General features: G+C 34.4%; 10 protein-coding genes and 1 pseudogene across 14 annotated transcripts; 8 read left to right on the top strand and 3 right to left on the bottom strand.

Moving 5' to 3' along the window:
* Positions 1 to 17,873: 17,873 nt before the first annotated feature.
* Positions 17,874 to 30,414, top strand: LOC132038579 (uncharacterized; the record flags this gene model as incomplete). Its single annotated transcript, XM_059429233.1, has 14 exons — positions 17,874 to 17,983; positions 18,303 to 18,417; positions 18,965 to 19,689; positions 19,814 to 19,945; positions 21,124 to 21,213; positions 21,359 to 21,482; positions 23,985 to 24,308; positions 24,538 to 24,602; positions 26,619 to 26,778; positions 27,920 to 28,024; positions 28,146 to 28,247; positions 28,338 to 28,508; positions 29,940 to 30,071; positions 30,154 to 30,414. Coding segments are annotated over 14 exons (2,526 nt in total), but the record flags the coding sequence as incomplete, so codon positions are not given.
* A 3,426-nt stretch (positions 30,415 to 33,840) lies between these two features.
* On the top strand, positions 33,841 to 35,506 carry LOC132038573 (uncharacterized). Its single transcript, XM_059429226.1, has 2 exons — positions 33,841 to 34,106; positions 34,794 to 35,506. Exon 2 carries the CDS (start codon positions 34,797 to 34,799, stop codon positions 35,346 to 35,348), a length of 552 nt encoding a protein of 183 aa, XP_059285209.1. The 5' UTR covers positions 33,841 to 34,106; positions 34,794 to 34,796; the 3' UTR covers positions 35,349 to 35,506.
* Positions 35,507 to 40,297: 4,791 nt separating this feature from the next.
* Positions 40,298 to 45,192, top strand: LOC132038558 (probable splicing factor 3A subunit 1). Of its 4 annotated transcripts, none has more exons than XR_009410165.1 (6): positions 40,298 to 40,430; positions 41,480 to 43,638; positions 43,755 to 44,054; positions 44,508 to 44,572; positions 44,706 to 44,784; positions 44,879 to 45,192. XR_009410165.1 is itself a non-coding variant. In XM_059429213.1 (3 exons), exons 2-3 carry the CDS (start codon positions 41,488 to 41,490, stop codon positions 44,022 to 44,024), a joined length of 2,421 nt encoding a protein of 806 aa, XP_059285196.1. In that variant the 5' UTR covers positions 40,298 to 40,430; positions 41,480 to 41,487; the 3' UTR covers positions 44,025 to 44,198. The 4 variants fall into 4 exon arrangements, 1 of the variants encoding a protein (XP_059285196.1); XR_009410164.1 differs by having other exon boundaries at positions 44,221 to 44,572; XR_009410166.1 differs by lacking the exon at positions 44,508 to 44,572.
* Positions 45,193 to 48,762: 3,570 nt separating this feature from the next.
* Positions 48,763 to 54,252, bottom strand: LOC132038551 (vacuolar-sorting receptor 6-like). The gene is made up of 12 exons (XM_059429206.1): positions 53,702 to 54,252; positions 51,887 to 52,579; positions 51,707 to 51,795; positions 51,378 to 51,447; positions 51,136 to 51,219; positions 50,958 to 51,034; positions 50,743 to 50,824; positions 50,082 to 50,164; positions 49,932 to 49,995; positions 49,692 to 49,820; positions 49,337 to 49,440; positions 48,763 to 49,146 (listed from the first exon to the last, which is right to left on the bottom strand). Exons 1-12 carry the CDS (start codon positions 53,994 to 53,996, stop codon positions 49,024 to 49,026), a joined length of 1,893 nt encoding a protein of 630 aa, XP_059285189.1. The 5' UTR covers positions 53,997 to 54,252; the 3' UTR covers positions 48,763 to 49,023.
* An 11,819-nt stretch (positions 54,253 to 66,071) lies between these two features.
* Positions 66,072 to 72,321, bottom strand: LOC132048085 (apyrase-like; annotated as a pseudogene).
* Positions 72,322 to 80,209: 7,888 nt separating this feature from the next.
* On the top strand, positions 80,210 to 82,860 carry LOC132048084 (probable pectinesterase/pectinesterase inhibitor 46). The gene is made up of 2 exons (XM_059439021.1): positions 80,210 to 81,290; positions 81,918 to 82,860. The coding sequence occupies exons 1-2, from the start codon at positions 80,246 to 80,248 to the stop codon at positions 82,595 to 82,597; spliced, it is 1,725 nt and encodes a 574-aa protein (XP_059295004.1). The 5' UTR covers positions 80,210 to 80,245; the 3' UTR covers positions 82,598 to 82,860.
* Positions 82,861 to 83,372: 512 nt separating this feature from the next.
* Positions 83,373 to 86,646, bottom strand: LOC132038546 (small ribosomal subunit protein uS19). Its single transcript, XM_059429201.1, has 3 exons — positions 86,485 to 86,646; positions 85,124 to 85,181; positions 83,373 to 83,822 (listed from the first exon to the last, which is right to left on the bottom strand). Exons 1-3 carry the CDS (start codon positions 86,532 to 86,534, stop codon positions 83,574 to 83,576), a joined length of 357 nt encoding a protein of 118 aa, XP_059285184.1. The 5' UTR covers positions 86,535 to 86,646; the 3' UTR covers positions 83,373 to 83,573.
* Positions 86,647 to 103,000: 16,354 nt separating this feature from the next.
* Positions 103,001 to 108,896, top strand: LOC132038540 (transcription termination factor MTERF2, chloroplastic-like). The gene is made up of 2 exons (XM_059429197.1): positions 103,001 to 103,219; positions 107,342 to 108,896. Exon 2 carries the CDS (start codon positions 107,452 to 107,454, stop codon positions 108,670 to 108,672), a length of 1,221 nt encoding a protein of 406 aa, XP_059285180.1. The 5' UTR covers positions 103,001 to 103,219; positions 107,342 to 107,451; the 3' UTR covers positions 108,673 to 108,896.
* A 1,688-nt stretch (positions 108,897 to 110,584) lies between these two features.
* LOC132038533 (uncharacterized) lies at positions 110,585 to 115,773 on the top strand. Its single transcript, XM_059429189.1, has 2 exons — positions 110,585 to 110,599; positions 114,298 to 115,773. The coding sequence occupies exon 2, from the start codon at positions 114,315 to 114,317 to the stop codon at positions 115,524 to 115,526; it is 1,212 nt and encodes a 403-aa protein (XP_059285172.1). The 5' UTR covers positions 110,585 to 110,599; positions 114,298 to 114,314; the 3' UTR covers positions 115,527 to 115,773.
* Positions 115,774 to 123,013: 7,240 nt separating this feature from the next.
* On the top strand, positions 123,014 to 123,992 carry LOC132047617 (transcription termination factor MTERF8, chloroplastic-like). The gene is made up of 2 exons (XM_059438636.1): positions 123,014 to 123,061; positions 123,104 to 123,992. Exons 1-2 carry the CDS (start codon positions 123,014 to 123,016, stop codon positions 123,986 to 123,988), a joined length of 933 nt encoding a protein of 310 aa, XP_059294619.1. The 3' UTR covers positions 123,989 to 123,992.
* An 859-nt stretch (positions 123,993 to 124,851) lies between these two features.
* Positions 124,852 to 130,677, top strand: LOC132038525 (transcription termination factor MTERF6, chloroplastic/mitochondrial-like). 2 transcript variants are annotated; one of them, XR_009410163.1, is made up of 2 exons: positions 124,852 to 125,334; positions 127,435 to 129,149. XR_009410163.1 is itself a non-coding variant. In XM_059429180.1 (2 exons), the coding sequence occupies exon 2, from the start codon at positions 129,268 to 129,270 to the stop codon at positions 130,480 to 130,482; it is 1,215 nt and encodes a 404-aa protein (XP_059285163.1). In that variant the 5' UTR covers positions 125,033 to 125,334; positions 129,157 to 129,267; the 3' UTR covers positions 130,483 to 130,677. The 2 variants fall into 2 exon arrangements, 1 of the variants encoding a protein (XP_059285163.1); XM_059429180.1 differs by lacking the exon at positions 127,435 to 129,149 and adding an exon at positions 129,157 to 130,677 and having other exon boundaries at positions 125,033 to 125,334.
* Positions 130,678 to 131,491: the final 814 nt, after the last annotated feature.

Raw genomic sequence — 131,491 nt, 5'->3', positions numbered from 1 at the left:
AAACTTTGCCTTAAGCTATATATGTTTTTTTTAAAGCTATAAACCAAAGTTCATGGGATATATTGTGTTTCAAGGCGTGTAGCCATTTCTTGAGGACCGGATACACTTCCTTGTTGAAAAACGAAGAGATCATAGAAATAGATTAGACTCGTCTCCGTGTTTTCAATTTAAGCAAGGTTTATGTTGGAGCACATGTAACACCTTTGATTTCTAAATTAAAGGGATTTCATTCATCAATTTCAAACTTACATTAAACACAAAACAAAAGAAAACTAGAAAGGATTCCTAACATACATTAACCACAAGACAAAATAAAATGGAAAAGTAGTTAACACCTAACATTAACCACAACACAAGACATTTTTTTCCAAGCACTTACCTACCTAACGTCAAGCACAAAACTAAACCATTCAACTTCAAAAATACAAGAAACACTAAGGCAATTGGTCATGACAAGTTGAAGAATTTCCTACGCATTAACCAACTGATCCAAATACCAAAACAAAACAAGATACAAAATGTGAAAATCAAATTAGAGCTAAAGTTGTTGATCCCTTCTTTTTCGATTTTATCTCTTTTGCATTTTCAATTTCGCCCGGATTAATCTTGATTGTTCTTCCATCTCCTTCATTTTCATATCACTTGGAGACAGATTGTTCTTCCATTTCAATCTCTTTCAACATCTCTGCAATTTCGGAACTTCCACATCCTTCTTCCATCTCCTTAATTTTCTTCTCTTTTGAAGCTAATTCTCCTACATCTCTTCATTTTGTTCACCAACTTTGGAATAATGTATTTCGATCTTTCATCAACTTTGGAAAGATCCCTCCATCGAAAAAATTTACACTTCTTCGAACCATAGTAGGCAAGACCAATATCTTCTTCGGGATTGTTGTCGGACCGAGAAGTCTTGATAGAGCAACACACCATGATCGCGCACCTTTCCTCATTCAACATTGGATCTTCGTTGTCCATACAAAAGCTTATTCAAATCCAATCTTGTTTCTTCCATAGCTAACCCGAATTTTAATCGAGAAATTTGGTGAAAGAAATTGTAAGAATCCAATCTTGGGTAAGAATTGAAACATGAAGAGAAAGAAATTTACCAAAAAATTTGGAAAGAACTCGTGGAAGAAGAGAAGAAGATCTAGCCGTTTGTGGGGATTTAAGATTGGATTTGGGGAATTAAAAACGTTATTTGGACGGCCGTATGTGGCAAATATACACGGTCCATATAGTTTTTATCATCTCTTACTGTGAAGGAGAGTAGCTACACTTGCTAGTCCAGGTCACTAGGTTGAAAGCGAAAATAATACACAAAAAATAAGTCGGGGGTGTGGGACCCCCTGGCAGGGAAGTTGAGGTGTGTTATGGCAAATTTGGCCATAGTTTGAGTGTGTTTTGAATACTTTTCCCTATATTATTAATAAGCAAATGATATTAACTTTCAGAAGAAAAATATTAGAATTATTAAAACCACCCAAGTTATATATGGTGTATTTATAAATAAATAACAAATTATTCAATATTCTCTATTATAATATTAGTTAATACTCCCTCTGTCCCAATTTATGTGACATTTTTTGTTGCTTTTCAAGAGTCAAATAAGAAAATTCTTGATCGCGATTTATTTGTATACCTTTTAAATATTTTAAATTGTTAATTATTGTAACTTATAGGAGTAGTACTTGTTATGTTGTCTCTAAATATGTAGATTAATTTACAAAAAAATAAAAAAAAAAAAATATATATATATATATATATATATATAAAGATTGTATGTCTGAATTTACGGTCAAAATAAAGAAGCTTGAATTTTACAAAAAACGTAAAGATCCGAATTCACGGTCAAAACAAAGAATCTCGTCTCTTGAAATCCGAATAGTATCACTTGGATTGGGATGGAGGGAGTAATAACCTCTGGGAATTGGGGCTGAATTATCCCAATATAATTCGAAATTTAGCAATTTTATTTCACCTTGAACTTTTGATCTAACATTATTTCTAGTGTTAGAATAAAATGTCATTTCTTGCTTAATCCTTACCTGAGCTTATTACCTTAACAAAAATTAAGGGGTAAATATAAACCTTTTTTGTATCCAAAAGTGTGGCCTCAACTAACGAGTATCCAAGAGTATGGTCTAACGTACCAACAAAATGTATTGAGAATCATGGGATCTCAGGTGTAAATCCTAGTGGAGGCACAAATATTAGGTGATTTCTTTTCATTTGTCCAAACTTAAGTGAATGAAGTTACTCGACATTCGTCGCTAGAGGGAGATAGTAGGCAACCTGGGAATTAGTTGAAGTGTGCTGTTGCTTGCCCGTATGTTATGATTATAAAAAAGAAATGGACATGTTTCTTGAAAAATTTGGACACGTAACACCTATTTCAAAGTGGAGCTTTAAATGACAAGAACAAATATGAGACGATTTGCTAACAATGAAGGTATGAATTGACCAAAAGTGTAACAGATAATAAAATTGAGCAATTACGAATAATACATGACACATTTTTTTGTTACTTCTATATTATTTATTTTAAAAGATTATTATGTCATATATTGCTTCTTGTCATTTTTTTAATATTAACCGATAGCTTTCATTCTACGCCGGAAAATTGATTATGTTGATCCATTATGCGTTCCTCTTATTGTGTGCCTATATTTTACCACTATTATATTACATTATTCTCTTCCTTTTTTTTTTTTAATTCGTGTCGAGGGCAAAAGTACCATGCTTTTCACATTGAATTGCTTTATTGGGAAGCTTTATGATGATTTATTAGATGGCAATGGTATCTGACTTTTTTCATGGTTATAGTAAAGCTAAGCATAAGAGAAAGTAACTTCATTTAGTCCAAGCTATAGTCTAGTGGTAAAAATGTAAAGCATAATATATATGTTATGGGTTCGAATCATGTTATGGATAAAAAAATTCTGATATTTAAGTGAAAAATAATTACAACAACAAAAACAACATATTAAGTGTAATTCTATAAGTGGAGCCTGAAAGTGAAAAATGATTGAAAAACGAATTTATCATCTATCGAGTTTTAACTCACTTTCGAGAATTTCTTGTCATAAAAAAAGTGACTTTAATTCAAATGTGTTTGACATAACTTATATTTTCATAAAGGGAATCCCTTTTATAAATTGAGTGAGTGCATTTCACGCTCAAAAGATTCTTATATCACTTTAAGATTGTGCTTTCCCAAATCACATCTTTACACTAGATTCTTTTGGCTAATACACACCACAAAACCATTTGTCCCAAAGCTAAATAGTTACTTTCTGACTGGATTATGAAGCAAAAATTCTGCATTTAGGGCCTGTTGGAAAGCCACCCAGTTAATTGGAATTGGATGTAATTACGCGGTTGTGCATTTGTTTGACCAAGTAATTACGGTTAGGTGGGAGTCGGTGTAATTGAGAGGGTGTAATTACACTCTCCAAGGGGGGGGGGGGGGAGTCTTGAGAATTGGGTGTAATTACAACCTGTAATTACTGGTTGCTTTTAGTTTGTTTCTTTTTTGTTAATTTAATTTCTTTTTATTTTAATTTATTTTTTATTTCTATTATTTTAATTTCATTTTATTTTAATTTATGTTATATTTTTACTTGTTAATTATTATTTTTAAATGTATTTTTCTTTTTATATTATTTATTTTCATTTCATTTCTTCTCATTCCAACCTTTCTTGTGGTTATTTAATTGCTCGTATTTTTTTTATTTGTTTATTTGATTCATTTAGCATAACCGTGTTGTTATTTTAATTTTGAAACTATACCTCTTAATATTGGAAAGAATGAGTCATTAACAAACTTGCGATATAACGAGTGGCGTTATTAAAGTAGAATTTCGATGCGAATGAGGTTATAGACTTATATTTTCCCTTTCTTTTGAATTATTTACTTAGTTTGCGTTAGAACTTACTTATGTAATGTTGGAATTTGACATAAGAGTATTATGTTAAACTTTTTCTTTTGGATTTTGAATTTAGTTTATGTTTTCAATTTTAAGTTATTTGTTTTAGTACTTTTGACTTGTTATTTCACATTGCATGTTGTTTATTTTTCACTTACAGTTGATGAATTTTTTGTGTCAAACATTTGAATAATGTTATAGCATTATATTTACAATTTTTTTTTTTTGTCAAACATCCAATCCATGACATTCTCACAAAAAAAAGTCTTCTTTTAAGTTTAAAATTAAATATTATTAATTTGAAAAATATATATCAATTACTTTTTACAATATTAGTTACAAATAGATGTTTTTTAATTAAAATACTTTCAAGAAACAATGTGTTATTAAATAACTAATTTAATATCATTTCTGAAGGCAACTATTTTTTAATTATTAATTTTTTATTTTTTATAATTAGATTTTATTTTTAAATTAAACTAACTATGTAATTACACTTGTGCAACCAAACAACACACTTGTAATTATACTGTAATTATATTATGACAAACAAACAGGTCATTGTAATTACACTATTGTGTAATTACTAGGTTGTGTAATTACTACCCTAGTTTTATTTATAAGGTAAAAGTTGAGTATATTGGAAGATGGTGAATTTGCTTAATTGATCACAAATTTTGTCTCATATACAAAAATTAAAATTTATGCGTCATGACAATAAAGGATATTTAAAAACGAGAACCTACTCAATTAATTCTACAAGTTTTGCCTTACAGGCAAAAGCTAGAACTTATGTCCGATGGGCTACCTAAGCAAATTTTTTGTCATCTATCAGGCATAAGTTCTATCTTTTGCCTACAAAGAAGAAGTTCAGGATATTTTAAACGGAAAAGGCTCAAATATGTCATCGAACTATCGGAAATGGTTCATCTATGCCACTCGTCAATAGTTTGGCTCATTGATATCATCGCCATAACTAAAATGGCTCATTCATATCATTTTTCATTAATTTGGGTCGGTTTTTTTATTAACTTGGGATTTAAAATTGGATTGATTTATTTAAACAACGTAGACCTCTAGTTGGAGGCCACGTGTTATATCTGTTATTATAAAATCGGTGTTAATGAAAAATGGCATGAATTAGCCATTTGGTTAATGGTCATGGCATAGATGAGTCATTTTAGAACGATGATGGCATAAATGAGTCAAACTATTAATGAGTGGCATAAATGAGCCGCTTCCGATAGTACAATGACATATTTGAGCTTTTTCCGTATTTCAAATAGTGAACCTGCTCAATTAACTATAAAGTTTGCCTTATAGAAAAACTAGAATGATGGGCAACAGAACTTCTTCCAAGGGGATTTTTCAAGTTAAGTCATTTTTTAAAAATATTTATCAAACGGGAGCCAAAATTCAAGATCCGACACTTTGAAGACACCACACGTCATTTACTGTTATACTAGAGTGATGTCAGTTCTGAACCAAACATGAAGAAATGGGGAAAGTGCACAAATCAAACAGCCGATTTTATGATCCCATTAAAGCATAGCCTTAGTTAACTTCCAACATCACGGTGCCTTAGCAGGTCAAACTTTCTATATTTTCATATGAAGTTATAAAAGTACTCGCGAAGAAAAATTAAATGATTAAACCTCAAGCATAAATATGATTAAATGATATATTTTGTTACATCCCGCATTTTCATACGTCAAGTAGGTTGTAAATCAATTGATGTAACCTTGAAAATGAGATCATCTTTGAAATTATATAAAGTAAGTTAACCATGATACCTTGGAGGTTACAAAGATTTAAGATCACGATCAGCAAGTACCAAGAGGGTTGGAAGGTTTAGAAGTTAAACTAATCGAAAAAAATAAGTTTCGTCGAAAATCGACAAGATTGAGAATGTTATAACCCGTACTTTTGGGGTAAGACTAGGAGTGCTAAACATATTAAGAAGGTCATGTTATGAGGTATTTGAATTGTGTAATAGTTGTATGTTAAGTTTTGAAGTCAAGGGATTTGAAAAACGGAAGTCGACAAATGTCATCACAAGTTACGTTCATAAGTTTGCTGAAAATTGGGTCAGATGTCACTGAGCTTTTCTCCCAATCTACTTCGATTTACAAGGTGATCCACCCACTAAATTGAAGGTCTACGAGTCTAGTTTCCAACGCATTAAACGGTTCGTCAATACGACGTCAAGTAGATAGATATTCGCATTTTCGCTAGATTGCTGAAGCAGCTCCCTTTGAGACCCACATAGGCGGTAGCCGATTTAACTATTTATAAAACGAATTGAGGGCTCATTTCTCATCATTTTCTACCCAAACATCGTCCCCACACCCATCACAAATCCCTTTTAGCAGTTCTTGAAGATCTAAAGGTGAAATCAAGTGTTCATACCCAAGTTCAACACCAAAAGTTAGCAGAAGGTAAAGGGTGACTCTTATATGAAGTTGTTGTGGTGTTGAGGGTGATTTCAGGTGAAAGAATACTTGGATATCAAGTTGTTCTTGCTTTATAAGGTAAGTAAATCATGTTTTTGGTTGTGCTTAAGTTTATCTAAGTATATTTAAGTGAGTTGAAAAAGAAGAAGAAGTCATAAAACTATATGAAGGTTGCTTCTGTTGTTGTTACAAAATTGTTGGACTATTTTCTAGTTATCTATGATGGATATAAGGCTGAAAAATTTTATGACTATGTTGGTTACCATGTTAATTATGTTGTCATGTTGAAATCAAGATAAAAGAGGGGTACAAGGGCTTAAATGGGTTCCAATCCAAGCTTGTCGCTGGTCGTGTTGAATAATGGTATTGTTAACGATGTTATTGATGTTGTTTTGGTTGTTGTTGTTGTGGTTTGGGATTGAAGAAAGCGACAGTTATAGGGGAAATGTTGTTGAATCCCTATAGAGCTTAGAAAAGCTGTTAGCTTAGAAATGAAACTAAGTCCTTTCATGATATTAACCAAAGGTTCTATTATCCTTATTGTAGATCAAAAGGCTTCGGAGGATATAAGATGAGTCGTTAAGTGAACGACGAACATATGTTAAGGCTAAACTCTTCCTTTTTTTAGCGTGTTCCAAATAAACGAAGCGTATACGAAAGTCTTATCAATATGACTCCATTCATGTTAAGTTGGAGATGTTCTTGGCTCTTGTTTGTTCCGGGTTGGGATTACTTTCATGTCATAAAGATTTATCCTTCATGTCTATTGTGATCTTTCTTGGACTGATAATGTAACACATGATGGCTTGATAGTACATAATGATAATCGGAGGTGTAACAACCTTACGTTACTAGGTTTCATAAATGTATTCTTACGAGTCTCATGCATTAGATATGTATCAATAGGTGATTAAATGACAATGTATACGCATATACTGTATCTGTAGAGACATCGTTATGGTACTCTTATCTTACCACCGAGCTACGGCCAATTGACAATAATGTAGCCCTATTTACCACCGAGATATGGCAGGTCGGGCAGTCATGTATTTATCATCGAGCTACGGCCGGTCGGGCAGTTATCTACTTATCACCGAGCTACTGTCTGTTTGGAAATTATGCATTTACACCTAGCTACGGCCGATCGCGCTACCACCGACCGGAATTGAGTAGCCGCAGTTAGGAGTTTTGACGCTGGATATAGTCTCGTAGAGTGACATTATAGATAAGTATGATAGTTGTACATATCATGGCCCTCGGTGACACCGCAGGTTCGGTTGACTCGTATCTCTCTCCCTACGATGTTTCTTGTTCGTGTTTCATTCCTTTACATACCCAGACATTATCCTATCGATGTTTTTTGCCGGACGCCGCGTGTTTCATGCCACACGTTCGACAGACTCGTGAGGACCTCACGGCTGGTCGCCTCCGATATCGACGTTTGTGGTGAGCTCTATTTCCTACCAGAGCATTATCGAGTCAGGGTTATGTATATGTTATTTTGCCTTATGGGTATGTCGGGGTCCCTGTCCCGACTTATGTATGACAACCATGTTTTCTCAGAGGCTTTGTAGACTGTGTCCTGTGTGTAGTTATGGTTATGTCGATCTTGTGGGCCCGATTAAGTAGTTGGTCTATCAAGACGGCCTTATCGGCCCGAATATACGTATATATCCTTTTGGATTGTCTTTCATGAGTTAAGCTTTTATATTACCTTTATGGATGTTCATTAATGTGGCCTTGTCGGCTTATGACAAGTCTTAATGATAATGGATAGTAAAATATGTTGACACTCGGTCGAGTAAGGCACCGGGTGCCGATCGTGACCCTACGCTTTGGATCGTGACACGTTTAAACTTATTACTTGTTGATACCCAATTTTGTCCCACCTCCCCTCCGAATATATATTTACACTCATAATATTTTCGCAATTTAAGAAAATTAGTTATACTACGATTATCAACTTTTATTAATATCCGCGTTTCACTACCCTATTGCATTCACTAGCAATTATTATGATCATTACTATTGCTATCATTATTATTATTATTATTATTATTATTATTATTATTATTATTATTACCAGTATTATTATAATTCGCATTTTTTGTCATTTCAGCATTTTTTATCAGCTTATGCACACGCATCGCATTTATTTTGCACAATTTAATAATAGCGTTTATTTACTATTGAACTATTAAAATGTTATCGCTCGGCTATTTACGACATCATATAATTTTATCTGAGTATTAATAAATACATACTTTTATGTTAGGTAATATTTTAACACACGACAAAATACAGTTAATTAAAAGGGATCTTTTATTTAAATTAGAGGCCCAAAGCAGTATAAGAAATATACTTTGGGGGACCATCCGTCCCAAGTAATGAACAAGTGTTTCGGACCAGTCCATTAATGACCAGCCCATATTTTCAAACCAGCCCACGTCCTATTCTAGTCCGCAACCCGACCCGACCCACCTGTTAACACAAGAAAACGTCTAGGTTTTCATTTTCAGTTTCATCCGTCTCCAGAACCTCTTTCACCTCTATCAAACCATGCGTCACCATTTCGGGGAAAGGAATTAATGACTCGTCCTTTCCCCATCAGATTTCAACCATGGTAAAGTCGTCGTGTTCTTTCTTTTTCTGTTTTGATCTGAAACGATTTTAATGGATTTTGGCCCTTTGTGAGTTCAAATCCATCTCCTTTATCAGTTTTTTTTTTCATTTATTTTGCTTTCGGGTACGAAAGTTTTAATGGATTTTGTATTTCGTGAACCCAAATCGTTTTCTTCATTAGTCCCTTTTCATTTTTCGGGTACAGGCTTTAATAATTTTTGTTCTCTTCTTCGTGGACTCTGATTTGTTGTCATAGTAAAATCCGAACGTTTTTTTTATTTTGGAATGAGGCATCTTTGACCAAGATCCCAATCTCAATTCCCGCCCAGCAAACCCTAGAAATGGGGCTATAAATAATCGTCTTCTGGAAATTGAAAGGGGGCCTTTTTTTGAGCGGCGGAAATTCCCAAAAAAAAAAAAAAAAAGAATTACAAGTTCCCTTTTAGCTATCTAGGATCCGTGAAATATTAGTGTCCACTAATTCGGGATTTGAAGTGTTTCGAGGTATATCGGAAGCTCGAGCCCCACTTCGCTGCACCCAAAGAAGGTAAATGCTCCTCCTTTTATTTAATTTTTGCAGTTATTGCGTTTAGCATGTGCGTTAATTAGTTTTATATGTTCATTTCAGTTATCTGTTTAATATATGTCTGTTGATAGCCATGTCTCTTTCAGTCTTATGTTAGCTTTTGCTTAGTTTCTTAATATAAGTTAGTCTAGTTAATCTGTGTGTATGTAGATGTAGTTGGTTATTGCATAATAAATACAAGTCTTATCCAAGTTTAGAGAGTATTTGACTGATTTAAGCACGTTTTGGATTCCTATATAATATGATTGTTCTATCTGTACGATTTGAAGGGATAGTTATACTTGTTTAGACTACATTTGTGCATATAAACATATGTGATAGACCTGTCAATCCATTCCTATGTCTCGTATGTGTCCATTGTTGGATTTGGGGTTAATATTGTCTTGTTTAGACTAGAATGTGTAGCTGGATATGGATTTCATGTTGTTGTAAGTCTGCTTAGATTAACCGTGCATATTATTTCTTGCCTTTGAATGGTTCCAGCCTGATCTATCCTCAATACAGTCCTTTATGCCTATTTGATTTCTGTTTTAGAAATATGATGATTTATGTTCAATTTGCTAATCTTTGCATTCTGTGGTTAAGGAAGTTTTTTTTGGATTAATATAGAATATCTGCACCTGAATACTTGTATGAATGAGCACGTATGTTGTGTTAAAGGACCCTGATTACATGGTTCAGTTACAAATAGGATTTAGCTAAATACGTATGTCTCAATTCTTGGTTAAGGGTGCTAAACTCATATCTATGGTTTGTTTATTAGCCTGTCGGAGGGGCTGTTGGTATAGTTTGGTGTTTGTGCCAACCAAGCATATGCTAAGCTAGTTCTCTTGCATTATTTGTGTAATCACTGATCTTGCCTAGTCCCTAGAGTGTCTGACATTGCATATATTGGATATTTGTTGGTCCACTACTGTGTTTAAGGGTTTATATACCTAATCGTGCTCAAGTCATGTAGTTGCAGGTGTATTTAACTTATCTGAGTCCATTGTGTGCCTATATTAACTGATTCTTGTCAATATAAACTGAAATTGTTTGCTTTGGTGTTTGTTTGGCCCAGTCCACACCCATTATATACCCCCTTCAAATGACTCAGCACTGAATTTAACTTTGGCATGCCATTAGAATGCCTTCTAGCTTTTGTATTCAACTAGTTGACCGATTACATGTCTATTTGGCTTCCCCTTGTTCTTGAATGTGCATACATGCTGTTAGGAGATAGTAAGGATGTTATATATGTTTGATAGTTAGGCTTGTCCTCAAGATCTTTTATTATCTGTCTGTATACCCTGTTGAGATGTCTACCTTGACTATGCATGTCCTGTACTCACTCTTGACTGAGGTGCACTTTGCTTTGCGTTGTCTTACATGATTTGATCTCATGAGGGCACAATCTCTTTTGAATAAATATATGGGCTGAAGTGCAGTCTCTATTTGAATGAAATGATGACATTTTAACCTAATAGCAAAACCTAAGGTAAGAAGGATTCATTTAAATCTCTTAAGTGTAAAACAGTTACTGCTGTGTTTTCGTTTTTGAGCTGATGTGTTCTTGGAATATTGCTGTTATCCTGCTATGTACTATGGCTGCTTATTGTTACTATTTGTTGCTTATTTGAGGCCTTTTAGTTAAAGTGAACACATGCTACACTTGATGTAATAGTTTCTATTATAAGTTGGCTGCCCTCGTTTGTTTTCCGTTGTCATACTGATCTTTATTTCCCTGTATTTCGATGTCTAATCCTTTTCCTTTCATTTGTTGCATGACCACCGCATACGAGTCCGAGGGACTCATTCTTCTTCCACATTCGGTGTTGGGCTAAAAGCCCAACGAAACCTTCTCTCGGTCCACCCCTGTCCGCAGCGAAATGGAGAATATACATGCTGGGCCAAAGCCCAATAGGCATGAACAGTGCGCATCAATTTTTATAAAATGGGCTGAGCCCATTCTCCCTAACAGCAGCTATGGGATCCCAGTGGCCTAAAACTGGCAGGCTCATTCGATATTATTTAGCCCCTTCTATTTTATTTTTGTGCTTTTAATTTGTATGATGCAACTAACCCTTTTACTTTGTTTTGTTTGTTAACTTAGATGAAATTTAATGAATTAACAGGTTTAGCCTTAGCATAATGGGTAGCTAATTCAAGGGGAAATTAATAATTAATTCCGTAGGTTTCACTCTTTTCATTTATGTCAAGACTAGTTATGGCGTTTAATATGTGTTTTATTCATTTAGGGTAATTAATTTGCAAATAGTGTAATGATATACTTATGAGTTAATGGAATCATTTTTATACTTTAAGATTTCAAATGCTACTGAATATACAAGTATATATTCAAGAACTTCTTAAACAATTTCTTCAAGATTTATCAAGTTATACATGTTTTCTTTAAGTCGAGTATAGTTAATTAAAGGAGAAAGAAAAACTCACTTTCCTTTTGCATCCCATTAGTAAAAAATGAGTCTAAATCTTCTACCTAGCCATGTTCATATAACATAATTTTGCTCAAATTCAGTCTGCTAAGTCTTCCCTTAAAGCTATTATTTATATGCAAATTATTGCAAGCCTTAGTTTTCATAGAATTATTTTTCATTTAACGCAACATTTATAAATTCTATTTTTTCTTTCATGCAAATCATTCTACCTTCTACAAATCTATTTTAAATAGCATCATTGCATTTCCACTTAAGCCTTAACAACATTTATAAACATTATTTTAAATAGCATTCTTATATTTTCCTTTAAAACCATAGCAACATTTACAAATTATTTTCTTAAAATTTAAATATCACATTTGCATTTGTAGCCTCAATTAATTAACCTAAGTTTGACCGGTAAACCGTAGTTAAACGGATTTTAAAGGATGCCTAACTCCTTCCCTTTAGGATAATCTAGAACCCTTACCTAGAATCACACTGATTAAGAAGACTATTAACGGAGGTTTAGTTAGGCTTTACCTTAGTTAATAAATTAGGTGCCCTAATTCACCTTAAAAATTAATTAGGTAGCGACTCCTTAAAATAAGCAAAAATAGGAATCTCTAATATGTTATACTCTAAATTAACCCGTTTAAATGGGGTATAACATTACTAACACTAATATTGCAAATGTTTTATATACATTGAGACCATTTTGGTGTAACAAATGTCCTATAATAGTCTAATATAGTGAAAACAAATAAATAAATTGTTTAGTGTTTTGAGCAGTTATTATTGTAGCATAATAAATGAATTACCAAATCAAAATTGTAACACTTTATATCATCTTGAAATATAGAGTTATGTTTTAAAAAGCGTGGATGTAAGGCGAGATGTTTTACATATGCCTCGGCGAAGCATAAGCCCCATGGGTATTTAATTTATAATTTTTTAGAAATTGATAAAATAAACATTTAAATAAAAAAATACATTAAAACTATATTAAAAAAATTAGTACGAAAATGTATAAATCTATAATTAACATGCTAACATGTGCAAGAACCATTAAAAAAATTTGAAAAATGAATGACATAAAGTTGCATTACATCAATAGCATGACTATGATGAAACATAACTAGAGTTGTAAAAATGATACTCTATCCTAATAATTCAAAGATAAAAATGACAATAATATAAAGTTATTGTTTTAAAACCTAATACTAGATGGTAAAATTAATACTCATTATAATACAAATAGCGTAATAGAGTCTTCAATACATTATCTAAACTAGAACAATACTAAAAGAAATTCTAAACTTAAAAAACTATCTTGAAAAAAGATAAAATGAAGAATGCTAAAAAATTCTTGAAGAAAATAAACCATAAAGAAGGAAAATGGAAGCATGTTATGAATTTAAGACATAACTTTTTAATTTGTAGTTTGCACTTTGCATACAAAGGTCTAAAGTGTAAAAGTTACTTCGTAAACAAGAAATAGAAAAAATTATGAATTTAAGATAAATAATTATATATATATTTTTTTTTTACTTTCTAAGATTTTTACTTTGAGGACTTACTATGAGTTACCTTTTGGATATTTAAATTTTTTTAAAAAGATTTATTAAGCAATTTTGGCTCAAATTTGAAAAAGTTCTCGAGGCTTACGTCCCAAGTGAACGCCCAGAATGTTGGAGCTCATGCCTAGGCAAACGCCCGGAAGGTTGGGGTTTACGCTCCACGATACTTACGCCTCTCCTGTACGCCTAGATGCATTTTTGATACGCCTCTCCCCAAGACTCACCCCAAAAATGCCTTTTAAAACATTGCTGTAGAGCGATGCAAGAGGACCTAATAAGAAACTATATACATCCTGTGCTAGCATTTGAAAAAAAAAAAAAAAAAAAAAGAAGAAGAAGAAGAAGAAGCTAAGTCACGTTATAGATTCTTAACTGGTTACAAATGCAAAAAGGTTTGAAAAGCATTAATGTGTTAAATAATATTGTGCAATAGACTACCCTGCAATATTGATACTAAAAAGTATTTGTATGTTATAAAATACATTTTTGTGGGTAATGAGTGATGAAAAAAATTTCAGAAAAAATGTATTAAATTTAGTAGGTTTATTACAAAAAAAAGGAAAAGCTACAAATATCTTTCCACAACTTTGCGATTTAAAGAGATTTACCAATCGTTAAAAAAATAGTGTGCATATACTCTGCCATTATACAAATGATGCAAATATATCCTTTTTCGTAACATAATTCTTTTAATAAAAAAAAAAAGTCATTTTAGGGGTATATCTATATCTTTTCGCAAAGTACAGGGTATATTTGTACATTCTCACGCATGAACTATTTTTGCCTTCTTTAGTTCAACAATTATTTGAATTTATTGATTTAATAATCAAAATTTCTTTTGACACTCATCTTCTTATTAAATATATTAAATGCATCGAATTATTTTTATAAAAATAAAAAATAAATTACAATTTGGCCACTTATAATTATTTTGAAAAAATATAAGCTAACCGAGCCCTACTTGGATGGCGACCCGACCTGACCTGACCCGTACAGGCTTTTTACCTGGGCATACTACAATGCACTAATATTTATCATTTATAGCGATACAACCTATTCTACCAAATATAGCATTTATTTGTTAGTAAGCATATACAAACCCTATTTACACTCCACAATTAGCGTATCAATAGATGATCCTCCCCATAATTAGAGCTATGGTGATGCGATGTTGCGCCGCCTCTGTTGTTTAATGGGGAAGTTACATAAATATAAGTAAATAAGTAAAGTATTTCGTAATCTATCACTATTAACTAAATTACATAATCTATAATATATACTCTATATTTAGGGTATATGTATGATTTTATACCATAAATATAAAAATGTTGCTATGAATAAAATGCTAATAAAAAGGAGTTTCCTATATTAGTGATAACCAAATTAAATACATATTAGAACAAATTAATTAATTTTCTAAACATCCCAAAATACTCTTGCTAGCATTTTAATCCATAAAATAGTATACTACTGTTTATATGTTATATATTATACAATTCCTTGAACAAGTATATATATTCTTGTACTTATATATTACGTATATTTCACTATTATATACTATATATAATATTATTTTTAATGTATATTAACTAGTATATACTATATATAAAATAATTTCTTATATATATATATATATGATTGTTTATATGCGTATATTTTATATGTTATTGTAGAGTACAATTGGTTGGCACATAGAGTAATATATTCATATATTAGGTATGTCGCTATATTATATACTATACACACAAATAATATTATTATATTATATACTATATATAATATACAAACTTAAATATACTAATTTCTATTATTATATTCACAAATATTTTGTTATCATCTTTTCAGTTGAATATACCCATTTGTATATACCATATACTTTTTAAGGTATATTTTCATGTACATTTCTTATACCATATTTCCATATACCATATCTTTTCATGTACTTTTCTTAATATTAATATATTCAAATAATTTCTTTTAGTCACAAAAAAATAATTGAATCATCATCAAGTGAAATTCAAAATAAAAAAAATAAAAAAAGAAGAATAAAAAGAAGGAAACGAAAGAAAAAAAGTCTTTTTAAAATGGTAGATGGAATATGGGATTTGAAGTTGATTTTGTTATGTTTATTTGGAAAATTACATTCTAATGATTTTGAAAGAAAGAGAAAGTAAAAAGTGGATATGCATTAATGGTAGTAACTCCTAAAATTTAAGTATTATTAATATTTTAGGAATGTAAAAAGTTATATTTTTGTAATTAAGAGGTTAAAATTTTGAATAAGTTGTATTTATGTAATTTTTTTAAAAGTAGTTGTAATCTTTTTAATTACTATTTGAAAAAGTTGTGTGTGACTTTCCCTTTTTTAATCCCTCTGATGTTTTGTATAATTCAAAATATTAGTACAAATATGTGACCAAGTGCCTTAGAAATGTATTAAAACGTGTACAAATCGAGGTAATAGTCTATCAAAACTGTATTATAAAAGTATTTGACATGTATTTCTTTCATTTGTAATGCCAAAAAATTGTACAGTATTAAATTTGTATTTGAAATGTTTCCACTGCATTGTTATCATTTTATTTATTGGTGTGTTAAAACAGTATTGAAAATGTATAATATATTTTTTATATCAGATGTTTCATGGTTACACAAACAATGGTAAAAACTATCAGCACATGTATTGAAGTTGTATGTAAAATATATACTTATAATATGTATAATACAAAGGTTGAGGTAAATAACCTATCAAAATTGTATTATAACTGTATTTTTCTATGTATTCTCTAAGTAACGATGCTAAAACTGTATTATATTGTATTAGAAATATTTTCCACTTCTACAATCACTGTATTAGGGTGGAAGATTAAAATATAAATCAGATCATAATAATACATAAAACATACAAATCATAGACAACTCTATTATGTATAGTTTTTCTTGTATACTGAAATTGAACAACACTATCATACAACTTTTATTGTTGCAGCTATTTACTTTGACCTTTAAGAATGAGGTAGACAATCTGACCTATGCAATTTATCAGTCAACATGCCATAAATGAAGATGCAGAACATGGTAATTTCATACTCATTAAAATGCTTGCTAGCTCGAGAACACTATAGACGGAAAATAGCTGATGCTGTAGCATTTTCAGTTACACCCAGAGGCGGATGCAGTAAGATGCTGTAAATTTTTCATATTTATATACATATATTGACTTTTGAACACCTGAACAAATGCAAAATTTGGTTCAATTATTTTTCTAAACACCCTGATTCAAAATCTGGATCCGCCACTGGTTACACCATGGAACGTTGAACCCCAAAATTATATAGTAATTGAATGGTTATTCGAACATTTTAACAGCTCATGTTTTCTGGAGAATAATTCATCAATATGGATCCAGTTAGTAATCAAACAGCACCAATAATAGTGGAGTACATTTTTTCACTGAAGGAAGCCGTTGGGAAACAAACTAAGGTTCAGGCGGTTATAGCGATGGAGAAGAAGTTTCAGACAAGATTCCATATTAATAATACGTGGAATTTACGAAGAGAGCGAACAAGAAAGCCAAGAATGAGAATCTGATTTGAAAATTGTAAGCCTTACGGAGCAAGTTTTAAAATTTGGTGTGATTAATTTGTCCTGATTAAGGATCAGTTAAAGAGGATATTTTAATGCCTAAAAACATGGGATACGTGTTTTCACTAGTTTTTGCTATTTAAGGTAAAGCCTCGCTATATATGGTAATAAAATAAAAATACAATAATAAGTAGCATGGCCATGTAAAAATTCTCCATGCTATCGGTTAAACCCCTAATGCCAACACACCCTTTCCTCTCTAATTTGAAACAAAATCATAAACCCCAATTTGTTTAGCTGTTTACGTTGAATTTTGGCATCTACAGCACAACAATGTAAGAGTATTGCCTCTTTGATATTAAATTTGATTTTAAAGAATACCCAGAATTGAGTTTTTGAGTCTCTCTTTGTTTTGTAAATGCAAATACTTCAATTGTCTTGTTCAGGTTGTAAGAATTATTCCTTTTCTTTTTGGCTTATTCTATTTGATTAATAATACCAAAAATGTAGTTTTGTGTATCTGGCTGTTTGTAATGGGTTATAAGACTTACTATTGATTATTGTGGTTTAAGTTTGAATTCAAGAATACCCATCACTGAGTTTTGTGAGTTTCTGTTTGATTTAGATTGCAAAGATATGATTTTTTGTTGTTGGGTTGGTGCTCTTGGAAAATATTAAATGTTTAATGTGTATTTTTGTATTGAAGGTCGCGATTATGTGTGAAGAATTTGCCCAAGTATGTAGCCGAGGATCGCCTCAGAGAATTCTTTTCTCAGAAAGGGGAAGTCACTGACGCCAAGCTCATGCGTACTTCGTTAAGTTTCTCTCCTTTTTGTTCTTCCGATGTGTTTTTAATAGTAATGTGAGCTGTAGACAACCTGTAGTGCTGTGAATCCCAAATTTGTTGGACTGAAACAGCTATAGAGCATTCATACAGCTAACCACAATTAGCAAAGAACTTCTTGTTGTTGTATAGTAACATTAATGTTTTTCAGTTATTATCAATGGTTTCAGCCAAGATTTGATTCTTTTTACTGGTATATACGAGTTGCTATTTGGTAGTATTGATATTTTGGGGGTATGTGTTTGACTTTGAAATGTATCTGACGTCGAATGATTGTCACTTTAAGCAGAGATGGGAGGAGCAGGCAGTTTGGATTTGTAGGGTTTAGAACAGAGCAAGAGGCTAAGCAAGCTATCAAGTATTTTGACAATTCTTTCATGGATAATAGTCGTATTATTTGTGAGGTATGTCTTTTCTGCTTCAGTTACTATGATATTCTGCTTGGGTGGCTTATATACTTAGCGGAAGAATAAAATGCAAAGCTCTATTCCATATTCCATTATTCTGAAATGAGTAGATATACATAATTAGTTCAGTTACTCCATCTGTCCTATTTTATGTGGCAATACTTTCTCTTTTAGTTTGTCCCAAAAAAGAATAACTTCTTTGTATATATGGAATTACTGTCGTTGTTTGTGTTAGACCACGAGTTTCAAAAGTCTTCCTTTCTTAAATTCCTTGCCAAGTCAAAAACTGCCACATGAACTGGGAAAGTAGGAGTATAAAAGATGACACCTTTATAATTTTTTCTAAGTAACTACTGGAAATCTCATTATATAAGTTCTAAGCTCATGAAGATCTTGTTAACTTTATTGCGTTATTCTATTTTACATCGTGAATTATTTGAATATTTATTTTCATAGGTCGTGGATAATAATTTTGCTATAAGAAAGCAGACATTTATTGGCGATGTGCTTAAATGACACATGACATTCGTTTTCATTTAGCCAGATTGCTAGGAAACATGGGGATCCAAATATCCCTCGTCCATGGAGCAGGCACACTTTAAAGAAACAAGAGAAATTGACAAATGAGGATGAGAATGCAAAATTAAACAAAAGCTCTGAGTCTGCAGGTTTAAAAGGGGACAAAAAGAATAGTAAACAGGAGAGTAAGGATGAGGATCCTCAGCTTCAAGAGTTCCTTGAAGTTATGCAGCCAAGGAGTAAGTCAAAGTTCTGGGCAAATGATGCACTAACGGCTCCATCTCTTTCTCGAAGTAAAAAGGATGGCGATAAGCAATCCCAGGGAAAAGAGACAAACCAGGGAAAAATGGATACTGATGACTCTGAGTTGGACGAGGTTATTAAGAAAGAGGAATCTCTGTCAGATAGTGAAAAATCTGAGAAACCTGATGGCTCCCGTAACGATGAAGTTATGACCGATACAGATTATTTCAAGAGCAGAGTGAGGAAAGATTGGTCTGACTCAGAAAGTTGTGAAGACGATGGTAGTGATAATGAAAGTGACGCTGGAGGTGACAAGAACAGTGAAGATGCAAATGCTGATAATATCCTTGAACCTGATGATACAGAGGAATTGTTGAATGACCTGTTCTCCAGATCTAACAATGAGTCGCTTGAGCCTGCTGACCCTTTATCAAGTGTTAAGGATGAAAAAGAAGAAGATCTGGAGAGTGGACGATTATTTGTTCGTAATCTCCCATACACCACTACGTAATACATCTTCGTTCTTCATTTCCCTTTTTTGGGTGATTTAGTTAACTCGATATGTTGTTCAGTGTAATGACTTCAATGAACCTTATATATGCTCTTGTTAAATAAAGGGTTTATGACTCAGGGAAGAGGAGCTGGAAGAACACTTCAGAGCATTTGGGAATGTCTCACAGGTTCATATTGTTGTTGACAAAGACACAAAGCGGTCCAAAGGAATTGCATATGTTCTCTATGCATTACCAGAATCTGCTGCTAGGTACCTGTCAATCAACATCCAAATTCTAAGCTACTGCACTATTTACCTGCAAGAAGCACACTGTTATGCATGCTATAAATTCTGGGTCCTGTATGTATGTGTCTATTTTGCATGTTCCAGTGCTTCCTTGCATTATTCATTGGTCTTGAAGGGTGGTCAGATGAACACCCTTCGCCGGAAAATTCCACCGAATTTAACTAGTTGTACGTGTCAAATAGGGTAATACAACAAGTTTGCACACCTTGACAGATGTGAGAGCTGCAGCTCAGGCGTGAAGAGTGTGCAAAGTGTCTCGGAGGTCGCGTGTTCGAATCTGTGGTTCAACAGTTCTGATAATTTTTTTTGAAAAAAACTCAGTTGGAGTTGCTTTCTATTCTCACATGAAAAGCACCAACCTTGCTTTAGAGTACACTGGAGTCTCCGGACTGAGACCATTATCTAAGTCCATCTAAAGTTACCATTTAGTTAGGACTATTATACATATTTTTTGAAACTTAGATTCTTCTTTTTTCATTTTGTGGAGTTAGAAAATCTTTTTTAAAGAAGCATGTTCTTCTTTTGAAGTTGTAATATATATCTTTAAAAAATGCAACAATTAAAAGCTTAAGGGGGGTCAACGTAAAATGATCTTCTTAACCATTCATTGGAGTAAACAATTGCCATCTCTACTCACGTCAGATTTGAAAGTTCTTCCATCTTAGGTTGAATAAGATTGACTCTTTTTTTTTTTTCAATTAAAGACTAGTCAATAAAATAATAGCTATGCTTTTCCTTTTTGCTCTGTTGTTATATTGTTGCTCTTTTTCTTTTTGTTCTTTTGCTTGGTTTGGGTGATTTGTGTTGTGGAATTATTCCTCATTTAGATAGGTTACAAGTCTTTTGAGGTTTCTGGAAGGGAAAAATATTTTATGATTTAACTAAATATACTTTAGTTTCCTTTTTTGGTGCCCATGAGGTCCCTATTTGTGTAGAACCTTGAGTTTCTTCTATTGAGAACCATATTTGGATGTAGGTTCTCTTTTTTTTGGGTATACTTGTATACGGCTTCCCCCTATTCTGGATAAACCATTTACCTTATAAAAAAAAACCTGGTTATTTTTTTTTTTTTTTACTTGAGTATGTGTCTATTTTGCATGTTCCAGTGCTTCCTTGCATTATTCATTTATTGTTTCTTCCAGGGCCTTAGCAGAGCTGGACAATTCCCATTTTCAAGGACGATTACTTCATGTTATGCCAGCAAAACAGAAAATTTCTCCAGAGAAGACAGAGTAAGTGGTGTTTTCCTGGTCTTTTCAGTTTTCATATCCATTGAGATTGTTATTTAGTCATATATGCCAAGAGAAGCTCTCTCTTTTTTCTTTTTAATTTAGGATGTACTATGCTATAATAAGATGGTCGTTTATTACTCTGTAGGACAGTTGCTAATACCAAGCAATCTTCAAACACATTTAAGCAGCAGAGACAAGAGGAAAAGAAGGCATCTGAAGCTAGTGGAAACACACGATCTTGGAATACTCTGTTTATGCGGCAAGACACTGTATGTACACTATCAAATATTATAAATTGAAATCCATCTTTTCCGTGATGCTGGTGCTCCTGTTTGCTAGAAACTATAAGATCAACTGGTGATTTTATTATGCTTCTACATGTCTCATGTGAGTTGGGATGCTCCTTGGTTTATCTGGATTCTTGTAACTTGTAACAAAAACACATCTCTAGAGATGTTACTGTGTATCATGATAAGTATGTTTTGCTTACAAAAGCAAGTTATCTCTTAGTTAAAAACAATAAGATACAGTGGAATTGTAAAAAAAAAAAAACGAAAAAAGTGAAATATCAATTTTCTAGTTTGTCATCTCTATCAGTCTTAGCCCAGTGGTTCCACCATCCATCTTTCTTATCTCCGTCAGTCGAATCTTTGTAGTATTCTTCTGAGGTATTCCTTGTGCCATTCCGGTAACCAACACACTTTTGCAAGTCACGCTAAACGTGCACCAATAGAAATCTAAACTAGGTAAGCACAATTTGACCTAACGTTGCTATTGTCTCGTATAATTATCACTATTATTATACATATTTAACTTATTTTTCACTTTTATTTTTATTTGGTATGATATGACATGAGTTGAGTTTAAAAGGAGAAACAGGGTCAATAAGGATTCATTTCCGACCTCAACTTGTTTGGACTGAAGCACAGTTGTTGTAGAGATGCTTCATAGTTCATGCCGGTCAACTTACAAATAATAATGGCTCATGGTTATTCATGGTATCTAAAAAATTAAACCTTGTGATTAATTGTTTTAGGGTTGTTAACTTGAGTCTAAATGAAATAATCAGAGTTTTGGGAGTTGTCCTTCTATTCCCTGCAACATGAGAACAGCCATCATTATCAAGTGCAGTGCCCTTCTAGAATTTGTCTTTTGAATTTGTATTTCTGGTGTAAAAGTAGTGTCATGGAAAATATGGAGTAATATATTAACTTTCTTTAGAGATAGTTCTTCACATCTTCTGCTTCCTCTTTTGTATCTTTTTCGTACTTTTTGTTACTTTTCTAATAAAATATTACCTTGTCAAAAAACAAAGGACACCATTTGTTAGGTTTCTGTAAGGAGTAAGGATTTCATCATATATGGATTATTAGTGTGGGGATTGTAGTGTAGGGATTGTAGTGTAGGTATTAGCAATCCGAAGAAAATTGTCCCAAAGTAGTTGACACTTTAGGAATTCAAAACTAAATGACAAGGATTATTATTTGTTGAATGATAGATATACTACTTTCTAAGTATTACACAATGTTTGGATTTGTTATATATTGTTTTTCTTACTATTATTGAAGTGTATTGTATGGTATTGTATTTTTTGATTTTAATGTTTGGATGTTGCTATCATTTCCCATCATTACATTATCTCACATCACGATTTGAAGGAAAACCTACAAAAAATAATACATAAAAAGGTAGGGTAAATGATAAAATAGAATTATTAGATAATAAAAATGAGAAAAAAAGATAACTGACATCCAAACATTGTACAACTCATAAAATGGGACTTTTCATCGTTATGTCATGATGGATTTAACGATACGATACATTAAAATTTAACAATCAAAACAAACATTTTATTTGAACTAACAACACAGTACGATACGATAGGTAATACCTTGTATTAATTGTTTTCTTAATGGTCGTGAAAAGAGCTAAAGCCATAGTTAAAATGAGAGGCAAGGAGTATCAATTTGTATTAGTTCTTCACATCTTCTGCTTCCTCTTTTTCTTTTTCGTTTGTTATCTATCCTTAGAGACTGTTTGTAGCTATGTAGGGATTCTTAATACATGGATTAGTAGTGTGGGGATTGTAGTGTAGGTATTAGTAATACGTTGAGTAATGCAAGGATTATTTCTTGTTGAATGATTGATATACTACTAAGTAGTACACAATGTATAATTTAGATTATTTGTTTTTTAAATAAAAAAAAAAATCTTACTATTATGAGAGTTAGTTCTGTCATTTTAGAATTTTAATATGTTGCTAATACACGCATCCTTATCCCACATTCTACGCTGCATAAAATAATACATAGATTTCTGCATTACTAGACATGTATTATGTATGAGGAAAACAATAACTGACATCCAAACATTGTACAACTCAATGCGGATTTTTTCTGGAAATTAAATTTCCTCAAGCCCAACCAAACATGGTACAAATGGACGTTGGATGTTTTTTTTGGGGAGGGGCGCTGTGTACAGCAACTTTTACAGATCTTTGATGTTTTGCCTTAATAGACTGGGTTTATCTTTTTTACATTTGATCAGATTTGAGTTACTTTAGTTCCTATATTATGCTTCTTGTAAGATGATTTGGTTGATCAAATCTTTTTAGCTATCTTATATTCTTATTACTTGTCTGATCAATTTCTGAAATGCTTCATGATCTTTAATTACTTATCTTTGGGTTGGGTATGCATCATACCGTGTCAGCGTTTGGACTTGTTCTTGAATGTAAAAATGATCTCCTTCTGGTCTTTGAAATATATTAGGTTGTTGAGTATACTGCAAGAAAATTTGGTGTGAGTAAAAGTGATCTTCTTGATAGAGAAGCTGATGATCTTGCTGTACGTATAGCATTGGGTGAGACTCAAGTAATAGCGGAGACAAAAAAGGCTCTTGCGAAATCTGGAGTTAATATTGCTTCATTGGAAGAATACGCTGCTGGAAAAACTGATGGAGCGAAACGAAGCAATCACGTTATTCTAGTTAAGAACTTGCCTTATGGTTCGTCAGAAGGTGAACTTGCGAGTATGTTTGGGAAGTTTGGGAGCCTGGATAAGATTATTCTTCCTCCTACCAAAACCTTAGCTTTGGTATGTGCTTTTATCTTTGTAGCCTTTGGTCTTAAATGACTATTCTTGAACTGTAATGGTTCTCTTTCCGCTTTGCCCTGCAATAGGGTGATAGTCACACTCTTTTCTTTCAAAAGATTTACCTGCAAAAATTTCTGGTTGGATATTGATAGATCAAGGTTCTGTTATGTTGAGTATTATGTGAATTAGTTGGACATAACAAGCTGTTTCTGTGATTAATAACAATCAGGTTGTCTTCTTAGAGCCGGCGGAAGCACGTGCAGCTTTCCGGGGTCTAGCATACAAACGTTTCAAGTAAGTGTATACAATCATTTCTTGCTTTTAATACTAGTGATTTTCTTAGTTGAACAAGTAGCAGTATATGCAAAAATGAAATTTCATGATATGATTCATAACAAACCAAGATTAGGATAGCTTTAGTATTGGGATAATACACAATTACACTCATCAACTTATTGCGGATATTCAACTATACACTTCAACTTTGCTAGGGGCCTATTACCCCCTTATGCTTTCCGGAAGTGTAATAAATGCACCCTCCCATGAAACTACCAGATTTGTGTCGGATGGTGAAATAACGTTCTTGACACGTGTTTTCACCACTTAATTTTTTATCCCTTTTTTTTGCCTTCTTTTTTGTTTCTTTCTTCCTCCACCTCTGCTCAATGGGGTTAAGGCGACTCTCCCCCAATCTAAACCTTGTGCCTTCCTCTCACTCCAACTCCGGTAATTCCTTTGTCACTGATAGTGATAAGTAATATACCCTCGTGTTATCGAAACAAGGTGTATTTATGTTATCTCAGTTTCTGCTAGTCAGAGAAGACTCAGAATAGAATTATGAAGCCGTGGAAAGAGAAGAAGGGAATTCATTATATTTTTAATTTTGTTCTAGAGAATTGCGAACCCTTGAACATGTACTAGACTTCCGTTTCCTGAGTTTAAGTTCTGTGCTGGTCTGCTGGATATGGATTTGCTGGAGTTGTACTGCCATTTGTAACTAGTTACGAAAATAATTGGTGCTTTTATCATTATTACAGAAGTAGACAATACTGATGTACATAACCAGACATATACAAATAAATTTAGAAGAAACAAAAAATCTAGCTCCACCAGAATTTTGGCTTCTAATAACTGTCCCAAGATCAGCTTATAAAAAAAAAAAAAAAAAAAAAAAAAGATAGCTATTCCAAGATCTCGCTATCAAAAAAAAATAAAAATGGATAGCTATTCCAAGATCCCCCTGATGATTTTCACTGTTCCTTTCCTTCTCTTTTTGTGTGATTTTGTCATTGAAAATAGACAACTTCAACTTGGCAAACCAAAGGTTTTCGACCATCTGGATTTCTTTTTGGTCAAATCTTAGAATTTGGTGAAGCCAATAAAAAATCTGTGGGTCTTTGTGTCCTTTGGTTATGAGGAAGAGAAGAGCGTGATGACTGAAAATATCTTAGGGTTCGATTAGGAAGTAGCAGAGTTAACATGGCCGCTGGGGTCAATCTCAGGGCTATGCCGTTGGAATTTCTCCAATCAACCACACCAGCAACACATCCAGCAGAGAGAAGGCAACAAGGAGGAGAAAATAATAGAAAAAAAGAAAAAGAAAAAGAGGTTTAATTTTTTGTGCTTTTAGTTTTTTCACGTGCTTGGGGTGGAGTGTGTACACTTTTTTTTTGCCACGTCAGCAAAAATGGTTTTAAAAAAAAAAAAAAAAAGAAGAATAGTTGGTTTTGTTGGTTGGGGGGGGGGGGGGACCTTGCAGAATGTTAAGTGTGAACTATATCAGAGAGGTATTTACGTATTATCCTTCTAGTATCTTGAGCAGTGCCATGCAGTGGCAATGTCGTGATTGTTCGGACTCTTGCTTTCGTATAGCTTTTCAGTTTCTTTTGACCAATGGTTGAGCTATTTCTTTTTGAGAAATTTAGTTAAAAGAATAGGGTACGCCCTCAGCAGCCGTCTTATGAATAGTTGCAGTTGTGGACTTACGATTCATGTTGTATAAGCTATCAGATTGAGTGATACGAGCAATTGTGGGAGCCTCGGGGAGATATCCACCAAAGGAACCCCTCTGAGTTCCTAAATTTTCTTGCTTCTGAAAGTTGCGAAGTAGTCAACTCATAGTGGGCATTGATTTACATTTCCTGTTTTAGAAATTGCCTTGCAATTTTAGATGTTGCGAGATTGAGATTTCTCCTAGCTTGCTTTTTGTTCTTTCTAGAATATATCATTTTTGCTGCGTTTCATACTCAATATATTTTGATTGAGTCTTGAAAGTATGGAATTATGAAGTAAATTTTGTCCCTTATGCAGGGACACTCCCCTTTATTTGGAGTGGGCTCCTGGAAATATTCTTGATCAAACAAGTGATTCGGAAAATGCTCTTATTGTTGAAGATGATGCAAAGAGAGTGCTCCTAGAGCAACAAGTGGAAGGTGTAACAGATCCAGATGTTGATCCTGATAGAGTTGAGGTATATGAACTGCAAAACCCATGTTTCCCATCTTTATATAGAGTATACATTGGTGCTAAGTCCCAACTCTTGTATGAGTCTACTTGCTAGCTGTTTATATCTACTTGAGTTGTATAGACTAATGTCTAGCTAAGTCTGTTGTCATTAATCTTTGCTTGTGGGTTATTTCTGTCTGTTGTTCATTACCATATGCCGAAACCGCAAATAAAAGCATTCTTGATGCTGTCACTTCTGTCAATCAATGGTCTGTCATTATGCACTTGCTGTGCCCTGACATGTTTTGGCCAAGTCTTGACATGGAAGGAAGGTGATGAAGAATCCAAGGCGGAAAAGAACCCAGATTAATCCTATCAAATGATCATACACAGAAAAGAAGAGAGTATCTGAAGACATGTCTTGTGGGGAAGTTTGCCAGTTGGGTGGGTTCTATGGATTTGGTTACTTCTTGGGCTGCGGAGGCTTGGAGAATAAAGAAGGAGCTGAAGGTGTCAAAACTAAGAGATTCCATTTTCCTATTCCGCTTCACATCGGAAATGGAAACAACCAGGGTGATTGAGGAGGGGCAAAGGTGGATGAATGGAAAGTTTATGAGACTGGAGAGATGGTATGACAGCTCTGGCTGTGTCAAAGAGAATACAAGGGAAGGTTGTGTTGTGATCAACATTGTTGGAGTCCCAATACACTTATGGTGTGTGGACTAAACAAGTCTTACATATATATTCAAGTTTTTAGTTTGCTTGTAATCAACTATGGCCTGCATATGAATCAAAGTGGTTTTTGATGGATTATGGTAGATAATCTGCATGTCAAGGATTGGGAGAAAGATAGGTTCACAGAAAATCAGAAATAAATAATTTTTAAATATGAACTGTACTCTTGGTATCAGCAGACTGTTGAATACTCATGGTCTCATGGCATGCTGGTTCAGCTGCTCCACTATTACCAAAGAATCATGCTAATTCCCTTTACCAAAAAGGCAAAAACCAAAAGAGTTCAGTTATTGGAAATAAGTATAGGGAAGAGCATTGTAGTTTTAGAAATTCCTTGTTGCCTCTTTGTTTGTTCTTCTAACTGCCTTGATTTCCCAAGTTTGTTTCTTGTTTCATTAACCAAATGATGTTCCTGTTTGACACCTTTCCAGTCACGATCACTGTATGTCAAGAACCTAAATTTCAAGACGTCGGATGAGAGTTTAAAGGAGCATTTCACTAACCACATAAAGGATGGGCGAATATTAAGTGTGAGGGTAAGTTCTTTTGGCTCTTTTTAACTCTGAGATTTTTCCTATCTTAGCAGAGTATTTCCTTCCTGCTGCATGAGAAAATAACTCGTCTTCCTTCAATACCTGTTAATATTATTCTGTGAAGGTGAAGAAGCATCTAAAGAATGGAAAAAATGTCTCTATGGGTTTTGGATTCGTTGAGTTTGATTCTGTTGATACAGCAATCAATGTTTGCAAGGATCTGCAGGTAATATTTCTGATTTTTATTTTAACTTTCTGCTCATACATCTTGTGCTCTTATAACTAACTTTTCAACTTCCCTCTTCTTGTCATTCAGGGAACTGTTTTGGATGGGCATGCACTTATATTGCAACTTTGCCACACTAAGAAGGATCAAGTACCAAAGAAAGCTGAGAGTGATAAGAGTTCAACTAAGTTGCTTGTTAGGAATGTTGCTTTTGAGGCAACTGAAAAGGATCTCAGGCAACTATTCAGTCCATTTGGGCAGGTACTTCCTCTAACTGTTGGTAACATATGTAGTAAAAAGGTGATACTAGATTTTCCTGTGTTGGAAGTGTCAAATCTAGAGGTTTATTGAGGATAAATACTGCGAGGCACAAGGATGCATTATATCCTGTGCAATTTCATTTTGATTCCACGTGAGCCACTTCTTTCTGTGGAACTCATAGAATTGCTCTAATGCTGGTCTTTTGGTCTGAATAATCAAAACTGACTTTTACCTAATAATAAATTATTATTATTATTATTATTATTTCATAATGGTGGTATCTGGGGTAGTTTGCCTACAACTCGACTATTCCACCAGGTACCTGCACTGGTACAGAAGAGGGGTGGGGAAAGATGAGGTATGATGATCTGTTACCTTGTCAAAAAAGAAGAAGATGAGGTATGATGCTAGCTTGGATATGATGTAGAAGAAACAGAAGAGGGGTGAGGAAAAGATGAGGGATGGATGAAGAGGGGAAAAACCGGGGAAGGATTGATGTGGCTTAGTAGCCACAAGTGACAAACTTTGCGGATAAGTAAATTAGCTTAAAGGTTGTGCTCCCTTGCCCTTTGGCTAAATCTTGAGATCCAACTGTATAAAATTTGTAGTCATATGATCCTTGGCTCTTGATCGTTCTAAAATCCTTTGAATACTACATATTCTTTTGGGAGAAGGGTCAAAAATACCCCTCTACTTTGGAAAAAGGGCTAAAAATATCCTCCGAACTTATTTTGGGTCAAAAATACCCTTCCCGTCCTTAAAGTTTTCAAATATACCCCCGCCTTGACGGAAATTATCCGCCAAAATAACCCGAAATCATTTTTTAAACCTTGCTCCATCATTTAAACCCGACCCAACTAAATAATAACCCATAAGATCCCCTTATTTGAAAACTTTAAGGACGGGAAGGGTATTTTTGACCCAAAATAAGTTCGGAGGATATTTTTAGCCCTTTTTCCTAAGTAGAGGGGTATTTTTGACCCTTTTCCCTATTCTTTTTGCTGTGATTTATAATTTTTGATTGAAAAAAGAAACAGATTAAACTATAGGGTCTTTTTTCAGCCCTACTTCAACTTTGCCTGATAGACTATTTTATCCAAATTTAAGTGGGCATTCAGGATTCTCTCCGTTTTTTAAATGTTTTTATTCAAGAGTCCAGTGATAGTGGAATGTGTTGTCCAGTGATAGTGGAATGTGTTATGGAGATCATTAGTCTGAAAAATGTTGATTTCGACAGAGTGATGCACGTTAATTAGCAGGTGATCTAGACACTAGGAGCTAGGGCTAGAAAAAAAACCATTATGATGCTTTGGTTCCTTTCAAGGTCTGACCTACACTTTTTTGTTTGTTTTGCGTTCGTCATCATGTTTTCTCATAGCTATTTATCTCAATGTCTTTTCCGTTGACCTCAAATTAAAATTCATCCTACAGATTAAGAGTTTAAGGCTGCCGATGAGGTTTGGGAACCATAGAGGATTTGCATTTGTAGAGTTTGTCACAAAACAAGAGGCAAAGAACGCCATTGAAGCTCTATCCAATACTCACTTGTATGGGCGCCATTTGGTATGTCATCTTGCAACTCAGACATTGTATATATCTACCTAAATATCACTGAATGATATGTTATGTGTATGTTACATCTCAGGTTCTGGAGAGAGCCAAGGAAGGTGAGAGCTTAGAGGAATTACGTGCTCGCACAGCTGCTCAGTTTAGTACTGAGCAAAATGGGTTTCAAACTAGTAAACTATCAAAGAAGAGAAAGCAAATGGCTATATTGGACGAAGGGAGCTTTAAATTCGAGCGAATTGCTGATTAATACTTCACAACTTCTTCATATGTAACATGAGGCTGAGCTTTTTTCTTTCCCTTATATCCCCAGTCAGTGGTCCTGTATAGGTTAAAACTACTAAATTTGCAATGTTACCTGTTTCAAAAAAAACTACTAAATTTGCTGTCCTAGTAGCAAATGGTACTAAGGTCAGAGCTTGTTCAATTGTTCTCACTGAGTAGAAGTGTCAATGTTAGAATGTGGGTGGCACTTGAGAGTTCTCTTGGTTTACTAAATTAGCCATTTTTTGTTTGTGATATGATCCAACTCAGCACTTGTTTGCAATTTTGTCATTAGTGTCATGTTTGGATATCCTCCTCAGTTTGTATTGTAGTTCGTGAAAACTTTCCACAGGCACTGCTGCAAAGGTCATTTTTTTGCACGGATTGCCCTTCTTTTGGGGTGGTCTTCAAATTTTGCCCCTTATATTTATGGTTTTTAAATTATGCACTTTAATTTTTGCTCGCATTACAAAGCGTTCGCGCAGAAATCATGGTTACGGTTGAACTCCCACTCAAGCATAAATTAAAAAAAAAAAATTGCAAGGCAAGGTTTGAGTCGTGTGTATGCCGGATCCGGTATAAACTTGTGAAGGAATTACCAAAGTTATTGGGCAGCATACTGTACCTTAGTACTTGGTAAACATAAGTGATGGCATCTTTTATGGGCAAACTTTTAATGGACAAACTTTAGTTAAGTTGCTAAAAGTCTTTTAATTATGTCTTGTGAAATGGAGACTTTTAGTTAAAACGCAGTAAAAGTATGATTATTTTTTTAAAAATAAAAAGTGAAGATGTAGGAAAAGTTATCACCTTTTAGTTAAATAATCTTACTTGTAAGACACTAGAAAAGGTTGAGCAACCAAAGTTTGTGAATAAGTATATCGGATTAAACTTGTTTCAAAGTTATCCACATCTTATGCCAATCACCCATAAGACAAAGTATCTGCATTCCGGAAGCTAAAAAGTAATTCTTAATAAGTGTCTTGGGCATGAAATTTAAACTGCTGTTTTGCGATTTTTTTTTAAAATTTTGGTGAGTGAGAGTTGGAATCCATTGGTTTAATAGAAGGAACGAAAATTTAAAGATTTCAAATATGAAAAAGAAATTTAAAATACCCCAAAAGAAGGGCAATTCATTATTGTTTATGCTGGTCTGTGATAAAAAGATCAAAGTAGGTAAACAAAGTTGGATCCCTTGGATGTTTCTTCTGGATTATTTTAATAGTGAAGATGTAGGGTCACCTAAATAATCTTACTTGTCACTAGGGTTAGTAAAAGATTATTGTTTCTTATCCACCAAAACCAAAAGAAGTGTGCTGACATGGGGATGGATTTATTATCACCCCAGTGTCAAAGTTGAGAACAGTGAATTTCTTGGTTTATTAAAAAAAAAGACTTGAACTTGATTACATCTTTTAAAAGTGATTAAAGTCTGAAACCAAAGACAATTGTTTGTTTGAGTCCAAAATTCTTGGTTCATTAAAGTCTAACAAAGACTCCAGAGAAATGAAAGAAAATAAAGAAAGACAAGAAGTAGGTGCTGACATTCTGAATAGCACAGTTTTTTTCATGTGCGCATTGAAAGCAAAAAGAACCAAGTCATGAGTTGGTAATTTTGGCATTGCAACAATTTTTTAAACAAAGAGTTAAATGTCAAAAACATACCTTAACTATCATTTTTTTTTAATTTCATACCTAAACTATCATAAGGTTGAGAAAACTATCTAAACTATCACTATCTAGTTTATAAAACATACTTGAATTAAATGTGTGAACTCACTCTCCAAAAGGCAAGTGAAGCTAAAATTTTCTCATAAAAATTGTCCACATGGCATAAGTAATGCTATGGTGGCACCTACATAGAAATTAAAAACAATATTTTTTTATAAAAAAATTTGAATATTTTTTTAAAAAAACTGCATTATTTTGTTTTAAAAGAATCAGCATTTAAAAAAAATCTGGATTTTAAAAAAAAATGAAAAAAAAATTTGTAAAAAAATATCAAAAAATTTAGAAGACAATTATTGTTAACCAAGGAAAATAATTCGTAATAAAGAAAAGATTCACTTGGACCAAAAAAACCCGTGCTCAAAATATTTTGATTTTCGAGCACAGAGTTTTATAAAAAAAAAAAATTAAATGAATTCAAGTAGAGTTTTTTCGAACGTATCAATAAGCTAGACCCATACTGCGAGTTGTTTCAGGCCATAAATAAACTCGGACCCTCGCTTTTTGATAGGAGTAGGTGCTTGCTAGGGCAGGGCACTTTTCATTCTTCATTTGAAACTAATAAGTGTCAGGTCGGGGATTTCTGCCTTGTTATCAAAAAGAAATCAGAAAAAAAAATTATTTAAAAAATGGAAAAGTTGATTTTTTTTTTTTTAAAATGTGAAAACTAAATAATCGATTTTGTTATTTAAAAAAAAAAAAAAAACTTTTCCATTTTTAAACTATTTTTTTTATTTTCTATAATTTTTTTTTTCACAAAAATTATTATTTTTCTGTTTGTTTTTTAAAACAGATAGTTTTTTTTTTTTTTAATTTCCATGCAGGTGCCATTGTGACATTATTTATCCATAGGTGCCATTGTGACATTATTTATCCACATGGACAACACTTGGCAACATTTTTATATAAAATGGAGAATGTAGATCACATGCCATTCAAGAATAATTTGAGGCGTGTTTTGCGAACTAGATAGTGATAGTTTAGGTAGTTTTCTCAACCTTCTGATAGTTTAGGTATGAAACTAAAAAAAAAGTGATAGTTGAGGTGTGTTTCTGACCCTTATCTCTTAAACAAATTCTATATGTTCATTGACTAAAGAGCATCAGATATTTCTCTTATTTTAATTAAGTAATTATTTTCAGCTACAATTTCTCTCGAGAAAATAACACTGATACTACTTTACCGGTTAGATTTACATTATTTTTCTTTTCTTTTTATGTTAATTTTTTGGTGTTGGTAAAATATGTCTTAAAACCAAAAAAATCACTTTTTTTTTTTATAATGGTAAAAAACACACCTCAAGTCTACTAAACTATCAGGTGTTTGCGTTTTCTATTTAGACTATCATAAATTATTTATCAAATTACACCTCGACTAGTATATGATGGTGCCTGATGTACTTTTTTTATTTTTTTTATTGTTTTAAAATGGTGCCAAATGACACTCCACACGGATAATTAAATGAATTAATTAAAAAAATTAATGAAATAAAATAAGAGATAATGATCAAAAACACATATGAAGTATCACTTGTTTGCGAGTTTTCAACACTATTAGATATTGGTCAAGGTGTATTTTGATAAATAGTTATTAATAGTTTAGGTAGAAAACACAAATATTTGATAATTTAAGTGTATTATTGATAAATAATTAAGGATACTTCAGATAGAAAACTTATACTTGGCGTGGTTTTTATCATTATTTTATTTTATTTTTTTGTCGAAGGTTCCCTTCAAGGGGATCATTTTATGCTTAATTATAGTTCGAAATTTCAACTTTTCCATTGACAAAAAAGTGGAGAGTAGACCATTTTTCAGTGGGTTACAGCCCAAAGAATTTCTTGGTGAAATCTTTCAAAAAAAATTGTTTATTTTTTCTCCTGAAAAACCTTTCTTTATCCCCTCTTGTTTTCTTTAACCCCTTTTGTCCACACTTAACATTTCTTTTACTGTTTTGGGGGCAATTCATTTGTTCACCATTTCATTAAATTGGGTTTGCATTTCTGGTCCTTGTGCCTTGTTTGCTTCTTTCTTCAACTGGGTATGCCTTAAATTTTAGTTAATTTTTGTGGTTTCTTTAGGGTTTCAATTCTTTTTCTTGAAATTATTAAGTTACATGATTCTTTTATTTGTGGATTTACTTATAAGTGTATTTTTCTGTGTTGTTGCTTGTTCTGTTATGAGATCCCAATTCATTTTTGTGGGTTTTTAGTATTTGATATGTTACTTTATTGTAAGTGATATTATAGTTTGCTGCTTTGTGAGAATTACTAGCATCATTTTTCTTTGTTGGTATTCTTTAATTTTTGTGTTCTTTTATTCTGCTTGTAGTGTACTATTGAGATCTTGCTCTTTACTGGTTTTTGGTGGGACTTAGTGTTTTGGATTTGGATTTCCTGTTAGTGGACTACATTGATTATAAGGGTGTGTTTGGTAATAAAGCATGATGCAAATGAGTGCTTTTATGATTCTTCCTCCTTTGGTCTTTTTATATGAAAGTTTTGCATTGTAACTTTTATTCACCTAGGAAATATTTCTGTAATAGAAAATAGTAAAATTTATCGTCCACTCGCAAATATTAGAGTCCATTTGGGTTAGCTGATGGGATTTACTGTTAGTGGACTACTTTGACTAAAAGTTGGTGTAAATTTCCAGGTTCATTTGTGATTATATTTGTTTTTAGTGATTTCTTGATTTAATTTTCTGTTTGTTCTGAATCTTGATAGAGGCAATGTCGCAAGGTTATGCGATTGAGCTCTACTTTGATCCTGCACTGGAAAACCAGGTCCTGAAGGCGTGGAATGTATTGGCTCGGCGCCAGATCAGCACTCAACTTATTGAGATTGAGTCGAGACCTCACATTACCCTCTTCTCGAGTCCCTATTTTGATCCACCAAAGCTTGAGAACATTGTAAAGAATTTTTCATCCAAGCAAGAATCTTTGCCTCTGTCCTTTGGTTCAATTGGAAGTCTCCCAAGTGATGACAATGTTCTGTTTCTTGCCCCAACTCCAACTTTGTCTCTCCTTCAGTTCCATTCTCAGTTGTTTGATGCTATGAAAAAGGAGGGAATTGAGATTGCGGAGGAGCATCGTCCTGATACATGGATTCCTTATTGCCCCGTCGCTGAAGAAGTGCCTAAAACTCGTATGGGCGAGGCATTCACTGTTTTGAGGGATCTGAAATTACCTGTTGCTGGATATGCTATGGAAATTGCACTTGTTGAGTATCCTCCAGTTCGTGAAGTATTTTCTTTTGTGCTTGGTAATACAGTTGAACCATGAGGCTTCAGACATGTAATTCTGTTGATTTTAGTTTAGGCTTTTACCTTCCTTTCCTATATTGCTGCTATTGTAGAAACTGATGTAGATGGTTAAGAGTGCTATTATCGTTGCTAAATGATCATCTGCTTTGATGAAATATTAAAGTCAGTTCTGGCTCTTTTCTTATTGTTCGCACTTGCAATTGAGATTTTCATCTCTTATGTCCAGTGTTGGTGATAATAACTTGCTTGCTTTTTTCTTATCAATGGAAATTCTCTGGTGGACCTCTATTACTATTGAGACATTATTTGCCTATGTGTTCTATTTTGTAAATCTTGAACATGGTTTTCGCTTTTGTTTTCTACTTTGTAAGTCTTGAATGTGGTTTCTTTCATTCGAATGTAGTATATTTTAGTTCTTGATAAGTTTAACAGCTTGAATCATGAGAGGTAAATTTTCTTGTGTTTCATAATGTTGACTTTGACACTATTGTCTACATCTTCTAATTTGCAAGTCTCAAAGATCATGTGCTTTCTTTAGATTGTAAGATATTCTAGTGCTTGTTGATTTTCATATGATTGAATCATGTGAGGGAATTACAGAAGCAACTAGCTTGGTATGGTTGGTAAAACAAATAAAATTTGGAGACTTGAGACAGTTGATTGATGTACAAGTTGACTAAACTGGAGAAGATGACAAGAACAGTCCCTTATGTTTGGAGGTTGGTTTTAAATACTCCTTTTTCTTATGAAGGTTTAAGATAGTCCTTTAAGTATTTCCCGAGCAATTTTAGTCCCTTATGTTTACCAAAACTGAACAGTTATTTTGGAACAGATAAGGATCTTATAAATGAAAACAACCACGCACTAAGACAGTGCTTGTGATTACATGATCTGGGATCTCTAGAGTTCCTTTCTCCCCAAAAGATCCTACAGATATAGGCAGGAAGCGTGATCCATTTTTTTTTCAGTGATCTTCTAATTCCCCACTGCCCCAGGTGGACTTACAATTTCTTCATTGTTTTAGGCATTATAAATAGCATATTGAATAAGTTGAAGATTAAGTCCCAGAATTTTCTAGCTATTGTGCAGCTGCATAGACTAAACAAATGATTGCACAATCAGCATCCCCCTTCGCAGTTCCCTTGCCTTCCAAATATTAGCTGATCTTCCTCTTCTGCATTTAGATTCACCTTCTCATCTTTTAACAAGAGGGCAATCCTTGGTACTTCCCGACCAAAATTCAGCAACTTTCTCATTGTATTTAAAACACACAAACGTAGCTATATTTTACAAAATTGGCCTGTGAGAAGCACTGTTTAAACTTGAGAAACTGTCGAGACGGACTTCTCTTCTCCCAGTTATCTCGTTTTTACTTTTGTTGTCGGTCTCTGCCGCTGATCTTTCTGGTGCTCATCTGGTCTGCGTCTGCTGGTTTTTCAGGGTTCTTCATGAGGTAAGAAATGTTCTCCCGATGATTTCTTCAGTTTAAACACTTCATGTGCTTCTCAGGAGCCTGTTCGACAAAACATAATGGACTGAAACAGCCCAAGTGTATATTTAAAGGATTATTTTAAACAAACCTCCAAACATAAAGGACTATTTTTTTCATTTCTCAGTGAACTGCTATAAGAATATTGTAGGACAATGTGACCTTGGAACTATGCTTTGGAAATACTGGATTGACCATGTACCCTCTTTATGTAGCTCTAGCTTTTTACTTATGTATAATAATATGAGCGGTGTTCTATATTTAGAGATAATACTCTGAGGTCATAGTTGTCAAAAGGTGTTGATTGAAGCTTAGTGTGTTATACTGGTGTTCTTCGACGTGGAAGATCCTAAAAAACTGTTATAGGATTCATTCCCGTTTTACCGGATGTCAGTGAAGGGACTAATATACTCCCTCCGTCCTAAAATACTTGTCACATTTTACATTTACATGCCCTTTTAGAAAGCATTTATAAAGGTAGCATTTTGACCATTTTACCCTCTTAACATATTTCATCATATAATCTCTCCTCAATAAATATTTACTCCATCAATGAAGAGAACCTCTTAAATGTGGCTAATTAATACAAGGGTAAAATGGGGAAAAGCTACTTAATTTTATCTTGGTTAAATAAAACGACAAGTATTTTTAGTAAGGACGACAAGTATTTTGGGACGGAGGGAGTATAAAATTTTGTTGACTGGCAGATTTCCTCCATCTTGGTCAATCTTTAGGACAATGAAGGTCGGTTTCGTATGCCTGAGGTAGTTCCTGATGTCTGATGATTGGTATATGTTGCACTAGCAGTTATATATTGAAAGCGAATTGTTTTGGTTTGTACATTAGAGTCAAAACTTTTTTCCAGAAAGTTACAATATAGGAGGTGGGATGGTAGGTATGAGAAGGCAGTAGATGAGATAGTACAACTTTTGTAGCAAAGTTGTGGATATCCTTTTAAGATTTCTGGCTGTGATGCTTTGAGTTTCAGACGCATATTTGCTGTTTGGAAATACTAATTAACTACATGGTTTTCTTTGCATACTTATTGTTCATGAACTATATTTCTGCATCTGGAAATGTTGTTATTAGGCCTTTTGGCTATCTTGCACAACACACTAATCTCTTGAGGTTGCGCTTCCTTGTTTGCAGCATAAAAGCATGACTTGCATCAAATTTCCTATGAAATGTGTAAAACTTAAGTTGTGGTCTGATACAGACATGCAATTAGATTAACCATTTGGTGGATGTTTTTCTGGAACAACCTGAGTAATGCCTGACCGTCCTCATTCTAGTTCTGTTCTTGGATGTCTAGTAGCACTGTAGCATCTCACATGCTTGAAAAGCCGATGAAACTAGGTGTATCTTGGCAGACTTATTTTACAGGTTTTAGCAGCTTTCAGTGAATGAACATTCCATCAGGGATTAGCTTACTCCTTCGATCCATCAATGATGTTGTCGTTGATGTTCTCCATAAACGCGTTCATGCAGACTTTTGCCACTATCACAGTTTTCCTGGCAAATTAGATGTATATTCTGCTGACAGATCCCTTCTTCAGTCTTTGAATTATACTAATCCCTGCTTTAATTGGAAGGAGATCTAAACTAATCCAACTTGAGTTAGTATGTTTTTGGTATGCTACTGTTGTATCATGTTACACATTGACATTCAGAGTGCAAAATTCTTAGGAATGCAGGATTAATCATATCAAATTTAAATGTTGTGATTAAGCATCTTTGAATCTAGTCAGCAAGTCTTACAACTTGTGAACTTTAGTACTTCCTCCGTTTAATTTATATGACATTTTCATTAACAATATTATTCTGTATCATTTGCACCACTTTTTTTAGAATAATATAGTTAACTATACAAATTTAAATTTCCATGTGATATTTCTATACTACACTAGTTTTCTCACTATCACTTCAATATTTTATAAACGAGAAGGGACCCAAGTTAGTGCTACGAAGCGAATTTGGAGGGAGGTCCCCAAAATTATTCTTACTTTTTTTCTTTTTTCTTTTTCACATGTGATTTTACAAATACTTCGATAATACAAGCCTAAGAGTCCATGCATAACAAATAATGAAACAAAAAGACCGGCATTAATCAATCACTTGGCAACAGGGGCATTCACTTTTTCAGAAATTGGGAATACAAAGAATATCACTTGCCAAAGTTAATAACCGGTTCAGGAACAATTACACGTTGGAGAAATGTGATTAAGCCCCTGCTAGGTCATGATGCTTTGTATAATCACTCACATATTTTTCTAAATGATATGTATCCGTTGTATTAATTTAAAAAAATAGTATAGATATGCAAGAACAAACAATTTTATCGGAAATATTTTGTTCATAAATTAGTATTTAAATATTTGCAAATATTGAAGCTAATTTGCAAATTCTATCTTAGCCACCGATGTTTGGGGATACCAAATTTTATTGTTTAGAATGTTGGTGAACATTTTTTTTTTCTTCTAATTTTGACGAGTGTTTTAGTAAAAGAGTGATTTTATTTCTTCAATTCTTACGGTAACTTTTTTTCTAAGTGAAATTCATTTTTAAACATAACCTTAACTTCTGAATATTCTTTTAATTTTAACGTCAAATACTTTTTTTTTTTTTACATTAGCCATTCACCAAATGCCTACTCAGTATTTTTGTTATCAATTAAAATGAATGTCTTAATTTTAAATTTTGTGTCAGCCAAACAACCCCCCCTGTAATTTGAAACGTGGGAGTAAACATCTGGGTCGTTCGCACAAATTCCCCTATTTTGAGGTAGTCTTTAATTTTTATCCTCAAATTTGTGGCTTTAATTTTTGCTCTTCAGTATAATTTAAGATTTTGTTGCCGTAAGTTTATAATTTCATATCATAATAATCCGTGTTATACGTCGACACGCAAAATTTTTCAAAACTCAGCATAAAATGGGCAAAAATACATCAAACTCCACAAAAATAGGCATGAAAAAGGATAAAGCATGTATGTCGCAAAAAAAGCATGAGTCCAGTTTCTAAACACTATAACAAATTATGAGAAAATACTACCAAATTTGTAAACACTACAACAAATTAAATGAGAAAATACTACACAAATTATGCCGCAAAAATTAAAACTTAATTGTCCTTCGGCTGTTTAGGTGGTCTTTAATTTTTGCATCTCAATTGGTGGTCTTTAATTTTTTGCCTTCGCTAAAAATCCCTTGGCCAAGTTCGAAACAAAAATTTTTAAAAAATTCGCAAAGATAAATGTTAAAAAAAAACCTATCAGCAAAAAAAGTCGCTGTCTTTTTTTTTTTTTTTTTGCGCGGATTGTCCTTCAAGTTTTTTTAATTTTGCCCCGAATATTTTCATTAAACGGTTAATTTTTGATAAAAATTAAAGACCACATATACGAGGGAAAAAAGATGTTGCATGGGCTTGTTTTAAGTTTGGGCCTTGATAGAAATCCGGGTCAATATAAATATTGCTCCACCAATAGTCGGCTAGAAGGTTCATAATTAGAACCCCAAGCTCCTTCGTTTCTCTGCAAAACCCTTATCACTCTCCTCAAGGGATCTGCTTGGTTAACTCCACATATTCATTTTTCATTCCCACCTTCTTTAATCAGGTATATTTCTTTCCTCTAATACGTCTTATTTTTCTCATTATTATGGTGCGTTGTTTCTCTTCAAATATTTAAGAGAAGAAAAACCCTAGAATCGTTTATAGATCCATTATTATTTGCTGTTCGTATGTTTTTTAATGAATCCGAATTAGTGCAAAATACGACAAGTCCATTTATTGAAGAGAGAAGTGAATAAAAAATGAAGATGTGAGAATTAGCTTTGGAATCGCGTTACTGTTCCTAAGGTTTCAGTGTTTCGTGATTAGCCACAAATTATTATTTTTTTCCATTAGCAAGTAATCCTTGATTGTCCCAAGCTTTACAGACTGAAGTGCTACTTAAAGCATATAACCATAACTAAATCAGATATACAACCATCTTTGTGGCCTTCGTTTTCGACCCGTTACAAGTATCTTGTTTTTTTGGGGGTTAATTTATGAACTTACTTATGTTATACCCTAATTTGTTTTGGGTTAAGAACACCATCAAGCTTTAATTTTGCTTGATTGAACGAAAAAAATAGAAGAGTTAAGCATATCTATTGGTTTTGCATACTTCAATGGAGTGAAACTATGAACACATTTTTGGGTTTTGCTTGCTTGGAGTGAAACTATGAACACATTTTTTTTTTCCGGGGGAAGTTAGACATTTGGCCGCTCAGAAATGTTTACCGCCGCTAGCTAATATACATGTATTATACACTAATTGTACACATACACTAATTGAACACATATTATATATCTGTCATCTAATTTCTCAGCGGCGGCTGAGTTTGTTAATTTCCTTTTTTCTTCCGTTTGAAATGAAATGACACTATCGGCATATTATTGGGTTTTCTTGCTTGAATAAGTGAAGGCATAAGTATTTCTCTGGGTACTGATTGCTTGAATGACAACTGAAGTGAGGAGCATGTTCATTGGGTTTGCCCAAGGAAAACAAAATGAAGAGAGAAGCATTTATTTGGAGTTCTTTTTTTTCTTTCAATTATTCGTGCTCAAGGCTATGCCATAAATGAATGATTGTTTTTTAATGGAATTTGCTGCAACCTGCAGGAATAGAAATGTTTGGCACCACACAGATATTGCCCCTTCCGGCGCCCCCATTGGATGGGAATTTGGGACCAACACCTCCAGCTCAAGTGGTGGAGGAACCAAAGGAGGATAAGATGGAAGAGGATGAAGAGGACAACAATAAAACCGACAAGGTTCCAACATCTGTTGCAACACATACGAGAACTATTGGTATAATTTATCCCCCTCCAGATATTAGGAGTATTGTTGACAAGACCTCACAGTTTGTGGCGAAGAATGGTCCGGACTTTGAGAAGAGGATTGTTTTAAATAACGCTGGCAATGCAAAATTTAACTTCCTGAATGCTTCTGATCCTTACCACGCCTATTATCAGCACCGTTTGGCTGAAGCTCGCGCACAGAATCAGGCTTCTGGAGAGCAGCCTACTCAGCCAGAAGACAAAGAAGCAGCCCCTGCTCCTCCTACCGCTGATGGTGCTGAGACAACTGCAAAACCTGATCCGTCTGCTCAGTTTAGACCTGTCAGAAAGGTTCTTGAGCCACCTGAGGCAGAGCAATATACTGTTCGACTCCCTGAAGGGATCACAGGTGAAGAGCTGGATATCATTAAGCTTACAGCACAATTTGTGGCCAGAAATGGAAAGTCTTTCTTAACAGGGTTGACGAGCAGGGAGATTAATAATCCCCAATTTCATTTTCTGAAGCCTACTCACAGCATGTTTATGTTTTTCACTTCGCTTGCGGATGCGTATTCGAAAGTTCTGATGCCTCCTAAAGGCTTGACGGATAAGCTGCAGAAGAGTGCTGCTGACATGACAACAGTCCTAGAGCGATGTCTGCATCGGTTGGAGTGGGAAAGGTCACAGGAGCAGGCTAGACAGAAAGCTGAAGATGAGATAGAACAGGAGAGGTTGCAGATGGCTATGATTGATTGGCATGATTTTGTTGTTGTTGAGACTATAGATTTTGCTGATGATGAGGATCAGGATTTACCTCCACCTATGACCCTTGAGGAGGTTATAAGGAGGAGTAAGATGCCCACATTAGAGGAAGAAGAGTATGTTGAGCCTGGAAAAGAGGTGGAAATGGAGATGGATGAAGAAGAAGCGCAGCTAGTTGAAGAAGGTATGCGAGCTGCGACTCTTGAAGAGAATGGTGGTGTCAAGAGTGCTGAAACCAAGGCAATTCCAGAGGAACAGGACCCACCAATGCGGATTGTGAAGAACTGGAAGAGGCCTGAAGAGAGGATCCCGGCAGAAAGGGACCCGACTAAATATGTTGTCTCTCCTATAACTGGTGAGCTAATACCTATTAATGAGATGTCTGAACATATGAGGATCTCTCTCATTGATCCGAAGTACAAGGAACAGAAGGACAGGATGTTTGCGAAGATTAAGGAGACGACTCTTGCGCAGGATGATGAGATTTCTAAGAACATTGTTGGACTTGCACGAACCCGTCCGGATATATTTGGTACTACGGAAGAAGAAGTTTCAAATGCAGTCAAGGCTGAGATTGAGAAAAAGGTAGAAGAGCCGAAGCAGGTCATATGGGATGGTCACACCGGTAGCATTGGGCGCACTGCAAGCCAGGCAATGTCTCAGAACAGTGCAGATGATCAGAATGATGCTGCAAATGATGGAAGAAACCTTCCTGGTCCGCAGGCTCCTCCACCTCCAAGACCCGGTCTTCCATCTGTTAGGCCACTACCTCCACCTCCTGGGCTTGCGCTGAATATTCCTAGGCCTCCTAATACAGTCCAGTATTCCACTCCCACCAGTGCTGGGGTTGCTGCTCCGCCTCCACCTCGACCTCCTATGGTTAACATGATTCCTCAGGTTCGGCCCCCGCCTCCTCCCATGCCACAGATGCCTGGTCAGCAAAATCTCATGAATCGCCCCCCAATGCCTCCATCAATGGCCATGAATTCGCATAGCCTTCCTATTCCACCACCTCCTGGATCACAGTTTACACCTTTGGGAGCACCTCGGCCCTTTGTTCCCCACCCGATGTCCCAGTCTGGAATGTCTATGGTCCCGCCTCCTCCTATGCCCCAAGGAATGCCGCCACCTCCTCCGCCGGAGGAAGCCCCTCCTCTCCCGGAAGAGCCAGAGCCCAAGAGGCAAAAGCTTGATGAGTCTGTTCTCATTCCTGAAGACCAGTTTTTGGCTCAGCACTCGGTAGGGATAGCTTTCTTTCTGTTTTCTCCCCAACTTTTACATAATTGTCTGGGTCTCTTTGAGAACATTGTTTAATGCCTCATGCTTTCTTACATCCATGGTGGGTTGTATTTCAGGGACGTGCAACGATCAATGTATCTGTGCCGAATACCGACGAAGGAAATCTCAAGGGACAACTTCTGGGAATCACAGTGCAATCTCTGTCCGAAACCATTGCCAGTCTAAAAGAGAAGATTTCTGGGGAGATCCAGCTTCCTGCAAACAAACAAAAGCTGAGTGGAAAGGCTGGTTTTCTCAAGGACAACTTGTCTCTTGCATACTATAATGTTGCTTCTGGAGAAACACTCAGTCTCTCTCTGAGAGAACGTGGTGGGAGAAAGAGATGAATGGGGAGTTATTTGGCATGGCCTTCAAAGGTTTATTTTGCAACTGTTCGGCATATACCTTGTTATGAATTTAAAGAATTCTCCATACTTATTTCATGTTATTGTGGAGATTATATTGGTCTTGTACTCTAGTTCTTCTTCCTGCAATTTAATCAACTTTATTTTTCAAGCTGATGGTTGTGGGTATCTACTACAGATTTTGGCATGTTGGCGATCATCCATGAGGACAACAGGAAGTTTACTAGTTCTATGTCTATAAGATGCAATGATTGTGGGTTGAATTTATGTTACTAATTTGTGTTTGTCTTAACATGTGCAGTTGCTCCACCCTAACTAGAGCTCAGTTGTTATCTTGTTATATCTTCTTAGTCCAAAGCCCATTCTGGGATTGGAACTTTTCTGATGTCTTCTTGGCAAACATTTCTGATAATATTAGCGGCTTTCCTTTGCCATTAATATCTCAAATTCTTTTGTGGACTTTAGGACCTTAGAAGATGTGCTTGTCGTGGTGGGAGACGCTTGTCCCAAGCACACCTGCCTCTTTTGTGGTGCGTTTTTGGGGCACCTGAGCCCCTTTGTTCAAGTTATATGTAACTTCATTCTTTTCGTTTGTTTTGGTGGAGTCTGCTGTATGGGGAAAGTGGCTAAGGTTTCTCTGATGCCTTTATTTTATCAACACAGCTTTACCCCTCTTAGAGGCTATGATGTATGCTGTTTTTGTCGGTTGTGTTGTAAGTTCCTGCCTCGATAGCAAAAGCAGGTAGAGTTTTTGCTCTTTTCATTGGTGAGTTCATTTTATTGTTTGGTGAGAACCTGTTGGTAGATATCAAGATTCAACACTTTCCTTTTTGCAGTTTGCCCTGGCTTTCGGAGGAGGTTGCAGATTGATGATTGAAACATGCTTCATATGTAATCTTTGGGAATTCCTTATTTTTCTGGCAGATAGTGTGTCATTAGTATTCATTTGTTATTATTCTTAAGGAAATTGATTCAGTAGCTTTTATATGTGTGTGCTGTTTGTAGCTTGCACTACCCCATTTTTATGGGGATAGATCTTAACTTCACTTCCAACTGATGATATTAGTACTAGTGAGATTTCAAAGCTAGGAATATGATGGACGTACTTTAAGAAGTTGCTTTCTATGAAATCATGCTCTGGAGCCATGTGTTTGCTCTAACTGTACAACTTTCCCTAGTAAGCAGATGGCTTTTGCGCATCAACAGAAGTGATTATATATGGCTTCTTAAGGAGGTAGGTTTTTCTAGTGAGGACAATGAAGTATAGAGGAGTTTTCTTGCGTTTACCTGAATTAGATATTCGCCTAGAGGGTCGAGCGTTGTCTATAAAGTTAGTTTCCAATGTAGGTTCCACATTATTCCGAAAAATTGGTGGCTTCATATGTTACAGGAAGGGGATGTATAAGCTACTTGTGCTTGTGGTTAAGTGTTCCCTTCAACTATTTGATCATGTAAGATGAAGTGAAAAGGGATTATTAGAGGAGTCAGATTATTAGAAATAGAAGAGGAAACAAGATCCTAGATATTCCCACCTGTATGAAATTGTTTGGAATGGTGTGTTGCTAGTTTCAAAACGGAAAGGATCAAATATACCTCTCATTATACGTTGTGTCTAAATATACGCCCGTTGTTATACTTTCGGTTTAAATGTACCTCTCCCATTATCATAAATTTGCCCTTAATTTTAACGGAGAGAGAAGTGTAAAGATCAAAATCAAATGCCTCACTCCCAACTTTAAATACTCTATTCCTTTTGAAAGAAGGTTTAAATATACTCCTTCTGTTATACTTTGACACAAATTTGCCTTTAATTTTAATAAAGAGACAAGTGTAAAGATCAAAATCAAATGCTTCACTCCCAACTTTAAATACTCTATTCCTTTGGAAGATCACCTGTTTAACTTGACCCGATCCATCTTTTCTTCTTCATTCTCTTGAGAACAAAATTTGATTGTGGGTAACAGGGTAAGTGAGACGGACTTATGCCCTTAATAACTCAATGCTTTTCATTATTCATTGTTGCAAATGGGAAAGTTTTATAAGCTCATTAACCAACTCGTTGAAGTTAGTGAATACATATCTCAATTCAGCTTATCCAAAATATAATAGGTTTTAAACTCGGATAAAGAATTAAATACTCTTGAAGGATAGTTCATTCTTTATTCGAAATTAAATGAATCTACGTAGAGTGAAATTGAAGCAAAAGATTCGTGCATCTGATCTCTAACTTATTTATAATCAAGATAGATGTGGCTGCTGGATTATTTCGTTCTTTCTAGGGACACCGCATGACCACAGCTATTAAATTGTATACCAATTTTTAGGGATAAGATAAATAATAGAGTAAATTGTACTTCAACCTCCTTAATTTTTTGGGTTTGGGACACCTTTTGAAATGGACAAAGGAAGGTGCAGTTAAATTCAAAATTTGTAATGTCTCGATCTTAATCAGGGAGGAGAGGTTTCAATAAGGGAACCAGAGCCGTGCAACCCCACGAAGAAATAGCTCTTTCCACTGATCTATACTTTTTCTAGGGATGATAAATGCACTTGATCTTAAATAAACGACCAAAAATGAACTGGATCATGACGTATATATTTAAGATGTCCAAAATAGCTTTCATTTAACATTAATTGTAGCATGCTCTCTTTTCAATAATTAAAAAAGATTAATCAATCGTATTGTGTTTTTAAGCAATAAACTGTGAATATTACCATACAAAAAATCAAATTATTACAAACTAAGAGCATCTAGAGTTCTAAGCCACCTTCTAGGAAGGGTGCTCAGAAGCAACAAGACCTCAATAGGAAAAGAAAGCCAAACCAACAAATGAAAACTAGTTACAAATCCTATATAAAACTTGACAGTTTCTAGCTTTCCTAGAACCTGCACACATGCTAAGTTTATCTCTCAGTTCCTTCTGTATTTGTCACTATAAAGTCTGTATTTACATTCAACTGCTTAAACTGTTTCCAATTCCTTGCTTGCCAGGTATACTAAATCATAGCTCCATATATAGCAGCTGCTATTTCTTTCCTCATTTGTCTCCAGTGCCTACTCTTAATCCAGTGCATACATCCTCTTGCATTCCTAGCAGGGATACGAATACCAGACAAAGTAACTAGAGCTGTTCTTACAGCAGTTACCCATCCACAATCAACAAAGAGGTGTTGTTGTGCTACAGGAATTCCAAGATCACACAAACAACAACTGATGCTCCCATTAATAGGAATATTCAATCTCAACAACCTCTCCTTTGTAAGCAATCTGTCCTGGTAAGCAAGCCACAAGATCACCCTCTGTCTAGGCAGCATCACAGCACTCCAAATCAAATCTGCTTCTTTTAGCCTTGTCATAGTCTCAAGCATGTCAATATAGCTACTTGACACTGAGTAAATGCCATTAGTAGTTGACTTGTATGTGCCCCTTCTGTACCAATGTGCCATGCTATCCTTCAAACCATCCAATTTGTTCCACTACCAACTGCATTCATGAGTTGGATAATGTTCCCAAATATTTCTACAAGTCTTCATATAAACCTCATGCATCCATTTGACGCATAAAACATCTTTCTTTGTAGCTAGTTGCCAGAGCAGCTTCCCAATAGATGCTATGTTCCATAACTTGCAACCCTTGATGTTTAAACCACCATTTTTTTTTTTGACATACATACCCTCTCCCAAGCAACAAGTTTAACTTTCATCTGGCCTTCTGAGCTCCCCCATAGATACTCTCTACACTTCCTGTCAATGTTTTTTGAGTACACTTTGTGGAAGAATAAAAACAGCTCCCCAAAAGTTATATATAGAGAAAAGTACAACATTAATAACCTGCAATCGACCAACATATGAGAGCTGCTTTGAGTATCCGATGGTTATCCTGTTTGTGATCTTCTCAACTAGCTAGTGGCACTCCACATTACTCCACCTCTTGGATGATAGGGGCAGTCCTAGGTACCGCTATCATCCAATCATGAGGTGGATAATGTGACCAGCATTTAAGCAATCGTATTGTATTAAACAAATTTAAATTTTCATCCACTCTATGTTTTCTCGCTCAGCTCTACTTTTGATTTTCAAAATCTCGTCTTGTTTCATGGAATATTCAACTTGTTGAGCTTCAAATTTAGCTTGACCATCTTGTTACTTGTGTTATTGCTGGTATTGAAATCTTACTTCAACATGCATTTATGGTATTTTACATATTTAAAGGTGTAATTTTTACTTTTAAATATTTTACTGGTAGTTATTTTTGAATATAAAATGTAATAATTTCAAATGATAATATCATTTATAGGTAATAAGCATATTTCAAAATTTTGAAATCACCTAAGAATGTTACTTTAAGTGGTTTTTCATTTCAGATGAATGCATGCAGTGTTGTTTCTTTACCTCAACATTCTTTAGGTAAATTAAATGAAATTATTTATTTCTACAATACATTGAGTACTTTTAGTTTTCTTTTCATTTTTAGAAAAATATATAATAGATGATCATAATTGAAGGGTATTTTTGCCATTTTAAAATTACATGCAATGTTCAAACTCAATTTTGACCATTAATTACAATCAAGGAGTTTTATGTACCCATCCAAAAGGTGAATGTCCTATTATTTTCCAAATCAAAAAGGTTAATACAGATGATAGGACAGGGCTAGGACAGTAATCTCGATGGACATTAGGGGTTCTAAGTGAAATTTACTCTAAAAAAATTAGTAATGGACAATGTAAATAGCCAATGCGTTTACTTTTGCAAGTATACACAGATGAATCCTGCATTTACATCTCAAAACTCTATTATACACAAATGGAAAAGCCAGTTTTTATGGACTCAAAAGTTGGCAAACTAGCATTAGGTATCTCATTGCAGATTTATCTAAATATGACTCTCTGTTGATCCTCTGCTTATTCAAGATCCTTGACGTCGAAAAGTATCCCAAGAGAAGAACTGGAAATCATACGTTAGCACTAGGCAACGTTCGTCATACTGAGCTCTGTCGTAGAGGTACTTCAGCTTCATGATGCACAACCTGATCATTCTGATGGTTGTTATCAAGCGGCATGTACTGTGACATGATGGCCATAATCTCCGAGTCCATGTATGACTATACAAATTTAAGAATAGTTAGCACAAGCATGACTTTTCCCAAACAAAGCATTTATGATATGGAGGATTCATACAGCTACCAACTAACTTGCGATTGAGGCATAATTGTTGTAGCATAAGTATGACTATCCGACAATATATATTATTGGGAGAGGGAAAAACTGTAGGTAACTACTCGATATGCTTACCCGAAGTCTATATTTGTAAAAGATGTAACCAGCTACACCCGCACCCACTGCTATGGCCAGGAAAGAGAACATAAGGACCCGTCCGATCTTTGATGAGTGCCTTTCTGTACAATGAGGAACAAGGTAAAACTGTAAGTTCATCTTGTTATGGCATGAAAGATTATCACGAAAATGATGCTTTGCATCTTCACAAAAATGCGACTTTTAAACGGAGGCAGCACTTTATAGTTAGAATTTTGTGCAAATGATGTAGTATTCAGAGTATGATAGTAGCGGCTAGCAGGTTGGAGTTGGAGTTCTGCTAGCTAAAAGATGAACAACATTTGTTAATAGTGCTGAATCAACTTTTTCTTACCTATACAAGTATCATGCTCCATTATGTACAGTTGATTTCCTTTACACTTGCAATTGTATCCGCCCCATGTGTTCTTACAGCTGCAGCCATCACACTGACAAACAATTCCTTCCTTGCATTCATCTACATCTGAGACGAAATATTGAGAGGAACCGATGTTGGAATTAGTACTTTCAAAACGTGAAAAGAACACGAGAAAATATCAGTATTGTGAACGGATCTAATAGAAATGTGAAATACCTTCACATTTATGGCCATCCCCTTTAAAACCAAACGGACACTTACAGCCTGATAGGTCTCCCTCCTGCTTCACGTTAACCAGATTTAAGCACATAAAATGGTTTAATCTTGACTAAATACAGATACAAGAAAGTATTGATTTTACTGAACTGAACATGCTGAGAATGTTTCTCCATTTCTGGTTTCTGACCAGCATCCTCCATTGTTTACCATACACCTTCCAGGTCCAATGGCTGTCGATAGCAAGCCAGTTAGAGGGGAAAAAAATTTAAGACGTCTAATGTTCAAGAACGACTAGCAACTCAATAAGCCAATTGTCTAAAATTCCCTAAAACTCCTAGCAAGAAGACTGCTAGTACGACTCAAATAGAACATGTGAGCTCTTAAAAATATCTCAAGTTGGGATGTTTCTCTGGATTGAAATAAGCAATATTCTGATGAGATGAAGGGTAACTTCCTACAACAAGAAAGGATTTGTAAGCTATGTTGCTCGGATCCTCCAAAAATATCGTAGCGCCCTTTTAGGATCCTCCAAAAAATGGGCAGTACGGCATTTTTGGAGGATTCCAAGCAACATAGTCCGTAAATTAATACGGACAAAGACGCATTGTTTTGCGATCTGAAACAGAAAATGGCCATCTATATGTTACTTTTAAATAGTCTTGCATAGTTTAACAGAGACGACAGAAATGAACAACTAACTTCTAGTACACTCACGTCCAGTAAACTTCTGTTTTGGAATTCAAACTCTACGAGCTTAAATTCAATTAATCTATGTATAACTGATGAACAAGAAGTGCCACTTCCATACCTTTGCAAGATTTGTATCCATCTCCTTTATACTGAACGCCGTTCACTGAAGGGCACTTACAAACTCTTCCTCTAAAAGTGTCCTTTAAAAAAGATAGATCAAGGCACAAGCATGAGACTCATGTAAAAGGTCGTTATGTATACCACAAATGCACTACAGTTTTTTATGATGGAAGACAATCATTTTAAGATTTCAGAAAGCATTATTTGCCATACCTTGCAGGCCGTTATGTTAGATTTTGCATCCCTCCAACAGCCACCATTCCTTTCTAGGCATTCATTGGTTTCCAAGTCTATTTTCCATTGAGAATAAGCAACAATTTAGCAAAATTCTGCTTATTTTGTGCAAATAGGTTTTGTAGTCAAGATCATGAAGAATGAAATGGTGTCAAACCTCCGTTTAAACATATCGAGGGTTCAGTTGTTTCCTTAAATCCAGCACATATGGCTTTCAAAACAGCAGTCCTCTCCAATTTTCCTTCAAGAAACCAGAAAACATGGATTTGAGTATTCAAGTATGAGAATAGAGATCCAGAAGAATATTATATCCCCGGGACAATTTATCATAAAGTAGCTCTAAAAATAAACAATTAGTTAGTCTAGATTGGACCTTATTTTGCTACATTTACATCATACCTCGATATTGAACATCATTGATGACCATTGTTGGTAATATTGTCACATCACCACGAGGTCCTCGACCAACCTATCAAGGGAATCAAAAGATAAGTTTAAGTTTATATGCAACGTATTCTCCGATAGAAAGGATAAAAATAATGAAATAGGAACGGTAAAATAACTGTCATTATAAAGACATCACAAAGAATTGCAGCGCTAAAATTTCCTGAACCAGCAAAGCCATTTCGATTCTTGTGATAACATAAATATTACATGATGTAAAATATCAAAATGGTCAATCATGTCACAATTATGAAATGATTAGAGATTTTTAGAAGGAAAGAGACCTGGAGGTCTTGCTCAGTCTTTAGCACTTCATTTTCTACATTAGCCTCTGGATCCCCCATGCATTTCTTTATCTTGTCAACAGGTAGATCTGATGAATCGAATGAAAACTCAAAGAGTAACTACTGAGAACAGTATAAGTTAACAACAATGACCAAAAAAATTACTTGACAGAGAGATACCAAGTGATTTCATGACCTCCTCAGCACATTCTTTGCTGTATCTCTTTTGCTTCATTGAACATCTAATATGGAAATCCGTCACATAGTCCCACCAAACCCAAGAACGGTTACTCTCATTTGCAACTCTGTGCACGCAGAGCTGCCTCAAGTTCTCAAATACAACATCCTTCCCTTGGTACCCTTCCCCAAAATTCTGCTCCGGGTCAGGAGCACAATATCTCCCGTGATTTATGCACTGAGATTTGCACTGGCTGCTAAGAATGAAAGCTTCAGGACAGTACCAAGTAATATAGTGAGGCGTGAACATAGTATAACCGCTCTTTTCAAGTATCTGAGCATGTCCCTTGAAGTTCTTAATGAAATTCATCTGCTCATCACAACGGACCCCACACTCGTCATTGCTATTAGTCCACAGCTCATATTCGACTCGCTGATCAGGGTGCGGCATTGACTCCGTCCAATCCATTTTAATCACGACTTCTTCTCCTTTATTCAGAGCTTCTTTTAGTATGTCGCCAGAGGACTTTCCGATTAAAGCGGATGGAATTCCAATCTTCTCGATGTATCCATCGGCATCCGAGCTTTCTTCAGGAGAATCCATAGTTATAAGAGGCTCTTCTATGCTATCAGCAACTAGAACCGCAGCTGCTCCAGCTTGTTGGCCATTCCAGACCTTCAAAGCAAAATAGCAGTCTGAAAAAGAAAAAATAAATTGTTTAATTGTTGAAGGCATAAAACTTTATCTAATATGTTAAACTTTCTAGTAAATTATGCATAGAAAAATGAATATCCAACAGTTGGTAGTGTCTCCTCAACTAAAGAAATAGATTCAAAAGATCCCTTTAACACAAAGAAACAGTCAAATAACTAAAGAAACATAGAATTTAGCATCTTGTTGCCTAACATAGAATTTAGCATCTTGTTGCCTGAATTCTTCTTTCCTCCTACCAATAAATTTCTTTTTCTTTTGTTTGAGAGTATAAAAAACTAGAAGTTTTATCATCGATACTTTCATTCCACCGAAGAAGGTGGCCCTACTAAACATGAACCTTGGTGCAAAAGCCAGAAACAGAAAATACGAACTGTTCAAAGTGCAAAATCTGATTTTAGTCAAACCACAATTTAGTATAGAACTAGGCATAGATTTCCATTTACTGAAGATAGCACTCCAGCTTGTATAGTAATCGATGGATAATTTTCAAGAATAATATAAATCCTTTTTTAAAAAAACAATCACAGAAGAAGAAAAGAACAAAAAGAAAAAATAAGTGATGCTGGTGTATACACAAGTGAAGACTATAACAAAGGAGAATTGAGTTCCAAAAAGAATACTCTTTTTTAATGTTGTGTACAAGGTTTAAAGCACTTCCTTTGACTAATATTCAGGTGAATTATCTCATACATACTTTCAAGATTCACTCAAAAGCATAGAAGGAATCACCGAGGAGTGTGATGGAATGGATGAAATTAGGAGCGGACCTAGAATATTACCTATGGGTTCAGCCCGGTAACATTATAAGTCCAAACTCTATATATTTGTATTGAAAAATTCAGTAAATTATGTACACAAATTAAATTAAGAGTCAATTACTAATACTTGATGGCAATATCCTAAAATTCAGAACCCATAAAGTTCAACTTCTGATTCCGCCTCCAGATGAGATACCATGTTGGTTATTAAGAATATATCAGTTAAAGAAAGATAAAGAGGCAACAGTACATCAAAATCAAAAATCAAAACTTTTAATAAACAAAAATTTATCTTTTTCAGTTTCCAAATCATCATAAATTTAAAAAAAAATAAAAAAATATTACCTCCACGATCAAGAAGAAGAATATTAGGACGATGACCCTTAGGCTTGAAGGGCTTATCACCATCAAAAGAAGTGCAACCATTAGCACCTTTCTTAGGATAAACAACAGTTCCAACTAAAGAACCACCATAATCAGGAACACCAAAATTACCAATAGAAGCATCATGTTTTGAGTGCATAGAATAAGGTGACAGAACACTTATACTGTTCTTCTCCACTATAAATCTTGCCTCAGTTACAACAACCTTCGATACTATCAAGAAACACAGTACAACTAGGAAAAAAAGAGCAGACATGTTTGTAAGGTGACAAGGTACAACAAAACACAGTAATTAATTTATGGGGGTTGCTTAAAAAAGAGTGAAGGATGTATAGACAAAAGTTGAACAGGTGTTAAGAGGAGAAAAAAACAGATAGTTGCATTACATAATGGCCAAGAAAATTAAGAAAGAAAGAGTCAAGAGAAGACTATGAGAAAGAAGGAGACTTTTTTTGAGTTTTTGTGTGTATTATCTTGTGGAATAGTTTAGTTGTTTGTATGACGTAGAAGAAACGAAACAAGTGTGCAGTGGGCGGTTGGGGGGTGGGGGTGGAAGGTGGTGGAAGGAGTCAGACTAACTACCAAAGATGGCAACTGCTGAAGTTACCAACTGATAATAAACATATTTATATTTATAATATTTGATTTTATGGGGATTTTTGGGGGAGGAGGGAGAAGATTGGTATTATCTAGTGGATTAATTGAGTATTGGTTTTTACTAGTATTTAATCCTAGATTTTGGGTTCGAGTTTTGAAAATATTATTTTTTTGATAATTTACCCATTTTTCGGTAATTTACCCTTTAGTGATTCTTACAGAGACAAATCAAAATTAATTTAATAGTCCAAAGTTATACAAAAAGAATGAAGTATATATTATCCGTGTGAATTTGAGCTAGTCTTAGCGGTGGATTCCTAATAGTATGGTTACAAAAAAAAGATAGTATCTATTATCTACGTGAATTTGAATTAGTCAGAAGAAATAACGCCCGATATTAAATGGTTATACAAAAAAGAGTATGTACGGTCAAACTCTCTATTACAAACGTCCTCTATAACAACATTTCATTATAATGATCAAGTTTGCTTAGAATCAATTTTTCATGTTATGATATATTGTATGTTCTGTATAATAACATTTTGTTGTTGCACCCAACAATATCATAGACAGACGACATTGTTATAGAGAAATTTGATTGTATTATCTACGTTCATATTATCTGTCTCTAAAAATTTTAAAAATTCTTTAATAATATGTATATAGCCTTAATCATTAGAGCATTTGTCTAAAGTACCTTTTATATTTTCCTTAAACGTCTTACTTAATTAACGTTTACTGATTGAATCAGTAAAGGTGAATTTGAAGAAAAAAGGGACATATAGATGATTTATTGTATTTCTATGATGTTAAGTATTTTGAACTTAATTTAGCATACCAAAATGACAAGTATTTGAGACTGAATGGAGTAATTTTAATAAAATAATTAGGTTTGATAGCTATATTTACTTTATATTATGTGGAAATATTTTCACCTTTCAAACGTAGGATTTTAGTTTTAAATTGCTGTTCGTAAAACGGTTATATTGACATGAATTGCCAAATAGAGTTCTACTTTGGAAGAGAAAAAGGATAATTATGAAATCGATTCGGTAAAAAGTACTGTATCATATTTTTTCAGACTGGTGGAAGAATATATGTAAAATAGAAAAGTTGGAATTAAAATTTTTTGTTTTAGGCAAATATTTCCTTTGAATTAAAAACTTTTGTTTTTAGGCAAATATTTCCCTTCTATCTTTGCGTAAATGTAAAGTAATAACTTTTCATTTCTTAAATCTTAAGATGACCGGTCGTTTATCTATTAAGAGACGCTCCACTTTTTGTTTCTTTGCTTAGATAGTTTCCAAAATCAGAGCTCTTTATAAATTATTAGTAATCCCTAATAACCTCATATTAAGCTTGATAAATTGCTCTCATAAACATTTATTTTTATATAATGAATAAGTAGCATCACTTTTAGAGAAGAAAGAAATTGTCATACCCCATACCAAATTGGTTGAAAATGGCTTTTTGGAATGCATTTATAAAGCTTTGAGTGTCCAATTTGAACTACAATTTTAGGTTTAACAAGGACGTTTTTTGTTGGAGAGCAAGGATAAAATGGGACATTTGCACAAATGGCACTTTTTGAGGTCACTACTTAAATTTTGTCCCTATTAATTTAGCGGCTAAATTAATCTGCAAAAAAGAATTCAATGTTATAAAATCAAGCTAAAAAAGTAATAATATGGAACAAGAAAGTAGACAAGAAATGTAGAGAGCAAGAGAGAACTATATTCATCCTTTCAAGTATTGTTCAAGTGTAAGTACATTACCTATCATACCCCTATATGTACTACTACATAGAAGGTAGTCAAAAGGTGACAATAAACATGACAATAACTATGAAGGTTATGGGAAAAGATCATGGAGTTGTGAGAATTAATATTTACATAATGAAGATAGCAGGTGCGAGATTTAATGGTTGCATCATAGAGAAAGTAGTCGGAGTTAATTCTTTAGAAGTTAGGTATCCACCATAATTCTAATATTTCATAACATCCAATTATTTTTTTAAAAACCAAATTTAACCCACTGAGGTAACAGGAATAACATCTAAAGAAGAGCCTCAAAAGAATATCCATTGCAAATAATGAGGAAATTACACACAATGACCTTGAAAATGAATAGTTTTAAACGTTTGACTCTGCTTGTCCCATGAACAAACCTTCAAAGCGAAACTTATTAAACCTGAAGTTTTTTCCATAAGTTAAGCGGGGTCAAAAATTCAAGACCACCGACCTCTAAATTATTCTTATAAATCACCCGCAAATAATTATTAATACAAATAAATTGGAGGGTCAATGGTCCGACGACTTGGGTCAGCGTAGAAACTTGGGTAACAAAAAGCTGAAAAGAGACTTTCACTATTCACCAAAATTTGATTCTATTTTAATTGATATTTTTACGTTTATTGTACGTCATATTAGCAGAATTGTTACGGCAACTATTGTATAGCACTATGCTTCTTCAGATACAAGTGGATAGATACCATTAAAGGTATGTGGCTCATATTTTTAATTTTAGGCGTCGTATTAACCCAACAAAAAAATTTGTTTTGAATTTTTGGACAAGGAAAAAAGGAGTACAAAGTCTTTTCATTAGTTTCTAACTTTCTATTGCTATTTTTTTCCTTTTTCTTTTCTTGGAAGGCTGACATTGGGGAAATGGGAATAGATTGTTATCCTACTTGTAGCCATAAAAGAAATATTAAAAGCTCTCAATCATTATTATTAGGTCAATTAGCATTAATAAATGTCCACATTGAACTAACCCCATTTTATAAAAATAAAGAAAATCCTAATATTTCGTTCTTTACAAACAAATAGACGAACTGTAAGCATGAAATTATGTTTAAAAAAATCATGTTTATTAGTGACACTTGCATTGCGTACGGCATACCCTTGTATTATTTTGTAGAGTAAATTTCTTAAACGGTCACCCATGTATTGAGAATTACCTATATATATCACTTTTGTTTTATTATTAAAAAACTGTCAAAAATCGACGGACAAAACCGACAGCGTGCGTCAGTTTTTTCATTGAAACTGATGGGAAACAGACCCAACACCGTCGGTTTTCATAGCGTCGCTTTCTGAAAACCGACGGATTGCGTCAGTTTTTTGCGACGAACTATATCACTTACGCGGTCCGTAGGTTTTTTATCCAATAAAAAAGAAATTAAAAAACCGACGGACTGCAACGGTTTTTTAAATTTTTAATTTTTTTTTAATTTAAAAAATAATATAAATTTATAAAAAACTGACAGACTACGACGGTTTTTTAAAAAAAAAATAAAAAACCAACGCAGTCCGTCAGTTTTCTGGGAAAATACCTGCAGGTAATTGCTGCATTTTCTGTAGCCACACCTACACAAAACCAGCACAAAAACCGACTCAAAACCAGCATTAAAATGCTCTAAATCAATTCTAAAAGAGCTACAACACATAAAATCATCCTAAGTAACAATCAAACACATCAAACACTATCTAAACACGTCAAATATGATTTAAATAGACCTTCAAAGTTCAAAATATTCAAATGTCCAACCAAAAGTACCATTAACTAGTTCCACATAAGTTTAACATAAGTCCATAAAACATAAAACATAAGTCCATTATGAAATCTAAACTACTACAACTCTTCGTCCGGTGTCCGAGCTACGAAATCACTGTAATCATCATCTTCTGGGTCAGAAGAAGGGGGGAGGGGGGGCGCACACCAGATGGGCCATATGCAATGTGGCTTTTAACTTGTGCGTTGAGCGATTCAACGTTCGCTTTCATCAATTTACTTTCCTCAACCCTTTTTGCTTCGGTTTTAGCTAATTTCCAATTAGGTTCTTCGATTTCTTTGCGCCATAGCTGCGATCTGAACACCATCACCTCCCTCTGCTTGTCGAGGAGACCCTTCACCTCGCAATCCTCACTGAAGGCAACTTAAGTTGTTCCTTGGGCCTAAAGCGTACGCTATACCCTTTTGTACTCCCCCAACTGCTCTACACCAAAATTCTACCTCTATTGCCGTGGAGAACGCCTCGAGTGGTCGGTGGGGACGAGTTTAATCTTTGGTCCACATCTTGCATAAATTGCGTACGTATATAAAAAATGAAACTTAGTATATAACGAATATATCATAATCAGACTTATATATAATTACTTAAATAATAAAATTATCACTTACATAAGAATCACGAGGCCCGTTCTCAACCCATTCGATCCGATTTGACTCCTGCTTTTTCTTTTTTGTGTGGATCTTTAGGAATAGCTAATCCTGAGTTTGCATCGATCCCATAGTTTTTTTCTGGAAAAAAAAAACAGTTAAAGATAGAATTAATAACTCAATAATGACATATTGATCGTAGGTAACTTTAAAAGTATAAAACTACTTATCATTGTCCTAGCCACGTGCGCCTGACTTCTTTCACCCGCAGTGTGCAAATAGCCACCTTTCTGGGACGCACGGGCAGCCTTTGCCTGCTCAGACTTGGCGATAAACTCAGGAGTTCGCCAATATGCCTTAAGTTGCTCCCACTGTCCGTCGGTTAGCCATTGGGGCTTCCTCATATACTTTCTAGCCCTCAAAAACCAATCAGACAACCTTGCACTCCCCTTCTTCTCAAAGTTCGCAGCAACCCCTATCATTGTCTATTGGATCCGATGTACACTGACATCGCAAATCAAATGGCTAATGTTAGATGATTTATATAAAAGTAAATTCAAGTTATGAAATGTATAGTAAGATGCATACGTTAAACTCTCTAAACATAGGTATCATATGGGATTTCACCCCATGAAAGTATAAAACCGATCGCCATAAAGCCTTCGAACAACATCCAGTATGGTTTTTGTAGTTTCGTGATCTGGATAGTACCTACAGTTAAAAATTCAACACGTATAAGATTAAGATGAAAAAAACTTTAGAAAAACTTAATAAAAGACAATCGACTTTAGCTCTAACGCATATAACTTTGAAAAGCACAATCCCAACTAATTCTAACTTTGAATTACGAATAACAATTCTAACTTTAATAACTTATTGATTCTAATTTTAATTCTGAAAATTGAAAAGTAAATATAGTCAAATAAAGTCTACATTTTAGTTTTGAGGTTATAGAAATATTATGACTTAACAATTCTAACTTTGAAAAGCACACTGTCAACCAATTCTAATTTGAAATGCTCAATGACAATTCTACTAACTTTTGGATTCTAACAAAAAGCACAATCCCAACTAATTCTAAAAATTGAAAAATAAAACTAGTCAAATAAAGTATACATTTTTGCACAAATTCAACATCAATAATATTACAAACAATAATAACTAAGCTAACAAAAATACACTGACAATGAACATAAAATATAGCACAATCTCAAGCAAAAAAAAAATTAAATTAGTCAAATAAAGTTTACATTTTTCCACAAATTCAATATCAATAACATTACAAATGATGTTTAACAAAGCTAAATAGACTAACATTAGGCCTAAATTCTACAAACGGAAAAGGCTCAAATATGCCATCCAACTATCGAAAATGGCTCATTTATGCCACTCGTCAATAGTTTGGCTCATTTATGCCATCGAACTGTAGGAAATGGCTCATTTATTCCATCAAACTATAAGAAATGACTCATTTATGCCACTCATCAATATTTTGACTCATTTATGCCATCGCTCGTTACCAAAATGACTCATCCATGCCATTTTTTATTAACGCCGATTTTATAATACCAGCTATGACATGTGGCCTCCAATTAGAGGTATACGTCGTTTAATTAAACCGGCCCAATTTTAATACCAAATTAATAAAAAATCCGACTCATACACCTTACCCATCCACAACCATAATCTAATTGGAGGCCACGTGTCATATCGAGGTATTATAAAATCGGCGTTAATAAAAAATTGCATGGATGAGTCATTTTTATTAACGGGCGATGGCATAAATGAGTCAAACTATTGATGAGTGGCATAAATGAGCCATTTCCTATAGTTCGATGGCATAAATGAGCCAAACTATTGATGGGTGGCATAAATGAGCCATTTCCGATAGTTGAATGGCATATTTGAGCCTTTTCCGTTCTACAAATAAAACTAAAATTGAAAGAATTTTAAAAGTCATAATTTCAAAGAAACCAACCTCAATTTAGAAGTTAAAAACGAGGTTGGGGGTAAGCGGGGGTGGGCTGCGCCGGTGGCGAGGGTGGTCGGCGGGGGCAGGACCTCGGTGGCGCAGGTGGCGGTGGTGGGCGGTGCAGCTAGGTTTTTTTGTTAGAGGAAAGTGGGTTTATTTTATGAAAGAGGGAAATGGGAGGAAAGAACCCATTTGGGCTTCTTGTATTAAAAAAACCGACGCAGTCCGTCGGTTTTTTTTAATATGTTGACCAGATTTGACCCAAAAAAAAATTAGAAAACCGACGTCGTCCGTCAGTTTATTTTTTAAAAAAATTGTTTATTAATATTTTAAAAAACAAAATGAATTATAAATTATCTAATATAATTTTAAAATTAGAACCGACGTCATCCATCAGTTTTTAATTATTTAATATGTCGGTTTTTGTAAAAAAAAAAAAAAGTTGGCTAAATTATAAGTTCAAAATTCCGCGACAAAAACCGACGTTGTCCGTCGATTTTTTAATTAAAAAAATATATTAGAAATACACAAAACCGAAGCACTGCGTCCGTTTTTCAAAGCGATGCAGTCCGTCTATTTTTTGTCCATCGAATTTTGGCATTTTTTTAGTAGTGTTTCTTTAAGAACTAGAATGTCACCTAACTTCACTATTTTCCTTAGAATATATTAAACACACAAAACCCTTTTTTTTTCCTAGTTGACATGCCATGTCACAAAAAAAAATCTTAATAATAAATTTTTAATTCATCAAATCCATTTAACGCAACTCAACCCATTTAACCAACCAATTCATGTCCTATACCCAAATAACTCATTTTTATCTTTTGAAATTGCCTAATATGAGCATTTTCATTTTACCCTCAACATTATAACTTGATGGATCTACTTGATATAAAAATTAATTTTTAAGAAGAAAGAAAATAAAGATACGTGCAACTCCCACCATCATTCGTTTAAAAGGACAATTGTATACTTTACATCTATTTGTTTACATATCTAACGTCTTATTAAAAAGTATTTCATCTAACACATTTAATTTACGGAAAATGGAATGAATGAAATAATAGTGTGTGGTTCGTTTTACTACATTACCTTAATCTTCATTGTCAAAATCTCACCAGCTTAGCTGGAGCGGCTGAAGGTATGGATTATATGTGTAGTGAAGTTTTTCTGACCTCTAAAAACAATATATATATATAAACTTAAGAGAATTGACATTTTGAGGAGCCAAGTGATTATAAAATATATTTGGAGGACCAATTTTGAAACCGACTCCTTGTGTTTGCATATGGACTACTTTCTTGATTTATTTTTAAAGAAAATTTCATCAACCTGACAAACTGTATAATAATATTTGTATTTCTTTTTTCACGTATTATTAAACAAATGGATTGGATTGAGTTGAGTTAAAGGGATTTGATGAGTTAAGCAAATTTATTATTAAAAAATAAAAATTTATGCGACATAGCATGCCAACTAGGAGAGAAGGGGATTTTGTGTGTTTAGTATATTCTGAGGAAAATAGTGATAATTAAGTGATATTGTAGTCCTAAAAAAAAAAATTGATATTGATAGACAATTCTCAACACATAAGTGACTTTTTAGGAAATTTACTCTTGTTTTGTAATATATACGACTATGAGTTGGTCATATATCCTTATTCCAAATAGTTTATGAACATTTCAATGAATTGATATTTTCCTAACCTTGGTGTTATCATTTGTCCAAAGTCATTATCATGTTTTCTTACCTAGCTAGAGACTTCCAAAATATTTTCTATCTCTGATGGATACTACGGTGTCTAGCTTTCTTTTTTTTCTTTCTATCTCCTTCGGTATCTGGATTCAAATTGGGGCCCTGACTCATTCAAATTCACGGTCATAAAACTTATTAATTAAAGAGTGACTTAGATTCTGTGGAAGAAGGAAGATTTTAGAATGTTGAATATGACAACTCAAAATTTATTGGAAAAGTTTATTTGACAGACTAATTACGAACGTTGACCTCTCAACCCTTCCAACAAGCTAAGCTAAAAAGATTATTCAATTTACTCAGTAAATTAAAGCAAAAAAGTTATAGCTATATATCATCTTAGTACTCTCATTAGAATAAAAAAGAAAAATCAGGATATTCTTATCCAATGGTATCTCTCTTCCTATAGAAAATTTTCTCTTTTCGCCATTTGTATTTGCTAGTTAATAATAGTAACAAATAATCTAGGATTATGTGTTTGTACATGAATTAAGTGATATTTAAAAAAAAAAAAAAAAGTAGTATTTGAAGTTAAGTTGAAAAAGGTTATTTAGCTGAAGACTTGAAGTTGTGTTTGGACATGCATTACACTTGAAAAAATGTTGAAGTTTTGTGGGGGATCTTTTTTTTAATTTGACTGTTTTCTTTTAAGTTTGGAGTGAAAAAATGACACAATATAACCAAACAACTTTTTTTGAAAAAAAAAAAAAAAAAACCTTGAAAAAACAACATTTTTTTTTATGTCCAAATAGGGTAGAATAGGTCCAATATTCTAGAGGGAACTTGCTTCTTTTTGTTTTCTTGCAAAATGATCATATTCGGGAAATTTCACCAGCTCTTTATCTAGCAAAAAAATCCAATTATAAGAAACTAGCTCTATAAACCACCTTAAGACAAAAGAGAAGTAGGTAAATGGGGGAAAATAACTTTTTTAGCAAAGAGTTTACAATAGTGTACTTTTTTGTACACCATCAAGTCAATGTAACCTCTAATGACAAGTAATGTTTATAGTAAATCTAGTTAGGTAAGCTAGTAAATATAATAAATCATGTTTTATAATCATTTAAAATATACTACTAATGTAGAGATTCTTTAAATAACTATCAATATATATACATTAAAATATCCCTATACAAAATAATAGCTACCAAAAACAGATTGCAACTAATCAACGTTATTCATCATGGTGATATTCATAGCTGGAATTTAATTTAGATTGCTTCGAATCAAGTTGGCATACCTTGACTCTGACTTCCTCCTTCTTGCTTTATCTATATCAAGAATCAAAGAAGTAATTATGGATGTAGATGAATTTGGAGTTATTATTATTTTTCTTGATTAAATGTTAATTTGAATCAAGCATTAATTGGCTTAAACTGTGGAATTAAGAATCAAGAGCTAATATAACATAGATTAAAAAATCGTGAGGCCTCGGGTTCAAATCTCAGATGATACAGAAAATATCAAGTGATAACTTTAATTTCCGTCTGCCTAAGCCCTAATACTGGAGAGATTTATTCGATACATATGTTGGTGAAAGATAGCAAGTATTTGGCAGAATAATCGATGCATGCGCAAACTGACTCGGACTTGATTATCATAAGAAACCGTAATAATGTGAAAAATAATGTTAAGTATTACTCTAATTTATAAGTTGAACAAAGACTTTACTCATTATTTAGAGTTGAGTATTGGTGTTCTACCTCTTGTTCTATCCCATAAATTCCTCTGTTGTCTCTGTTGTACTAGAGATAAACTTATGCTCCCTTCGTTCACTTTTACTTGTTCACTTTGAATTTTTCACGCTGTTTAAGAAATAATAAATGAAGTGCATAATTTACCAATGTTAATTGGTGTATATTTTTATTAGATTTGAAAAATGATTTGAAGTGAGTAATTAATACTATGGGTAAAACAGGAAAAAAATAAATTGTCTTATCTTGATATGATAAAAGTGACAAGTAAAAATGAAAATTTATTTTTAGAATACTGGACAAGTAAAAGTGAATAGAGGGAGTAAATTCTAATGACTTAGCTTGTTTAGGTGACGAAGCTTCTTGGTATATGTAATAATCAGTTGACTCATGAATAAATATTATCCTGTTAAACATGAGGTGATCATAAGTATTATTTAACGTAAATGTGTGATGTAGAGGGACTTGTATGTTGTATCTATCACATACCTAGTTTTTATACCTAGTTTTTATGTATGATGTATTGGTTTTCTAACTTATTATTAACGTAAATATTTTCTTAATAATAGTTAGAACAAAGATCAGATTGAAGGCACAACAGACATAGAATTGGACCAAGTACAATTTTGAGTCCATTGGTTTCGAATAAAATAGAATGAGGCTTTTTGTGAAGCAACTTCTTGGGCCAAGTTTATGCCCGACAAAAAAAACTTTTTTTTTGGCGCGGATTGTCCGTCATTTGGGGTGGTATTTAATTTTTGTCCTTCAAATTGGTGGTCTTTAAGTTTTGCCCTTCGCCTAATGCCTCGAGGTTGTGGATTCGAACCTCAGCTTAATTAAAAATAAAAAATAAAAAATCGCAAGCCAGAATTCTGCAAATTCTACCCATGTGCAAATTCTACCTTTAAGGCCCAAATTCTACCCATGTGCAAATTCTATCTTTAAAGCCCAAATTTGCAGCAAAATTCTGCCTGAAGGGCAAAAGTTAAAGACCACCATTTTGAGGGACAAAAATTAAAGACCACCCCCAGCGAAGGACAATCCTGCAAATTGGCCCATAAAAAAATGAGTAAACTTAAATATCCTCCTACCCAACCGCTTAAAATAAAAATAATCGGCGGATGTATAATTAATGTATAGTGTGTGTATAATCGTGTATAATTAATGTATAATTTATATATAACGACTAGGAAAAATACACATTGTATCTGGTCGTCTATTTGAGTAGAGATAAGTTAACCTAAATAGTCGTTTACCCAATCGTTAAACTAAAAATAGTAGTTGGATGTATAATTCATATATAATCAGTATATATCTATGTAAGCCGATTAGAAAAAATAAACAGTGAATCTAACCATTTATTTAATTAGTACAAAGATTCTCATAAATCTGTAACAAATGGACTTCTTAACCCTCTCGCTATGAAAATTTAGCATGGATAGTTTTTCGAAAGGCGATTTTGAGTTTTACGTGTCTATTAATATTTCACAATCAAGACACAAAAATCCAAAAGAATTAATAACCAGGAGTCATGCAAGGCGAAAATCATATATATGTGAATTCTATAATAAATAAAGAAAGATTAGTCAAGCTTCTGGAAAGTCAAAAGTATTTTATTTAAAAAAAAAAAAAAAAAAAAAAAAAGTAGTGCTTATATTAGAGAGTTGAGGTGATTCGGCCTAGCTTTTTGGAACAAAATAAGTATTTTTGAGTAGTAGTACAATCTGTTTTTCATAAGCTAAAAAATAGTATTTGCCCAAAAACACCTTCGAAAACTTGATCAAGCATGAATTACTACTCCGGTATTGACGAATGTGCTTTAGAAATAGATTAGTCAAACACAAACTACAACTCTCTAATTGTACATTTTTTTAAAATACTTCTCATAAATTTAAAAGCACTTCTCAAAATTTTAGAAGTTTGGCCAAAAGAGACTACACTCTCACCATGCACCCCACAAAAAAGAATGGACATATTGTAAAAAATGAGTTTATTCCTTGAACCGCCACTCAAAGAAATTACCTACTAAAGTCATTTATATGTGCCATGACATAATGAAGAAATAAGAAAGAAAAACTAGCAAAAAAAGGCCATTTAATTTCTAACTAAATGAGGAGAATCAATAGAAACAGCTGCTCCTAGTACGTGAACCATATAGGTGAAAGTAGTCTTATTAGTTGAAGCATTCTCCCAGGCTGACATACATGGCATAATTAATTAATTTGAACACATGAGAACAATAAAGCAATTGAAATTCCTTAAAATTACCAGGAAAATTAAAGAAAAAGAAACATTAATAACATATCCCAACATATGTAATTGTTCTCATGTTGAGGAAGAGACAGCATCAATAGCAGAGCCCAATGGCCATGCAGCTTCAACAACGTGATTTTTGTAATTAACTTGATGCACCACTGTGATCTTTCTGTAAGGATCAATGCCTGTTCATTAACAAAAAAAAGGACAGAAAAACGAAATTAATGTCTGATATTAAAATCATATATTTCAGCTAGAAATAGAAGTAGAATAATATTGGTTAAACAAAGAAATAAGGACTTACCAAATCCATCTACAAGCAATGTGTATTCATACATTAAATCCATACAGATAAAGGGTATGTCTTTATCTACAATGTTAGGGAATACTGATTTCATATTGTCCTTCTTAGTCTTGCAAGCAAGCTTTGCTGCTTTGTAGTATTGTATTGGCTGAGATATACCAGAGGGCTCTTTCGGATCTACTACCTACCTATACAAATGAAACATATCAAAGTCAAAAAAATTCATAGATATATCACTACCAGAAACAGAGGTTTTCCACCGATATTTAGTGGGAAATTTGTGTTATAAAACATGATCTTCCCATATCATTCCCATCGAACAAGCTCACTAGGAAAATCACATGGCCGGAAAAAGTTTCTCATTGAGAATTTGAAACTTCATAATTTTCCATGTAAAAACACTAATATTTAGGTTTTTTCCCACCGGCATTCAGTGGGAATAGCAACCGCACATTTTTCAGTGGGAAAATAGTAATTTTTTAATAGCGTATAGGGCTATAGGTAACGAACCAAAATAATAATACCTACAACTTATCAATTTATATTAAACTTTAGAAATCACAAAACATATAGTGAATGAGTGAGAGCTTCAACTTGGAGCGAGGCTGCTTAAATTAGTTATTCAACTAAATTCTATGCTGACAAATTAGCAACAATGATAATATTATTTCCCTTTTTGTACTTAATGAATTACCTCAGAAGCAAAATCATAGAAAAATGAAGAGATATGGAGATTATTGGTTCCAGCCCCACTACCACCATTCCAAACCCCAGCAAATGAACAATTGTTGTGGTTGCATGGTGCATCAAGCTGCAGCAATTTTCTAATTACTGCTTTGCAGGTCCTAACACTTGGACCATGTGTTTGTGCTGCAGCTCTATAAGCTACTCCATTATATGTGTAGTACCCTTCAAGTTAAAAATAAAAAATAAAAAAATTAAATATTAAGAAAGACACTTACAAATGTAGTGCAACGATACAGTATTTAAAAAAAATCAATTTGGGTAGAAGACAAAATTTATAAGTATTTAATTTTGTTAAGGGATAATAATCAATTTGGGTAGAAGACAAAATTTAATTTATAAGTATTTAATTTCTGTCCCTCAATTATCGGAAAGCTCTGGTTTTAAAATCTCTGTGATATTTGATAAAGCGTGTTTAATATTCAATTAATTGAAACGTGTGCTTATACTCCTTTATTTTTTAAATATGCTATAATATTTGGACTATTTTTAATTAGAGCTATATTATTGTCAAATATGTAGTAATTGTACAAGTTTAATATAACACATGAGTAATTAAGTGGTAGAACAATGGGTAACCATGATAAATTTGTGAGTATACACAAGCAAAAGATAAAATATGCACGTTTCAATTAATTGAAGGACAAATATGCTTAGTGAAATATCACATGGACAAAATTCAAAATTTGTAAATATCTGGGGACCAAATATGCTTTTAACCCTTTGTTAATACCGTTTAATTATTTGTTCAAGGAAAAGTACCATCGTGCCCTTCGACGATGCATGGACTGGTCGAATTTTTAGAAGCCTTCAAAATCTCTGCTCGAGCCGCTAATAGTCCATAATTTAGGAAACTGTAACGAAGAGAAAATAAATTTGTTGACTATGCTCTGAGGAAAAAAAAAAAAAAAAAAAAAACCTATTAATTGGAAAGCAATGTATTATAAAACATAAATTATAACAAATGAAACCTGTGAACATAGAGGTAATAATTTGTTCCAAGAAGTGATTTTTGTTGGACATAAGGCTCTCCATTAGGTAACTTAGGAGCATTTAAAGCACTTTGTTTTGAGACGGCATATGCAATTTGGACTGATCCACCTCCAAGATCAATTGTAGCAATGGTGCCAGAGAATTTTTTGCCCAAATTTCCGTACAAATAGTTCAAAGCAACCTGCATTTTCATTAGGAGAAAACAAGTTATTTTAATTTTTACAGTTGGTGAAATATTTGTATGACATTTGAACAGCTCTCTTCCTCCGAATTATAACACCCTCCATGATTTCTTTTTAATTTACATTTCTGTGTGAAGAGAACGAGAGTTTTTTTTTTATCTGTTTTACGGGTAGGCTATAACGTTTTTGGTGGATTAATTTCAAGTATGACCACTAAATTTGATTTAACGCCATAATACTAGAATTATTTAATTATTTTCTATCACAAAGAACTTATAATGATGGACTCACCCAAAAATAAGAAGCTTCTTGAGTTCCTTCAAGAACCGAGACCCATTCAGCTTGTAACGCAGAGTAGTTTCATTCTTCAGCAAATCTCTCACCTTAATTAACCAAGGAATGATAAGAAAAACAATAATTAAACTAGTTAATTTGTACTATGTAGTATTATCAAATACTCCGTATAAGAACTATTAGTACTATTCGCTAAATAACCCTTTCTTTGTATTATCAAATAAAGATCAATTTTCAGATTAATGAAGATAAAGTAAGGACAAAAAATGTACTGCTTGCAGAATCTTTTCGGATGAATCACCCTTTAACAGCCTCAGCCCTGCAGTTGCCTGTATTTATTAAGATTAACCCAAATATAATGTTAATTTGACTGAAAACAGTGATAAATAATGGAGTGGTAGTAGTACTAATTTTTTCCACGACATTTTTAAGATTGGCATAATAGTTAACTGACCCCAATTTTGACTGGGGTTTGAGACTGTAAATTTTTAGGAACAACAGCTTCAGCTTTGTCAAGAAGGGGCTTTAGAGAATTTGCAGCAGCCTTTGGATCATCTGCATATGAACTCAGACCTGGTTTTATCTGCAAAGGCAAAAATAGAAAATTAAGAGAAACTAAAAAAGATTAAAAAAAGAGAAAAGGTTTTAATTCTCCTTAGAAATTGAGTTTAATTTGTATAAGAATCACACAACCTCTTTCTTTTATTTTTCAAGAAAGAAGATACTATAACCAGATCTAGATGTTTTATCCTCACTTATAATTAGATCCTTCGTACTAATTAATCTAAAATGCTACGTTTTGGTGAAATCTTTTAATCTTTTAAATTTTGATGAATTGTGTGAACCACCTAATTAACCAAAAAATTTAAATAATTAGATATGGAATATTTTTATGCATTTATTTAATTATTATAGTTGGTATGATGTAGACCATTTTTGGTTCTTACAAACACTGGAAAAGTTGATGTGCAGCATTGAGACTTTGAAGCAAAAAAGCTAATGGCATGTCAAAATTCATGAACCACATCATCTTAAACTATTGAAAGAGAATATTTTATTTTAGCTCTCCCCTTTACATTTTCTGGAATAAATGTAGAAAAAAGTTACATTGAAGAGTTCACGCTCTATGCATTGCTAGTATATATAACAATTTTTACAATAACTGGTTGAGTCAGCGCATGCTGGTGGTGAAACTAGTAGGAGGGAAGTGATTCAATTGAATTCCCTTAGTTCAAAAAATATGTTTTGTAAATAGGTAAAAATAAAGTATTTTCAGCTATATATAAATCGGAAAACGGTCAAATATACCCCCGTACTAACAGAAAAGGATTAAATATACCCTTCGTTATATTTTGGGTCCAAATATACCCTTTCCGTTATACTTTGAGTCTAAATATACCCCTCTGTTATACTTTGGATCCAAATATATCCTTTCTCCGTTAAAATTGTTCAAGTGGACATGAGATCTGACGTGGCACTGACAACTCGGTGAGGTGGACACCACATGACATGCCATCGCACCGCCCAACTCATTTACCCCACTCTTCCTCTTCTTTTTCCACTATTACCATCTCCTCCCCCTCTACAACTTTTCCCACCATTAGCACCACCACACCACCATTAGCACCGCCACACTTGCTGATAACCATAAATGTAAGGGACTAGATCACCTCCCCCAATACCAAAATCTTCACTTAATTAGAGGGGCCATGTCCATTATTTCATGTGATAAACATAATCATTGCTGCAACAAATTAAAAGTGGCTGATTTTAATTGATGAGATCTAAGTGGGGGCTACCACACCTATAATTCTTTTTTCAAATTTCTAATCCTGCTAGCTCTGTCAGTGACTTCTAAAGGACAAGTAATTGTAAAATCCAGCTAGATATATGTACGTTTCACTGTTTTGCCTTCGTATTAGGCTGTCATAAATAATATTAGATCGATATCGAAGTAAAACTTTTTTTTTTAAAATGTCATGTAAATCTAGATATGACATTAATTTATTAGGAAAAGAGGACTCTTGTTTTCCTACTGATAAAGGCAGAAGATTGTGTGTTATATGTCCATTACTATGTCATACACAGTACTGGTTATGAGAATTCAAACATATTATTATCTTGGTTGTTGGATAAAGGAGATAGTGGTGTGGTGGTGCTAATGGTGGGAAAGGCTATAGAGGGGGAGGAGATGGTAGTGGTGAAAGAAGAAGGGGAAAAGAGGGGTAAATGCGTTGGACGGTGAGGTGGCATGCCATGTGGTGTCCACCTCACCGAGTTGTCAGTGCCACATCAGATCTCATGTCCACCTTGAACAATTTTAACGGAGGAAGGGTATATTTGGATCCAAACTATAACAGAGGGGCATAAGTGGACTCAAAGTATAACGGGAAGGGTATATTTGGACCCAAAGTATAACTAAGGGTATATTTAACCCTTTTCTAATAGTACAGGGGTATATTTGACCCATTTCCGTATATAAATTGTTGAATCCTTTTGACATAAGGAAAAGTTCTAGTGTAGTAATAAATTAGGGATTCAAAAATTGCTTTAACTCACAAGTTCATATCACAACCAGTGGCGGAGTCACATGCATCCAAGGGGTGTCAACCGACACTCCTTCGCTGAAAAATTACACTATGTAAATACGTAAAAAAAAAAAATTATGTATATATACTATGTGTTGAACCCCCTTAATTTCGTCGTATATTTACTTTTTTATATATTTTGACACCCCTTAGTGAAAATCCTAGTTCCGCCGCTGATCACAACAATAATATTCTAATATTTTCTTGAATCCAATTACATAAATTCCGACGCCGTCACTAACTCATGTACAACCAAAATTAAGTCGTCATATAATGAGTCTCATATGTTAACCTGAAAAATAGAGTGCTAATAATCTACTATAACCCACTAAATTGCAGTAAAAATTCTTTAGTCACCTTTAAGCTTTTGTTGTACTGTAAAATTGTAAGATAAGAGTTAAAAAAACCTAGTCCATGGATATTAAGTCTAGATTTGTATTACCGCCAAGAAGAGCTCAAGATCATTGCCGATGTTTATACGGTCCATTTTCGTGTTAAAACGGAAAGCATGAACTCTGCTACCAGTGCTTCCAGCGTCAAATATGACTGCATATTTCTCTGAATAACTATCATCATATTCATGCCTCGAAAATGAGCCCAATGGCAACCCCACAAGTGTCAAGAAGATGCAGATTAACAAGTTAATATTGTGCCTGTTACTTATCTTCTGGAATTTCTCTCCCGTTTGCATTTAAAGCTCTCTGCAGCAAAAGAGATTGAAGGAAGTTATACTTAAATTATTCATTAAACAGCAAACTTGCAAAAGCAATTAATGATGACTTAACAAAAAGAATAAAACGAGTAATGCATGAGGACACTACTAGCTAGCACGAGAAGAAGGTACAGAGAGAAATGGTAACTTTACCTGCTTTGGTTCTAAAGCTATCAACTGCTTAAGGCTAGTATGCAGGTTTATCTTTTATACAAGAGGTATTGATTTTGCTTTTTCATCTTTCCACACATTTTTTTTTTTTTTTTGTAGGGTACCCTTGCATTATTGAAGATGACAAATTGTCACATTATTCACCTGCGCTTAATTTATTTGAAAATTTAAACGAGGAGCCTTCAAACGGACCCATAAAGGCCATCTTTGGTCCATGAATAAAGGCTGAGTTCTCTTATCTAAACTGGCCAAAAGCCACACAAAATGTTATTTTCAGTGCGTGAAAGAAGCCAAAATTATTTCCTTACAGTACCTTTCTTTTCTCTTCACATGTTTTAGTTTTTGGCAAAGTAGGGTCCTTATTCCCTTGGCCAAATTAGGTTTAGCTATTGTAGCTCAAATATATTGGCAGCATATAGCCAAATTACCTAAAACCACGGTTTAAAAACACTTAATTAGATGAGTTACATCGTCGATTAATCTCAACACTCAATACGGAATTAGATCCACGCATCAACATGCCACATAAATCCACAATTGAAAACCTAATTTTGAGTTCCAAATTTCGTCAATAATAGTGGGTTATAAACCTTGTTCCCCAAAATTGATTTTAGGTAGCAGCTATTGAGTGGACCCTGGAATTTCGTCACCATTTTATCACCAGTACAGGACACCCATTAAGCATCACGTGTATATATCATGTACAAGACATATACAATATACACGGATATAAGCGAAACGAAGTTTTTTATGGATATGTACAAAATATACATGAGACATATACACAGATATACTATAGCATTCTTGAAAAGTTTGTAAAGATTTATTATTTTAACCCGCGCTAACAATATTGAACACATCATTTTGTGTGCCAAAAATAGCTACAGACCAATACGAAACATACAAATGTAAAGTGAAGTGTAAAACAATGTTTAAGAGTAAGTCGCATGGGGAAAATATCACAAAAAGGAAAGAACAATAACTTCAAAAAATGAAAGTGTCATGTCAGTCGCGTCAAGTCTTGCCGGAAAATTATACGATGTATGTAGGTTAAAAATTATCTAAAATGAATATATTTTATAATTTGAACACCCTTGACCAAATTAAGAGGCCCAGCCCGGCATCAAAGGGTGTTCAAAGGATCTTAAAAGTTGCATCGTCGGTTCTTCAGTATTTTACCTTGTAGGTTTGCATCTCCTTGAGCAATAACTAATAAACAATGTAACAAAGTAACTAATAAAATCTTATTTTTCTAAACAAACCATATCAAACTTCGTTAACATTTCTTCTTAATTAAAACAGGGATAAAATCTAGAAGTGATATTATAAATATATTTCAAGAGATAAAACCTCTTTAACTTTTCATTTAAAATTGTAAGATTTTTTGGTTAAGTTCTTACTTCAGTTTTGATTTATTACAGTATCTTTATGATTTGTTAAATATGGCGTAGTCTGAAAATTTCTTGTGCACCCACTCAATTTTCACTACACGTATTCATCGATCTTTTTTTTATATACTTCCTCAAAGATTGAATCCCTTGTTGAAATTTCTGGCTGCGCCACTGAATTCTCCCCCAAGGTGGCCAAGAAGTTGTTTGATGGAAACTGTATTTCTTATGCTGAATTGGCCTGTGAATTCACTGTCCTCTAGACAATAGCAAGTATAGGATCAATTATACAGACATTTGTGCCTATTGGATTTATTTTCTATTCAAAACTTAGCTTTTCTATTAGCTTTGGACACCACTTTGCTGAAGAATTGTACAGTATAGCCAATCTTGTGATACTCAGAAATAGATCTTACTCGTGTATTATTTGATGATGATGACAATTGTAGACAAAAGGGGCTGTTCCACTTGTTTAGACAGACACTGATAAACTTGATTTTCACATTTTAATTCTTGACAAATTACTTCACTAAATATGATATTACCAAATCAGTTGATACATATTTGATAAGGTTGAATAATAGGTAGCCCGAAGTCAATTTTCATTTAGACTTCTAAACTAAGTCTTTTATGTAGTTAATAATAGAGTATATTATCTGGTACCTACTTTGACACTTTCTCAAACTCGACAAGTCGTATTTGTTCGTTTTGTTAACACTAACTAGCAACTAATTGTTGTTATTGTTTTTTTTTTGGCTAAAATTGCTAAACTAATTTATTGGTCAAAGTCAAATGTTCTAAATTCTTTATTAAATATGCGTCACTTTCGGGTATATATGTTGGTATAATTCTGCCTTTTACGATTTCAATGGTTTGGGTTTCACCAATAAAAATGATGCTATGTCATTACAGTTGAGTTTTTCAATTGTAAATCTAAAACGGTTGACTTCATCTTATGTTAGAAAAAACTTCTACTAATTTTAAAATTTTGAATTCATCAAGTTATTGAAATTATGAAGTTCAATGAGATGTTTTATCTATCAAATTAACTTTGCGACCATTAATTTTTATGTTTTCTTCCACTAGCGCTATTATAAGTGATCGTATTAACTATTAATTAATACTCCCTTTTACTTTGTATTCAACTATCCATACTATAAAACTAGTATACTTGTCCGCGCTTCGCGCGGTCAAAAAATCTCATTAATTTATGAAATAATTTGTTAATAATAACCAAAATTTAAAATATTTTACTGACTAATTGATTTACAAAATAGATTATATTTCAAGTTTCAACTAATTTTATTCTTAACAGTTATCGTTATACTTTTCTCAACGAAAAATACAGTAGTAGATTTTTTTTCCCGTAGTAGGAGATTAGATATACCATCAAAAAGAAAAATAGATCCCTTAAATTAAGACCTTCTAATTATTATCTACATTATTTTTGTGTTGGAATAACAGGATTTTTCTACTTAAAGTATTTACATATATTCCACGAGTTAATTTACTTTAAAGTATTTCTTTATACCAAAGAAATGACAACTTTTTACTACATATATAAGTACAAAAACCATACATAGCAAAAATAAAGAAATACATGATCTTTTCTGTTGTTAAGTAAAATAAAGGTATATGCATAAACGGGGGCGGATCTACACACAAGTGAGGGTGTTCACCCGAACATTCTCGGCAAAAAATTATACTGTATATCTAAGATATTTTTGTATTTCTTATATACATATATAGCTTTGAAACACCCTTGACACAAAAGTAAGGGTTGGTTCAGTGGTTTTCAAACCCCCTCAATGAAATTTCTAGATCCGCCACTGTGCATAAATCTCTACACTTAGCTTAAAGCATTTCTTTCTACCAAAGAGGTGTCAGTTTATAAATATAGTTATGTAAACGAAATAATACTAATATGCTAATAAATAATTAAGCATAAATGTCATAGATTTAAATTAGAAAAATAAAAGTAAAGATAAAAGGGAAATAAGAACATCAAGCGTTTGTTAATTAGTCTCGAACATCTCCGTAAGCGCATCAACCTGAAACAAAAGCAAAGAAGATGAAATTTTTAAGAATTATAATCTCGTAAGAAATTCTTCTTCTTTTTTCTCTCCAAAGAATGAAATAAAATTGCTCCATGTTTCTTGTCTTTTGCAGAAGGATGGGATAAAGAGTAGATGTTTAGTCAAAAGTGTATTAAATCAGAATGAAGTATATGATCTTGTCTATCTCTTGTCTAGAATTTGCTTTGTCAAATTTATAGTAGTACCCAACGCACTGGAATGATCTAGCAGTCGGGAACTGGAAGAGGCCTAAGAGCGCCTACTACTACCCCACACTACACTTGACTTTGCATATTAGTGTCTGGCAGAGCTAAAACAAATGAAGAACAAAAACACATCGTTGTGGTTCCCAGCACAAAGAACAAAGGTATAAGAATAACATAATATATTTACAGGAAAGGTTACTTTATCAGTATTGACATCGAAATTGAGTTCTTAAATTTTGTTTTTTTTCTCAACTGCTCTAAACACACTCAAAAAGCAAGTTATGTCTACTGAAAACCACTCTGCAGGTTCATCTAGCAAATATGTAATATGTAATTAGTAAAAGACAAATGAAATTAGGTGAAAAGGAAGACAATAAACCAAAATACATAGGTAGAATAAAAATAATTTGAAGATTAGTCAATTATATTGCAGATGACATACCATAATGTAGTTATCATCTTGACATCCATTGTAATATGTATACCATGTACTACCACACCAGGGCACTAAAAACAACAGGAAAAGACATCAACTATTAGAAAATTATTTATTCTTACCTGATATAAATAACATAAAAGTTTTGGGATAATTAAAGGTTAAGCTTGGATTATATAAAGACTCTATTCTACAACCTAAAAGGCACGTATGGAACTTTTTATGACGCATTATTTTGATTAAATTGTTGCAGCTTTAATGACCCTTTTAATTACTAATTCAATTGTTGTAACCATCCGGCCATTTCATCAGTTGAATTGTAGCAACGTTACAATCATTATGTTGGACATGAAAAGTATATATGGACATTATGCAAATATTATTAAGAGTGAAATTGAAGAGGTGTAAGTTATAAGTAGTTACTCCTTGTAATAACATTAAATACACAAAGAATAAAATACTTAAAATATTAGATATTGTCATTTTATAATTAGAAGAAGGCCAAAAAAAGGAGAAAAAAGATAAATAAGAATGGTGGCCATAGAGAGGTGCCACATCACCTTATCTATGCCTAGCTTTATATTATATATAGATGTAATGACGATGTACTTAATATTCAATATCTAAAGATTTAAATTTTAAACAAATTAACAAGACTCTGATTGGATTCCTAAGATTTGGTAAGTACCTGATTCTATTTAAGTGAATAGTCACAAACAAATTGCTATGGGGAGTAGAAATTGTCTTGAAATTACTCTACATATAACTTAATTAATTAACGTGCATATTCTCAAGATCAATATCTTAACTCAATTAGTTTTTCTTTGTTTACCCATTAGATCTGGTCTTTAGATCTGGTCTTTTTTTTCTTTTTTCTTTTTTTTCTGCTTTTGATAATACTTCGTTAGGGTCGTACTATTTAGTTAGTCGTTTTCCAAATATTCATACGCGGTTGTAACTTGTAACTTGTAAGCATGCATCATCAATTGACCAGGAAAAAAAAAAAAAGCAATATTCCTATTTGACTCTCAAAATTTGGAACTTTTCAAGATGACCAATTTGTGCTAGTTATCAACGATTAATTTAAAAACTAACTGAAAGTCTAGAATGTTAATTTCATGATACAACTAGACTGTTGGGCCAACTTAATATTTTAGTAACATTCTTTGGACTTATTTGTGCTGTTTCATTTGTTTAGACAGACACTAATCTTTGGATTAAAACAAATTTTGTCGAGAATTATTCCTCAGTGATGAATCTCCATAGTTGTATGCATGCACTATTTTTGGAAAGGTTTAATAATTTTATACATCTATAGCTAAGTTTACATTCATTACCACAAATTAAAAAGATAGTGCGGGTGAGGTATTGTGCAGCTACTTGATTTAAATTGTTAGATATACACCATGGCTACAGCTATAGTTCCAATCGTAAAATAAGTTATTCTCTGAATTGAGAAACTTTTTATGATTGAAATTACCAGGTATATATATATGTGTGTGTGTGTGTAATGAGGAAGCTACATACGAAGAAATTTTCGATGATGATAAATCGACAATAAACAAATTAAAATGAAATATATTATAGGAGATACAAAAGGAATAATAATAATAAGTGCAAAAATATCGAGACAATAATCTCGCAGAATTTAATTTTAAAAAGGTTCACACAAGTGGTAGGTAGGATTTGATTCTCACAAATTCTTTCCATCAACTCTTTATCTGTAAAGGTATATATAGCGGATACTGTTAAGGAATGACATATTCTACAGTTAAGCCTCTTATAACAACATCGTTGGTCCTGAGATTTTTTTGCTGCTATAGCGAGTGGTTGCCATACACTTATAATAGCATTTGACATTTAAATTATATTTGATTGTTATAATTAAGCAAAAAAGATGTCAAATACTAGGTTTAATCACGCTTAAAGAAGAAAAATCTTTTAATGATGGAAATATAAATTCATATACCGTAATATTCTTTGTCATAAATAGTATTTTATTACAGTATCAAAATATTAGATCAAAATCTCTAGACCTATTATTGATAATCTTAGGGATTATATTTCTATACATAAAGATGGTTAATTACTATATTACAAAAAAAAAAAAAGATACTAGTTGTTAGGGAAGGGTAATTTTACAGAAAGCGTACTATTATAAAAATAGTTATTGTTATAGGTAATTTGTTATATATATAGAAGTAAAATATACCATAAAAATAGATTCCGAAGAAAAAAACTTGACTATTGTAGGGAGGTGTGTTTTTTATAAAGATGTTATAAAAAAATTCGACTGTAATTTAAGGGAGTTCATACTCCCTTTTATCCAAGGAACGGAAAAGCGAAAACTGGAAGACCTATATAGAAAAAGGAATTTTTTTTTATGATAAATGTGTTTTCACATCTTTTAAGAAAAGGGACAAAATTCAAACATAGCAAGAAAATCAGGTCAAAATCTAACAAAATTCTCACTATTCATTCTTTCCTCTCTCTTTTTCTTCTTTTTGTAGGCCAAAAAAATCAAAAAAAAAAAAAAAAAAAACAGAGACAAATATAATCACTACTAAAAAAATGGCAAAAATCGACGGACTGCGTCGGTTTTTCGGTGAAAACCGACGGAAAAACGACGCAAACGGTCCGTCCGTTTATGTTAAGTCGCTTTTCGAAAACCGACGGAAAACTCACGGACTCCGTCGGTTATGAAAATAAAATAATGAGATGTAGCAACTTGGAATCGAACCCGGGTACGTCCCGTGGCATTAAAGGGATCTACCATTAGACCACTCATATTCTTCGATCAAATACTGACTGACAGAGTCCGTCAGTTAGTTTTAGAAAATAGTATAAAAATTAATTATATTTTTCACGCATTTTTGCGCGAAAAATAACCGACGCAGTCCGTTGGTTTTCTTAAAACGGAATCCGTCGGTTTTTCCCAGTTTTTTTGTAGGGCTAATAAATCAAAAGAATCCTCTTGGATTTGGTCATATTTTGAGATGTAGTTGAAATAGGATCTGTTGCTAATATGGCAATCACACCACGGTATACAATAGAAAATGCCACTATATTTTCCTACAGTTTTCTAGCTTCAATTTGTTTAATAACAGGATCTTCTCCGTTGCAAAATATTGTACTTTTATACTTTAGAACTCGTTTGGGTTAGTCGATTAAAAGTAATTGATAAGCAACAAGCGCTGAAATTAATTTTGATCGATGACCAATTACATGTTTAAATAGAACTTAGAAATACTTAAATTGATAATAAGTCGTCGTTTGGTAAAAATGTGTTGATAGATACTTTTTCTATTAAAATAGCTGAAATATCCTAAAGTTATTTTTTAAAAAGAATATAAACTTTGAAAGTAAGTTTATATAATAATAATAATAAAAAAAAAGGGATGCATGATGAAAATAGAATATAGAGATGAAAAGTTAGGTAGAGTACTATTTCAGGAAAAGTATTTTGCAGATTTGCGAAAGATATTAGTGATGTAAAAATCATAAATGTTCTGATCAAATCGAAAGTGCTCATTATTATGGCTTACAAGTACTGGTCTTATAAACATTTTTGGTATTACCAAACGTGTAAATAAGCCAAAAATATAAACCTAGGCAAACACCCTCGTAGTCCTTTCCCTTACATTTACTTAAGCCATTTTAGTTAAACACCACCCCAACCCCCCAAGCCCACTCCGCCACCCCACCGAGTGAATAGTCTCCTTGCATATAGTCATATTATTAGTTTATTACCCCTTTAACATTTAATAGAACTGAACTGGTCCATAACCAAAAATAAAATAAGACATGACTAGCACCTTTGTTTTGATAGACTCTCCTCCATGTAACCCTAAGTCCCTAACTGTTATGCCTTGCACGTAAAACATAAAAACTCATCTTATATAAATCCTCCCATTTCCAATTCCCAACAAGGAAGAGCTAAAAAAACAAGATAAGGGAAAGAAAAAAGTACTCACCAAAAAATGGCCTTTCCTAATGAAAATGATCAAGAAAGTGTAGCTGCTCGCAAAAAAACAGTCAAGAGGATCAGTATTATTGCTATTTCCTCCGTAGTTTTTGTTGGTTGTATTGTGGCTGCTGTAGTTGGAATAACACTTGGCAAAAACAATGGAAAAAACAATGGCAGTGAATCAAAGTCTTTTTCCACAGCCATCAAAGCTGTTTGTGACATAACATTGTACCCTCAATCATGTTACAACAGCCTTGGCCCTCTAGCCACATCAGACAACCTTAAACCTCAAGATATTTACAAATTATCCGTCCAAGTTGCTGTCAACGAGTTGTCTAGAGCATCGGATGAGTTCTTCAATTTACCAGAGTTGAAGAACATTTCCGATCCTATGACTGTGAAGGCCTTACAAAGTTGTCATGACCTTCTCTCACTTGCACTAGATAGTCTGAATGAATCACTTTCGATCCCCAAAAAGTCGTTGTCTGACGCGTTTTCTGATCTCAAGACGAGTCTGAGTGCAGCTGGAACTTACCAGCAAACATGCATCGATGGTTTTGGAAATATAACTTATGCTTTTGCTAGTATTGCTTCACATAACCTTAAGAATTCAGGGGAGTATACCAGTAACAGCTTAGCTATCATTGATAATATTGATCAATCGATTCAGAATTCAATGGACTCAATTAATTCATTGGGTGGAATTGGAAGAAGGCGTCTTTTGACGAATCTTGATGGAGATTTTCCAAGCTGGATGGGTTCAAAAGATAGGAAATTGCTTCAATCTTCAAAGGGGAATACTTTGAAGGTTGATGTTGTGGTAGCTAAAGATGGCACTGGGCATTTTAGGAGTATTGGTGAGGCTCTTGAGGTTGTGCCTGAGAAGAGTAAAAAGAGGTTTGTGATATATGTGAAGAAGGGTGTTTATGTTGAGAATGTTAGGGTTGAGAAGAAGAAATGGAATGTTATGATGATTGGTGATGGCATGGATGCTACCATTGTTTCTGGCTCTCTCAACTTTATAGATGGCACTCCCACATTCCAAACTGCAACTTTTGGTAAGTCTAATTGGTTCAAATTTTGCATGAAGATATATAAAGTCATATAGTTCCAAAGAGTTTTTTAATTCTAAGCTGCATGCATGTAGCTTTTTTCGATAGAGTTTAACTTATATACATCAATAGGGCCCCAGCTTCATTTTCTGAATTTTTACCCTACAGAGGTTTTGAATCTTGTCAAGAGAAGTCATCACTACCCGCCATCCCCTACTTTTTTTCCGTTATTCATCTTTTTATATTTTGTTTTTTTCCTTCCCTAGTCATAAATCTCGGCTAAATTCTAAAGTTAATCCTAAAGTAAATTTTGAACTACCTTCAACACTACCTAAGTATCCTCTTATGTCAAAGGGATTGAAAAGTACATATATATACAAAAAGAATTGTCTTTGCGTTGTTTGTGCAATACTATTCTCCAATGAAGGGGATTCAATTGGCTCAATCCGCCATTGGACTTTAAGATATATATCGATCTATATCTATAGTTGTTTTCGCGCGCACACATATATTATTTGACCCTGAATCATGGTTAGATCTTCCACTGCCGGTAGGGTAAACAAGGATTATATCCTTGAATTTGTGAAGCTAATTCCTAATTCTGATTCTTCTTCCATTTTTCTTCCCACGCAGCTGTGTTTGGCCAGGGATTTATCGCTCGTGATATGGGATTCCGCAACACAGCAGGTGCAGCCAAGCATCAAGCAGTGGCCCTAATGTCAACAGCTGATCTCTCTGTATTTTACCGATGCAAATTTGACGCGTACCAAGACACACTCTACCTACACTCCAACCGCCAATTCTACAGAGAATGCGCTATCTATGGCACAGTAGACTTCATATTTGGTAACTCAGCAGTTGTTTTCCAGAACTGCCTTATACTTCCTAGGAAACCAATGCCTGGCCAGCAGATCACCATCACAGCTCAAGGCAAAATCGACCCTAATCAAAACACTGGCCTGGTTTTTCAGAATTGCACTGTTTGGCCCTCAGCTAACCTTACTGGAGTCAATACTTTCTTGGGTAGGCCATGGAAGAACTATTCCACCACCGTTTTTATGCATACAACAATGGCTAGCTTTATTGATCCTAAAGGATGGTTGCCTTGGGTGGGTACTACAGCACCAGATACTATTTTCTATGCTGAGTACAAAAACTTTGGCCCTGGGGCTGTGACCAAAAATAGAGTCACCTGGAAGGGATTGAAATTGAATATTACTAGTAAAGAAGCTAACAAGTTTTCTGTTAAGCAGTTTGTTCAGGGTGACAAATGGCTCCCATCAACTGGAGTCACCTTCAAGAAGGATATCTGAGTCAGATGAAACTACGATGGAGTCTTCATTTTTTTTTTTTTTCTTTTCTCCTACAAGGTTTATTTTTCTGTTACACTTTCTTTGTATTGAGGGGAGTTGGGGGTTGGTTTTAGTTTTTGGGGTTCAAAGAGCCCAAGAATACGTTACACACGCTCAAGGGGTTAGAAGCCCCTAAATGCTTTGTCTAATTTCTCTAAATGTCGGTCTATAAGCCTACTCAAATTTTCAGCAAAAATAACAGGATTTGTTTTTCTTTTGCTGGACTTTCTGTTTAGTTATACGAATTCTTTTTAAATTATTCTGTTAACAAGTAATTATGTACAAGAGCAATTTCTTTTCAAGCGTATTCATTGGACTTCAAATAGCAAATTATTACCTCAAGTACAAAGGAAAAATATATCAAGATAGAAAGATTTATGTCCAAACTCTACATTGAAATTGATTTTTTTAAAATATTGCGTAAGGAGGGAAAAGTGGCTTAGAAACATTACTGCCAAATTGTGATTTGAGCGCTGGAATCATACTAAACACATTCAACCAGAAATATATCAAGTGAATATCAAAGGTCAAGACGAGATCTGAGTTTTACCAACTTAAAGGCTTTAGATTATACTGAATGACAGATAGCATACCACCTAAGTGAGTTATTCAGGTGTGTTGTCATTTAATTTATGGGGTTTGATATATGATTTGCAATCTAAACCTAATTTATTGATTTACCAAAAAACAAAAGATAAAAAACACAAGTTGACTGACAGGGGCAAAGATACGTGAGTAGGATCTAAACAGACGTCAAAATTCAATGACAAAGTATATAACTAAACACATTAAAAATCAAAATGGAACAAAGCTCTAGATAAGCACAATAACTGAAATGTTGCAATGTCTCAAACTAATCACCATGAGCATCCTCAAAATTGCAATAAAAACGAAGTACTAGTATTACTAGAAGCCATAAAGACAAGCTCTGCCTGAATCACTTCAATGGAATAAACCTTGAAGAGTGAGTAGCACCAATACCGGGCCTACCGTGCTTGACAGGCTTGTATGAGATGCTGAACTCAGCTAAGTAGTGACTGATCATCTCTGGCTTGACCTCAATTTGATTGAAAGTTTTTCCATTGTAGATTCCAATAACGCTTCCAATCATCTCAGGCACAATAATCATGTTCCTCAAATGTGTTCTAACAACCTCTGGCTTCTCACCTGGTGGAGCCTCACGTTTCTGCATGAGTATATATCAAATGTATCAATAAAAAGACAAGGACCCAATTACCGATTTAGTAGAGTTAAATGTATGGGGGAAGATCCCAATGTTACAGCGAAGCCAAACTTGCAAAGCATGAAACACTGAATGCAAGCATTAAATCCTGTTTCATCATGTAGGAAGAGGTGGTTGCACGAGGAAAGTGACTTTCTGATGGACTTTGGACATCAGAAGCCCGTTCCTCCTCCCCCAAACAACTATTAATATGTAAAATTAGTAAAGATCCAAATTTTACAGCGAAGCCAAACTTGCAAAGCATGAAACACTGAGTGCAAGCATTAAATCCTGTTTCATTCTGTAGGGAGAGGTGGTTACATGGGGAAAGTGACTTTCAGATGAATAGGAATTTGGACATCAGAAGCCCTTTCCTCCTTCCCAAACAACTATTGACAGGTAAAATTTTCCCAGTCTAGATACCTAGTTCAAGTCAATTTATTTGTGTCTTGTCAAGAAAAGATAACACAGCAACTGTGGAAGAGTGAAATATAGGGCATTTCCCGTCACTTTAGCAGCTAAAATTGAGGCAGCAAAGTGGCCATGGAGCACCCAAACCATTATTGTGCGCCTACGCACATTGTGCGCCACAAATATAAACCTTGCTCGTGGAATACCACGCCACCTCTTAATTAACGAGGGAAGCGCTCGGCCTTAGGCGCCTACATTCTAAACCTCTCAATATGTTATGCAAAAAAAAAAAAAAAAATTTAATTCGTTATGCTAATATTTTTTCATCTTGTAGCTCAAACAAATATTCAAGCTTTGTCCAAGTCTCCAGGATGACTTGCTGAAGCCGGCAAAATTTGGAAGATGAAATATTATACAATTCAGCCACTGGAACGGCAAATAGGTGATCATAGATAATCAACAAAGACACAGCTAATCTAGCTTATCCATGATCAATTATAAAGGGCTGCAACCATCAACTTGGAGAAAAAGCAATAATGAGTACCCAGTACAGCTTCACATTTCAGTTGTCTTTTATAACTCAAGAGCTAAATTCTCTATGGCATTAAGTACAACGCATTCACACTAATACAATTTTCTCCAAATTAAATAGATTGGACCTGGCTGTTACTGAGGTCATGAAATACAAAGGCATATCATTCAAACTAAAATTTTCATTTTTGTATGCATCGAGCTCCAAACAGTCCCTAATATAACAATTTCTAGTTATTCTTTATTATAAAAATAGTTGATATTAAGCACAAAATAAATAATTCAAAATTCAAAGAGAAGCTAAATGGTAAAAGTGTCCGTACCGCCTTGCGCAGCTTCTTGATCAAAGCCATGGGCTTCCTCTTCAAACCCCTCTGGAACCTAAAACAATTACAAATCAAGCTGAGTCCTTTCCACCCAACACAGAAACAACTGTCCATATTAAAATGTAACATTATACAACAACAACAGCAGCAGCAACAACATACCCAGTTTAGTGTACACAGACCTTACCTCTACCTTGGGAGGTAGAGTAAATGTAAACTTATACACGAAAAAATTTATGTCCAATCACTACATCTGCAGGTGGCCTTTGAGTCGGTTACATTTTGTTTATTACCAGTTTGTTTCAAAGTATATAGCTATTTGAAGGGTAAAAATGTTGATTCTTTGACTACATTATGCAAGTACTCCATAAAGTAAATTTCTTGTGCTCTGATTTCTGCTACTATCTGTTATCTGTGTCACTTTGATTTCTGCTATTTCCTGTACTTTGATTATCATATTTTATCTGTGTAGCTTTCGTTATTTGCATTTCCACATCGCTTTGAATTTCTTAGCCTTATCTGACCTCTTTTATGCTTTTATTGAGCCGAGGGTCTTTCGGAAACAGCCGTCCTACCTTGGTAGGAGTAAGGTGTACGTACACTCTACCCTCCGCAGACCCCACGTTGTGGGATTTCACTGGGTGGTTGTTGTTGTTGTAATGTTATTGTACTTATATAGTACTCCCTTCATTCCAAAATAAGGAATTTTTGGGGTGTGGTAAAACCGTAAAAGTCAACTAGAGACATTAATCAAAGGGTAATTTGTAAAAATAAACTTTAGCTTCTTCCCAAACTTTTCTTTGAAAAAATACTCTATTTAATGCTATACTCCTAGGAAATGTAAAATCTTTGAACTTTGGAAATTCATTCATTTTGGACCAAAAAATAAAAGTGCCACAAATTCAATTATATTTGGAATGGAGGGAGTAAAAAATAGAAATATTCTTGCTTCAAAAAATTAACAAAATCAGTGTTCAAATTCACATTTATTTATTTATTTTTATCTTTTTTGAAAAGGTGACCAGCCATTCTTTTTTGGGGTGAATAAGCTGTATCATCAATAGCAAGATCTATTTTTTTTTCCTGTTTATCAGTCCTACTTACAAGTTGTACCATTAACCAGCACATTTAACCCTATACTTAGGCTCGTGCACAAATTTAGTTACACTTAAACACAAGGTCATACAAAGCAAATCAATAACAATTCAACAACATACATTTGCACATAAAAAGGGTAACTTTTTGCCTTAAAAACACAAGTGCCGCTAAAAAGCGCCAATCCAAACAGGGACATTTACAGAAGCTAATACAGAGCAAATCAACAACATAGATTTACATAAATTGAAGGTTAGATATACCTTCTACGAGGGCGAGCAGGGAAGAGCTTGACAAGCTCATCGGTAGACATGTCGAGCAGAGCATCAAGATCAACTCCTCTGTAACTGAACTTCTTGAACGTTCTCTTCCTTGGTTGCTGTCCAGCAACATCAGCTTCAACTTCCGCCTATTAAAAATAACACACACATCAAATAACTGTTAACTATATATATCAGAAACATTGAAGCATAAAGGTTAGACATTTTGAGCGAAATATTATTACCATGGATTGGTATGCTAAGTGACTGCGGCTAGGGTTTTGGGAAGAAGATGAAAGGTGGGTTACTGAGAAGTGAGAAGGATATATAAGGAAGAGTGTAGATGTAGGGTTGGTGTGATTTTGATGGGCTGGGTTGAGAAATGGGCCTCATTTGTAACCTCTTTATGGGTCAATACCCGGCAGAGTTTATTTTGACTTTAATGGTTATAGTACTAATTATATACTATAAATAACCTTGATGTGGCACTTCGATCCCAAAATACCAACAAAAGTTGAAACAAGTAATTATTATGCTATGTTAAATTAAGAAGTTTAATTTTATTGATTGATTATTTGTTCATTTTAAACATTATTTGGATGATTTTAACCGCAAAAGAGTGTTTTCAGTTAAATGATTTTGGTTACTTTTTAAACTCCATTGGTCGTGATTTAAATGTATTGGTCGTACTTTAAATACCAAGGGGCTATAGACTTATTTCAATTATAGCCACAATTCGTTAATTAGAGTGGCTAATGTTAATTTCCAATTTTGGATTATTTTTTACTAGAACCCAATGCGAAACACGTTCAACCCCCTCTTTTCATCCCGAACCAGCCCATCAAAGAGTTAAATAAGGATTTAACCTCATTTCTCATTTCATTTCTACGAACAAGGCAACCAAGGGTCAAAACCCTAACTCCTCTCCTCACTTTGCCATCCCCGGTGTTGCCGAAAATAGCAAATTTCCAGGCGTGTTGCTTCATTCAATCGATGTTTGTTCGATTCGGGCAAGAGCAATTAATGCTCATGCTCTCTCTGTCCTATCTCCACCCAAAGGTAAGGAAAATCCCCCCTCTCTCTTTTCCTTTTGTGCTCCACATCTGCTGCAAATACAATCACAAATGTCACCTTTTATACATGAGATTCATGACTCTTGAAATGACTTTCTCTATTTTTCGTCTCTAGTTTTTACGTATGAAAATATCATGAAAAAGTTTATTGTTGAAAGGCTCCATCAATCGCTGAAAGTCCTTATTTATGGCATATCAAAAATCTTGACGATAAAAATTTAGAGAAGCTGTTTTCATGGATTATGCAGCAAGATTGTTCCTCATTCTAACAATGGTAAAACTTCCATACTAAATATTTAGTTATACTTTTTTATTTATTTTTACCTGTTATTGCTTCATAACTTGCATTTTTTTTCTTTATTGGCACTTCTTATTTTGTAGAATCTATAAGTTTCTCTCTTATCCCTCACAAATTACAAATTTTTGGCTTAACATATGCTTTGCCATCTTAATTTGAACAAAAAGTTCCTTTTACACACATAATTTTGAATATTCTTTACACATTTTACCTTCTATGTTTCATAGTTAAATAGTGATAACTTGGCAAAATACCAACTAATGCTAGCCTTTTTCTTGAGTACTAAGTCTTTGAGCGCAATTTAGTAACCTAAACTAACTTAAGTTGGTGATTTTCAGGATTTGGAACTCAATGAAGGCAATCAATGAAGAATTTGATCAAGAGTGATGAAAAAGATGGAAGTTGGAGAGAAAAGAGAGGATTGAGAAGACACAAAAATCGTGGCCACGTTTTACATTTCTGATGGTAGAAGAACTTGAATTTGACTAAGTCTGAGAATGAGGAAGTCTGTCTCAGTCCATGAAAATAAAAGGCTAGACGAAATAGGTCCACGAAATTGACAAGATCTGAAGAAAAGCAAGAGAAATGTGGAGACAAAAATATTCGGCTCCACGTTTATGGTCGCGAAGGGTATTCCCGGTTTTCAAACAACTTTAAATAGAAACTAGGTTATTTTCTTTCACATTGCTTCATATTTGAAGCCTTAAGGAGTAGCCATAGACTACTTTTCAAGGATTTAGAGAGTTTTCACCATAGAGCAACCATACAAATTGATGTAAATCAAAGGGACACTACCTCAAGGAGGCATTTCACAAGGAGTCAAGCTAAGGACCTTCAAACAATGCAAGCTTTATGGATGAAGATGGAACATTTGGAACGCTCCAACATGGAAGACTTGAAGATATTTAATATATTAAGTGTTCTACCATTTTAATTGCTAGTAACTTTAATGAAGGGCAATTAGGTCTTTCTTTACTACTTTTAGCCTTTAGTATAAATAGTAGAATATTAGGGTTTCATGACTAGTTTTTGACATATTATGAATTGTGCCTCTTGTGAGAGCTTTGGAAACCCTTTGTTGAATTTCAACATTTGTCCTAAAATTTGCAAGTAAGGTTACTACTTTCTTAAGGATTCTAATAAATTAGGTGCTCTTAATTCCCAATTAAGTGGTGTTTTGTTTAGTTTCTCCATTACATCTTTTACTTGTTTGAATTTAGTTGTGTCTATCTTTCTTTAATTTCTATCTTTCAATTTCTATTTTGCTTCCATTTTCTTGTTTCACATCACAAATATCTGTTTTTGGGACCGTCATTTAATTTGTATCCCCCGTTAAAAGTTTTGCAAGTTTATCCACATCAGGAACAATTTTAGACATACGGGACAGAAGTTGCAAAAATTCGAGTCTGAAGTTTGGCAAACTTCGGGTATTTTTGTATGTAGTGTGGCCTTGTAAAGGTCGAAAATCAAACATTTTGCCTGAAGTTTGGTATGGCTTGTCAAGACCAACTTCAAACGTTTTTGTCATTAAAGTTGTGGCATTGGCAAGGCCTCAGATATATAATGGCTTGCCAAGACCAACTTCGGACATTTTTTTCCACTAAAGTTGTGATCTTGGCAAGGCCTAAATTCGGACATTTTTAACTAAAGTCGTGGCGTTGGCAAAGGCCAAACTTCAAATATTTTTATATGAGGGAGGGCATATATTTGGCTAAACTTCAGACATCTTGGCATGAAATTCAAGTGAACAAAATTTTGTCCAAAATCAGCAAGTTGTTCTTCGAATTTTAACAATCAAACACACCCATTTAAGCTCAAATTTAAAACATAACTTCCATACATCATAAAAAACAAACTTCATTTTATCAATTTGCCAAAACAAAAAATCTGACAAACTCATTTTGCAATAATGGTCGTTTGCCATTATTTTCAAACTTCTCCAACAATATCCATTTGATTTATATTACGTCAACTTTTGTGTTAAACTTCTAAAAAGAGGAATGTGATCATCACGAATTTATAGTTTCAGGTAAAGCGAAACAAAACTATTCAAATTCAGAATCAATAGGTAGAAAATATTTGGTGATTTCAAATCCTAGATTAGAGGAGGAGAAGAAGAAGAAGAAGAAAAGTAGGAATGCAGTTTTTAATCTGTAAGTTTACTAATACTGGGTTTAAGTAAAGAGGTACAGGTTAAATGACAGTTTCCAAATAGAACACGCGAAATTTTTACAATATTTTGGTAGATGTCCATTTTGATTTAAAAGTTTCACTTTCAATTTTGCCGGAACTTATATATTAATCATATTTGGGTTTTGTTTAAACAAGTTATCATAAATATTCATGGGTATTTTATTTGGACACTATATTTAACTTGTATCTTGTTTAAATTTTTTTTACATGTTTATTTATTTCAGAATAACTTTAGATATGTGGTGTCTAAAGTTACATATGATTGGAGTTTAGACATTTTTGCTTGAAGTTGCAGTAAAAAAGATGAACTTCAGTCATATGGATCTCCAGACGCAACATATCTCAAGTTATTCCAAAGTGTGTAAACCCACAATTTTTTACGCACTAAAACTACGGCTTAAATATGATGGTCCAAGTCATCAATCAAACAAATAAATATAATTTGAAAAGTATAAGTAGACAATCATTTTTGAATAATATATCATAGAAATGGCACGGAAATTTATGATGCGTTATTCATTTTGGGATATCTTCGAGTGTATGATACAATTATTGACAATATAATTCGGGTGTGTTCGGTATGGAGGAAAATATTTTTCGGAACATGTTTTTCAAATTTTTCATGTTTGTTTGGTGAAATTTTTTGGAAAACATTTTCTTTTAGGAAAACAAGTTCCTTGAAAATGAGAAAATTAACTTCCCTAATGAAAGTAGGGAAAACAAGCATTCCACCAACCGCCCTACCACCACCCAACCCACCCACCCCCACCACCATCCAACTCACCCCCAACCCCGTCCACTTTTTTTAAAAGGGTTCTAATTTTTTTTATTTTATTTTTTTGGTTTTTTACCTCATCAACCCCCACCTTCCCGCCCCCCCCCTCCTCCAAAAAAAAAATTAACTTTTTAAAAAAACATTTTTAAAAGATTTTTTTGATTTTTCACACCACCCACCCCCTAACCCAACACGCCACCACCGCCTCCAATTTCTTTTAAAGTTTTTAAATTTATTTTCTTGGTTTTCTACACCAACCACACCCCTATGTCACCTCATCCCCTGTGACCCCCCCCCCCCCCCCCCCCAACCCACCCACCATCCTCCAATTTCTTTTTCTTTAAAGAAAAAATTTAAAAGTTTTTTTTTTTTTTAGTTTTCTACACCACCTGCCCCTCCCCCCTTGAGCCCCCACCCTACCGCCTCCCGCATTTTCTACTTCGCATATATTTTTACTTTTATAAAAATTTATAAAAAATGAGAAATTTGCGTGGTTAAATTTGGTGTGGGGTGGGTTGTGGCTTTGGAGAGGGGTGGGGGTGGGGGGGGGGGGAATGAGGGGCATAATTTTTTTTTCCATTTTTCTAAATTTTTTATAAAATTAAAATAAATATATGAAATATAAAATTTGGGAGGGCGTGGCGGGGAGTTGGTGGGATTAGGTGGAATGGTGGTGTGCGTGGGTGATGGGTGGTGGGGGTGGGGTTGGTGGGGCTTGGGAGTATTTTTCGGAAAATATTTTCTACTAACCAACCGAACATGAGAAAATAAGTAAAAAAATCACTTATTTTTCAAGAACACATTTTCTAGGAAAACATTTTCCTCCATACCAAACACACCCTTCCTCATCCTACATAAAATGGCACGATTTAGAGAACGTGAGTAGACTAATATAATATATCAAGTAACTCTAATAATCAAATTCCTAAATTATAATAAATAAAATTTACATAGACGCATTGCAAAAAAAATCTGTGCAGTGGAAGATTTTCCGTTGGGTATCCAGCCCTCCAGATCTACTCCTACTTGTGAAATAAGGGTGGGTTGGTGGGGGAGGGGGGGTGGGGAGGGGTACCGAAGCTTAATGGACATTGATCACACTATGGCCAAAAGAGAGTTCTTTTCACTTATTCCTCAGGGTACGCATAATTGCTATGAAACATAATTTTTGTAGTTTAAAATAATCAAAAATTGAGAAAAAAGTAGTTAGAGGAAAATAAATTAGGTTCCAGAATAAGGTACAAAAAATCTGGGATAAAGAGAATTTTATTATTACTACTTTCCAAAATACAAATTTATTCAAGTAGCCAATCTTAAAGTTTACGTAGTATAGGATTAGTTTTAAATCTAATACAAGAAATATGTTTGTTCTTGCTTTTGGCCGGAGATGTGATGTTTTCTACTATCACTAACATTACACGTATTAAAACTATTTCTTTATACTTGTTTTATACTCATAAAGCACGAATGCACTATCATTGGAATGAAGAAAGTTAAAAAGATAAAATTAGGCATAATTTAAGAGACCTTCTCTTAGGTTTGGCCTTATCACACTCACCTCCCTTCTTTTATTTTATCTTAACTCCTTCCCTTTACTGTTCTTCGTGCTTTTTCTTTTCTGTTTCTATTATTTTTGCTTTTTGTGATTTGGGTTTCTGGTAATTCAGAAGAACAAAAATAAAATAAAATTGCATAGCCTATGTTTTAAGGGCAAAGGGTCAAATTTACCCTCCAAGTATGGTTTATAGTTTAAATTTATCTTCCGTCAAAATTTGGGATCAAAGTTGTCCTTCCCGTTAAGATACTTGATATATTTGCCCTTTAATGGATGGAAGCACACATCACAGCAAAAAAATAATCATGTTGGATCCACATCAGATCCATGTAGGCAATTCATACCTAACCCAATAAACCCATAACCCGACCCATGTCCCCATCCCATAAATATTCTTTCAACCCTACTTCTTTGGACTTTGATAGTTATACTAATTATAAATACCTTAATTTGGCACTCGATGCCAAAATACCAACAAAAATTGAAACAAGTAATTATTAGAGATAATTACACTCAGTATCAATTAAGTTACCAAATCTACCAAATTTAGCCCATATTTGAGTTTCTTGCCCGCAGTAGCCCATCTTCAGTTTAAACAAAAATTACTTGTCAAAAAATGACCCAGCCTTCTCTCTCTTCTCCCCTCTCTCTACCTCCGGTGCTGCCACCCACCACTGCACATCTCCGTCGGCGCCGGCGCCAAAGAAGTCCTTTTCTCTCACTCTCTCTCCTCCCCAAACCCTAGATCTAGCTCGCGGCGGTGGCCACTACACATCGCAGCCGAAATCTTTCTCTCTCGCTCTTTCTCCTCCCCAAAACCCTAGATCTAGTTCGCGGTGGTGGCAAAAAATGCCGGCGAAACCCTAAATCTAGTTCGTCTCTCTCTCCCCCTCCTCCTACTACTACCGAAACCCTAGATCTATTCCGCCGACGTTGTATTTGGTCCAGGTTGTTTGGCCGGAGATGGAGCAGTGGCGGTGGCGTTGTGGTTGTTGTATATGGATGTATAATATTGTATATAGGCGTACAATATTATAGATGGGCGTACAATATTGTATAATATTATAAGTGTATAATATTGTATAACATTGTGTAGGATTGTATATGGGTGTATATAGATATATGTTATAATATTGTATATGGGTGTATATGGATATATGTTATAATATTGTATATGGGTGTATATACATGTATATGTATATAGGTGTGAGTTAAAGCTTTGCAATGTAAGTTTTGGGCTATTTTTTTGCAATGCGAGTGAGCAAATTGTATATTTATGAAATTTTCCCTAATTATTATGCTCTGTCAAATTAAGAAGTTTAATTGTATTGATTGATTATTAGTTCATTTTAAACATTATTTGGATGATTTTAACCGCAAAAGAGTGTTTTCAGTTAAATGATTTTGGTTACTTTTTAAACTCCATTGGTCGTGATTTAAATGTTGGTCATACTTTAAATACCAAGGGGCTATAGACTTATTTCAATTATAGCCACAATTTGTCAATTAGAGTGGCTAACGTTAATTCCCAATTTTGGGTATTTTTTACTCCAACCCAATCCAAAACATGTTCAGCCCACTCTTTTCATCCCGGACCGGCCCATCAGTGAGTTATATAAGGATTCAACCTCATTTCTCATTTCATTTCTACGAACAAGGCAACCAAGTGTCAAAACCCTAATTCCTCTCCTCACTTTGCCATCCCCGTTGTAGCCGAAAATAGCAAATTTCCAGGCATGTTGCTTCATTCAATCTATGTTTGTCCAATTCGGGCAAGAGCAATTAATGCTCATGCTCTTTCCGTCCTATTTCCATTCCAAAGGTAAGGAAAATCCTCCCTCTCTCTTTTCCTTTTGTGCTCCACATCTGCTGTAAATACAATCACAAATGTTACCTTTTATACATGAGATTCATGACTTCTGAAATGACTTTCTCTATTTTTTGTCTCTAGTTTTCTGTATGAAAATATTATTATTCGTGAAAAAGTTTATTTTTGAAAGGCTTCATCAATCGCGGAAAGTCCTTATTTATGGCATATCAAACATCTTGAAGATAAATTTTTAGAGAAGCTGTTTTCATAGATTATGCAGCAAGATTGTTCCTCATTCTAACAAAGATAAAGCTTCAATACTAAATATTTTATTATACTTTTTTATTTATTGTATTTTAACCTGGTATAGCTTCATAACTTGCATTTTTTCTTTATTGGCGCTTCTTATTTTGTAGAATCTATAAGTTTCTCTCTTATCCCTCACAATTTTTTGGCTTAATATATGCTTTTCCATCTTAATTTGAACAAAAAGTTCCTTTTACACACATAATTTTGAATATTGTTTACGCATTTTACCTTGTATTTTTCATAGTTAAATAGTGATAAGTTGGCAAAATACCAACTTATGCTACCCTTTTTCTTGAGTACTAAGAGTCTTTGAGTGCAATTTAGTAAATTAAACTAACCTAAGTTGGTGATTTTTAGGATTTGGAACTCAAGGAAGGCAACCAATGAAGAATTTGATCAAGAGGTATGAAAAAGATGGAAGTTGGAGCAAAATATTGAGAAAAGAGAAGATTGAGAAGACACAAAAATCGTGGCCATGTTTTACTTTTGTGGAGCCATTTCTGATGGTAGAAGAACTTGAATTTGACTAAGTCTGAGAATGAGGAAGTCTGTCTTAGTCCACGAAAAGAATTGGCTAGACGAAATAGGTCCATGAAATTGACAAGATCTGAAGAAAAGCAAGAGAAATGTGGAGGCGAAAATATTCAACCCACGTTTATGGTCGCGAAGGGTATTCTCGATTTTCAGACAACTTTAAATAGAAACTGGGTCATTTTCTTTCACATTGCTTCATATTTGAAGCCTTGAGGAGCAGCCATAGACTACTTTTGAAGGATTTAGAGAGTTTTCACCATAGAGCAGCCATACAAATTGATGTAAATCAAAGAGACACTATTTCAAGGAGTCATTTCACAAGAAGCCAAGCTAAAGACCTTCAAACAATACAAGCTTTATGGATGAAGATGGAACATTTGGAAGGCTCCAACATGGAAAACTTGAAGATGTTTAATATATTAAGTGTTCTACCATTTTAATTGCTAGTAACTTTAATGAAGGGCAATTAGGTCTTTCTTTACTACTTTTAGCCTTTAGTATAAATAGTAGAATATCAGGGGTTCATGACTAGTTTTTGACATATTATGAATTGTGCCTCTTGTTAGAGCTTTGAAAACCTTTTATTGAATTTCAACATTTGCCCTAAAGTTTTCAAGTAAGGTTACTACCTTCTTGAGGATTCTAATAGATTAGGTGCTTTTAATTCCCAATTTAGTGGTGTTTTGTTTAGTTTCTGCATTACATCTTTTACTTGTTTGAATTTAGTTGTGTCTATCTTTATTCAATTTCTATTTTTCTTCTATTTTCTTGTTTCACATCACAAATATCTGTTTTTGGGACCATCATTTAGTTTGTATCCCGCGTTAAAAGTTTTGCAAGTTTATCCACATCAGGAACAATTTTAGACATACGGGATAGAAGTTGCCAAAATTCGAGTCTGAAGTTTGGCGAACTTCGAGTATTTTTGTATGCAGTGTGGCCTTGTTGTAAGATCCCGTAAATCCGAGTTACGTGTGAATGCATAAAACTAGTATAAAGATGAGATTTTAGCTATATGAGTCCATTCGGGTGATAAACAGTCATTTTGAAGTCAAACCAAAAAGTGAAGTTCTTAAGGCCTTCTAAATCCGTCTAAGTCTGAGATAGTCTGTACTTATTGCCTGTTTTTGGGTATTTGCAACAGGAATTTGAGAAAACTCAATAGCTTTCCAACCATATATTATGGAGCTCAAACGGAGCTCTGTGCTAGAAGTTATGCTAATTTTACTGGACGCTATGCAGTCTGCGCGAAATGCCCTTCTGTGGCGCGATCGCGCACCAAAGGCAGTGTTACTGCCTTCGCTGCGCGATCACCTACTCAAAGTGGGCCTACAGCTGTGCGGTCGCACGCCGAACACGACTTTTTAAAAGCCTAACTTTGTTATATTTATTCCCACTTGGTTTTAAACCAATTTTTCTGAGGAAAAGAACCCTAAAGAACTCTCTCAAGCTCTAAGGACGAAGCTCTTCTCTCCCAACCTTCAAGATACTTTAAGGTAAGCCTATTTCGTGCATTCCAAGTCAATTCCAACATATGCTCATGATCATTAAGCAAGAATTCATCATTCTTAACCTAGAGTTTTCAAGAAAACACAATTAAAGGGATTCAAGACTAAGGCTTTAGGAGTTCCTTTTCAAGTTTAGACCTTTATTTCAAGTTTGGAGCGTTACCAGGTATGTAGGGCTACTATCTACGTGTGAGAACATCTTTATTCTTCCCCACGCAATGTTCTTCCATAATTATACGAAAGTTCTTAAAAAACTAGGGTTTTAGCCATGTTTATGATAACCCTAGGTCCATGTACTATGTTATACTATGTATGTTATACTATGTCTTGAATTGCTATTAATCCATTATTGTGTTCTTGATATTTCATTCTGATTATTGAGAATCTGTTCGTAATCCATGAAAACCCATACTTTGCAATCTGTGGGTTCTTACATGCAAGTTTTTAAATAAAATGCTTATTTCATGAATATCCTACATGTCTACCAGTTTTCATATAATTATGTTATGATTATTTTCATGCATGATACAAGATGCATTCATGTTAAATACAAGTCATGCTTTCATGAAATCCATGGGCTTCTTAGCCAACTATATTATTTTCATGTTTTTGGGAGTTGCATAGATTACCGAGAAGGCTTCAAGCAGCCTGAAACTACGTTAGCCACTGTAGGATGAGGATTGCTCCGCCCATGTTTAGGATGATTTCTCATAATGATTCGATCCTTTCATTTTCTAATTAAATCTCATTTCTCTGGCAAGGTGTGAGTATTCTACTGGTGCAGACGCATGTACCAGACCATGTTGTCAGTTATATATTCATGCTCTCCCAACTTATAATGTTTTTACCCATGTTATATATGTATTTATGTCCATCTCATATACTCATGTTCATGACTAGGTTTCAGTTTCAGTTTCAGCTCTTAGCATGTTATTTCATGTGCCATATTTATTTCATTCAGTTGCTTTACATACCAGTACATTCAATGTGCTACGTCCCCTTTTGTTATATCCCGCATTTTTGTACATTGGGACATTCCGAGCAAGTTGCGGAAAGTTAAGGGCAAGGCCATTTTCCGGTTTTGTTTGAATGCGCAAGTCGCTTATAAATATTATTGTCATGGAATATTAAGGGCAAACTTGAAATTGGAAATTATTATTAGTTCATGACTTTTGAAGAAGCCATTGTGGCCGTGGCCCCATTTACATTTAGGTCAATTGTAGCAAGCCATGTAATGGAACATGTGTTCATCTTATATTTGTAAGGGCCATATATATATATGGACAAAGATGACAAGGCAAGCAAGACAATTAGTCATCTTTGATGACTTAAAGAAAATTCTAGAAATTTGGAGGAAAAGAAAAGCAAAAAAAAAAAAAAAAGAAAAAAGGGGCACATGGCCGGGCATGTGCCCATTTATACATATATATATGTGTGTGATGGTCAAGGAAAGACCACACTTCATCATTTTTTTTTTGCTCTAGAAATTTCAAGAGAGTTGGAGAGAAAAATAAGCCAAGCCATTCGGCCAAGCTTGAAACCGAGAGAGAGAGAGAAGGAAGTGATCAAAAGAAATAGTTTTTCTAGCAATTATACTCCTTAGAGGGTGCATAACAACGTGGTGGAGTCGTTGGAGTGGTAAAAACAAGTGTTGATTCAAGGTGCCAAGCATAGCCAACTTGAAGAACTAAGTAAAGAGGTATGATTCAACCTTATTTTTATATGTTATGGATGGTTGTGCATGTTGTAGTAAGTGAAAATGAATGAAATTCATGAAGACAATGGAGATGGAAGTGTAGGTGTGTGTATGTGTGTTGGCCGTGTGTAGGTGGTGTTGTGTAGAGTGGAGAGTTTATTGAATTTAGCATGTTTGTGTGTTGTTGTAATGTGTAGAGAATGAATGAAACTCATGAAATTATATATGTGGGTGTGGCAATTGATTAGGGGCTGTTTGGTATGCAAGAAATGAGTTGGTGTTATCTAGCATTTTGGTCGTCGTCGTAATAAATTTTATGATGTAGAATGAAGGTTAATGATCCAAGCTAAAGTTGAAAAACCGTGTGGGTCGATTTGAAGTTAATGTGATCTTATTATGGTTTCTTGAATTTGTGAGGATAATGTTGTTAATGTGTGTGGTTTGTCGATATAGTTTATGAATTTGGAAGAAGAAAATGTGTTATGAATGTTCCTAATGAAGTTGGAAGGTTTCGTGGTGTACGGTGTATTATCGTTTTGGAATATTGTGCGAATTGCTTAGAATGTTCTTAAATCGTGTTTGAATGGTCTCGGATTAGTACTTGAACGTATGATCAATGAAGTTGGCTCGATTGTAGCGGTTTATGGAATGTAAATGAAATGTCGTCGAACTATGTGATGTTAAGGTTGTTGATATTAGAATGCGTTTTGAATTAATTATGGATGTTGTTTATATGGTTGTTGGTTTGGTTGTTGTTGAATAATTGGCCGAGTTAAATTCTCGGGGATGTTGGATTTATAAGGGAGATTAGGGGTGTTCATGGTTCGGTTTGGATCGGTTATTGGTTAAAACCATAACCAAACCAATTTAGTCGGTTTTTAAATATCTAAAACCATAACCAAACCAAGTAAAATAATAACCACCGGTTTGGTTATTGTCGGTTGATGTTTGGGCTTGGTTCGATTTTTCAATTTATGACTAGCCGTGACAATTCAAATATTCTCTCTCTACATTCTTCAAATTTCTTATGAAGCTCTTTTTTCCTCACGGATTCCACAAGTACATGCTAACTTTGCCGCATATTGAGGGAAAGATACATCACGGGTTAATGTAAAATGAAAAGAGATAGTAGGTTTTTACTTTTTACCCGTATGCTTACGACTTATTAGAGTTGGGCTTGGATTATCGGACTTCGACATATTCTTTTAAGACACGGGCCTTAAAAATATGTAGATTAAAATTAAATTAATAATTAAAAGGTATAAAATATCTTTAATTATTTATGAAAAGTTAATATTATACATATAAATAATTATAAATTTTATGTATATAATTATCGCTTGATCTCGGTTATTTATTCGGTTATTTTTTACTATAACCATAACCAAACCAAATATTATCGGTTTTTCAAATTTAAAATAAACCAAACCAAACCAAATATATTTTATATATATATATAGATTTTCGGTTTGGTTTTGGTTTTAACCAAAATCAGGAATGCAGTGGGAGATATCGCCCAAATTTCTCGTAGACAAAGTGATGACTTCGGAATTGGGTTCTTCAATGCTTATGGCTAATGCTTGGGGTGTCCAATGACATTATTGTAGATCGTGAGAAGCCGAGACGTAAGTTGGATTAGCTAGAGGGCGGCCAAGGTATGTAAGGCTCACCTTTCTTTCTTTGGCATGTCTTAGTTAAAGTAGCTATGATATGATCCCGAGGTAACTCCACTCCTACGATCCAAGCACGTCTCGTGATTCTCATTTGCTTCTTGATATCCATATTCATAATGTAGTCAAATTATGATTCTTATGCCCTTTGTATGATCAAATATGAATGTGCATAAAAGATTATGTTCGAAAAGGTCGGTAACTACGAACGTCCATAACTTCCAGAAGGCCTCGGATCGCTTCGATATGTCCGTAGGAGGTTCGGTAGCGTATGATGATCTTAACTCCCACGGGCGGGCCCGGATCGGTTGAGTACTTGTCCGTGGGCCCGCAAGACGTTTCTTTGTATAGTTCTAGCAACTTGTTAAAAGAACTTAATATGGTTAACAACCTGACTTCCGAATATGATTACTCACTTATCTGTTAAGTCTGAAATGAGAAATCGTATGTATATGATCCCGATACGTAATTATGATGGCTAAAGTTCTATTTGACAAGTCCCGAGTAACATTCGAAAGAAACTGGATTTGACTATGACTATTGGCTTGGTTTTTAAAACGATAGTCTGCTTTGATTGTTTTACGGAATTGTAAATGTACGAAATGAGAATTCGTAGCATATGATCCGGATACGTAATTACGATTGATGTAGTTTTATTTGATATGTTTCCGAGTAATATCCGAAGAGATTTGAATTGACTAATGCCATTGGCTTGTAAATGATAACTGCTTTGATTATTCGTTAAGTCCGTATAAATGTTGCGAGTCGCATATAGATCCCACGATTCTCGCTCGTGCATATTATTGTTACTTCCTTCGCCGAGTCCCCGGCCGGTTACATTATCGTGCGCACAATTCGAAGTATGACGAGCTTCCGAAGTATGACGAGCGTCCGATATATGATATGATACGAAGTATGACGAGTTTCAAATATGATGTGATTCTCGATTTGTGATTTGTGAGTTCGAGAAACGAGATCCGAAAACTTCCGAAGTATGATGAGTCGTCGCGCCATACGAGTGGCGATATATATATCCGTCCGCCGGTATATATATATATATATATATGGTATATGATATGATATATATATATATATATGATGATTTAATAATGTGATGATCGATAATATAATGAATCCGTTTTGACGATATGATAACGTGACGATTTAAGCGTTTAATCCGATGATACGATAATATGACGATTCCGTTTAATCCGATGATATGATAATATGATGGTTCCAATTAAGGTGATGATATGTCATATATACGTATTCGTAAATATGATCCGTCGGTTTCGTAGCCCAGGTCAAACCCAACATGGGGCAAAACCAAATTGGCAGAGGCAAATTCCACACCGGTTTAGGCGAATCCCACATCTCGTTTAGGCTAAATCCCACATTGGTTTCAGGCGAATCCCACATATTTAGGCGAATCCCACATCGGTTAATGTCACTTCGCTATGATATGATTTGTTTCTTATATATATATATATGAGACAAAGTAAATGTTTTTAAAAGAAAGCTAAGCATTTCGCATTCGATCATTACATTGGTCTTCTCGCACCTCGTATGTATATTTGTCTTCCGTATACAAGCACCTTGACAAGAAGGTTATTATGTTCACCGGGCGTACTCCTTATTTCGGTTATGATCTCGCTCGTATTCTATGCTTTACATACTCGCACATATTCCGTACCGACTCCCCCTTTCTTCGTGGCCGCGTTTCATGCCGCGTGTACACCCGCACGAGCTTAGGAAGACATTAGCCGGGAAGACGTTGCCCACTCGGATTGGCGAGCTCCACTTCCTCCGAGTGCCGCCGAGTCGAGTTTGTTTGTGTTATGATATCCGAGTCATGTTAGAGACTTTGCGATTACGCAGTCGTGTGTATAAGATGTCACTGTGAGCGGCTCTATAAGCCGTTGTATCAAGTTATGATATTACACAGATTTTGTATGGTCGCAATTTGTGTTTGATTTGAAACGATGTGAAGTATGTTTGTTTCTCGGAAATTTTAAATTATGATCTGGTTAAGGGCCCAGTATGACTACGAGTATTACGATAGTCGTAGGTTCATCGCCCTAAGTTAGTGGTCGGTGCCCATCACACCCTACCTGGACGCGGTGCGACGCCTTTCTATTGCCCGGGGGCCTGCATTTCACGATGCAGGTACGGACTTTCAGGATGACAGATCTACTCTATAGGATCATCTACGTATCAGCTTTTCGTGAGCCCCATCTCCTTTGGGGTTTAGTCATTATTTACTTTTGGCGATGTTACGCATTTAAGGTAAGTCGGGGCCTTGTCTTGTTAAACAGCTATGTTTAGCAATCGTACCATGTTAGAATTTTCATAGACTAGACAATTATGTTATGTCAGATGTTCAGAGTCTTATGGCCATCTTTGGCTCATTATCCATGACAATCCATATTTATATTTTTAAACAAGTATTTTATTTGATATTTTGAAATCTCATGTTTATTAAGGCTCATTATGTTTATGTCGTATTCCGCTCATGTTATGCCTCATAATGATTCAGCAAGTCATGTAGTTCGCTCAGTCATATGCAGTAAGGCACCGAGTGCCGTGTTATGTCCAGACCATGATTCGGGGCGTGACACTTGTAAAGGCCGAAAATCAGACATTTTGCCTGAAGTTTGGTATGGGTTGTCAAGACCAACTTCAAACGTTTTTGTCATTGAAGTTGTGGCATTGGCAAGGCCTTGGATATATAATGGCTTACCAAGACCAACTTCAGACTTTTTTTTTTTTTTTTTTTTTTTTTTTTGATACTGTCAAGTGCCTAACTTCGTACATTTTTAACCGAAGTCGGCGCGTAAAGTGCCAAACTTTAGGCATTTTTATATGAGTGAGGGCATATATTTGGCTAAACTTCAGACATCTTGTGAAAAAAGATGTTTTTACAAAAATGTATTAAACAAAGAATACATTAGTAAGGGCAAAACAGTCCGATTATAACATTTTTTATATTAATAAAATAATATTAAAAAAATTATTACAAATAAATTAGAATAAGGGAGATAAATATAATATCATAAATCACAAGGGAGCTGAATGTGAGGGAAGAGCTCTGAAATTATCCTAAAAAATTTAAATTTGAACTTATTGTTAGGGGCTAGTGTAGTTGGAGAAGGTTCTTACTTAAGAGCACTTTGCCATTTATCTGAACTTGGGGGCACAGTAGTAATTCTTAAAATTCAAAGGGATGTGAATGGTAAGTTTGAAATATATGGAGACGTCCCTAAAATAGGCATCGCTACTTGGACACTATCACTGGAGCTGTTTACATGAATCTGCAGGTATGTCATTTTGAGTTTTCATGTATTTTTCCTTTTGAAACTTTGTAATGCTTCACTGTTAAAGTTTGTATTAGAATTTGGTGCTTATCTGGTTCTTGAACATAATAACTCTCATCATTTAATTGGTTTTTTTTTTTTTTTTTTAAATCTGAATTCCTTTTCCCTCTACTGTCCTTTTTCTTTTCTGTTTCTAGTTTTTGTTGCTTTTTGTGATTTGGGTTTCTGGTAATTCTGAAGAAGGAAAAAAAAAAAAAAAAAACCCTCAGGGGTTGGCCTGGTGGCAATTGACTTGAGCTTTGGGGTGCTCCCTTTCAAGGTCTCAAGTTCGAAACCCGCTGGGTGCAAACAATTTCTGAGCGCCACCTGACTGGGGAAACCCCGAATTACCCGTGGTGCACTTGCGGGAAACTCCTTGCCGAGGGCCTGTGCACCCCCGGGATTAGTCGGGGCTCAAAGAGACTCGGACACCCGGTGCTTAATCAAAAAAAAAAAGAAGGAAAAAAAAAAAAAGAAATTGCATAGGCTATCTTTTAATACATCTTAATTTATCTAACAAATTATAAGAAACAAAAAGGTTATATCTTTAATTCACCTTTAATTGATTCTGTTCTTAAAGTGTACAACAAGAAGTCTTTTTCAGAATCCTACATTGGTTGAGGGTATGGATGATTTTGGATATTCGCCATGACTTTATTTTTTTTTAATTTTTTTTTGGGGTTGAGTTAGGTCCCAGGTTCATTTTTCCCGACAAGGTATCGAGCCAGAATAATTTTGATGAAGAAGGTGAATAGGAGATATGTAGAACGTATGCACTACTCAGCCTATTTGGGAGGTGGTAATAACTGTTTATCAAAAACCTAGAAGAGGGGCAAAACAGAAATGTCTGGAAAACCGATATTCTAGGAATAGATGTTTTCAGATAATGAGTCACATGGAATATAGGAACTACATTTAACGTTCTAAACTTATACTCCCTCCGTCTCAAATTATCTGTCGCTTTTTTATTCTACATGCCCCTTAAAAAATATTATTAAGAGGGGTATTTGACTAACTTTACCCTTATTTATGTCTAAGTTACAATCTCTCTCCATTAAATGTTTACTCTATTTATATGTCATCTCCATTAATGACAAAATTCGCAGAAAAATAATTAATTGTGCCTCGAACTTCTAAAACGACAAATAATTTGAGACATCTATTTTTAGTAACCACGACAGATAATTTGAGACGGAGGAAGTACTTGCATGCTAATAGTAATAGGAAATATTGCTTCCCAACATGATGATTGTTATGTCTTTGGAAGGGGTCAAAACTATAGTGGTTTAGAAAGATTCCTGTTGTTGGACTGCGTAGAAGTAATGCATGTTATAGTTGGATAATAAGCTCAACAAAGATGTTTGTTGCTTAGTAAATTGTTACCACCGCGAGTTAGAGCTGTGGTAAGCATATTACTTTTTTAAGTGATAGATGTTGAGACTTGGGAGTTTTATGAATCTGACTAACATTTTGGGTGGAAGGCCAGAGAAAATAAGGTCCTTATTTGATTGAGGCAGCATGCTAGAAGTTCTATAGATTACAACCACTTTCCTATTAGAGGACTTAGCTCAGCTAGTGAACTAATATATCAACCACTCACTTTCGATATTATGACAGTTCACTACCATCCATCAAGTGTGTTATTGACTTGAGTTAAATCCTACAGTCAGTGATTTCAACTCAAAAAAGAGTTACAACACTTCTAAGGTGGAATTCCCATCGAAATGTGAAGAGTGTGATTATACTGGAGAGAAGATTCACAATGGAAACAGTGTTTATTATTCTGAGGTAGCATGCAGTAGACTGACACTCCCCCTTTATGTTTTCTTCTTTTGGTTGACGTGTGAAATTGATCTTAATTAGGGGCTTAGATTTGCAGCAATGTTTTGAAAAACAAAAGCCCAAGGAAGGTGTATGCATTAAGGAGTGAGGTGAATGCATTTTGGGGATTGTTCTTCTAAGTGAGGTGAATGCATTTTGGGGATTGTTCTTCTAAGTGTATTGAATTGACAAGTGTGATCTGTAAGTACAGAAGTAATTGGAAATACTAGGGGAAAGAATGAGTGGATGTCGTTGTTGACTGGATATCGTATACGACCACCAGTTAAAAAAAAAAAAAAAGAATACTACATACGAGCACCAAGGGTGTTATCAGCCGAGAATCTACTCTAAAAAGAGAACGAGGGAGAGGTAGAGGCTTGAAGTTCTTGGCTTTTATCAATGAATTTGTTTATATCTCTAAATATAATTAAGCTAGACAAATCAAATGGGCTTAAGATCATTACTAAAAGATGGGGGCTTAAGAGGACACGTAATCTTCATCAACAAAACCATTAAGAGGCACAAAAGAGTAAATAATAGTAAATATAAGTGCCAAAAGGCATGTGCCAAAAAGAAAAGATTTCTCACCCTAGAACCACAAATAAGGAATGCCTCATATGAAAAAAGGCATGAATATTAACTGGTAATGTCTTAATTGATGCTCAACTAGTGTTGAGTTTGGACTTGACTATGACTTGGATGCCAAGATTTGATGTCCATGTTGTTGGTCTTACCTAGTATCTCAACGGGAGGCCAGGGTAGTCCGATAGCTATAATTTTGTAATGGTGAATCAAGCACTCGTTCTGTTTCAATTTATGTGTCTCACTTTTCTTTTTAGCCTGTTTCAAAAGGAATGCCACTTTCTATATCTAGCAGGTCTCAGTTTATGTGGCAGTGTTTGACTAGCATAAAGTTTTAGAATGAAAGGAAGATTTTGAAACCTGTGGTCTAAAACAAGCCATTGACATTTGTGTGGCTATAAATCATCTTATTAACGCTAAAATGAAAAATTTAAAATAAGAAAGTATGATATTCTTTTTAGGACAGACTAAAACTGAAAATATGACACATAAATTGGGACAAAGGAAGCAACTCTTTAATTCCAATATCTCACATGGCCTGTTTAATATTAGAGTGGGTCAGAGTCCCATATTGATTGGGAATGGACTGGTGGTTTTCTTATATGGACTTGCGCAATCCTCCCCTCATGAGCTAGCTTTTGGGGTTGAGTTAGCCCAATGTCATATTTTTACATGGTATTAGAGCCAGGTCTATTCCCGTTTGGGCTTCTGGTCCACGCTCCAATTGGGCCTGGGCGAGAAGGGGGGTGTTAGAGTCGCACATTGATTGGGGAATGGATTGATAGTTTGCTTATATGGACTCCAGCAATCCTCTCCTTATGATCTAGCTTTTGGGATTGAGTTGGACCCAGGTGCCATATCTTTACATTTAAGACCATAAGATTCAAAGAGCATTTTGGTATATTACACAAATTTTTTGTTTTACACCACAAGATTTAAAAGCCTTTCTTAATTGCTTAAACTTCGTGCTTAGTCAAATGAAACGGAGGGAGTATGTTCCTAGCACACTTTGAGATAGTCTTGAGGAAGTATATTCTTTTTATCAATATCACTGGTAATACTCTGCTGTAACTGAAGACAAAGGAAAGTAAAATGCATGTAGAGTTGTTCACCATAAGTTAAAGTTGTAAAAGAACACTATGATAGTCTACGTTTTGTCCATCAGGTTAAGATTGGTTTCAATTAGGTTAATTTGTTCTTCCCATATTTATTTTTCGTTCTACATTAGATTTTCATTTTTGGTTTCGGTCTATGGTCCAGAAGACTATACATAAGCATAGTTGGAAGAATCCACCCGTCAAGTCCAGAGCTATTGTTATTATGATGGTTGATGCATCAGATCTCAAGCATCAGCATAATTCTGTAGTGCATAAGTCTTTCAATAAAGGGAAAATGTCTTGCCTCTTTTTGGTAGCTGCAATGGCTGTTGTGCCGGTGCTTTCAGATTTACCTGCAAGAAATTTATTTATCCATTTAGATTCATCTTTTTACCTTCTTGGTAGCTGCAATGGCTGGTCCATTGTCATAATGGTCCTTCTGATGTGTCTAGAGTCTATCTGGCAATATGACAATTTTTTGGGGAATATCGACTTCTCCTGAACTTGTAGGATTTATATAATTACACCAGTGTTGAATTTCATTGTCCTCTTCTTTCACTAACAAGCAATCTTTTCTGGCAAATAGGCTGTTTAGGTTCCAAGCTTTTGTTCGCATTGGCAGGCCTATAACTTGTGGCCTTTGAGGCATGATCTTGGCATCGATACATCTCCTTCACAGGCCGCCCTTCTTTTAAAATGCTTCAATCTCTCTATAAATGCCAAAGAAACTTGTGTACAAAGATCAGGAAAACCAGCCTTTCAGTGCAGTTTGTGTCAACTAGCTGTGGCAGCAACATCCCAACTGATGAGAGCAAGTCACTCATTAATTTGTGTCGGGGAAAGTCGCACGGTTTATCAAAAGAAACCATCATTAGTGAAGCAAAAGTACTCCAATTAGATACTGTTAAATGTTCAAAAGTTTCAGCTGTGATTGAGTTCTTCCGAAACCATGGGTTTTCTGCAACCCAAATGAAAAAACTAATTAGACTACGCCCTAAATTACTAGCATCGAAGGTAGAGAAAACCCTAAAGCCCAAGTTGAAGTACTTGCAATCAATTGGCTTTTCTGAAGATGAATGCAATAAGATTCTCTGCATTAACCCCAACATATTCCTCAGTAGCATAGAGAAACAACTGGCTCCATCTTTTGATTCCCTGAAGATTTTCATGGGTAGTGAAGTGCAAGCAATGGCTGCCATCAAACGAAGTCCTCAAATCTTTAATAATAAGATCGCTCATACTTTGAAGCAGACTGTACAGGTATTGCACCAAATTGGTATTCCTGATTCTCAAGTTCTAGAGTTTATTCAAAAATCTCCTATTATCTTGACTATAAATCCCAAAAAGATGAGTGAGGTTGGCTTGAGACTGAAGGAAATGGGGTTTGGTGTTTCTTCTCCAGCATTTAGGGCAGCCTTTTCTGCAATGTCTGTACTTAATCATTCCAAAATGGAAAGGAAATTGGAAACCTACAGAAGTATGGGCTTTTCGGATAGCGAGATCCTTAATATTTTCAGATTACAGCCAACTTGCATGTTCTATTCCGAGGATAATATCAGGGCAATTGTGGCATTCTATGTTGATAAACTCCATTTGAGCCGGTCACACTTGTCACAAAGGCCGGTTTTTCTATTGCGTAGCCTGGAGAGGAGGGTTATTCCGAGGTGTTCTGTCATGCAAGTTTTGTGGTCGAGAGGCATTATCTCGAAAATTGGCAAACTATCTTCAATTCTAATGATTAGTGAAAAGGACTTCTTGGAGAAGTATGTTACTAAATATGAAGCAGAAGTTCCTGAGCTGCTAGCTGCCTACCGTGGCGAACTTTTGTTCAAAGAGTACAGTTTTCATTTGCGTGAAATTCGTCAGATTTCAATGTCGAAGGGGTCATCTCCAGAACCAGAAATTAAAGCAGCTTAGTATTTGCACCATATGCTGTCCCGTATCTCTTCAGTTTTCTTGTTTTTTAGCACCATTTGCTGTCACATTCTCGGGTTCGAAATGTATTGCTATTTATGCTTCCTTTTTCCCATTTGCATATTCTCAGGTTTCTTGTTTTAGCTCCTTATAATGTGTTCATTGAGGTACTCAGATCCTTTATTAATAAGCTTATGAGGGAAATACTTTGAATGATTTTTCTACAATTGCAGATTCTTTTTGTTTCCAGACCCCACTTGTGGGACTACACTTGGTATGTTGTTGTTGCAGCAGATTCTTTTTATTTATTTTGGACGACAAACATAAAAACTTCATGGGAACACCTAGCAAGAACAATGCCAGCATATAAGGTAGAAAAACAAGTAGTCGTGAGTCATAGCAGTAAAATTTTGACATTATGGTATGTAATTTGATGAAGAATGTGACAAGAAAAGTTTTTTGAAGGAAAGCTAAAATGGGTATGATTGACTGCTATCCTCCATGATGAAGATATGAAGAGACCGAGCAATGAAAAAAAGAAAAAAATGATGCATTCCCTATATAAAATGCCTTAAATTCAGTTAGATGAGGGCCAAAATGTGATTAAAGCTCATTTAATCCTTGTTTAGCTACTTTGTATGTCGATATAATATTTTTTTCTTACTTACTAAACACCAAAAAAAACTCACACTGAAAACATTGTTCTTCATACCAAACACATCCTAAACCTATGGAATGAGCTTGTACAGTTGTACTCAATCTCGATTCTTGACATAAGCAGATATGGTAGTATACCAAAAGCATTAAAATTACTACTAATAAATAGTCAATTTGTAGCCAATATTGGCCCTCAACATTGCAATTGTACAACTTCAAGAATGTGACGGAGAGTCGGAGAGTCTTTCATTTTCTTCGGACTTGCTGACTTCATGGATGAGAAACGCAGCATGCGTCTACTGAAATGTTTGGATTTGTAGTTAGTACTAGTGGGATGTTGCCTGTGCTATGCAAGATTTTTTTTTTAAGTGAAAGAACTGTTTCAAATGTAAGAAATTGTCACTATTTGTCTTTACAAACTGAAACACGTTATTTATAATTATGTACACAAAAATTATTGAAGCAAATTTCAGATTTGTTAATCTAGCTAGCAATTCAGTTTTTTGTATCTACTAATACTAAAAGAGATTTGCTTCTCCCTCAAAATATTAGAAGTGATGCAAATTTGAGTTGTTTTACATTGGATAACACATTTTTACTCAATTAATATTTTCAACTATTTAAATTATTGTACTCAATTTTGATACAATAACTTTATCAATATGTCGTTTAAAATATCCAGAACACTATCCTAATTGGTCTAGAGAAAATAAAGTGATTTTTTTTTTTTTTGAAAAAGTTGAATTATTCTCATGGCCAAACGGGTAATAAATTTCTGCTTAGCAGAAGTTTGTAACTTCCTTCCACAATAGAAAAACTATTTTTGAGGCAGTAAATTACTTTTGCTTATGCTTAAAAGCATTTTATTTTTCGAAGTCTCTGAATTTGAAATGACCATAAAAGATGTGGTGCAGTGGATATGACTGCTCCTCTCTTAATCAGAGGTCTCGGATGGACACTACGCAGTGTGAATCCAAATTTATTTGGACTCTAACGCAGGAACAGGACAGGACACCGGGTTGGAAACCAAAAAAGGAAGTCCTAGAAATGAAAAAGTTCTTAATTTGCCATTTATCTAAACTTCGAGGTAAAATAGCAGTTCTTAAAAATTCGAAAGGACCTGAATGCAAAATTTGAATATTTAGTTTTTGTTCGTAAAATAGACGTGGAAGAAGTGTTAGCAATTTTTATTTTTCTTTACAAAATCTATGGCTTGAAATCAACAGTTGCAGCTATTGGGGTAGTTTACTCGCTTGTTCGCCACTCTTATTGGGTATGTGATTTTCACTCATTCTATGTTCATGTATTTTTTCTTTCGTAAAAAATCAAAACTTGGGAATGCTTCAATGTTTCAAGTTTGTGTACATTGGATTTGATATAAATGGAAGAAACAACAGGAACTATATGCTATTATTTGGTGCTTATCTGTTTCTTGAACGTAAGTCTCATAATTCATTTTTTCTCAGCAACCCTTTTAATTTACTGTTCTTGATCCTTTTCTTTTCTGTTTCTATTTATTGTTCCTTTTTTCTTTCTTTGGGCTTTTGGTAATTCTAAAGTGAAATGACACAAAAAGGAAAATTGTATAGCCTATCTTTTTGTTCATTATTGTTTCTCCTTTTGTCATCAAAAAAAAAAAAAAAAAAAAAAAAAAAAAGAAAGAAGAGAGAGAGAGAGAGGAGAAAATGAGAGCCTACTTTTTTTTTTTTTGATGACAAGGAACCCACAGCCGCTACCCTTTGGGTGCGCACAGGGTAACCCGCTCCTGTGCAATAGCTCACAAACCACACAGGAGAGATAACCCGCACTAGGAAAGCCCCGTGCGACGAGCTAGGCTAAAACTGAGAGCCTACTTATTCTATAAAGGTTCATAATTTTTCGAAAAAGTTGTAATTTTCAATTTACCTTTGGATTCGGATTGATTCTTTAAAGAGTAAAACATGAACTCTTTGTTAGAATCCTATATTGGTTTAGGATATGGGTTGTTATACGATTTTGGATAATTCTCGAATTCATGAGCTATCTTTTGAAGTTGAACTAGGTCCAGAATCTGTTTTTTTCAGTATGGTATCAAACCAGGCCCACTATGATAACAGTGTAAAATTGAGAGAAGTTATCTGAATCTATTATGTGTTTTTAGATTGTATGGTCCCTGAAGGTCAATATTATAAGTTGGAAAGGTATAATAGATTCAGGTTTAATTCCCAGAAGAGACAAAAACACTAGGTGATTTCTTCCCATCTATTCTAGCCTTGGTGAACAGAGTTACCTGGTACCTGTTGCTGGTGGGAGGTGGTAGGTCCCGTGGAATTAGTCGAGGAGAGAGCAAGCTGGCCCGGACACCACGGTTATCCAAAAAAAAAAAAAAAAAAAAAAAAATTCTATTGTGCTATCTGAAAAAAAGTATCTTTGTTGTCTTGCCATGGGACACACAGAACAAATGAAAGGTTGTTCAGATGAAATTTTATCGCTGAGAAATGGAACAGACAACATCCTGTGTGAGCCATTTGACCCAGTTTTTGGTGCCAAAATATATCAGTCTTATTCATATCAACAGAATGTACAGTACTGGCCTAGTGCAGGTTACCTCTCCTATGCAGTTTGCGAGCTATTGCACAGAGCCGGGTTTACCCCCGTGCGCAGTAAGAGCGGCTGCGGGTTCCCATGTCATAAAAAAAAAAAAGAATGTACTGTACTGGCATTGCAAAAATAGACATTGCAGGAATGGGAACTATTTACAATGGCATTATCTGTAAATTGCATAGAAACAGAAGAATGAGCAGCAGTAGGGAAACCTCAGATTGAAAAATGTAGAGTCCATTTGCAACCTTACCAATTGCCAATGGCCTCTTCAGGGAAGGGCCTTGTATAGTACAAGAGGTAAAGACAACAGAACATTGTAATTGATTGTGCAATTGATGTACTGAAATGAGGTTGAATTGAAAGGAAGGTACAAGAAAGATATTCTGCAAGACGATGTCTGAAGTCAGCTTTCGGGGACTAGTAGAGACTACTTCTACTTTGTAACCATTGGGAGAGTAATAAGATAAGGAAATGGAAGGGAGTAGTTGAGAATAAATGCTTTTAGTTTCCAAGAAACTTGGCAAAACATGTCGTAAGCCTGATGTTGCATTACTCATTGTTGAGCCCCCATATTATGTCATTCATGTTCCGGATGTCCGGTCCAAGCATGCTAGAGTCTGACATTGATTGAGAGTATGTGTTGTAGTCTCTTTATATGGTCTTGGACAATCATCATCACATGAGTTAGCTTTTTGAGTTGATGTAAGTCCATATCTCTTTTTCTCAACACTTTCCTCTTGGTACTTAGTGCAATGAAGTATTCAAACAAGGATAGTTTTTGTGGAATTGTAGAATAACTTATTTATATAAAAAGCTAAAAATATTTTAGGATTTGGATTTGCACAACCAAATAATATTTGTGGAATTTAAACGGACCAAAGCATAGGGTTGATTTTAATAAAATGAATAGAGGATATGATTGGAATAAGGTGAACAAGAGTTCTGTAGAATGTGTTGCACTATTCAGCCTATTTGGGAGCTGGGAAGTAGAGGTAAGGCTCTCAAAAGCCTAGAGGAAGGGCAAAACAAGAATGAGAGATTTCGATAGAAATTTCTTGAAGTCTTAGAAAAGAATCCATGGCTACACTCGTTTTTTTTTCCGACTTCTAAGTTCCTCTCCGTCTCCCTTTGCCAAATAGAGACTTCAAGAAGCTTCTATTTATATCTTTACAAATAGTTGACCTTTTTTTATGTATTTTTTTTTTTTTATGTTTCTTTATTTTATTTTTAAAAAAAAAGCCACGCCGCTTTTTAAAAAAAACGACACCAATATTCTAAGAAAAGATGTTTCCTAAAGAAATTAAAGAGTCTGTAGACCGATTTCTAACCACTCCAACCTTATCTTTCACTGTTTCCGTAGCTAGCTGGCAGTAGAAGAATTCAGTTTTTCTCTCGGTAGATCAGCAATGGTCTGAAGAATCGGCTGACATGCAGCACTTTGATTAAGACCAACCAGAGGTAATTCCTATCTGTGTTCAATTTCATCTTGCTGGAATGCCTTGTCATACTGTTTTGAGCTTTGTTTGGAATTGGCACTGGATTTCTTATCCTTTGTCATCTGTTGTTCAAGTTGGATTTAATAATTGAAGTTTGAGAAACTTGTTTAAGATGGAGATTGAAAGTCAAAAAGACCCAAATTGGACTACTGATTTCAGCTGCAAACAGAACTCACACTTCGGGAAGTGGTAACTTGTTACCAGTAGGCAGGTTGGGGTAGGAAATAATCTGTGGTTGCCAAACCGAAGAGCTAGTTGTGGCTAATAATAATCAGATTTACCTAGAAGAAGATTTCTTCTCCATTTAGATTTTTTTTTTTTTTTTTTTTTTTTTTTTTTTTTTTTAATTTCAAACAAACACAAGAAGATTCTTTTCCATTTCCTTTCCCTTACCTCAATTTTCTTGAAACGGGGATCTCCATTAATTTCTGATATTCAAACCCTCATTCTTTTTGATCTCTCTCTCTCTCTCCCTCTCCTTCTTCTTTAAAGTAAAATATGTTATCTATTTTCCTCTGTCACTAGTCGAGTCTAAGTACACATAGTCCTCTTTATATATTAAAAGGCATGTAATATTTTCTTTAACTCAAATTGTCAGCATTTTGGACTGCTAGTGTCTGGTCTATTGTCATAATGGTCCTTTTAATATGTCTGTAGAGACTAAGGAGTTTATCTGACAATATGACAAATTTTTGGTGAATATTGACTTTTCCTGAACTTGGCGGATATATATAATAATCACTGTTGTATTTCATTGTCCTATTCTTTCTGTAACAAACAGTCGTTTTTGGCAAACAGGCTGTTTGAGTTCTGAGTTCTTGTTTTGCATTGGCTGGCTTATAAGTTTTGGCCCTTGAGGCACGATCTTGACATCGACACATCTCCTTCACAGGGCTCCCTTATTTTAAAATGCTTCGATCTCTCTATAAATGCCAAAGAAACTTGTGTACAAAGATCAGGAAAACCAGCTTTTTGGTGCAGTTTGTGTCAACTAGCTGTGGCAGCAATACCCCAGCTGATGAGAGCAAGTCACTCATTAATTTCTGTCACAGGAAGTCACATGGTTTATCAAAAGAAACCATCATTAGTGAAGCAAAAGTACTCCAATTAGAAACATCAACATGTTCAAAAGTTTCAGCTGTGATTGAGTTCTTCCAAAACCATGGGTTTTCTGCAACCCAAGTGAAGAAAATAATTAGACAACGCCCTCATTTGTTAGCATCTAGGGTGAACAAAACCTTAAAGCCCAAGTTGAATTTCTTGCAATCAATTGGCTTTTCTGAAGATGAATGCAGTAAGATTATAAGTTGTCAACCCTGCATACTTTCCAGAAGCATAAGGAACCATCTGGCTCCATCTTTTGATTTCCTGGAGACTTTCATGGGTAGTAAAGTGCGAGCACTTGTCGCCATCAAACAATTTCCACAAATCCTTGATTGTAATGTCTCTCGTTGGAAGCAGACTAAACAGATATTGGGCCAAATTGGTATTCCTGATTCTCAAGTGTCAGAGTTTATTCAAAAATCTCCTGTTATCTTGACTACAAATCCCCAAAAGATGAGTGAGGTTGGCTTGAGGCTGAAGGAAATGGGGTTTGATGTTACTTCTCCAGCATTTAGGACAGCTATTTGCAGAATGTCTAGAGTTGGTCATTCCAAAATGGAAAGGAAATTTGAAACATATAGAAGTTTGGGCTTTTCAGATGGCGAGATCCTTAATATATTCAGACTGCAGCCAATGTGTTTGTTTTATAGCGAGGAGCATGTCAGGGCAATTGTGGCATTCTATGTTGATAGACTCCATTTGAGCCCGTCACACTTGTCACAAAGGCCGGTCTTTCTATTGCGTAGCCTGGAGAGGAGGGTCATTCCGAGGTGTTCTGTCATGCAAGTTTTGTGGTCGAGAGGCATTATCTCGAAAATGGGCAAACTATCTTCAATTCTAATGATTAGTGAAAAGGACTTCTTAGAGAAGTATGTTACTAAATATGAAGCAGAAGTTCCTGAGCTGCTAGCTGCCTACCGTGGCGAACTTGTGTTCGAAGAGTACAGTTTTCATTTGCGTGAAGTTCGTCAGATTTCAATGTCGAAGGGTTCATCTCCAGAAAGTAAAGCAGCTTAGTATTTGCAGCATATGCTGTCCCGTATCTCTTCAGTTTTCTTGTTTTTTAGCATCATTTGCTGTTTCGAAATGTATTGCTATTCCTGCTTCCTTGTTTGCCATTTGCTGTCATAGTCTCGGCTTTCTTGTTTTAGCTCATTATAATGTGTTCATAGAGGTACTAGGATCCTTTATTGGTAAGCTTACGAGGGAAATAATTCGAATTTTTTTTCTTCTTCCAATTGTACTCAAATCTTGATTCTTGACATATGCAGAAATGGTAGATTTCAAAAGCATTACCTAAAATTACTAGTACTAATAAATATTCAAAAATTGAGCCTCCTGTTGAAGTACTCTTTAAATATTGGCCCTCAACATTGCAAGAGTACCACTCTTTGGCCATTTTCAACATTAGAAGAGTGTCTTTGATTTTCTTCTGCCTACTGAATTGCTTGTCTTTGTAGTTGATGAATTTGTACAACTGGATTAAAATGTATATACCATTTAATCTATTTAAATATCGTTAAAACCAAAGTAATAATATTGGTACTTAGATAATTACTCATTTTTTATGCGTTGATTTAAATGTACTAAAATACATCATTCAGTATAAATTAAAATTTCATTCCAGAAGAATGACAAGTGACGATAGAAACAAATAACGAAAGTCAAGAAGAAAACTCTAATTATATTTTAGGGAAATGCATATTAGATTGATGATGAATTGTTCAATAAATAAAAGAAATTAGTAAAAAATACTTTTATCTTGAAAAAATTAATTTTCTGCTTACTTAAAATTTGCAACTTCTTTCCACAATTAAAAAAAAAAAAACTACTTTTATTGCTCAAAAGAAATTTATTATTTGCTATTAAGGCAAAAGTCTTGGATTCAAGTTCTAAAAATGAAAATGGTTCTTAATTTGCCATCTATCTAAACTTCGAGGTAAAACAGCAGTTTTAAAAATTTGAAAGGACCTGAATGCTAAAAATGAATATTTAATTTTCGTTCGTAAAATAGGCATGGAGGAAGTGTGGGTTTCATGTTTTTTGTAAACAAATGTATGACTTTAAACCCCTATTTGGATGGATGTTTCCCGTGGTTCATTAATGTATGGTTTTTTTATAAAATAATGTTTGTATTCATTTTTTTTAAAATTATGTGGTATAGTATTGTAAACCCGTTGTAATTCTGTGATTATATAACCATGAAAAAAATCAATTTTTGTAACCATAAATTTGGTGATTTTTGCGTGGTTACGTATTTCATTTCTCCATTATACCCTACCCTCACTTCCACTCCCACCACCCCAACCACCAACCACTACCCCCACCCACTACCCCTCACCACCACCCAACCTCACCCCACGACCACTCACCCCAACCCTACCACTCACTACCCCATCCTCATCCCACAACCACCCACCTCACACCACCCACGATCCCTCACCACCACCCAACCCCACCCCTAACCATTCACCCCCACGGTACCACCCATTACCCCACCCTCAAACAACCACCCACCTCACACCACCCACCCCTCCACCTCTCCCACCATGCACGCACCCAATGACCACCCCCACCCAACACCTACTTACTTTTTAAAGTTTTTATTTTATTCTTTACCTGAGTTTTATTGATATATATAAATTAATTTCATAGTAAACCAATATAAATATTATTAAATCCCAACCGATACAATCTACAAACATTATTTTTTAAAGTTTTTATTTTATCCTATTTATCTTTTTCTCATTTTTTTTGACTTTTTTTTATTGATATACATATAAACTAATTTCTAATTAAGAGTTAAGGATATTTTAATAAACGGATACAAGTTGATTATTCATTATGCTAATATATAAATATTATTAAACCCCATTGATTTTTGCTTAATTTTTCTATTCAACAAACATACTTGATTAAGGAGATTAATACATACACTAAATAAATATCTTCGAAAAGCAAATTTTGGTTTTGTGCATCTTCTTCGATTAAACTTTGTGATTATAATACTATATAACACCATACCAATAGTTGCTTATCTATTCAAATTGCGGGGAACATAGTGAATGTACATTAATGAACCAGATGGAAACAACCATCCAAACAGAGTTTAAATCGATAGTTGCAGCACTTGCCTTTCGTGTGTTTTTGAGGTTATGGTACTTTACTCATTTGTTTGCCATTCTCACTGGGTATGTCATTTTCACTCTTTCTATGTTGATGTATTTTTTCTTTTGTCAAAAATCTAAACTTAATATTCAAAAATCTAAACTTAGACTGTTTCAAGGTTGTTTACATTGGGATTTATATAATGGAAGAAACAACAGGAACTATATATGCTACTATTTGGTGTTTATCTGGTTCTTGAACATAACTCTCATAATTTAACTTTTTTTTTTACCATTTTATCCAAATTCTAAATCCTTTTTTCTCCAGCTACTTCTTCTTTTTCTCAGCAATCCCCTTGATTTTACTGTTCTTCGTCATTTTCTTTTCTGTTTCTATTTGTTCATTTGTATATTCCTTTTTGTTTATGTGTGCTTCTGGTAGCTCATTATTATTTTTTCTCTTAAATTTGTCACCCAAAAGTATGTAAAAAAAATAGAAAGAATGGAAAATGAGAGCCTGCAATTTATTAATCTTTGTTTAATTCTTACATAATTTTTGTCTAAAAGTAGTTTTTTTTATTCACCTATATAGGGGTTAAGATTCAGATGCAAATATTATTTAAAGAGTAAAACATTCATTAGTTGAGGATATGTATAATTTTCTGAGATATCTTTTGGAGTTATTTCCCTCAACTAATTTTATACATAAGGTTTGTTTAATATTTCATTATATGATATTCGAGCTAGGTTTGTTTTCCTCAACATGGTATTCGAGCCGGACACAATATGATTATAGACTAAAATATGGGAGAAATTGGCAAAGAAATCAAGTAGAATCCCTTATTTTAGAAGGATTTATATAAAGGAGAGAGATCTGGTTCTTGAACATAACTCTCATAATTTAACTTTTTTTTTTACCATTTTATCCAAATTCATTTTTCTCAGCAACCCTTTTACTGTTCTTCGTCATTTTCTTTTCTGTTTCTATTTGTTCTTCCTTTTTGTTTATGTGTGCTTCTGGTAATTCTAAAGTGAAAAAATAAAATAAAGAGGGAAATTGTTTAGCCTATCTTATGCTTCTGGTAGCTCATTATTTTTTCTCCTTTTGTCACCCAAAAGAAAAAAGGAAAGAATGAAAAATGAGAGCCTGCTTATTGTATAAGCTTACATAACTTTTTGAAAAAGTTGTATTTTTTATTCACCTTCAGGGGTTAAGATTGATTATTTGCCATTCTTGAGGATATGTATAATTTTCGAGATATCTCGCCGTCCCGGGCTTGCCTCAATATGGCGAGCCAGACACAATATGATTATAGACTAAAATATGGGAGAAATTGGCAAAGAAATCAAGTAGAATCCCTTATTTTAGAAGGACAGGAGAGAGAGAATTCATTTCAGATTTCAGTGGTTGTGCGCACCCAAAAGGTAGTGGCTTCGGGTTCTCTTGTCATTAAAAAAAAAAAAAAAAAAAAAAAGAATTCATTTCAGATTGGAAAAATGAAATATCCATCCAGGCTGTCCACTATTTATATTTGTAAAATACACTGAAACAAAATGACCAGAAAATGATGGAGTTAAATGGCTCTAGAATGCAACATTGTCTCTCTCTTAGCTATGTCTGTGGCTAACTGACTGTCATAGTAAATAGGGACATGATTAGTGATTGAACAATCCAAATTATGAAGAATTCTACCAACCAGGCCACTTTTGCCATAAGCCCATAACTTTGCGCAAGGCTGTGTACTCTGCTCCTGCAGAGAAACGGTAGGTTATTTCTTGGACTTCCAAGAAACAGGAGATCAACTAAAAGGTTCAAAATTTCTTTTTTTTTTTTTTTCCAAGAAATGTAAGTATACAAAAATCAGTGCGATAAAACTAAAAAGTGCAGATCCCGAATTAATGATGACAAGAAGTCCAATCTGAACAACATAGCAGCTAGAGAAATATCGGAGGAACTGTTTTTTTTTTTTTTTTTGATCTATGCTGTTAAATGTTATTTACCAACAAGCCTTCTGTTTCATTTGAAAAACTCAAGGGAGTAAGCAACTAGTCAAGGAACCACAATTACATTCATAGAAAACTTTAGTTGATTGGCAAGGTAACCCTGTGTAGCTCTAGAAAATAGTGCAAAAACTGGTCATCCAAGAAAGACTTAAGAGCAACCATTTCAGGAATATTGGTATCATTCAACTAACAAAGCTGTTAGAAAAACATCTCCATAACACTTGGTAAATTGTGATGGACAATAAGGACTCAAAGTTTGGAAAAACTGCAGATCATCAAAGGAGTTGAAGAAGAAGGGAAATAAGTAGAAACAGTCAAACCAGGAGATGTAGACTTCCCGAAGTCATATGAAGATCTTATTGACAATTTGACAAGATTGCCCAATCTGAACAATATAGCATTTAGAGTTTTAATGACTGGTGAGGAACTGTTTAAGCAAATAATCTCAATACATGTATGAAAAAACATTTATCTTCATTATGACATTTGATGATCCCATTTGGATCCTTGAGAAAGAACAATGTCACTGACTTAAGTATTGGACTGCGAAGGTGAGTATGCTGTTAAAAGTTCAATTTACCAACAAGCCTTCTGTATATAAAAGGATCATGAGTGCAGTCACCTTCAGTTGGGGATAACTTGACTGAAAAACTCAAGGGAGTAAGCACACTAGTCAAGGAACCACAATTACATTCATGTAGAAGATCCTGAGTATACTTTAGTTGATTGGCAAGGTAACCCAGTATGATGCACCTCAAGCTCTAGAAAATAGTGCAGCATTTCAAGATATTTAATCTTGAACTGGTCATCCAAGAAAGACTTAAGAGCAACCATTTCAGGAATATTGGTATCATTCAACTAACAAAATATCATCTACATAGTCTGTTAGAAAAACAATAGAATCTCCATAACATGGTAAATTAAGTAGTCATTGTTGCACATAACCCCTGGACAATAAGGACTCAAAGTTTAGAAAATCATCACCTAGAGGCCTGCTTCAACCCACAGAGAGACTTTTTAAGCTTACATCAAAGGAGTTGAAGAAGAAGGGAAATAAGTAGAAACAGTCAAACCAGGAGGTATATGCATGTAGACTTCATGGAAGTCACTATGAAGAAAAACATTATTTACATCTAGTTGATAGATTGTCCAATTGATGTCTTGCTGGCAATAGGGAGAAGGCATTTGATGGTAGTGTTTTAATGACTGGTGAGGAAGTTTTAGTACAGTCTACACCTTCCTTTTGATAATCTCCCTTATAACAAGCCTAGCCTTATAACTGTCTCTTTATATGGTCTTGACAATATCATCAAAAACTAGCCTTGTATCTTCATTATCTTCCTCAACACTTTCCTCTTGCTACTTATTGCAATAAAGTATTCAAACAAGGATAGTTTATGTGGAATTGTAGAATAAATTATTTATGCAGAAAGCCAAAAATATTTTAGGATTTGGATCTGCACAACCAAATAATATTTGTGGAATTTAAATGGACCAAAGCATAGGGATGATTTTAATAAAATGAATAGGATATGATTTTGAAGAAGGTGAACAAGAGGTCTGTAGAACGTGTTGCACTATTCAGCCTATTTGGGAACTGGGAAGTAGCGGTAAGGCTCTCAAAAACATAGAGGAAGGGCAAAACAAGAATGTTCGGAGACCAATATTCTAAGAAAAGATGTTTCCTAAAGAAACATATATATACTTCCTCACAGTTGCCTAAAGAGTCTGTTAACCGATTTCTAACCACTCCAACCTTATCTTCCACTGTTTCAATAGCTAGCTGGCAGTAGAAGAATTCACTTTTTCTCTCGGTAGACCCACAATGGTCTGAAGTTTCCACTGACATGCAGCACTTTGATTAAAACCAACCACAGGTAATTCATATCTATGTTCAATTTCATCTTGCTAGAATGCCTTGTCATACTGTTTTGAACTTTGTTCAGAATTGACACTGGGTTTCTTATCCTTTGTCATCTGTTGTTCAAGTTGGGTTTAATAATTTAAGTTTGAGAAACTTGTTTAAGATGGAGATTGAAAGTCAAAAAAACCAAATTGGACTGAGCTATTGAGTTTATTGCACACAGAACTCACACTTTGGGAAGAGGTAACTGGTTACCAGTAGGTAGGTTGGGGTAGGAAAAGATCTTTGGTTGCCAAACCGAAGAGCTAGTCGTGGCTAATAATAATCAGATTACCTAGTAGAAGATTTCTTCTCCATTTAGATTTTTTTTTTTTTTTTGTTAAATTTCAAACAAACACAAACAAGAAGATTCTTTTCCATTTCCTTTCTGTTACCTCAATTTTCTTGAAACGTGGATCTCCATTAATTTCTGATATTCAAACCCTCATTCTTTTTTATCTCTCTCTCTCTCTCTCTCTTCTTCTTCTTCTCCTTCTCCTTCTGCTTTAAGGTAAAATATGTCACTATCTATTTTCCTCTGTCATTAGTCGCGTCTCAGTACTCATTGTCCTCTTCCTCTTGCTCTCTTGGTCTGGCAAGGAGTGTCCAACAGGGTATCAACCACATAGACCTCTTGCTTTACTCTTTCGTATGACTGCCTCATCATCAATTCACCTTTCCTATTGGTTTTAATATCATTATTTTTTCTGGTCATACTTGTGACTCGTTGCTCTCTCATCTCACTTTCTCATGGTGAGACTGTAAAACTATTTCTGATCTCTCAAGCATTATCTTCCACCGATTCCTTAGCTCGCCGGCAATAGAGGAATTCAATCTCTCTTGGTAGACCAGCAATAGTCTGAAGTATCTGACTAACTGCAGCAATTTGATCAAAACCAAACAGAGGAAACTCATCTTTTGGCTTCATTTTTAATTTACTGGTCTATCTTGTCATACTGTTCAGACTTCTGTTTGGGATTGAGGGATTGGCATTTGGCTCTAGATTATTTAATTTTTTTTAGTCTTTCGTAGAAGTTGTATATGATAACTAGAGTTTGAGAAACTGGTTACACACGGAAACTGAAATTCAGAAAACCCAAATGCTGGACTGAGTTATTTTTGTTTGGTAGCACATCAAACACAGACACACTTCTGGAAATTATATTGATGTGTTTGAAGAAAATGTTCTTATGAATTTTTGCTTTTTTCATTTCATACAAATGCTATTATGCATCTTGTTATTCACATTTATATATTGAAAGGCCTGTAATATTTTCTTTAACTCAAATATATGTCTGCCTATTGTCATAATGGTCCTTTTAGTCTGTTGAGACAAAGGAGTTTATCTGACAATATGACTTTGAACTCAAATCACTGTTGTATTTCATTGTCCATTCTTTCTCTTTTGGCAAACAGGCTGCTATAAGTTTTGGCCCTTGAGGCACGGTGTTGTCGACACATAATGGTCCCTTCCTTCAATCGCTCCATAAATGCCAAAGAAACTTCTTGTGTACAGAGATCAGGAAAACCAGCTTTTGGTGCAGTTTGTGTATCTGACAATATGACAAATTTTGTCACAGGAAGTTTATCAAAAGAAACTCTCAAGTGAAGCAAAAGTAATCCAAGTAGAAACTGATACATGTTCAAAAGTTTCAGCTGTGATTGAGTTCTTCCAAAACCAGGGGTTTTCTGCAACCCAAGTGAAGAAAATAATTGGACAACGCCCTCGTTTTTTAGCATCGAGGGTGAACAAAACCATAAAGCCCAAGTTGAATTTCTTGCAATCAGTTGGATTTTCTGAAGATGAATGCAGTAAGATTATATATGGTAAACCCTGCATACTTGATAGAAGCATAAGGAACCATCTTGCTCCATCTTTTGATTTCCTGAAGACTTTCATGGGTAGTAAAGTGCGAGCACTTGTTGCCATCAAAAATTTTCCTCAAATCCTTGATTGTAAGGTCTCTCATTGTTGGAAGCAGACTGTACAGATATTGGGCCAAATTGGTATTGCTGATTCTCAAGTGTCACAGTTTATTCAAAAATCTCCTATTATCTTGACTTTAAATCCCCAAAAGATGAGTGAGGTTGGCTTGAGGCTGAAGGAAATGGGGTTTGATGTTACTTCTCCAGCATTTAGGACAGCTTTTGCCTCATTGTCTAGAGTTGCTCATCCCAAAATGGAAAGGAAATTTGAAACATACAGAAGTTTGGGCTTTTCAGATGACGAGATCCTTAATATATTCAGATCGCAGCCAAATTGCATGTTTTATACCGAGGAGAATATCAGGGAAATTGTGGCATTCTATGTAGATAGACTCCATTTTAGCCTATCACTCTTGTCAAAAAGACCGAATTTTCTTTTGTGTAGCCTGAAGAGGAGGCTTATTCCTAGGTGTTCTGTCATGCAAGTTTTATGGTCAAGAGGCACTGTTTCAGAATTTGGCAAGCTATACCCAAACTAATGATGAGTGAGTATGTTACTAAATATGAAGTTCCTGAACTGCAAGCTGCCTACAGTGGCGAACTTTGTTCAAATATGAAACAGAAGTTTCATCTTCAAAAACTAAAGCAGCTTAGTGTTTGCACCATATGCTGTCCCATATCTCTTCGGTTTTCTTGTTTTATCATCATGTTCTGTCACATTCTCGGTTTTGAAATGTATTGCTATTTTGCTTCCTTTTTTTCTATTTGCTGTCAGATTCTTGGTTTTCTTGTTTTAGCTCCTTATAATGTGTTTATAGAGATACCAGGATCCATTATTGGTAAGCTTAATGATTTTTCTACAATTGCATGTGTTTTTCTTTGGACGACAAACATAAAAATTTCATGGCAAAACCTTGCAAGAGCTATACCAGCATATAAAGAGTAGAAAAGCAGTTAGTCGTGAGTTAATAGCAGTAAAATTTTGACATTCAAATAGAATATGGTATCTAATTCGCTGATGGATGTGAAAAGGAAAAGTTTTCTGAAGGAAGCTAAAAGGTGTGTGATTAACTGCTAACCCTGTGACGAAGATATACATGAAGAGGTCGAGACATGAAAATGGAAAAATAATGATAGGTATATAATATGCTTTAAAACAATGAGATAAGGGTCAAAATGTGAGCAAGGAAGGTCATTTAATCCCTGTTTAGCTACATTAAGTATATATTTAATATTTTTTCTTAATTATTTACCAAACATCAGAAAATATTTTTCGTCGAAAAATATCAATTTAAAATAAAATTTTCTTTTCAAAAGCATGAGAAGAGACTTTCGCCAAAAATATCAATTTAAAATTAAAATTTCATTTCAAAAGCACGAGAAGAGATGATAGAAATAAAAAACTGAAAAGAAAAAAGAAAGTTGTGATTATATTTCAGAGAAAAGCATGTTAAATTGATGAGGGATAGTTCAATAAATGACAAATTTTGGTATGGATAGTTCAATTTACCGAATATATCAATATAACTTCTTTGTACGGTAGAGAAAATAATTTTGAGGCGGAAAACTATTTATATTTATGCCCAAAGCTCAAAAACACCTTATTTTTTACCTAACACTTGAAATTATCAAAAAAATTACTTGAAAATAATATTTTAAATATTGAACCTTGGCCAAACGTGCTATTAAGGGCCCAAGGCAGTTAGGTGTATCTGAATTCAATTCCTATAAATGTAAGACTTGTTAATTTGCTATTTATCTAAACTTGGAGGCAAATTAGCAATTTTTAAAAGTCGAAAGGATCTGAATACTAAAGTTTGAGCTTCATTTTTTTAATCTAAAAACTATGGCTTGAAATCAACAGTTGCAGCTCTGTATTCTTGAGGTATGTGATTTTCACTCCTTGTACGTTGAATATTTTTTATTCTTTTTAAAAAAATCAAAACTTGGGAATGCTTCACTGTTCAAGTTTATGTATATTGGATTCATATAATGGAAGAAATAACGGGAACTATACGCTATTATTTGGTGCTTATCTGCTTCTTGAACATAAGTTTCATAATATAACTTGTTTGTTTTTTTGGTCCTTTTTTTTTCATTTCTAAGTAACCCTTTTTTTATAATATATTTTTAATTCACCTTTGGATTCGGATTGATTCTTTAAAAAGTAAAACATGAACTCTTTGGTAGAGTCCTACATTAGTTGAGGATATGTGTTGATGTACGATTTTCTGGATAATTCTCAACTCATGAGCTATCTTTCGGAGTTGAGTTAGGTCCTAGGTATGTTTTTCTCAGTATAGTATTCGAGCCAGACCCACCATGATAACAGACTAAAATATGAGAGAAATTGGCAAAGAAATCAAGTAGAAATATCTATAGAGGCTGTCCACTGTTTATGTTTTTAAAATTCACTGAAATAAAATTACCAAAATGAACTATATAATGATTCACGGGTTTCTGAATCTGGGCTGGACTTGTGACTGATATCTATACAGGCTCTTGCATGAATTTTGCCAAGCAGGATTAGAAGCAACCTATTGGTAAACTGAGGCTCTTGCATGTGAAGTTATCTTAGAAGTAGAAGCAATGTGAGAAAAAGTATAGTCTTGAAGTTAAGGAGAAGGATTGTGTTGAAAATATAATTAAATAAATAGGGTGTGCTCTCTCTAACTGCTTAAGCTTTTTGATGGGATGATGTCATGGTCACACACTTTAACATGGTATCAGCACAGGCAGAGTTCTCACCTATGTTGCTCGAACTCTACAGAAATGTTGACGGATGCATGTCAACGGATGCATGTCAGATCCTCCAAAAGTAGTGCATTTTTGAAGGATTCGACACTGGTGCGGCAACATTTTTAAAGAGTCCGAGCAACATAGGTTCTGACTGCCACCATTCTCAAAATGATTTTTTTCGTGTTTGGCCATGAAAAAGAGAATCAGGCTCGCACGTGAGGGGGCATGTTGAGAATATAATTAAATAAATAAAGCGTGCTCTCTCAACTTAAGCTTTTAGATGAGATGGTCACACACTTTAACAGATTGAAAGATCAAGATCTGGCAGATGTTCTGAGAGGTACAAATGGTACATATAGTTGAACATAGGAAACAAGGAAGAAACATGTGAAGTATCTGAAGTTGGACTAGAAAGAGAAGCGATAAAAGATGACGGAGAATCGAGAGAAGGTTGGGATTCAACAAAAGGTGAAGTTGGAGAAGGAACAAAAAACAAGAGATTGACGGGAAGAGAAGTAATAAGGAAAGACTTGTTCATGAAAGGTAACATCCCTGGAGTACGAGATAAAGTGAGAAGAAAGATTTAGGAGTTTGTATCCTTTTTTACCTACAGGATACCCCAGAAACACATATGCAATTGCCCTTGGTTGAAATTTTTCCCTACCATGTTTAGGAAGAGTTGACAACCAACGGATTTCAAATGATCATAAGATGGAGGAGAACCATTGAGTATCTCAAAAAAAAAAATTGTAATACTGAGGAAGGAAATCTATTGATGAGATAGGTGACAGTGAGTACATAATCCCCCAATACCTCAAAAGAAGCCTAGATTGATATAAAAGGCCTGCAGAGGGATTTCACATAGATGCTTGTGCTTTCTTTCTACCACTTTATTTTGTTGAGGACTGTGAGGAACTACAGCTTGATATAAATGCCAGATTTAGAGAAGTCTCAGAAGAAAGTGGAGGTCAATATCTAATCCATTATGTTTAAGATTGTATGGTTCCTAGAGGTCAATATCTATAAGTTGGAAAGGCATAATAGATTTTATAGGCTATATGAAAAAGGCATCTTTTCTATCTTGCCGTGGGACACACAGAACAAATGAAAGGTTGTTTGGATGAAATTTTATCCCTGATGAAAGGAATAGACAACAATCTGTTACAAGACACGTGACCAAAAAATACCAGTCTTATTCATATCAACAAATTGTACAATACTGGCATTACAATAATTTACGTTGCAGGAAAGAAAACTATTTACGATGGCATTATTTGTAAATCGCATAGGAACAAAAGAATGAGCAGCAGTAGCAGAAACCTTAGATTGAAAAATGTGAAGTCTATTTTCAGCCTTACCAATTACCACTGGCATCTTCAGAGAAGGGCCTTGTATAGTACAAGAGCACCTGTTAAAGACAACAGAACCCATGTAACTGATTGAGCAATTGATGTACTGAAATGAGGTTGAATTGTAAGGTACAAGCAAGACATTATGTAAGACAATGTCTGAAGTCAGTTATAGGGAACCAATAGAGACTACTTTCACTTTGTAATCATTAGGAGAGTAATAATATAAGGAAATGAAAGGGAGCAGTTGAAAAAATGCTTTTAGTTCCCAAGAATCTTGACCAAACATGTCATTAACCTGATGTTGCATTACTCAGTATTAGCCCCCATTATGTTATTCATGTTCTGGATGACCAGTCCAAGTATGCTATTGGCCCACATTGGCTGAGAGTATACATGGACCAAAGGTTGATTTAAGTCCATATCCTTTTTCTTCATCACTTTCCTCTTAGTACTTATTGCAATAAAGTATTCAAACAAGGATAGACTATGTGGAACTGTAGAATAACTTATTTGAGCTAAAGGCTAGAAATATTTTTGGATTTGGATCTGCACAACCAAATAATATTTGTGGAATTTAAATGGACCAAAGGTCCAAGCATAGGGATGATTTTGAATAAAATGAATAGGATATGATTTTGAAGAAGGTGAACAGGATGTCTGTAGAAAGTGGTAGTAAGGCTCTCAAAAACCTAGAGGAACGGCAAAACAGGAATGTTTGAAGACGAATATTTTAGGAAAAAGATGTTCCCAGGTCATCTGGTGACATGGAATGTAATTTGGTGTAGGAAATAGAAGTACTTTTAATGTTAAACTTATACTTGTTTGCTAATAGGAAAATATTGCTTTTCAACAAATTGAATGTTATGTCTTAGGAAGGGATCAGGACTATAGAAAGATCCCTGTTGTTAGATTGCGAAAAAGGCCTGGCATAGCGACGAGCTCAAGACAAGTTTGTAGCTTCGTTTAGATCCTTAGTTACCATTGTTAGTGAGGGGCTAGATAAACATATAGCATTTTTTGGGTAGTATATGATGGGACTTGGGAGTTTTAAGAATCTGACTAGCTTCTTGAGTGGGAAGGGTAGAGAAAATAGTGTTCTTATTCTATTGAGGCTGCATGCTGAAAGTTCTAAACTATTAGAGGTATCATGGATTATAAAGGGGCTGAATCGTGTAAACAAGAGGAGATTGGTAAAAAGTTTGGTGCACACATAGACAGCTGACATCGTCTGCTTTCAGGAGACCAAGCTAGAAGTGGATACTAGGGAATAATTAAAGAATTGTGGGCAAATACATGGGGTAAATTTGCAAAGTTCCACTTTTCACTTTTTTCGTTTCATAATCATATTCATTGTGCTGTGCATCTTGTTTTTCACATTAATATAGTAAAAGGCCTGTAACATTTTCTTGAACTCAAATAGTCATCACTTCGGACTGCTAGTCGCTGGTCCTTTGTCATAATGATCCTTCTAATGTGTCTAGCTAGAGATTAAGGATATGACACCTTTCTGGGGGAATATTTACTTCTCCTGAACTTGGAGGATTCATATAATTCCACCAATGTTGAGTTTCATTGTCCTCTTCTTTCACTAACAAGCACTCTTCTTTGGCAAACAGGCTGTTTTGGTGTTCCCAGCTTTTGTTTGCATTGGTAGGCTTATAACTTGTCGCGTTGAAGCATGATCTTGGCATTTTCACATCTCCTTCACAGGGTTTCCTTCTTTTAAAATGCTTCAATCTCTCTACAAATGCCAAAGAAACTTGTGTACAAAGATCAGGAAAACCAGCTTTTTGGTGCAGTTTGTGTCAACTAGCTGTGGCAGCAATACCCCAGCTGATGAGAGCAAGTCACTCATTAATTTGTGTCACAAGAAGTCACATGGTTTATCTAAAGAAACCATCATTAGTGAAGCAAAAGTACTCGAATTAGAAAATGATACATGTTCAAAAGTTTCAGCTGTGATTGAGTTCTTCCAAAACCATGGGTTTTCTGCGACCCAAGTGAAGAAAATAATTAGACAACGCCCTCATTTATTAGCATCTAGGGTGAACAAAACCCTAAAGCCCAAGTTGAATTTCTTGCAATCAATTGGCTTTTCTGAAGATGAATGCAATAAGATTATAAGTTTTCAACCCCGCATACTTTCTAGAAGCATAAGGAACCATCTGGCTCCATCTTTTGATTTCCTGAAGACTTTTATGGGTAGTAAAGTGCGAGCACTTGTTGCCATCAAACAATTTCCACAAATCCTTGATTGTAAGGTCTCTCATTGTTGGAAGCAGACTGAACAGATATTGGGCCAAATTGGTATTCCTGATTCTCAAGTGTCAGAGTTTATTCAAAAATCTGCTATTATCTTGACTTTAAATCCCCAAAAGATGAGTGAGGTTGGCTTGAGGCTGAAGGAAATGGGGTTTGATGTTACTTCTCCAGCATTTAGGACAGCTTTTGCCTCAATGTCTAGAGTTGGTCATTCCAAAATGGAAAGGAAATTTGAAACATACAGAAGTTTGGGCTTTTCAGATGGCGAGATCCTTAATATATTCAGATTGCAGCCGACTTGCATGTTTTATACTGAGGATAATATCAGGAAAATTGTGGCATTCTATAGAGATAGACTCCATTTTAGCCTATCACTCTTGTCAAAAAGACCGAATTTTCTATTGTGTAGCCTGGAGAGGAGGCTTATTCCTAGGTGTTCTGTCATGCAAGTTTTATGGTCAAGAGGCATTGTTTCAGAAGTTGGCAAGCTATACGCAAAACTAATGATGGGTGAAAAGGACTTCTTACAGAAGTATGTTACTAAATATGAAGCAGAAGTTCATGACCTGCAAGCTGCCTACCGTGGCGAACTTATGTTCAGTGAGTATAGTTTTCATTTGCGTGAAATTCGTCATATTTCAATGTCGAAAGGATCATCTTCAAAAACTAAAGTAGCTTAGTGTTTGCACCATATATTGTCCCGTATCACTTCAGCTTTCTTGTTTTTGCACTGTTTGCTGTCAGAAGCTCAGTTTTTGAACAATTTGCTGTCATATTCTTGGTTTCGAAATGTAATGCTATTTCTGCTTCCTTATTTATGTTTGACGTACTGGTGTTTAAAGGTGTATCATACATAGAAAAAGTCCCTTTGATAAGCTTACGAGGAAAATGCTTTTTGAAAGAATTTTCCGCAATTGCATATGCATTTTCTGACGATAAACATAAAGATTCAGGGCAAAACCTAACAAGCACCATGCCAGCAAAAAGTAGAAACATAGATAGGAGTGAGTTATGTCAGCTGTCCTGCATCGGTGGGTGATAAGTTATTTGATCTCTTTATATTGTTTTGAGCAATCCTCATCACATGAGTTAATTTTTGAATTGTTTTAGACCCAATGCTCTTTTTTTTTTTTTTCAAGCATAGTATCAAAGCTAGGTCCATCTCACTCTGTTTACCGATGTTTTTGTATGATGTTGTTCATGTTCCAGTTGCCACGCTTCGATGGGGGAGCCCGGATTTTCATTAAAGGAGATTCAAAATATAAAGAAGTAAACACACGAAGAAGTTTCAACATGCATATATACAATTTTGTACATACGATGTAATCTTTTGGGGAAGGGGATTCGGATGAATCCTTTGTGCCTCCTTGCTCGGCTCATACACATCAGTCTGTTCTGGTTCTTTGGTCTCTTTATATGGTCGCAGGAACCAGACGTGGGTTTGGGGGGGTGGGGGGGTGGGGAGGTGTTAGACATCCCACATTGGGAGGTGATGGGTTGTTTGGTATATTTATATGGTATTAGGAAATCCTTACCGCATGAGTTGACTTTTGAGGTTGAGTTAGATCCAATATCTGTTTTGTTATCAAGTTATCCCAATAATTCTTGACACTCATATAGAATATTACTAGTGACATTTGGCTCGGGCTTATTAAGAGTTAAATTTGCAATTCTTTTCAGTCCATTCTT

Source organism: Lycium ferocissimum, chromosome 2, assembly GCF_029784015.1.
Source record: "Lycium ferocissimum isolate CSIRO_LF1 chromosome 2, AGI_CSIRO_Lferr_CH_V1, whole genome shotgun sequence".
Taxonomy (NCBI): Eukaryota; Viridiplantae; Streptophyta; class Magnoliopsida; order Solanales; family Solanaceae; genus Lycium; species Lycium ferocissimum.
Note: the sequence above shows the minus strand (reverse complement) of the source record. Positions and strands in the feature narration are given on the sequence as shown.

Excerpts from the sequence above, each read along its gene's own strand:
- LOC132047617 (XM_059438636.1), top strand. The coding sequence starts at position 123,014 with ATGCCAAAGAAACTTCTTGTGTACAGAGATCAGGAAAACCAGCTTTTG. Across the intron at positions 123,062-123,103 it reads ATCAGGAAAACCAGCTTTTG|GAAGTTTATCAAAAGAAACT; the intron begins GTGCAGTTTGTG and ends ATTTTGTCACAG.
- LOC132038558 (XM_059429213.1), top strand. The coding sequence starts at position 41,488 with ATGTTTGGCACCACACAGATATTGCCCCTTCCGGCGCCCCCATTGGAT. Across the intron at positions 43,639-43,754 it reads AGTTTTTGGCTCAGCACTCG|GGACGTGCAACGATCAATGT; the intron begins GTAGGGATAGCT and ends GTTGTATTTCAG.
- LOC132038546 (XM_059429201.1), bottom strand. The coding sequence starts at position 86,534 with ATGTCTACCGATGAGCTTGTCAAGCTCTTCCCTGCTCGCCCTCGTAGA. Across the intron at positions 85,182-86,484 it reads CCTGCTCGCCCTCGTAGAAG|GTTCCAGAGGGGTTTGAAGA; the intron begins GTATATCTAACC and ends TAATTGTTTTAG. Across the intron at positions 83,823-85,123 it reads TCAAGAAGCTGCGCAAGGCG|AAACGTGAGGCTCCACCAGG; the intron begins GTACGGACACTT and ends ATACTCATGCAG.
- LOC132038525 (XM_059429180.1), top strand. The coding sequence starts at position 129,268 with ATGCTTCAATCTCTCTACAAATGCCAAAGAAACTTGTGTACAAAGATC.
- LOC132038551 (XM_059429206.1), bottom strand. The coding sequence starts at position 53,996 with ATGTCTGCTCTTTTTTTCCTAGTTGTACTGTGTTTCTTGATAGTATCG. Across the intron at positions 51,035-51,135 it reads CTCGATATGTTTAAACGGAG|ACTTGGAAACCAATGAATGC; the intron begins GTTTGACACCAT and ends AATGGAAAATAG. Across the intron at positions 49,996-50,081 it reads AAACATTCTCAGCATGTTCA|GAGGGAGACCTATCAGGCTG; the intron begins GTTCAGTAAAAT and ends AACGTGAAGCAG.
- LOC132038573 (XM_059429226.1), top strand. The coding sequence starts at position 34,797 with ATGTCGCAAGGTTATGCGATTGAGCTCTACTTTGATCCTGCACTGGAA.
- LOC132038533 (XM_059429189.1), top strand. The coding sequence starts at position 114,315 with ATGCTTCGATCTCTCTATAAATGCCAAAGAAACTTGTGTACAAAGATC.
- LOC132038540 (XM_059429197.1), top strand. The coding sequence starts at position 107,452 with ATGCTTCAATCTCTCTATAAATGCCAAAGAAACTTGTGTACAAAGATC.
- LOC132048084 (XM_059439021.1), top strand. The coding sequence starts at position 80,246 with ATGGCCTTTCCTAATGAAAATGATCAAGAAAGTGTAGCTGCTCGCAAA. Across the intron at positions 81,291-81,917 it reads ATTCCAAACTGCAACTTTTG|CTGTGTTTGGCCAGGGATTT; the intron begins GTAAGTCTAATT and ends CTTCCCACGCAG.